Source organism: Megalobrama amblycephala, linkage group LG22 (assembly GCF_018812025.1).
Source record: "Megalobrama amblycephala isolate DHTTF-2021 linkage group LG22, ASM1881202v1, whole genome shotgun sequence".
NCBI lineage: Eukaryota > Metazoa > Chordata > Actinopteri > Cypriniformes > Xenocyprididae > Megalobrama > Megalobrama amblycephala.
This window is the reverse complement of record NC_063065.1, coordinates 5,663,821-5,807,999: the sequence shown is the minus strand read 5'-3', so window position 1 is coordinate 5,807,999 and position 144,179 is coordinate 5,663,821. Positions and strand designations below refer to the sequence as shown.

The window sequence follows — 144,179 nt, the reverse complement described above, 5'->3', positions numbered from 1 at the left end:
AGGGCTGTGCCAGTATTTACTTGAATATGACACGAGTGAAGCACAAAGCTTTGTTTACAGAAGAAATAATAGGTTAGCAATTAAATGTGACATCGCAGCCTTGGAAACATTTTGGTTAATGCAGAATAAGAGAGGTGCGTGAGTCCATACATTTAAGCTTCGTATTCTGTTTTCCGAATCGCGATCTGGTCACCTGATTAGCAGAGAATTTAACAATATTCCATTAGTTATTCCACTGAACATGGAATCTGTTTATTTTCCCAAATCTTCACTCACGCAGGGGATTATAACGTTTCTTTCGTTCGCATTCGGCTATTCGCATTATTTACTGTGGTAAAGTAGAAAAAACACTGTAGGACAGACACCTTTTTGCTTGCACGTCAGTTTCTATTTAACAGAGTTTGTGCTTGTTATTAGACTTTATAAGGCGCGTCAAGTTTATTTGTATAGCGCGTTTCACACACCAGTGATTTTTACTTTCGTTTTCTCTGGCAGCGCTAAATCAAACATAGCCTGAATGTCTTGCCCCTGCGGAGGATAAAACACGCTCTTCAGACCTTTTACAACAAGTGTCCGTTGTTTGTAACATCAGGAGATAACGTGAAGATATTATTAAAGAGAAATGGTCTCTTTCCTGCTCGTGTCCACATCCCTCTCAAAGCGCAAAGCAGTCTATATCAAAGTAATAACGGGACTTTGGCTATATGACGCGTCTTTGTGTGGAAATAAAAAACGAATGTTTTTTAAAATAATATTTAACTTTCTTATTATTTAGGTTACAATTATTTACCGATATTTATTTCATAGTTTTACATAGTTTTAGGCTGTAGTGCATTGTTTCTCTGACGGAATAGAAAATAAGCACGCACGTCTGTTACCCCTGTTGAAAAAACGAGCATACTGGTAAAGTAGGTTTTGAAGCTGGTATGCTGGTTTGAGCTGGTTTATGCTGGTCCAGGACCAGCTTAGGACTAGTATGGACCAGCAGGACCAGTTTAGGACCAGCATTTGACCAGCATACAGCTTCAAAACCTACCTTACCAGCATATGCTGGTTTTTTCAACAGTACACAATGGATGTTTGAGCATTTAATTATTTATTTATTTTTTTTATATTTCAAAATTTATTTCATTGAGGTAGCCTATATACACACACACAAACACACACACTCCAAATCATATTTAATGTTTTTAAAATAGGCTATATAAAATAGTAAAATAGTTCCAATAGATTTTACTGTGGTACCGAAATTGGTATCGAGAACCGTAACATTTTCATGGTATCGGTACCGACTACTGGAATTTTGGTACCGTGACAACACTACTCCAGATCATGACTCTGAACGTTCTGGGAACGTTACTAGGTGACAGGATACCCCGCTAGAAATTTTACGTTCCCAGAATATTCTCAGAACGTCCCCACTGGTGTTAAGGACGTTGTCTAGTAACGTTCCCAGAAAGCTCAGAGAACGGTCCCAAATATCCTCTTTGTAACATTCTTGTGACCATAAAATAACCAAAATGGAACGTCCCCCTAAAGTCATATAAGGAACCTTCAACTGCAGCACTTTCATAATGTTCTGTATAGGTTCAGATTTTTCATCACCTTTAGAGAACTTTTAGACAACATTGCGCAAGGTTTTATAGAAAAAAAAAATAAAGTTTGAAGTCACCATTATGGAGGTGAGCATTTGCTTTAGATGGGATCTTGAGTCTTGATGTTTTAATGTCAGTATTTCTCTGGTTGTTTTAATTGTGTTTTCAAAACATGCTTGTTACAAGAGAAATTCTGCTCAGATGAACTTATTTAATGATGATTCAATCATCATGGACTGTCCTGATTCAGTGATTTTCTCCAGAGACTAAACTCTGAGTGTGTTAACTATTGCTTTTGCATTAGTGAACAGTTAGTTAATTTTTTTTTTATGAGTTTTCGTTTAAAATTCACTACAGAGTTTTGAGCAGTGTCTAGACTCACACAGACATCATGAATCAGCGTATGAACCTCAATGGTGACAATAAACAAAAATCTGTTTTGTAACTTTAGTAGCTTGTTTTGTGATGCTCTGTTCATCTGAAAATGTTGTCACCATTGTTGAGGTTCATACGCAGAGTCTTGATGTCTGTGTGTGTCTAAATGATCCTGAGTAATTTCTGCATAATGACAAAGCCTTTCAGAATTTTTTGCATTAACATGGGACTACAATATTCAGATGTCAGTGAATAAGACCACTGCATGATGATGAAGTCAACAACAATGAGCAACCAAATCCATTTGATCAGATTTTTTTTTTTTTTTGCAGCTTTTTTTGTAATAATTGTGCTTTAGAAATACACAGTTACAACAATTGGAGAAAAAATTAAAGTTAAAATGTCAAAGGTCAGGAGCCCGACTAAAGCAAGTGCTTACCTCCGTAATGGTGACATTTATACATTTTGATAAAACATCATCACCTCATTAAGAAGTTTTGAATGAAAGAAATAAAGTCAGACTGGTTTGTAGTGAAGATGCTGAGATCTAGAGAGATCTGTTAGTGTTTAATGTTTCTGTTATCTGAGTTTTGTGGGTCACCGTTGTGCTGAAGAGTAGCGCCTGTGCTTCAGTCAGTGATGATCCTGAAACACTGATGTTCTGCTGCATGTTGCTTTATTTAAAGTCAGTAACTGTGTAGTTGCTGATGCAGTGATACAGAAGTTACATGCATGTGTTGTTGTCAGCTGATGGCTTACTGCAGGAGATTTGCATAAAAAAAAAAAAAAAGATTTCATAATAATAATTCAGAAAATACCTATAATTTTTGTTTGAACAGCCGTATTTGTTAGTCAATATAGCTCTAATTTTCAAATAAATTTTTTGACAAGGGCAGCAGGGACATTCTGGGAACATTTCTAAATAAAATATGGTTCCCTAAACCTGTATGTTCTGTGAAGGTCCGCCAAATGATGTCCCCCAAACCTTAAAAGAACTCCACATCGTGACCGTGTCTGAATGTACTGGGAACGTTACTAGGCAACATCCTTAACACCAATGGGGACGTTCTGTACGGAAGAGGATTAGGGCCAAGCAATAATAAAAAATTAAAACCATCTCGAGATTAAAGTTGTTAAATTTAGAGAAAAAACTCGTTTAAAAAGTCGAGAGAAAAAAAGTCGAGATAAAATGTTGAGTATAAACTCATTAAATTACGAGAAAAAACTCGTTAAATTTCAAGAAAAAAGTCGAGATAAAATGTTGAGAATAAACTCGTTAAATTACGAGAAAAAAACTTGTTAAATTACAAGAAAAAAGTCGTTAAATTGCGAGAACAAATTTGTTAAATTACGAATTTGTTCTCATAATTTAACGACTTTTTTCTCGTAATTTAATGAGTTTATTCTCAACATTTTATCTCGACTTTTTTCTTGAAATTTAACGAGTTTATTCTCAACATTTTATCTCGACTTTTTTCTCTAAATTTAACAAGTTTTTTCTCATAATTTAACGAGTTTATTCTCAACATTTTATTTCAACTTTTTTCTCGAAATTTAAAGAGTTTTTTCTCGAAATTTAACAACTTTAATCTCGAGATGGTTTTATTTTTTTATTATTGCTTGGCCCTAATCCTCTTCCGTAGTTCTGAGTATGTTCTGAGAACGTAAAATTTCTAGCGGGGTGGAAACTCAAACCAAAAACAGGTAAACTACTTTTTTTTTACTGCACACAATGAACTGAACAGTTGCAGCAAAAATTCAAACATTATGTTCCATCAGCTCATTTTAATTAAAGCAGCAAAAGCTCATTTATGAGTCAACAAAGAGCAATATTAAAAACACACATAACATGGACACAAGCTTAAACAAGATAACATGTATATTAAGAGTATGTTCACAGGATATGGACATGGACCGGCTTGTGTAGACGTGGTCTGATCAGAAGGGGTCACCTAAAGGTCCGTGTTTCAGCTGGAGTTGGAAACACATGGTGCTCCAACATACACCAGTTCTGCTCTGACAAATGGCCAGGACTGGGTTTCAGATGTAACGTTCCTCTTAAAAAAACAACACACAGCCCTTCTGTTGCTCATTAAACTCTTGATGTCATCGTGATTATTCTACTAGCCAGTCCTCCTGTGTTCTATTTGCTCCATTTCCTGTGCAGGTTTACACCATGTCCTAACCAGATGTGACATGATAAACCAACAAGCGCATCCACTGCTTTCTGTAGCTGGGTCATGAGGATCAAAATTATAGTCCATGTATCTGTATATACGTCAATAAATACACTACAGATCAAGTTTGGGTCTGGTATAAGATTTTTTTAATGTTTTTGAAAGAAGTCTCTTATTCTCACAAAGGTTGCATTTATTTGATCAAAATACAGCTTATTTTGTAATTATGTAGTTTCTTCTTTTTATTAATTTTGAAAACAGTTGTGCTGCTTAATATTTTTTGAGGAAACCTTGATAAAAGTAGGATTCTTTGATTAATTGCAGGTTCAAAACAACAGCATTTACTTTAGTCTTTACCGTCACTTTTGATCGATATAATGCATCCTTGCTGAATAAAAGTATACATTTCTTCACTGTAAAAAAAAGAATTGTTGGTTTAACTGAAAGAACTGTTACCACTTAAAATTTTGAGTTCATCGAAATTAAAAATTTGATTTAATACAATGAAGGCGATTGATTTAATCAATAGAAACTCAGAATATTATGTTATCTGAAGCACATTAATTATCTAAGCTGATTTGACAAAAGATATACGGAAGAGGATTAGGGCCAAGCAATAATAAAAAAAAATAAAAACCATCTCGAGATTAAACTTGTTAAATTTAGAGAAAAAACTCGTTAAATTTCGCGAAAAAAGTCTAAATAAAATGTTGAGAATAAACTTGTTAAATTTCAAGAAAAAAGTTGAGATAAAATGTTGAGAATAAAGTCATTAAATTACGAGAAAAAAGTCGTTAAATTACGAGAACAAATTCGTTAAATTATGAGAAAAATGTAGTTACATTTCGAGAAAAAAGTCGAGATAAAATGTTGAGAATAAACTCATTAAATTATGAGAATAAAGTCATTAAATTACGAGAAAAAAGTTGTTAAATTATGAGAACAAATTCGTAATTTAACGACTTTTTTCTCATAATTTAATGACTTTATTCTCAACATTTTATCTCGACTTTTTTCTCGAAATTTAACGAGTTTATTCTCAACATTTTATGTCGACTTTTTTCTCGAAATTTAACAAGTTTTTTCTCGTAATTTAATGAGTTTATTCTCAACATTTTATCTCAACTTTTTTCTCGTAATTTAACAAGTTTATTCTCAACATTTTATCTCGACTTTTTTCTCGAAATTTAACGAGTTTTTTCTCGTAATTTAACGAGTTTATTCTCAACATTTTATCTCGACTGTTTTCTCAGAATTTAATGACTTTATTCTCAACATTGTATCTCTACTTTTTTCTTCGAAATTTAACAAGTTTTTTCTCGTAATTTAATGAGTTTATTTTCATCATTTTTTCTCTCGACTTTTTTCTCGTAATTTAACGAGTTTTTTCTCGTAATTTAATGACGTTATTCTCAACATTTTATCTTGACTTTTTTCTCGAAATTTAACGAGTTTTTTCTCGTAATTTAACGAGTTTATTCTCAACATTTTATCTCGACTTTTTTCTCGAAATTTAACGAGTTTTTTCTCGTAATTTAATGGGTTTATTCTCAACATTTTATCTCGACTTTTTTCTCGAAATTTAACGAGTTTTTTCTCGTAATTTAACGAGTTTATTCTCAACATTGTATCTCGACTTTTTTCTCGAAATTTAACAAGTTTTTTCTCGTAATTTAACGGGTTTATTCTCAACATTTTATCTCGACTTTTTTCTCGAAATTTAACAAGTTTTTTCTCGTAATTTAATGAGTTTATTCTCATCATTTTTTCTCTCGACTTTTTTCTCGTAATTTAACGAGTTTTTTCTCGTAATTTAATGAGTTTATTCTCAATATTTTATCTCGACTTTTTTCTCGAAATTTAACACGTTTTTTCTCGTAATTTAACGAGTCTATTCTCAACATTTTATCTCGATTTTTTTCTCGAAATTTAACAACTTTAATCTCGAGATGGTTTTATTTTTTTATTATTGATTGGCCCTAATCCTCTTCCGTAAAGATGTGATAACAAATCATGAAAATATTTTTTCACAGTGTATAAAACAAAAATCTTACTGACCCCAAACTTCTGAACAGTAGTGTATGTTTTGAATACTTTTAAAATACATTTAAATATGCCACGGCAAGCCACTATTATGGTTAATGGAAACTAAAAAGAAAATGTAAATAAGAAAACTGAAATAAAAATATAAAACTAAACTAAAAAGCTTTTTCATGACTCCAAAACAAATAAAGATAAGAACAACTGAGGGGCCATTCACACAGAATGCATTTCTTGAAAAGTTCAACTACTTTTTTAGAAAGGTGAGATGCCGCAAAAGACGTGAAACACTAGCGCATTTCAAAAGCACCCTATTCATTTTCATTGTATGGAAAGAACAGAAATGGGTTTGGAACACAATGAGGGTAAATAACTGATGACAGAGGAACTATTCCTTTAATCAGGAAGACACAGAGTCTCACTGGAACCGTGTTGGTCCAGTGACAGCTGACCTTGCGAACCCATACAGCACTAACCAAATGCTCCCTTATTCTGCCTGATGTTCTGTGACCGCAAACATCTCCCCTAGAGGAAATGAAAACCTCATCTCAAGGGGGACACCAGCTGGAAATGGACTTCTAGGGGATGCCTAGAATACAGGGCAAAGGTGGAGGAAATGTGCCAGCTGGGATTTCCTCAGAGTCAACAGGGGGAGCTGTGCTGGGGGTGTGGGGTGCGTCTTGCATATACTAGTTGTTAAATTGATTCCAGCCTTGAAAAGCAGAGGAAATGCCATTCCTCATGCTAGATCCTTTTGTCTGGGTAAAACATCCTATACTATTGTTCTGTCTGAAGTTTAAACTGAAACACCTGCCAGAGGCCCCTTCGGACCGAGGGTCTGCTTTCACTAGATGTTTTTCCTCCAAAGTAATTAGAGTAAGCCTTTTGGCCTGCGCTGAATAATAAGCAAGTTTGAAAATAATTGCAAAACTGGGGTATTGTTCCACAGATATGGTCCTGTTTTCCTAGATAAAAGTAAATTTGCAGTAGAGATGCAAAGTTTCAGTTGCGTAGCTGTCAATGAAGGGACTGAAAGGTCTCAGATTTCATCAAAAAGATCTTCATTTGTTTTCTGAAGATGAACGAAAAGTCTTACAGGTTTGGAATGAAATTATATGGGTTGCCAGGTTTTCTCAACAAAATCCACCCAATTGCTACACAAAACTAGGGGCATTCGCATTTCAGGGGAACGCAATTTTTCCGTTCCGGATGGTAAAATTCAAGTTTTTGGCGGAGTTCCCCTGGTAAAATTCGCATTCCAGGGGCTAAATATCATGTTTTTTGGGGTCGCTTCAACCCGCAGCAACAGTGTTAAAGTAGCCCAATTCCACAGGAAAACCGCAGACTTGGCAACACTGGACATGAGGATGAGTAAATGATGATTGAATTTTTATTTTTGGGTGAACTATCCCTTTAACTATAATAACCCTGGTTTGAACGGCCCCTAAGGGCCGTTACATAGTCAGCGCGAGAAACGCGAGCAAGCAACGCGAGCGACGCGCTCCCTTTCATAGTCTAAACAGTGGACGCAAGCGTCACGGGCGATGCGTGTATGCAATACACCGCTCACACAACAGGGGGTAGTAGAGTCGGGTGATATTCAGATCAAAATGGCAACTGAAGAGGAGTGTATTCTGTTGCTGATTTTACATCGGCGGCAACAAAGGCAACGCAGAGATAGAAGGTGGTATGTTCGCCCTTTAAATCAAAAAAGAGATCAGGATGAATACGTATAAGTTCGCATAATTTTTCCTCTTCGCCCGCCATTGTATTCAAACCTTCTTCTTCTGTAAACACAATATACTTGAATTAATGTACAATACTTGCAATGTCGCCCCCACTGACAACGCATAGTATTGCGTGCATCAGCGCGTCGCGTATCAAAAACTAGGACGACACATTTGGCTACGCACCGATGCATAATGGCGGCCGAAGCGTAACGATGCGTAGCCTCGGGGACGCGTATGCGTACAGATGCGTTGACTATGAAACGGCCCTAACTCTGGTTCAAAAATACGAACAAAAATACGAATTGTAAAAACTAAAACTAACAGTCTAAGAGTGAAAACTAATGAAAACTACAACTAAATTGAAAGGATATCAAGGCATTTGAACTTAAAGTATGTGCATGCAAATGAGATTTGAGAGTCACATCATATGGACCAATATTATAGTGCTTTTTTATATATTGTTTTCCTAATAGAGGATAATAACTATATATATATTATATATAACCAGGATATATTTTGCTCGGCTGATGGGGTGTGTCCTTGCTCAAGGAAATAAGATTCCAGGAGCTACAACCTGGTTCCTCCTGATCTTAAGCCAACCAAATCCTTCATAACCTTTTCATTGAAGATGGTGGGGGTCGATTTCCATCCTGTTCGTGCTTAGCGTAGCATGCCAGTGAAAACGGAAAAAGCACTCACGCAGCGTCCATCACCTCTGAGATGTTTCCTTCTGCATGTCACTGTCGGGTGTCCTGGAATTTATGCCTCACCCTCCTGTCTGCCCCAGTCTTTCTACAGAACACAAACAGATACATATGCACATATGGACTATAATGAAACACACGTGACAAAATACCCCAAACGCTCCAAAAACATGCACTCAGCACTTCCTCAAAAAAAGAAAGAGCCGTAAAATCACATGTGAAAGTAAACATTCCTCTCCACAGGTGGACCCCCTTTCTTCTGGAGTGAAACTACACAATTCTGTTAATAACTACTCAGCCTCATGTTTTATTCCTAAGCTTATAAAGGCAGATATTAACTTCTGGCTGTTTGATTAATCAAAATAAAACCAAAATTACGATATGGCTTCCTGGCTCAACTAACCATCTTCCTAAAATTTAATGAGAAATACTTATACACCAGCTGTTGTCAACAAAAGAGAAGCTTTAAAATAAAAGCTTGATGGTTTAACGTTTGAAAATAAAGGAATTATGACAGCCATAAATATTAGTATTGTAATTTTACAGTTGTACCGTAAAATAAAATGATCGTAATTATATTATTATTCTGTACTCTTTTCTTCCTTTTTTTTTTTTTTTTTTACAGAGAAACAACAGTAAAATCTTATATTGTTTAATATTTTATTTACTAATGATAATAATTATAATTTTAAAAATATTAATTATTATTTATTATTTTATAGGTAACATTGATATAATAATCACACAATTTTGGCCCACATTGTGCAGACCTACAAACAACCACAGCAAACATGGTGCGGCTTCTTTTCTTTCCCCAAATTCAATTTACTCCAAATTTACCCACAAAACTGTGTGATTCCACAGTTATCAACATTGCAAATCTAGTAAAGTTTTCATTTTTTTTTTCATTTTTTTTTTAAATAATACACATTTATATATTGTGGTTTATTACAACGGCTGAGAGAGTGACGGCAAATATGACATCTTTCTCTCTTCTGACCAACGTAATCAATCTCTTTATATATTTTTTTCCTCTTTTCACAGATGTTTTTCTTTTGCTATTGGAGCAAATGGAAATACAAAAATTATATTTGTTGTCATCTCCCATTCAGTGCTATAGAAGTTTACCCAACAATGACTTCTGCATCTGAGAACCCCAGAAATGTGAAAAGGGTCCATCGTGCAGCCCAAAAAAAGCATCAAAAGCTGTCCATATCCTGTGCGAGAGTCCAATTTGTGAACAATCCAGCAATCAAACTCTTTTGAGATGGATCTTTTCAATGAATCAGTTACAGTTAATTCAGTTCACAAAACCATTCCAAATGATTCCACAAACCAGAATCATTCGAGCTCAACTCGAGTGACTCAACAATATTTTTTTTTTGCAGCAATTAATAGAACTGCAATTTAAATTTTGTTCTGTTCATGACACAAAGCTTACTCTAAATATTCAGTGTTGGTTCTGGGAACATTAAAAACATCCAGTTTTCTTGACGTTACAGGAATGTTTTTTTTTATAAGGTATAACATTCCTCAAACATTCTTTCAACTTAATTTTGATTTAAAATTCAACATTCTAGGAGCGTTGATTTGTAACATTCCAAGAACATAAAAATGTCCAGTTTCCTTAATGTTAGTGAAATGTTATTTAAAGGTTGGTATGATGTCCCAGAAACATTCTTTCAGTCATTCAAACACCTGCTGTGAACAAGCACTGAAAGAAAGAGAAATAAGAACACAAACTACATCTTTCTTCAGCCACAGCCTTAGATGAACTGAAGATAAAAGACATTAAATCTCTTAAGATCTGATTAAACAACTACACAAACAGCATTACCAGCTTCACTTATTACTAACCAGACTGACTTTATTTCTGTCACACGTCTACAGAAGTTTAGATGTTTAATTTGAGGTCACCATCATGGAGATTGGTGGGTGCTTTAGTTGAGCTCTTGACCCCTGACTGTAGAGTCGCTTCTTTATCAGCAATTGCAGGTGTTTTCAGAAAAGATTTCTGTATTGATAAAGCAGATCAATATGTTTGTTGTAACAGACAAGCTATTGCATTAAAATGGTTTAAACCATTTTTGTAGTTTTTTTTTTTTTTTTTTTGCTTTTGGTATAGAAGTGTTCTTAGAAAAGAAAATAATAAACTGAAAAATGTGATGAAAATCGTTTTAACACTGAACTGGTTTATGTTGGATTGTCCAAAACTATTTAGAAGTACAAAACGACAAACTTAGACATCAGCACTCATCATACAAACCTCAACAATGGTGACAATAAAAAAAAAATTCAGCTGCATAATTTATTCATGCTGCAATGCATGCTGGGAACCATGAATGTGTTTTGTATGCTGGCATGAAGCATGTCACCATTGTTGTTTTTCATATGCCGAATGTCACAAAACATGTTTTAAATAAAAACTTAATGATGACAGTATTGCAAATGATACTTTTCACATCGGTTGAGTTTGATACAGCATTTTAATTTCTTAAGTTAGTAATTACAGAAAAACAGCAGTTGTGTGAGTGATTGAAAGAATGTTTCAGGAACATCATACAAACCTTCAAAGAACATTCTACTAACATTAAGGAAACTGTTTTTAAATCAAAATTTTGATTTTGAAAGTTGAAAGAACTTTTGAGGAACATTATACCTTATAAAAACGTTCCTGTAACGTCAAGAAAACTGGACGTTTTTAATGTTCCCAGAACCAACACTGAATATTTAGAGAACATTCTTATAACAAAATTCTGTAAGCTGGGTTATGGCTTCAGAAGCATCTGAGTCATATAAACTACTTTTATGGCATTGTTTTTGAATCTTGAAAGCTCCATTTACTGTAATTAAATGAAAAAAGCAACCAACAACTTATTCATAATTTATAATTTTATCTTCCAGAGAAGAAATAAAAATCATCTGGGTTTGGATCAGAGGGTGAATAAATAATGACAACATTTTCACTTTTAGGTGAATTTGTTCCTTTAAGTCACAGTAATGTAGAAATGGTCTTAATTCTATTTATTATCGTGCAGAGTCATGCCAGGAGCTACAGATGGCCAGAGAATAGAAAGAGGTGGAGAAGATCAGAGAGTGGGAGGAGAGAGACAGAGTTCAACCGTTGATGAAAGATCCGCAGAACGAGATGGATCGATCTGGACTAAAGTCTCGGGATTGGGCAGATGCCAGCACTCAGAAACATCCACCACGATAGACTTCAACAAATGATTCCTGATGGACTTTCGCCTTCCATTTGTCGATTAGCTGCAATGATGTGCTTGTACGTTTAAGCTTACAGTTAAATCAGATTATTATCAAAAACTATAGCATACTAAGTCCTAAATTAGCAGTCCAAAATAAACAGCAATATGCGCAATCTCTCTCTTTACAGATAGAGTAGTTTTACAGGTCTTCCAAAGTCTTGCAAACACAGACTTTCCTGCTCCAAAAGGAAGAACAAGGGAAGAACAAGGCTAATCTGTTCCATTCCAGGAATGTAGTGTTTAGAAATGGATATTACATGTTCAGCACTCCTGATGGACTCTATCCAAACTGCCTTTGACTCTGAGCCCAGCTGTCTAGCGCCACAAACCCTATGGGCTTCATTGAAAGCTGATGACTGATCACTAGCAGTCAATAATCTAGTGCAGACGGGACTGAATGGGCTCTTTTAATCTGCCGTAAGGGTATCTAGTAATCGAGTTCCCAATGCGGCATTTAGCATCGCATGAAAATGCTAACTCTACGTCTGCTCTTGTCTGGAGGGCTTTATTGCAGTGCTATTGGTCATTCTGATAAATTCATCTATTGGGAAGAAGCCAAGACTCCCTGTTTAGCATCCACAGTCCAAGAGTTTTCCACCATTGACCTTTTTTAAAGCATGAGGCTTTGGGATAATGAAGTGTACACCAGGACACAACCAACAAAGAATATTTTACTTCAACATGAGATCACACTGTAGTCCAGAAATCAGTTAAAAGAGTGAAGATGAATAGACATTAAAAAAAAAAAAACAGCAGAAAACAGTAAATGACAAACACAGATATGAGCAATCAGCATATGAATGGTGGCAACAAAATATTCAGACAATCAGATCAACTCTGGACGTCACAAAAAGTTACTAAAAGACAGAACAAAAACCACACCAAAAATAAAAGCAAATAATTAGAATTAAAGAAAATGCATGCTGGGAGATTTGTACTATTGTTCCCAGCATGCACTGCAGCATGACACTTGTCACATGTGCTGATTCTTGATGTCTTTGTGTGTCATCTTAGAATAGCTTTTGTTGGTGTGTGTGCTTATTATTATATTCTGATTGGTTTTGATTTGATAGGAATTTGATTTTGCTATGATATTTCAATGACTGTCACTTTTTTCAAAAAGTTTTGTTTCATTATGAGATTTCAATGATGGTCGGTTTTGTTCCTTTACACAATTTTAGTGACGGTCGGATTTGTTCGGTTATGACATTTCAATAATGGTCAGTTTTGTTTTGTTACAAGATTTCAAAGACGGACGAGAGTTCAATGATGGTTATATTTCTTTACGAGATCTCAATGATGGCAGGTTTTGTTCCTTTGTTCCTTTATGAGATTTCAATGACAGTTTTGTTTCATTACAATGTTGAAAAAATGTTGAAATTTCAACAAAAAAATCAATGGTAATGGCATTGAATCAATGTTACAATGTGTTGGTTCACCATCATGCTTCCACTTTCAGAAAATGAAACACAACTACAACTGACTCAAAGGCACACAGAAAATAAAAGAAGACAATAAATCTCTCAAGATCTCAGCAGAAGTTCTTTTTGAGAATTAACAGAGGTTTAGATGTTGATGTTTTATTGAAAATGTTTGGTCATCATTTTGGTGGTCAGTGTTTCCTTAAGTTGAGCAATTTGACTCTTGGCGTTTTGTGTGAGTTTGTGGTCTTTGCATCAAAACACATAATTTATTGCAAATATAGTTTTCTACCTCACAAAAGTATATTTGATAAACATATTCTGCTTTCTTTAAAAATACATAATGAGAAAAAAATATTTTGACACACACAGACATCAAGAATCAGCATATGAATCTCAACAATGGTGACATCATGCCACAATGAATGCTGGGAGCCACCATAGTATACAACTCATGACTCCCAGCATGCATTGCGGCATGAAGCATGTCACCATTGTTGAGATTTATATGCTGATTCTTGATGTCTGTGTGTCTAATGTTTTTTTTAAAAATTTGCACTTTAAAAGTCAAGTTTCAGAGTGTCTGATCTGTAGCAAGAAATAATTGTTGGTGAATGTAACCTATTAAGAACAAATATACACTTTTAGTCAGTAGTACAATTAGTAAACGATTTGGCATCATGATGATGAAAACTATATCACCCGATCAATATCTTTTTTGGTTTCTTTGCAACAAAGGAAGTGTTTTGGTAAACACTGTTACAAAAACCACAAACTCACACAAAAAGCCAAGAGTCAAACTGCCCAACTAAAGGAAATACTGACCACCAAAATGATGACCAAACATTTTCAATAAAACAACATCTAAACCTCTGTTAATTCCTAAAAAGAACTTTTGCTGTGATCTTGAGAGATTTATTGTCTTCTTTTATTTTCTGTGTGGCTTTAAGTCATTTGTAGTTTTGTTTCATTTTCTGAGAGTGCAAGCATGATGGTGAACCAATAATACATTATAACTGATTCAATGCCATTACCGTTGATTTTTTGTTGAAATTTCAACATTTTATCTACATTACTTGAGGGTCCAAAAGTGATATTGATTCAATGAGGTTAACATTGACACATTAACATTGATTTAACATTGTTTCAATTATTGCTTGCTATCTGGGTTGTCAGTCAGTTTTGTTCAGTTACGAGATCTTAATACACAGAGGTGGGTAGTTCAGGGCAGAGTCCTGCAACGGGTCGGGTATCCGCGGGTACCCGCGGGTACCCGCATAAAAGTGGCTAAAACGGGTGGATTGTGACATTCCTAAAATTCACGGGCGGGGATGCGGGCGGATAATTAACTCCTTGCGGGCGGGTAGTAGCGTGGATGAAAAATATGCGCAATATTTGTATGTCTAAATTACCATTATACGCAACAATTTGACCCATCACGTCACCACCACTGCGACAGTGCGACTTTTGTTAATGCTTCTCGTAGCCTAGTTGGAGCAAGCGTTGTATCTCCATGTTTTCTGTGCTGATGCGGTCGTGATGAGTTCATGTAGGATAACATGTAAGGGTTGCGCTGCCAATAAAGCACCTAAAAGCTGTCACAAAGAACCGACAAAAAAGTAATGATTATGATTATGTAAAATATAGCAAGGAGACATGTTAATTGTTTATTAATAAACAAGTGTTTTCTGTGTCAGTGGCTGCAAAGATGAAGTTGAAGATGCTGACTCGCGATCTTCGCAGTAGTGAACACGCCTGAGAGAAATGCACATTTCATTCGGATTACATAAGCAGAGCAGTCTGTTTTCTTTCGTTTTGAATTGCTCCGTTTAAAAGTAGACATTCCAATATAGATATTCCTCAGGTCTGTGAGGCAAGTAGGCTACCTTATACGCTGAGTTTTAGTTTATTTATGATACGAGCTCCAGTTCTCCGCGACGCCTCCGTGTCGTGATCATCTATTGTATGCTATATTTACTTCTTATTTATTAAATACAGGCAATTGGTTGATGAAAATTAAGATACAATTAATACAAAACGAAATTAACTTTAAAGAATTTTAAGAATTTCTTAAAAGTTAAGAACTTTAACTTTTAAAAAATAAAGCACTTTAATTGGAGTGATTTTAGCATGTGTGATTTATCGCGGGCACGGGTCGGGTAACGGGCCAAATATTAACGGGTCTGGGCGGGTGCGGATTTAATTTTGATATTATCACGGGTGACGGGTCGGATCTGGTGCTGAACTTTGCGGGTACGGGTCTCCAAAAATGGACCCGTGCAGGACTCTGGTTCAGGGGTCAGAAAGTAAAAGTCCTGCCATATTTGTATTCCACCCACTGAAGCATTAATGAGGTAAATAAGTGATTAATTGAGTGATGATTGACCATTATTGAAGACACCTGATGATAACAAGCAGAATCACCAAAGGAGAAAATCACAATTTTTAAGTTACTATCATCGAGGTCAGGGTTTGTTTTAGTTGAGCTCTTCTCAAGCATGCGAGACTGCAAGACTTCTCAAGCATCTTTACAACCATAGACCCTCTTAGAAATATAAATTATGAGCTGTATTGTCTTAGTAATTTTCTTTATTCTCACTATTTAAATTTTGCTGTTTTTCTGTGACTTTTTAGTAGCTTGTTTTCTAATGTTCAGAGTTGATCTGTTTATCAGAATATGTTGCTTGTCACCATTGTTGAGATTCATACGCTGATTCTTGATGTCTGTGTGTGCCTAAGAAATATATATTTTTTTTTTTTGTGATAAGGACAACTTTAAAAAAAAATTGTATTGTAAAAGTTGATCTGCTGTAGAATCACAGTGCTGCTGTAATTAATATTGTAAATCTAACTCAGAGATTGTGCTCTAAATGAATTCAGATCAAATAATGATTATGTGAAAACATAACCAACACCACCTGATCATCTTTTAACTTTACTTGTCTGGTTGGTTTTAATTCAGTTAAACTGCCCAAACAAAAACTAACATTAAAAAGTCAAGGGTCAAGAGCTCAACTAAAACAAACCCTGACCTCGATGATAGTAACTTAAAAATTGTGATTTTCTCCTTTGGTGATTCTGCTTGTTATCATCAGGTGTCTTCAATAATGGTCAATCATCACTCAATTAATCACTTATTTATCTAATTAATGCTTCAGTGGGTGGAATAAAAATATGGCAGGACTTTTACTTTCTGACACCCGGACTACCCACCTCTGCTAACACTAAAGGTAGGTTGTGGCCCGAATCGAGGCTTGTCGCAAATTATTTTTTGTCCAAAAAATCCTCTATTGCAGGGGTGGGCAAACTCGGTCCTGGAGGGCCACTGTCCTACAGAGTTTAGCTGCAACCCTGATAAAATTCACCTGCATGTAATCCTGAATAACTTGATTAGCTGGTTCAGGTGTGTTTGATTAGGGTTGGAAAATAATCTTGTTTTTGTTTGGGACAGAAACGAAACTTCAAAGATAAACAAGATTATTTTTCTTGTTTTAAGCAAAAACTCACTTATATTTTGTTGTCACCATTGTTGAGATTCGTACGCTGATTGCTCATATCTGTGTTTGTCATTGTAGTTTTTTTTATTTTCAATCTCTTAACTGATTTCTGAAATACAATGTGGTCCCATGTTGCAGTAAAACTGGAATTACAGTTTAAATGCATTAATGGCAAAACACAATTATAAAATTAAAAAAAATGACATTACCAGTCCAGGCTATTTCACAACGATTATAAAATCATCATCTGATTTCATTCAGCTTTTTTGCTACTGCAAATGTGTTTGACAAACACACTATCACAGCAGTTAAGAGCCCAACTAATGGAAACACCAATCACCATTACGGTGACTTCAAATGAAACAAACATGAGCATTAAAGTTCTGTTAAAGGATTAGTTCACTTTCAAATGAAAACTACCCAAAGCTTTACTCACCCTCAAGCCATCCTAGGTGTATACCCCGCTAGAAATTTTAGGTTCCCAGAACATTCTCAGAACGGATGTTGCCTAGTAATGTTCCCAGTACATTCAGAGACGGTCACGATGTGGAGTTCTTTTAAGGGTTGGGGGACGTTATTTGGCAGACTTTTACAGAACTTTCAGGACGTTCTCTGAACGTTTAGGTAATCATAATTTATTTGTGATGTTCCCAGAACATCCCTGCTGCCCATGTCAAAAAATTGAATTGAAAATTTGAGCGAAATTGACTAACAAAAGTGGCTGCTAAAAACAAAACTAATTTTTCTTAAACTTTTCAGGTAATTTCTGGATTATTATTATGAAACATTTTCTCTAAAATGCAAATCTCTTGCAGTAAGCCATTAACTGACAACAACACATGCATGTAACTTCTGTATCACTGCATCAGCAACTATATAGTTACTACCTTTAAATAAAGCAACATGCAGCAGAACATCAGTGTTTCTGGATCATCACTGACTGAAGCACAGGCGCTACTCTCCAGCACAATGGTAACCTCACAAAACTCAGAAAACAGAAACAAAACGTTAAACACTAACAGATCTCAATAGATCTCAGCATCTTTACTTATTACAAACCACTCTGACTTTATTTCTTTCATTCAAAACATCTTAATGAGGTGTTGATGTTTTACTGAAAAAATAAAGTTTGAAGTCACCGTTATGGAGGTAAGCTTGCTCCTGACACTTGACTTTTAACTTTAGCTTTTCTTTAATTAATGTAATTGTGTATTTTAAAAGCACACATTATAAAAAAAAAAAATGTGAGAAAATGAATCTGATTAATTTGCTTTTTGGCCTTATTCACTGATCTCTAAACATTATACTTTTTTTTTTGTTGGGGTTGGGGGGTTTTCAGGATGTTCTGTTAAAGGACCCATGGCATGAAAATTTCACTTTATGAGGTTTTTTAATATGAGTTCTCGCCTTTGAGAAAATGAAAGCTCAGACGACCCAATCTGGAATCTTCCCCATATGTCGTCATAAGGGGAAAGGTTACCTCCCCTCTCTCTGCTTTGCCCGCCCATGAGAAAATGAGCTACTACAGTGAGATTAGAGCACAATTTTTTTTTTTCCTCAAGAGACATCATGGCTTGCAAACAAGCGAAGCATGGCAGTTGCTCAGTGTCTGGATGTACAAATGGACATCTTAGTATTTTTTTCCTCGCTGATGACCACACTATCCTCAAATTTTTTTTACAATTCAACCTCTGGATAAAAGCATCAACAAAATGACAAATTAGCAATTAGCGTCTAGACAAACACCTGAGTTTGCAGTTGACTTCACCTTATTTGCCAAGTCAGCATATAAAACAGCTCTAATTATTCATCTGTTGACCGTAAATGGGTCGAGTGCATATGGGCGGGGTTTAGACAGGAAGAACGACTGCAACATCTTGTAAGGTCTTGCCTCATTAGCAGGTGTAATATGTGCTAATGAGAAAGCAGCACATGTGGGTCATCTCTAAACCTGCCATAAATCACAGAAAAAGAACTTTCATTCAAACAGATAAACAGCTGTCTTGCTACATGCAGCAAATAATTCAGGAGGACATACATGCAAGTTTTGTGCCCGTGCACACTATAAAGGCTAATATTGCCCACAACCCATTGCGCGTTGGACGAGGATTCAGTTCAGAACTACAAACACGAGTGAAAAGTGTTAAAAAACTACAAAACATGGCGGATACGCGCGATCGACGCTGAGAGGTTTGAGTGACTAATAATCAGTTTAACCTGATAGAAAATATATATTTCATGTTATCCGTGTTATTTTTCATCTGCAAATACCAATGTGGACTTTTATAAAGATCCGAATGGCCATTAACTTTTAAATGCATCATTATGCATTAATATGAGGAGAGTTCTCCACATGAAAGACTCGCGACTGCATATCAACATGCTGCATTTCTCTCTGATACGGTAGGAAATTAAGTAAATGAAATGTGGAGGATGTAAGATGATTGACAGGCCAGTTTACGGTGACTGGATGCGACAGAGAGAAAAGACGCGATTGTATGACGTGTTAGTATGTCCCAAAGCTTGTCTACTCTTTTGCTACACACTCAAAAGTAAGTACTTTTTGTTCACAGAAAGAGTACATACTTTTAGGGCGTAGTATAAGTAGGCGAAATGGGACGCAGCAATTCACTGAACGCGTTGAATCAGTCAGTTACTGAATCAACTGAATTTTTATATAACCTATGCTATGTTGACAATTATGCTCAAGCACACATAATATACCCCCCTGCATATTTTATAATTGTTAAAATCTCCGCGAACACAACACAACAACTTTCTCATCGGAATAAATCGAGCAGACTAAATGATAAACACTTGATACATGAAATAGAGAACAACTACTCACATGTAACGTTATGTAGAAGAACTCCATCATCCACTCCCTCATTATGCCACATGTATATTATATCCATGTAGTTCGGTCTCAGCTGCGTTTTTAAAATCTTTCTATAATTGGGATTTCATCTATATTTTTGTCTAAATCTGAAAGTTTCAACCGTTTTCTTCACCACAAGAACGCTTGATTACGCGCTAAAATGATACTGAAAGCTGATTGGCTTAAATGGTTACCTCTGACAAATGATTGGTTCTATAGCCTAGTATGCAGATTAGAAGTAGGGAAATTTAATTTTGCCATGAGCTCCTACTTTTTCAAACGCTTTTTGGACTGAAGCAAATGAAATCATTTGAATATCCATTCTGATTGGTCAATTTTGTTAATAAGAGGAGCCTTTATGCTGTCAGCATTTTCTCTAAACATTTGTGTAGTGATTAAAACTCACCTGGTCTAAATGAAGGAAATGAAAAGAAATGAAAGAAAAAAAAATGCTGTAAAAAAAAAAAGTTAGTTCTTTATACTTAATAGCCTATGCATTAAATATTGTCAACAAACTGAACGTTTTTGTTAAAATTACAGGGTTATTATTATTAAATAAAACTAAAAGTATTAAATACATTTTGTTTATTGAAATATAAATTTATTAATATAAATATTAAATTAAAATCTTAATCAAAAGTTGCCTTGACAACTAAATGAAACAAGCTTAAAGGGTTAGTTCACCCAAAAATGAAAATTCTGTCATTAATTACTCACCCTCATGTCGCTCCAAACCCGTAAGACCTTCGTTCATCTTCAGAACACAAATTAGGATATTTTTGATAAAATCCGATGGCTCAGTGAGGCCTCCATTGCCAGCAAGATAATTAACACTTTCAGATGCTCAGAAAGCTACTAAAGACATATTTAAAACAGTTCATGTGACTACAGCGGTTCAACTTCAATGTTATGAAGTGATGAGAATACGTTTTGTGCACCAAAAAAACAAAATAATGACTTTATTCAACAATATCTAGTGATGGGTGATTTCAAAACACTGCTTCATGAAGCTTCAAAGCTTTTTTTTCTTTTGAATCAGTGGTTCGGAACGTGTATCGAACTGCCAAAGTCACGTGATTTCAGTAAACAAGGTTTCGTTGCATCATAAGTGTTTAGAAATTTCAATGGTTCACCACTGGGGGGGCGTGACTTTGGCAGTTTGATATGCGCTCCGAACCACTGATTGGAAAGAAAAGATTCGTAAAGCTTCGAAACTTCATGAAGCAGTGTTTTGAAATCGCCCATCACTAGATATTGTTGAATAAAGTCATTTTTTTTGGCACAAAAAGTATTCTTGACGCTTCGTAACATTAAGGTTGAACTAGTCACATGAACTGTTTTAAATATGTCTTTAGTAGCTTTCTAGTTGTTAATTATCTTGCTAGCAATGGAGGCTTCACTGAGCTATCGGATATCAAAAATATCTTAATTTGTGTACCGAAGATGAACAAAGGTCTTACAGGTGTGGAACAACATGAGGGTGAGTAATTAATGACAGAATTTTCATTTTTGGCTGAACTAACCCTTTAAGGTGAAGAACTAAAATTACTAACAGGAAATAAATAAAAAAAATTGCACACCAAACACCTTTAAGCCACCTACTTCACTGTTTGTAAAGTACAAATCTGAAAAAATTCGGTGTGTCACCACGCCTTGAGGTAACTTTCAGAATGTGCATTTATTTCCCTCTATCAGACCAGCACTGCAGGCAATGCTTTGAGATTTCTTTTTTATTACAAATTGAGTCAGCATCCATAAACCTTCACATCCTCCCAGAGCAAAACATCAGCAGGATAGTCTGAGTATTTTTATTAATGATGAAAGATTGTGAAGCACTTCTTACTGTCTCTGCAAAATTGCCAGGGGTGCAGGACAGTAACTGCTCGATTAAATGGTTGTATTTTCAAAGACGCATCTGAGCTTTATGATCACCAGATCACTGTCTAGAGTCCTTAACGGATATGAGAAGAGGTTTCAGGTTTGTGATGCAGAAATAAGAGCCAGGATAAATCAAATGCGAGAGAAGAATATAAAAAGACACTACAGGCGAAAGTAAACTTTTTGATGCACTGTTCACATTTATCATGTAACACAAGACTTCATACAAAAGTAGCTTTCATTTCAGCTCTCCTCATCTATCATTTTTTATAATTAAGTACATTCAGCTATGTTGAAGTCTGCTACATTTTTAGACCCTAGAAACCAAACCAAAACAGTGAGCAACTGAAACGTGCAACTGAAATCTGCATTGGTTTGAATTTGTGGGGAAAAATTCACATTGACGCGTCTTTTACAACCAATGCAATAGCACTCCAGGGCATCTGTGTGATTATCTCTCAGTTTCATAGACCATTTCTCTAAACTCATAGTGTTTTTTTATTATGTGTTTATTACTTTTAAGACAAATGCATTGCTTTCTTTCACCATGGGAACATGAGTCCTGCAAATAATGCATTTCTTTCAGGCAATGACATTTCAGCAGCCCTTTGAAGAAGTGATCATGCATGTGTCCATTTTTCAGTCTTTGTAATCCTTTGTAACATCAACTTTAAAGCCGTGTGGTCCATCAGCTTACAATTCTGTTCTGATTTTGGGCCATTTTTAGTTTCGTAAAACAAAAGAGACTTTTGCGAAGTTACCTTGTTTCTTTTTCCTTCATTACTGTTGAGACTTTGATCCTCCAACGGTCAAATTTCGCTGAATGACAGAGCGGAACATTGAGCTAAAAGTGCCCAGCTGTATTTATCCAAATATCCATTTTCTCAGTGTTTTTGGGCTCTGTTGAACTGTCAGTGCTAACTTTTGGGCCATGTTTATTTAGGTTTACCTGAGGTTTATCTCTGGGTGTGAGTATACAGTACGTGTGTGGTGTATCTCAGGTGTGTGTGTGGGTAGCTGAACCCTTCTGTTGTGTAAGTAAGCCAACCTGTTGTGAAACACTCTGGCACTGATGCTCCCAAATCCTGCCAGTTCCACTAGGCACCAAACCAGCACCAGAGCCCATTTGGAGTAAGCTTGACCCAGCCTATTTTGCCCTGCCCACCCTGCCACAGAACATAGAACACTATGGCTCTGTTCCAAAACCTAGTAAGCTGCCTACTGCCTACATAGGCAACATCCTAACAGCATGCTTACTGAAATAGATTCTCGTAAGTAACTGATTTGGAATGTTTTACTTACAGTATTTCAGATCAGATGAAATCTCTAAATTATCCAATCTGACAAAGAAGTAAAACATTGGATGACTAGTAATTTTCTTCTATTAAATTCAGATAAGACTGAAGTATTACTTACTGGGCCAAAACCTGTACACAGAATCTCTCAGACTACAATCTGCATTTAGAAGGATGTACTGTTACTCCATCCTCGACAGTTAAAGACCTGGGTGTTATATTAGACAGCAACTTGTCCTTTGAAAATCATATTTCATATGTTACAAAAACAGCCTTCTTCCACCTCAGAAACATTGATACGGAATATATGATCTATTTCTGATGCAGAAAAGTTCATGCTTTCATGACGTCTCAACTAGATTACTGTAATGCATTATTAGCTGGTTGTCCTGCACTGTAAAACCCAATAAGTTCAGAATACTCAAAACATTTAAGTAAACTAACTCATTTTTTTAAAGTTGGTAGAACTTAAAATTGTTTGTGACAAGTGGGGTGGGGCTGAGAGCCATGGAAGCGGATCAAGGCCAGTGTGATGCACAGGTGTCTCTCATTAACAATCCCGTCACCAGCATCCCTTTCCCAACTCATCATAATGTTAATTACATACAGTTAACTTACACAAACATCACATTCAGATCTTGGTTAAATGTTACATAGCAAATAACATGCTATTATAACTATCAGAGAGACATTATCAGAGAGTCATTACATACTTGCATATATGTAATCAAACAACATATGTGGTCTTAAATGTTTTGCAGCTCATCCTCAACCTAACCAGGCTCTACTCTTCACCACAGTGGTAACCCTACAAAACTAACATAACAGAACCCCCCTGAATCCCAACATAACACAACATTAAACATTAACTTATATCTCCATATGTTAATCTTGTGCAAAAACACACAAAATAACACTTAATTTCAACAGTTATTTATATGGTCTGACACAAAGCATGCTGGGAATTAGAACTCTGCTGCAGCTCAACTCAATCATATTAAGTTCAGCTTACTACAATGAAATTTTGAGTTCATGCAACTTTTTCCTATTAAGTACAATGAACTTTCATTATTATTTGAGTGAAACAAACTCATTTAATTTAATTAATTTCACTGTTCGGTTTTACAGTGTGCTTCCTCAATAAATAAGCTACAATCAGTACAAAATGAAGCTGCTAGAGTTCTTACCAGGTCAAGAAAATATAATCATATATCACCAATTTTATCATCTCTACACTGGTTACCCATTAAGTTCCGTATCGATTATAAAGTATTGCTAATGACCTATAAGGCTCTAAATGGTTTAGCTCCTGTGTACTTAACCGATCTTTTATCGCCCTACAATCCTTCACGCTCTTTAAGATCACAAAACTCTGAACTTCTGGTTGTACCGATAGCTAAGTCTAAAGGAGGAAGAGTGTTTTCACATTTGGCTCCGAAACTCTGGAATAGCCTTCCTGATAATGTTCGGGGCTCAGACTCACTCACCCAGTTTAAATCTAGATTAAAGACGCATCTCTTTAGCCATTAGCCTCTTTTAAGCATTTTTAATCATCTCTTTAGCCTCTTTTAAGCATTCACATAATGCACCTCATATCAGATCAATTGCACATGACTATCTTTGCTTAATGTTATGAACAGCAGCTACGCTAATTATTCTCCATTTGCTTTACTGTTTTACCTCGGGACACCCAAACAGCTTCAGTTTGGATCCAGCCTCTTAAGAAGATCTCAGATGACCAACACCTATGAAGAGACGGCACCAACTCCTGCGAGGACTTCAGAAGACGCAATCATCTGGATCAACATGCACATTCCCAAATTTCTATATCCTAATTATTGTTAATATGTAATTCATTTTTCCAGGAGCTCATTGCTTCTACTTTCAGTTAAACTGCTATCAGTGATTGTAAATTAATTGCTTAAATTATTACATTATTTGCTAACTGCATTCTTTAAATTGTAATGTTGACATGCATTCTCTGTAAAGCTGCTTTGAAACGATATGTATTGTGAAAAGTGCTATACAAATAAATGTGAATTGAATTGAATTGGGGGTAACACATTACAAGTAACGTAAGTTATGTAATCAGATTACTTTTTCAAGTAACTAGTAAAGTAACAGATTACTTTTATGCAAGTTACTTTGTTTTCACTCTGCTGTCCCCATGTCCCCAACTTTCCTGTCCCCATGTTGACAGAAATCGAGAGTAAGCGCAGAGGCATAGTGTGCACTGTGTAAACATGATGGTTATTGTAGTTCTAGACTTGGTTATTGTAGTTCTAGACAAGGGCTTTTATATTTGCCAAAAATAGAAATGTTTTTGTATATTATTATGGAAAAACAAATAAGCAAGCCCAGCCCAACTAAAAAGCAATGTAACACATTACTTTCTATAAAAAGTAACTAAGTAATGCAATTACTTTTTTGGGTAGTAACACAATTATTGAAACACATTAATTTTAGAAGTAACTTCCTCCAACTCTGGTTCTGCTAGTAGTGTTCCTCATAGAAATTCACAACTGGGTTGTTATTTCAGTTAGCATTGTTATTTTGCTAAGTAAACAACGCAAAACTCTAATACTGCGAAGAAAATGTGGAGAAAAAAGTAAATAAATACATTTTAATACAAATTACACAAATAAATTATATATATTGCCATTTTTATGTGCAATATGCATCAGATGGTCAGAGAACAGATTGTGGGCGGTCCGTGGGTGTGCCGTCTGAGGCTGAGACCAGCCAAACATTGACCCCTTGGTCATATCAGCCAGTAAAACATAAACAAAAAGTACCACTACCTCCCATTGTCTCATATCTTATACATTCACACACTCCTACATGTTCAAAAAATTTGCTCGGATCACTAGTCAGGCAGACCTCTAACCCTGAAAGTAGGCTACTGCTTAAAATGTATATATGATGTAATGAAAACATTGTGGTATTTTTCAGGGACACCTCTCTCCTGCCAGGCAAAAGAAGCAGTTTTCCTTGTGTAGTTCGTATGTGGTTTGTGCTGAACTAAAACTCCATCTGGACAGCAAAGGCTCAGTGTGGGTGGAGCTTTTAGCATGAGATGTGTTAGGACAGCAGCAGTGGACTCTGAGTACAGACTGCAGTGGGAGTAGATGAGTGCCATTTCTGATTAATTTCTGAGTAATACTTAGACATCTGATAGCACACACATACGCATTCACAACAACAACAATAACAGAACGAAGTGGCATAAACTCATATCCAAAATCATTATGTCTCATGGGAAGACGTGAAATGCTTAAAAAGTGGAGCAAAACAGTAAACAAACAAACAATTGAGATGAAAAGAAATAATAAAGAATACATAAAGAATTTAAGGATTTTGATTCCTTAACGATCCCATTTATCATAATTCTAGTTGCTACTTTTAAGGAATATATCATTTCAATAATACATTTTTAGCATAATGTGGAAACATATTTCATTCATTATTTAATTTTATGAATTCTAACTGATAAAACTCATAATGTGGAACTCATTGTTCTCAAATGGACAATCAGTCAATTAATATAATGTTTTAACTAGCCTACAACATTTGAACATTGTAAACTAGCCTACATTTTGTTTGATTCCTGTAAATGAACCGTTAAGAATCATTTGTATGGAAATCGAACTAAACTGGTCATGCTGTATGTTTTTGATTCACTATAAAGAACCAGTTTATAAGAGTCATTAGATCAGGAATCAGATTACACTAGCTGTGCTGAATGTTTTAAAAAATAACCGACCCATAAGAGTAATTTGTTCGGGAAACCAACTGGCCCTGTCCCAATGTTATCCCGCATGTCCGTTAAGTCCACAAGACCATAGGGTGCTCAGTTTGTTATTTTAGGTTTCAGAGGGGTGTTTGCGAGCACCCCCTTTGTGGTCAATAGCTGCCCTCAATGCTTTTACCGAGCCCTCAGCAAGAATTCCACCCAGCGTTATGTCACGAAAGTGCGGACTCGTAGGAGATCATGAGTGTTTAATGGGTTTTGTTCACTCAAAAATGAAAATTCTGTGATTAATTACTCACCCTCATGTTCCACACCCATAAGACCTTTATCTCCAGAACACAAATTAAAGGTGCCCTCGAATGAAAAATTGAATTTATCTTGGCATAGTTAAATAACAAGAGTTCAGTACATGGAAATGACATACAGTGAGTCTCAAACTCCATTGTTTCCTCCTTTTTATATAAATCTCATTTGTTTAAAAGACCTCCGAAGAACAGGCGAATCTCAACATAACACCGACTGTTATGTAACAGTCGGGGTGTACGCCCCCAATATTTGCATATGCCAGCCCACGTTTCCAACATTATAAAAGGCATTAGACAAGGGCAGCCAGTATTAACATCTGGATCTGCGCACAACCAAATCATCAGACTAGGTAAGCAAGCAAGAACAATAGCGAAAAATGGCAGATGGAGCAATAACAACTGACATGATCCATGATAACATGATATTTTTAGTGATATTTGTAAACTGTCTTTCTAAATATTTCGTTAGCATGTTGCTAATGTACTGTTAAATGTGGTTAAAGTTACCATCGGTTATTACTGTATTCACGGAGACAAGAGAGCCGTCGCTATTTTCATTTTTAAACACTTGCAGTCTGTATAATTCATAAACACAACTTCATTCTTTATAAATCTCTCCAACAGAGTAGCATTAGCCGTTAGCCACAGAGCATATAGCCTCAAACTCATTCAGAATCAGAAGTAAACAATATAACAGTATACAATACTCACATAATCCGCCGCATGCATGACGAACACTTTGTAAAGATCCATTTTGAGGGTTATATTAGCTGTGTAAACTTTGTTAAGGCACTGTTCAAGGCAAGCGTGAGCTCTGTGGGCGTGGACCACGGGATTTAAAGGGGCCGCAGCATAAAATCGGCGCATTTATAATGATGCCCCAAAATAGGCAGTTAAAAAAATTAATTAAAAAAAATCTATGGGGTATTTTGATCTGAAACTTCACAGACACATTCAGAGGACACCTTAGACTTATATTACATCTTTTAAAAACATAATCTAGGGCACCTTTAAGATAATTTTGATATAATCTGATAGCTCAGTGAGGCCTTCTTTGTCAGCAAGATAATTAACACTTTCATATGGCCAGAAAAGTACTAAATTCATATTTAAAACAGTTCATGTGACTACAGTGGTTCAACCTTAATGTTATGAAGCAATGAGAATACTTTTTGTGTGCCGAAAAACAAAAATAACAACTTTATTCAACAATATCTAGTGATGGGCAATTTCAAAACACTGCTTCATGAAGCTTTAGAGCTTTACGAATCTTATGTTTCGAATCAGTGGTTCAGAGCGTGTATCAAACTGCCAAAGTCACGCCCCCAAGTGGTGAACCATTGAAATTTCGAAACACTTATGACGTAACGAATCCTTGTTTACTGAAATCACATGACTTTGGCAGTTTGATACAAGCTCCGAACCACTGATTCGAAAAAAAAAAGCTTCATAAAGCTTCAAAGCTTCATGAAACAGTGTTTTGAAGTCGCCCATCACTAGATATTGTTGAATAAAGTCACTTCATAACATTAAGACTGAACCACTGTAGTCACATGAACTGTTTTAAATATGTCTTTAGTAGCTTTCTAGGCATCTGAAAGTGTTAATTATTAATGACAGAAATTTCATCTTTGGGTGAACAAACCCTTTAAGTTGTCATTTGAGATGGGCCTTGTTTTGATTCACCAAAATGAACAGACTCATAAAAACCATTCACTTGTGAATCTACTGCAGGAAACTCTGTCGATTTTATACGGTATTCAGTCAGCATTGGTGGAAGTATGCACGTACGAGAATCAAACGTCAAAAAGGTAAAACACAAACAACATATTAGTGATACCCATACGCTAAGTGTTGCTAGGCAAAAAAGTTTAATGGCCACAAATGGAGAAAAATGGTTTTGTTACCATTCTAACAGGGTCATACAAACCAGCCAAACCTTGACAACATGTGAGTGAGTAAATGATGGCACTAAACTAAACTATCAACTATCTTTATCATCTTTTAGAGCATAAAAGAGTAGAAATAATATTTATGTGTTTATCCATATCTTCTATGCCTTACAGCAGTTATAAAAGGGCAGAAAGTCTATACAACACAGTCCACATGGCAAAACATGTGGTTATATGACTCACAATGGAAGTTCCTCAGGGAACACAGAAGATAGAGGGGTGAGCGATAACATTTATATCATATTTCCCCCTCACTCCGAACAATCCAATTATTACCTCTTGCTCACCACTCATAACCATATTAGAGTGAGTTGTCATGGCAATGGAGATTTCCAATCAGCTCTCTCACATTTCTTGTCACATGGTAGATGACGATATTAAAGGGCAGAATTTATCACCGGGGGTTCTCCAAATCTCATTTGAGATTCAATCATGAAAGCAACAATAGCTTAATATTCTGTTTCATCTGGCTATGTCCCAGAATCCTCCGGGTCACCATTAGCGGGTAGACTGTGCACATTAATGGACCTGTCATACGTTATTTTTAATGAACCCAATGACATTTTTGGTTATGTATGCTTCTAACAAGGGAACCCAAGGCTAGTTATTTTACTCCAGTGGGTCATGTTGTCACAATGGAAAAACCAAAAGTGAAAGGTAACATACAAAAACAGCGCTCATTGTTTTGTCCAGCAAATATTGTCACACTATGCTTAATAAATTATATACATTTACACCATGATATCATTAATCCCCTCCACATGATAGATTTACCGTCTACCTGACATTGTGTTGAATCCTTTTATTAAAAATCTCATGTGACACTGTGTGCCAGGATTTGTAGTTATATCACTGATGCTGTAATCATCACCAAACAGATATGGCATTAAACAATCCTGCGCTGTGGAAATCTCCAGTAGAGACAGGTTTGCCTCTTGAATCCCGTATAATCCTGCAACCTGTCTGTGTTTATGTAAGAGAGCTGAAATACCTCCCCAAATATCTTCCTCGTGTGCGCACACGGGAACTGGCATCCCTCAGGTCGTATGGCTCAGCCATGCTGCTTCCAGGCCATAATCAGCCTCGCTGAGATGTGAACTGTGACAACAGCGCAAACTATTCCATTTCTCACAGGAGAAAGACGGCCTGGATGTAATACCAGATCTTTCTTGATGGTGTCTGTGGTCTTTTGGGACAAAAAAAAAAAAATGAAATAAATAAAATAAATCAAGTTTGAAAGATGTTTGGTACCATGAAATCATGGACAAACACACCAGTAGCAAAATTACAATGAGAACCCATATAAAGTTATTTCAGTTTTTTCTCCTATTGCAATTTTTTTTTTTTTTTTTTTTTGGCTGAGTTAAATGTTTGCACAATCTGGGTAGTTTTATTTAACTCAACTATTGTTTAAAAATTACTGTATTGCTTGCTTGAAATGAACCCAAAATATATTGGAAATTAACATTTATTAAATTGCTTATTAATAAATGTTCACCTTTTGATTATTATTGTTGCCTCTAGTAATTGCACTCTAAAAAATGCTGGGTTAAATATGGACAAACCCAGGGATTGTGTTGTTTCACCCAGCCATTTTTTTCAACCAATTTTGGATTTATTGTTTTAGCCAGCAATATAGCAATATCGAAAAAGGCATGTTTTTGTTCACCCCCAAATAGGGGCAAATTTGTGGGGTATTTTATGCTGAAACTTGACCAGACCAGAGACTTTTGATACATCTTGTGAAAGAGGGCATAGGTGCCCTTTAACCCAATCTGCTGGGTTTGTCCAACCTATTTTGGGTTCATTTTAAGCCAGCCATATAGTAATTTTTGTACAATAGTTGGGTTAAATAAAACTGCCCAGCACGTTGGGCAAACATTTAACCCAACCGCTGCGTTAAAACAACCCAATTGCTGGGTTTGTCAATTTTCAACACAACTTGGGTTGTTTTTAACCCAGGATTTTTTAAAGTGTAGAATAAAATATCTTATGTTATGTAAAATGTTATCTTAAACTGGAATAGCAATGTCAAATAAATAATAAATGTTATCTCCATCAAGACGTGCGTCAATTTTTGTTCAAGATCTTGTATTGACAATGCAAGAGGTGAGCACTCTGTAAAGTCTCCTCCAGCACATCCCAAAGACTTTCAATGAATTTAAGGTCTGGACTCAAAAGTGCCAATTTATGTGTGAAAATGAATCTTCATGCTCCCTCACAACCTTTCTTTCACTGATTAATCTTGGCGTTGTCATCCTGGAATATGGCCATGATACGTCTTCCTACATGGTTGTTTAAGAAATGAAAAGCTACACACTCCATCAGTTAGAAGAACTGTTGCCAAACAACACGCTAGAAACGTAATAATCACAGCAATAATGATTCAATCATAGACTACTAAGCATTTGCCTACTTAAGTCAATCAAGATCTCCCATAACCAAATTACATGAGCTTTAATTGTACTCTTACCATATCTCAAGAATTGTCGCAAATGTCTCTCATCTAAGACAGTCAACACCTAAGATAAAGTGAAATGCTTAAACGAAACACACTAAGAATACCATTAAGATATAGTTACCTATAAAAGAGCAATGACATCTTACTTTGCTCATTGATGATTCATATACAGTAGTCAGACAGATATGACATCATTCTTCTCATTTGATAACATACAACAGTAAACTCCTTTATTTCACTATTGAGCATGACAAACAATACATCAATACACTCTGTAAAAACAACAGCATAAGTGTGGGAGTAGCTGGCTTTTAGATCTCAATACCGATCTGGGTTGGGCATGAATGGTCCAGCTCACAAAACCAGAACTAGGTCAACCTGATACACTTTTACTTTAAAGTAGCATGAAAAACTATGTGAAAGACAATGCAGTATATTATTGAATCCAATCCAGTTTATGTTATTTTTCCACCTATTTCCACACAAAAGCTTATTGTATGTGTACTGTTAGTTTATTTGTTCAAATTTCTGCATAAATTCTTTATCCTGCAACTGTATATTTTGACTGAGAACTTCATTTTCTTAAGCACTGCTAACAGAGATTTTGTAATAATCCAGTTGAGTTTTGCTGGATTTTGAATGCAAACATGAAACTCTGACTGAATTATTGATCAGAGGATAGATTTTGCAAACACGCAAGTCAGACAGTCCATCACACCTTCTCTGCCTTGATTTCCACTCCACTCAAATCAGATTTCATGAGTTATGACACTAATGTACAGTATGTTGCCATTAAATGGTGACTTGTGATTTATAAGACCGGGTATTTCAGTTCAATATCCATGTAGCTGTAATGTAACAAGCTCGCTCTACTTATTAAAAGCCTGAGTTTGCAAACATTTCTAGGCTATTGAGTCTGCAGACCATATTTAATCTGTAATCACTCAGCAATTTAATGGAAAAGGCCAACTCATTTCAACACTTTAAAGGTTGCACCAAGTATTTTTTCCAATTGAAAAAAGGTTTACACTTAAATAAGTTCATAAACTTTTCCAAAAAAGTCCCCATTTGTCCTGAAGAAGTTTAAAGGTGAAGTTTATAATTTCTGCAACACCAAATGGAATTGCAATAAATAAACTAGATGAAAAAGTTGGCTTGAAAAAGCCGGTCCAGAAAGTTTGAAGCAATTTTAAAAGTTTTCAGTTTGAAAGTTTTAGATAGATAGATAGATAGATAGATAGATAGATAGATAGATAGATAGATAGATAGATAGATGTCAGGGTAATCAAGGTGGTTGCTAAGGTACTTGGGGTGGTTACTAAGGTGTTGCTATGCGGTTGCTAAGGTATTCGGGGTGGTTGCTAGGGTGTTGCTATACAGTTGCTAGGGTACTCGGGGTGGTTGCTAAGGTGTTGCTATGAGGTTGCTAGGGTACTCAAGGTGGTTGCTAGGGTGTTGCTATGCAGTTGCTAAGGTATTCTGGGTGGTTGCTAGGGTGTTGCTATGCAGTTGCTAGGGTACTCGGACTGGTTTATAGGATGTTACCAGGGTGATTTGTGTGGTTGCTAGGTGGTTGCCATGGTGTTTTGGGTGGTTGCTATGTGGTTGCTAGGTTGTTCTGGGTGGTTGCTATGAGATAGATAGATAGATAGATAGATAGATAGATAGATAGATAGATAGATAGATAGATAGATAGATAGATAGATAGATAGATAGATAGATAGATAGATAGATAGATAGATAGATAGATAGATAGAGTTTATGAGTTTGAATGAGTTTCAATGGATTAGAAATAGAATGGCAGCTTTATTGAGTCTTGACAGTTGGAGTTTGAAAGTCTTGGCTCATTTGAACATTCCGTCAATGAAAGTCAATGGGATTTTTCCGAGCTTTAATAGTCATTTTTAGGAAAACCGTAAGTTGGATCAGTTAGAAAAGATATAGCACACTAAGTCAGAACAATTTGAAGGTCTGAGCCGAGTTTGGAGTTTGTAGAGTTAAAGCTCTAGGAGGAGTTAGAGTCAGAAATTTTAGTCTCAGAAGAAAATAGCATAACAGTAAGTTGGCCTTTTCAAGCCAACTTAATAAATGCTAATTTCCATACTAAACAGTCCTATATAGTTCGGAGATGGAAAAAGACAGCAGGAAAAATACAGTTGAATACAGAAGGCGGTCTGGCGGAAGATTTTACTTTATAACTTGTTAAATATGGATATTTTTCTTACACAAATGCATCGCTTCACTTCAGAAGGCTTTTATTAACCCCCGGAGCCGTCTAGAGTACGTTTATGATGGATGGATGCAATTTCTTGAGCTTCAAACTCATTGGCCCTGTTCATTGCCATTATAAAGCTTGGACGCATCAGAATATTTATTAATATAACTCCGGTTGTGTTCATCAGAAAGAAGAAAGTCATATACACCTAGGATAGCTTGAGGGTGAGTAAATCTTGGGGTAATATTCATTTTAAAGTGAACCAATCCTTAAGCGCCCGGAAAAACCCTTCTATATAAGGTTCTATATATAACCTTTTCTTTTAAAAGTGTAGAGAGGCTATCCCCTGGCCCACAGTGGGAAAATGTGTGTCATCCTTCGTCCTGTTTTCAACAGTACGATTACGCATTTAACATTTAAAACGATGGCACGCACTTGATATTTCAGCCAAACCCACCATGGCACTTCCAGCAGGATCCTGACAGGCCCGGGGACAAAGCGTCTCATTACCCTCACTTACCCCAGCAGGAGGGCATCTTCCCCCTCACAGATGGTTCAGGGACCTGGACGATGTCCACAAGCACCAGAATGACCGAGGCAGTGTCATCTTCCGGAACTCTGACCATCCGTCTTTTGACGTCTGCGGTCATGTCAACAAACCTTGCTCTCCCACGGACATATGCATAGCGACACATGGATACATCCCGCACAAACACACTCAAACCCGTTTCAACAACAGATGACAGACACCCTATAGACCGCGGCTGATTTCTTGGCCGGATGTCATGTGCGACCCCGCTTGCATGCTTAATCACATTATGTAAATATTGTGTTTGTCGTACTATTGTGCACACGTTCGCTGGTATTAGGTTGTTTTTATGCTCCATCTGTCCTCTAGAGTCGCCCTATCACCATAGCTGGACTTAAAACCAGACTTTCATGGAAAAAACTCAGACATTTTTTCAGCCAATTTAAACCAGAGACTGTATTGTGATTTCAAGGGGGACATTATCTCCACACTGATGTTTAAGCCACCCGTACTGGAGCCGTGAGTGAGTCCTGGCTTTTTTAAGCGTCTGTAAGGTCTGACCTCAATCTGACCCTGAGGTCTCACTGCATTTTATAACTGTCAGCGAGTCTGTGCCATTGCTGGATCTACATAAGTCTCTGACGAAATTACATGCTTCTAAACCTTAAGCCTGCCTGCCATCATTTAAAAAAAATACTGTTTTTGGTGAACTTTTGAATGGCGACAGACAGACAGACAGACAGACAGACAGATAGATAGATAGATAGATAGATAGATAGATAGATAGATAGATAGATATAGATAGATGGATTTTCTATAGCATAAACACATTGTTTTTAAGCGTGATGCTCATGGCTGGAGATGCTTAAAAAACAGCAAAATGCACAATGGATTGCAGGTCAGTGATACACTAATTGATATGGAAAAGCAAACAACAATATATACTGATTTTTAGACACTGTTTATAATGTATTTTTTTGCATGCCTCTAAGAAAAAGGAGTGTAAATGGTGATTACAAGAGACCTACAGAGGAAAAAAAGCTGGAAAGAGGGGGAGAGAAAAGAAGAATAGGATGGCGAGAGAGGGAGAGAGTGAGGCATGATGGGTCGCCAGGATAAGTGGCCAAATGCTTAACCCACAAATGTGAAGCCTATATCTGTTCAAAGCATTTTTGGCTGGTCTGTGAAGGAAGCAGGAGCGTTTTGAACCAGGCAGCCAAAGAGGAGCTTTCTGAATGGGGGGAGGAGATGCAGTTACAACATTAGAAGTGATATTGAGAGGGAAGGTATTATGGAGCAGCAGTACCAACAGGAACCACAAAGTCTTCAATCTCTCTCTGAGAAGTACAGCGCAAGAGAGCGAGAGAGACTACAAACAGAATGAGAGATGGTCAGAGAAAGAGAAAGAGGCACAGATGGTTGTTGAAATGTTTGAGTGCTCTAGTTTAGGATGTCATCATTATTACGTGTCAACGATTAATGCCAGAATTGAAATTATGGCACCTGCTCATTTCTCTTTCTCCAACACAACTGCCTAGCAAGCGTAAAAAGCTTCCACAGCTTTGCATATTGGTTGCAGTTATAGTACAGTAGGGAACATATATACACACACACCGATCAGGCATAACATTATGACCACTGACAGGTGAAGTGAATAACACTGATTATATATTAGGCAGCAAGTGAACATTTTTTCCTCAAAGCTGATGTGTTAGAAGCAGGAAAAATGGGCAAGCGTAAGGATTTGAACGAGTTTGACAAGGGCCAAATTGTGATGGCTAGACGACTGGGTCAGAGCATCTCCAAAACTGCAGCTCTTGTGGGGTGTTCCCGGTCTGCAGTGGTCAGTACTTATCAAAAGTGCCGCAAGGAAGGAACCAGCGACAGGTCATAGGCTCATTGATGCATGTGGGGAGCGAAGGCTGGCCCGTGTGGTCCGATCCAACAGATGAGCTACTGTAGCTCAAACTGCTCAAGAAGTTAATGCTGGTTCTCATAGAAAGGTGTCAGAATACACAGTGCATCACAGTTTGTTGCGTATAGGGCTGCATAGCTGCAGACCAGTCAGGGTGTCCATGCTGACCCCTGTCCACCAGCGAAAGCACCAACAGTGGGCACGTGAGCATCAGAATTGGACCACGGAGCAATGGAAGAAGGTCTGATGAATCATGTTTTCTTTTACATCACGTGGATGGCCGGGTGCGTGTGTGTCGCTTACCTGGGGAACACATGGCACCAGGATGAACTATGGGAAGAAGGCAAGCCGACGGAGGCAGTGTGATGCTTTGGCAAATGTTCTGCTGGGAATCCTTGGGTCCTGCCATCCATGTGGATGTTACTTTGACACGCACCTACCTAAGCATTGTTGCAGACTATATACACCCTTTCATAGAAAAGGTATTTCCTGGTGGCTGTGGTCTATTTCAGCTGGATAATGCAAAAATGGTTCAGGAATGGTTTGAGGAGCACAACAACGAGTTTGAGGTGTTGACTTGGCCTCCAAATTCTCCAGATCTCAATCCAATCGAGCATCTGTGGGATGTTCTGAGCAAACATGTCCGATCCATGGAGGCTCCACCTCGCAACTTACAGAACTTAAAGGATCTGCTGCTAACATCTTGATGCCAGATACCACAGCACACCTTCAGGGGTCTAGTGGAGTCCATGCCTCGATAGGTCAGGGCTGTTTGGGCAGCAAAAGGGGGACCAAAACAATATTAGGAAGGTGGTCATAATGTTATGGCTGATCGGTGTGTGTGTATATATATACATACTTTGTAAGATAACATTATGGCAACATTATCACAACTTATGGCAACATTATCACATGCTTGCTGGGTGAGTTCTCAGTTTACCTCAAAAGACCTTTTGCACGACAAATTTGATGAGCACGTCATGTTCGTCTTCATTGGCTGATCTCCACTCATGTGGCTGAAATGTGACGGTTACATGGGCTGTCCAACAGAGAGAGTCATTGGCAGAGTTTATGGATTTGAAAGCTAAATCAACAGAGCAATTATCTTCTGAACGGCTAAACACTAAATCAAAAGCAGCACAAAAAACACAAATCTGATCTTTTATTAACCCAAAAGCATGCTGTTGTTGCACTTTACAATTTAGACTAACAATGCAAAAGTGTTATGAGCATTTGCCACATGCTTGTCATACAGTGTTCGGAATGGTATTTAATATCATACCTGCATGATTTGAGGTGATGCTACACTTAAAAAGCACCATGTTTTGGCAGAAAGCTGTTATTGGTCAGTGGAAACCCGCCATCTTCCCTGCGGTCGGTGACGTGTAAGATCAACAGTTGTAGTTTCACAGATGTTAGTGGTGCATGCCCATCTCGTCTGTCTGTTTACAGAGCTGATTCCCCGCGGACCCATGCAAATTGAAACCTCATCAGATGTCCATGGCCGTACCCTGCTGCTCTGCTTTTTTCCATTGCATTTGCTTCTAAGTAGAAAATCATTGATCTGTGACATTTAATCTGATTTTCTTTTCTTTTTCACCCTTGATGTGCATGTTCACACTGAGATGGAGATGGGCTTGTTTTGCGCTCATATCTTAGGAATGTTTCCTGAGAGGAACACACACTTTGCACTTGAAGGGTTAGTTCACCCAAAAATGAAAATAATGTAATTTATTACTCACCCTCATGTCGTTCTACATCCGTAAGACCTTCGTTCATCTTCGGAACACAAATTAAGTTATTTTTTATTAAATCCGATGGCTCAGCGAGGCTTGCATAGACAGCAATGGTACTTCCTCTCTCAAGGTCCATAAAGGTACTAAAAACATATTTAAATCAGTTCTTTTGACTACAGTGGTTCTATCTTAATATTATAAAGCGATGAGAAAATTTGTGCGCCAAAAAAACAAAATAACATCTTTTTAACAATAGTTATGTCTGATTTCAAAACACTGCTTCAAGAAGCTTCGGAGCTTTACGAATCAAATCAGTGGAGCGGAGCACCAAAGTAACATGATTTCAGCAGTTTGGCGTTTGATACGCGATCCAAATCACCGATTCGACTCAAAAGATTCATAACGCTCTGAAGCAGAGTTTTGAAATCGGCCATCACTAGATACTGTTAAAAAGTCGTTTTTGGGGTTTTTCTGGCGTACCAAAAATATTCTCGTCGCTTTATAATATTAAGATAGAATTATGAACTCACATGAACTGATTTAAATATGTTTTTAGTACCTCTATGGATCTTGAGAGAGGAAGTGCCATTGCTGTCAACGGAGGCCTCGCTGAGCCATCGGATTTAATCAAAAATCGACTTTTCAACAATATCTAGTGATGGGCGATTTCAAAACATTGCTTTGAATCTTTTGTTTCGATTCAGAGATTCGGAGCGCCAAAGTCACTTGATTTCAGCAGTTTGACTCGCGATCTGAATCACTGATTCGAAACAAAAGATTCAAATCAGTGTTTTGAAATCGGCCATCACTAGATATTGTTGAAAAGTAGATTTTTTAATTATTTTTTTTTATTTTTTGTGCACAAAAAGTATTCTCGTCGCTTTGTAAAATTAAGGTAGAACCAGTGTACTCACATGAGCTGTTTTAAATACGTTTTTAGTACCTTTCTGGATGTTTGAAAGCATAGATTTTATGAAAAATATTTTTATTTGTGTTCAGGAGATGAACGAAGGTGTTACGGGTGTAGAACGACATAAAGGTGAGTAATAAATGGCATAATTTTCATTTTTTGGGTGAACTAACCCTTTAAGAGTGTTGAAATAATTGGTCAAGCAAATATTGGAACTAAGGATCTGGATTGTTCAATCAGAGAAGGCTGAATATTGGAACTGACAACTTGGTAAAAACAAAATAAACAACTGAAGACCTGATGTACATTAAAAGTGGGGAAATTGTGATGTCCCATTCTTTGTATGCTGTAAGAAAACATGAGAGATGCCCTCTAGTGGACATGAACGGTACACTCCGCATGTTAAAAGGCATCCAAGGAAGGGAAGCCAAGATGTATTGTAAACTCAAAAGAATAAATCTAAACATTATATATTATTACATACTGTATCTAACATAGCCTATAGAATTTAACATATATAGAATATAAATAGCCTCTCTCTCTCTCTCTGAATGTTACTAATATATATATATATATATATATATATATATTAGTTAATAAAAATATACATGTATGCCTATTATTAATTTTAGTTTCTGCTACTACTAGGCCTACTCCTTCTACAACTACTACTAAAATATGATTAATAATATAAAAATATTATTAATAATAATAAATAAATAAATATTAGTAGTACACAACAGTAGCTGTTATTTACTCCAGTTTGGTGTTGGGTTTCTGATCAAGGATTCCGTGACGTTGCTCTCCGTGGGTTCTCCGCTGAGGTGGGATTCAGAGCGGAGCTCAGCGCGCATGCTCAGAAGGGAGAGGTATGGTTGAAAACTCGCAGTCCATCGCGCTGAGCAGAAGAGGAGCAGCACAACTAAATGTGACTTATCTGAGCATCATCATCACATCTGCGCCTCCGGGGGAGAACAAAGACGAGACGAACTCTAAAGGAGCAAACAACGCGACCAGAGCCTCCCGGAGTGATATGATATTATTATTATTATATCTCTCGACGTGACGACTGTTTGTCTGCCTCTAATGTTTCCAACCCACTGAGACCAGAGGGATTTATTCCTTCTTTTGTTCTTTGCTTTTTTATTGACTATTAATAAAAGCAGCCAAAACGAATAAATACGGGTCATTATGGTTTTGTTAACACTGAATAATAGAAGAGGGTTGAACTGCTTGTGCGCGCAGTTCTTGCTGTGGATTTTATGTGCTGTGGACGGTGAGGAGCAGCAATTCAGTGTGGAGGTAAGAGATCCACAAGAGGAGATGATGCTGATGTCCTTCACATCTCTATGTACATAACAAACCCTGCGCTGGATTGAGCATTTTGCATGAAAACTACTATGCAATCTAGCAGGTCAAGCTTTGCACGTTAGTCTCCCCATAACACATCAATTCAAAGTTTATTAAAATGACAACACTAGCCTACAGTACGCAGCAGGAATTGATTGGCTTGTTATTTCTGAGACTTGTTGGTGAATGTTTACTATAATAGATGACTACAAGCAACTTTATTTAACCATCTTAATGATGTTAAAATATGCTAAGGACGCAGTAGTGATCATGTTACAGTGCAATTGCTTAGTAATTAATACACTTTTGTGATGCACTAGATTTGCACATAACATGCATAACTTATATTCTGCTGCTACTTCAATCTATAGCTAATTTATTCAAAAACTGAAGTGCTTGTTTAGTTGCACCCCTTGACTTATTGTGTGGCACACTTCCATAATTCCAGTCTAGAAGCTTGTATATTCTCTTTTCCTGCTGCTCTGGACACACAAACACACACACACATACACTGAGGTTTGTTCTATTGGCACAATCTGATTCACGAAAGGGCGGAATAAATCAACTCGACATGACTTGATATCCGGCCAGTAACCAAAAGAAGTCAACCTGTCATTACAGCCTAAATATTGTAATGGTAAACATGCTTTTACAGTTCAACTTTTCATTTTTATTAGAAATGCAGCAAAGAAAGCTTTCGCCTTTGAAACGTGCCAACATTATAAAAGTCCGCTGTGAATTTACAGTCGGTCAGAAGTTATGCTCAAATGAGACAGCTGTTTGTGTTGTTTGGAATAGTGAAGTGTGTTCAGGGCAAAGTTTTTCTCCATAGCTTATAATGACTCAAGCGCTGGATGGTGTTGCAGAGGCAGACCGCCTGTTTATGAGCTTGACAGTTGTGTCAGATGCCCTCTATGTCTTTAAGGAGCCTAAAATCTGTGGTAAAGCAAACAATGGCTTGAGACGCCTTAAATTTTCATCCCTGACAACTGTTATTCTTTCTGTCTCTCGGAAGATTGCTATTTTAGACCCTTTGAGATTAGAGGCTTTCTCAGGACAGCAGCAATTCTGTAACATTTTACAGTTCCGTGTACTTTGAAGTCTCCACTCTGCATGTATTTAAGCATCCCTTATGAATTAGTATTTTGAGATAACTAAATGAGATGCGAAGCGGAAAACAGATTAAATCAAATCAGCTCCATACAAAGTTCTTTACTGGATTGACTTTGATTTCTTCTTTATTGATTACTACTTTAATGGCATCTATGGTTCCATGAAGAACATTTAACATCCATGGAACCTTTCAAATGCACAAAAGGATCTTAAAAATAAGGGAGGTTTTCACACCGATGCCATAGAAGAACCGTTTTTTGGTTTCCCAAAGAACTTTGTAGTGAACAGTTCCTACAAGAACCATTTTCCACTATAAAGAACCTTTTGTGCAGTGGAAAGTTTCCGTGGATGTTAAAGGTTCTTCATGGAACCATTGATGCCAATAAAGAATCTTTTATTTTTGAGAGTGTAAAAGTGTTCTTCAGATTCAGAAAAATGGTTCTTTTAAGAATTGTTCCCTCAAAGTAGTGTTGTAGTACTTAAGACCAGTGTTTGGTCTTGAGACAGCTCATTTTTTGAAGGTCTTGGTCTTGTCTTGATCTCAGCCGAATTTGGTCTCAAACTAAAAGGACTCAGGATTTTATTTCAAGACCAGTCAAGACCACAACTGCGCTGATATCTCTAAATTGCCAATGAATTGTCTTTGTTAACATAATTAATTTGATTGGATGTAAAACCTCCTGCTTCAAATGCAATCAATAACTTATTTCTAATTTAATTTATTCTGTGCCGGGACAGAAATCGGCAAGGGATTGTGTCAAAAATGTCACCAAAATGAATACAAATGCCCACAAAATTCAAGATATAATTGCAAAAAAGTACAAGATTTTGATATTTATATTATAACATATGATATAAATAAGCAATATCACAAGAAAGAGGGCTGTTTTCACAAATATGAGCACAATTGCAAACGTGATATTGATTCTTTACAAATGTTCAATAAACAACATTTTATTTTTAATTGTGCTAGTCTTGGCCTTGACTCGGTCTCGACTTGCCTTGGTCTTGGTCTCAACCCCCCAAAGTCTTGGTCTCGACTTGGTCTCGGTTTAGGTGGTCTTGACTACAACACTACCTTCAAAGGTTCTTTTTGGGAACCCAAATGGTTCTTAAATGAACCTTTATTTTTTAAAGAGAGTAAGGGATAGTTCACTCAAAAATAATTTACTAACCCTCAAACACACTCCAAATCTGCAGAAAATGTCTCATACAATTAAAGTCAATGGGTTCCAATGTTGTTTGGACCGCAACATTCTTCAAAATATATTCTTTTGCATTCTGCAGAGTTTGGAATGACATTAGGTTGAGTAAATAGGGGCTTTCGCACCAGAGGAACCTTTTCATAGTTTCCTAGAACTATTGGCTGAAGTACCTGGATTTTGCCGTGTTTGCACCACAGGAACTAGGAACGATTTTAGTTCTAGTAACTCCTTTTGGGGGAACTAAATTAGCTCCTACTTCAGAGCAAGATCTAAACCAGCACTATAGAAACTATCAGTGATGTGAATGTACGTTGATTGGTCGACCGCATGTCAAACACCGGCACCCGGCATTTTTATAAAGCCGTGTGAACATATTTACTTCACGAACATGGAAAACAGTGATAACAGCATTTGCCTGTTGTCTGCAGGGTTGTGTTCTTTTCTCTGCTTCGATACTGAAAGTTGTCAGTTCCATCCACCGGTTTTGTAAATGCCGCACTTAAAGACGCCACTGTCGGCCGCTTCACATTTCCTATTCCTGGTGCGAATGCAACCAGGTACATGGCCCAGGGGAGAAATGAGTTCTCTGGGAACTAGTTTCTATAACTGAGTTCCTAGAACTATTCGGTGCAAAAGCCCCTAATGATGACAGAGCTTTCATTTTATGGTGAACTGTCCCTTTAAGAAAGCATTGTGTGAGTCAAACATTGAATCTGCCAGGGTAAAAAAAACATAGAACAGACAGACAGAATGCATTTTCCACTTGTCTGATGTTATAAACGGACACTGATGTAAAAACATTGCAGTTTATTGGCGCGGTTTGGCTTGAATGCTCTGCTGGTGTGGCAGTGGCAGAGGTTTATATTGGTAGCTTCCTGAGCACACACACAAATACAGTGGCTTTTAGAGGGATAAGATGTGTTTCTGTCTTTCTAAATGACAGATCTGTGCGTTAGCCAGAGTTTAACCTAAATCCGTCCAGGTTTTGATGGCAGAGCAGCGGTCGGCTGACATTATGACCGTCTCTGTGGGACCGAGGTCAGGAGCTGATTGGTCACTGGGCCACAGCATCATCTCAATTTCCTGCCTGCTTGTGTTCCACACGATTAACACTGTTTTACCAGACACATTTAACTAGTTTTATTGTGTTATGGTTCAATATCTTTTCAAATGTACGACGTACACACTCCCAGTACAGTAGAAAAGGTCTCTCTCTCTCTCTCTCTCTCTCTCTCTCGCTTGCTCACTTTCGGTCTGTGTGTGTGTGTGTTTTGGAGAGAGACGTTATTAATAGTGTGACAGACAGACAAAAGAGGGATTTAACTAGTGTGCGGCAAAGGCATTGAGGTGTGTTATAAAAGAAACCATTGACAAACTATTTGGTCTTTCAGAAAGCCAAATTATTAAGAGCTGACAATGGACATGTAATCTTTTCTTGGCTGTTCTCGCGCTCTCCATACGTATTGCTCTCTGGAGGTCTTTACAATGCTTTCAGTTGAAGAATGGCCTCCCAGAACCAGCCGAGAAGTTATCTCCCGGGGACACAACTGATTTATTTTTTAATTAAAAAGAAAGATTTATTAAATGGAAAAAGTTGTATTAATATAAATCGTTTGGATTACGGGGGCGTTATTTCATTCATTGTATAGATTTAAGTCATCATGTGTCTTACGAAAATGCTGTAAAATAGCGCCAGAGCTGTCAGTCTACAAAAAGTGACGCTGTGAACAAATAAAGCTCTGTCATACCTCTACAACAAAGCCGTATTCTCTGCAGAATGACATGTTTGGATGATGTTTGTCACTTCGTATAACATGATGTGTGTGTGAATAGAGTTCAGATAGAGTTCAGCCTCTGCCTTTCTATTGCAGTGTCTTTCATTTTGCTAAAGTTACGTTAAAACAAGAGCGAATGTTATTTCTGCAGCCATGGTCACAGTGATTCACCCTAAAATACACTTGCATATGCACTGGATGTATAGGGTTGGGTGATATTTTTCAGCCTCTTGGTGATTTTCTATATATATATGCCTATAGAAATTAAATGGTTAGTTCCTGTCCTTGATTCTGATTCTGAATGTAGAAGAGTGTTGTGAGAAAAAGATCAAGTGAGCGAGTTTATTACCTGCATTCAGATTTAACATTTTCCTTCAGGTCAGTCCTATGTTCATAATAAAAAATCTGTTTAAATGTCTGCTGTATTATCCTGTCCTTTTAACAGTTAAGGGGTTTTCCCGTGACTGACAGCACTAGTCAAAGCATTTGTCAGTTGCGTCTTGTTCCATGTTCACAACAATTCAGTCTTTTCAATGTAAAGTTCTTCGCTACTGACTGACACACTCATTAAGACAGTCTTTGCCGCCATCTAATGGCATAATAATGTAACTTCTGTTGCTGTTCACGGTCAGGGACTATTTTTTTCCGGCGGAAGGAATGCTTTAGTGAAAGTTTACTTCAAGTTGCATTGATACATATTTTTGGCTTTAATACTTGTATTGTGTAGTAACTGTTTTATGAAAGCAATAAGGTACTTAAATATATATAATCACAATATGTATGTATTTACTCTAAGGTGACCCAAAAATTACCATCTTTTTGACAATATAGCCATAAATTGCAATATTTACCTACAAATATTTTACTAAAATATTTTAATATATGAAAAACACTAAGCTAAGACATTTTGAGTAACAAGTTATCACAAATGAATTACTGATTTAAACTGATTAAACTGAACAAACTTAAATATTTTGTAAATATTTAATATATTGCCCAGTCCTAATTGTATGCCAGTGTTGAAACAGGACACCATTTTCAACTAAAAATGGAAAATGTTTTATGTGTTTTGGCCTAAAAACCAACTTTTGAAAACAGTGCAAATTTTTGTAAATGACACCGTTATCGTCTCCATGTAAACTACAAAAGCGCAAATTTGTGAAAACAGTAACGTTATGCGCATGTGTATTACGCATATAGACGCGTAGTGTTTGTTTACAAAGTGACATCGGCAACTACTGGCCTGGCATGCACAATACAGCATTTTTAGTCATTTTCGCGGATCCGTGTGAACGGGGATAATTTTGACAGTGTTGCTGTCTGCACATGAAAAACGCAAAGGATAAAATTTTACGTTTTTAGTACATTGTTGTTGTGTAAACGTACCCTTAAACTGTTTGTCATCTCAAATATTATATATATCACCCAAACCTATTTGTACATTGGGGTTGAACAATAAAATTCGGAGACATCCATGATGTATATGTAATGACAAATAAAACGTTGAATTAGAGTTTAATCAATTCATTTAAATGGACATTTTTAACTGGTTTATGTTAATCAATTCTGACATTAATGAATTTTTCATCAACAACACTATTAAAATACACATACCTACGAGTAAGGAATGCTCGTCATGAACTTTCATCAACGTGAACATTTTTGAGTGATGACACAAACAAAACATTGAATTTGAGTTGAGTTCATTCATTTAAATGGACAGTTTGAACTCATACATGTAAATGAATTGAACCAATTCTAATGCTAATGACAATTAACACTCTCATACCGGCAACTAACACATCTCAGACATTTCAAAAATATTCAAAATATCACCTAGCCCTAATAGTATGCCAGTGTTTTGGGATGAATAGTTCAGATTATAGGTCTATATTTAGATAATCTGTGTATCACATTATTCAAAGCCACGCTTTGGATTTTGTCACACTCAAACAAGCCACTTGCACATAAAATACACACACATACTTTCATGCTCAGCTCTCAACGCAACACACAGCTTCAAAGAGAATACACAATGCGCAACTCATCCCATAAGCCCTTTGCTTTAACTTTATATGTGTACTAGAGGCATTGAGGTTGCGTCCTGCTGAGCGGCGAGTCCGTGATGGCCCAACTGCCTGGGTTCAGTTCTGTCTTTCTCACTGCCCGACAGATCCGATCACAAGAACCCTATAAATAATGGAGCCATTTAACTTGGTCGGTTTTGTTCCAGAGTACAACATTAAAGTCTCTTTTGATGGCTCATGAATGAACAGAAGCTCAAATGTTTATTAGATCGTCGCCTTCATCCTTCCATCTGTGTGTTTATACTTTTGCAGTGTTTATGAGCGGCACTTCTGTCTTGAAGCCTACTGAGGACATGAATAGATTCTTGACCTTTTTATTAGCTCTTATATTTGTTAACAGTTGTTGCATTTATGTGCTTGCATGTATGCGTGCATGCTTTCTATTCCTACATTGTGTCATCATGTGCATTTCCAGGAAAGATCGTAGTGCTCTGTGTTTCATGTAGCATGTTGCGTTCACACATGGTCTCTCTGATGTCAGTTTGGCTCTATACGGCGAGCAGATTTTCGCTGTGGAGGGGACGACACATCCGTCTGTTTATCTGTCAGAGTCTTGTGAGAACCAAAGCGCACCAGTACAACCCAAACACAGTCGCAAACCTAACGCGTGGTTCTGTCTGTATGCAATGCCTATTTCTAGCTTTCTTACTGCCCGGACGTTATTTTCTTTCTTTTCTGTCTCACTCACGCCGTCTCTTGCTGTTTTCCTTGGCGTAATGTTTGTGTGCCGAAAGAGACTGTTGCTCTTCAATCTTTAATGGCACGGGTGATTGCTGGTGTTGAACAGCCGCACATGACACTATCGGCCCTCTTGAGATGTTTGGGGTTTTCTATTGACACCGTAGGGACCTGGAAAAAATGTTCTTGCAGCTCAATCCAGTGATGACTTGATGCCAAGCTCACTTCTACATAGCACAGACACTGACTACACTGTAAAAACTAACAATGTGGTATTTCGACATGACCTGGCATTTGAAAATGACTTTTGTTGGTGTAACCGAAGGTAGTCAGGTTAAAGTGTTGTTAGTTCACTTCAGAATTAAAATATCCTGATAATTTACTCACCCCCATCCAAGATGTTTATGTCTTTCTTTTTTTCAGTTGAAAAGAAATTAAGGTTTTTGAGGAAAACATTCCAGGATTTTTCTCCATATAGTGGACTTCAGTGGGGTACAACAGGTTGAAGGTCCAAACTGCAGTTTCGATGCAGCTTCAAAGGGCTCTACACGATCCCAGCCGAGAAATAAGGGTCTTATCTAGTGAAACAATCTGTCAATTTCTAAAAAGAATTTAAATTTATAAACTTTTTAACCACAAATGCTCATCTTGCACTAGCTCTGCGATGCGCCACACATTGCGTAATCACGTTGGAAAGGTCACGCATGACGTAGGCGGAAGTACCGTGCAAGTGTTTACAAAGCAAACATGCAAAGACTAAGTCAAACACATGGTTAGCATTTAGCATGCTAGAATGCACCATTGCTAGCTATTCGTTTGGTAGCTAGCTAATACCCCGCTATAAATTTTACGTTCCCAGAACATTCTCAGAACGTCCCCACTGGTGTTAAGGACGTTGCCTAGTAACGTTCCCAGAATGTTCAGAAACGGTCACGATGTGGAGTTCTTTTAAGGGTTGGGGAACGTTATTTGGTGGACCTCCAGGGAATATTCAGGACGTTCTGGGAATATTTAGGAGACTATTACTATAGGACGTTCTGTTAACTTCCCAAATGTCCTCTTTGTAACATTCTTGTGCAACCATAAAATAACCAAAATAGAACGTCCCCCTAATGTCATACCGGGAACATTATTAAATGACCAACAGAGGACCGTGTGGGAACGTTCTGTTAACGTCCCAAATATCCTCTTTGTAACGTTCTTATGTGATGATAAAATAACCAAAATGGAACGTCCCCCTAAAGTCATATAAGGAACCTTGAACTGCAGCACTTTCATTACTAAAAGAGGACGTTTTAGGAACATCCCCCAACTTTTAGGGAAGGTTGTGCAAGGTCACAAGAACATCGCCTTCTATGTGGGTACAACCTTATAACTCAGTCATATGACACAAAATGATAAGAAATTGAATTAATTAATTCTGTATTCCATGATGTTGAAATTATGTGAAGAAATTATCTTTGTTTTTTACATATACCCTTATGAAAATTAACCATGGATTTATTATGAATAAAACCAAAAAAAACATGGTTCCGGGATTTTTTTCATGGTAACCACGAACTAACCATGATTTTGCTACAAAAACTAGTTTAACTCTGATTTTGTTGTGGTTATACAAATGGTAGACATTATGCCAAATAAGCATAATTTTACTATGAAAAAAACATGGTTAATTTTTGTATATATAGGGAGAAATGTGTTCTTTTAGATTTCTGGAGGATCTGTATGTCTGGAATACCCGAATGATTTACTACAAAATGTGCAGTACAACAGGAGCACACTGTGTGAAATACGGTTTTCCACAATGCACTGAACTTGACCTTCCATTTCAAGTGTGACGAATGAAATGGAAGCAAAGGCCACAATGTTAACATCTAATTCACATTTGTGACCCTGGACCACAAAACCAGTCATAAGGGTCAATTTATTTTAAATTGAGATTTATACATCATCTGAAAGCTGAATAAATAAGCTTTCCATTGATGTATGGATTGTTAGGATAGGACAATATTTGATACAACTATTCGAAAATCTGGTATCTGAGGGTGCAAACAAATCGAAATATTGAGAAAATCACCTTTAAAGTTGTCCAAATGAAGTCCTTAGCAATGCATATCCACTCACAAAAATAAATTTTTGATATATTTACGGTAGGAAATTTACAAACTATCTTCATGGAACGTGATCTTTACTTAATATCCTAATGATTTTTGGCATAAAAGAAAAATCGATAATTTTGACCCATACAATGTATTGTTGGCTATTGCTAAAAAAAAATACCCGTGCGACTTGTGACTGGTTTTGTGGTCCGGGGTCACATTTAATCAATCATTTAAAAAGTCAAAACATAAGACATTTCATTCAAAATTGGATTAAAAATGGCACTCACTGATTAAACATGCAATATAATGAACAACAACATAGCACACCACAAGATTTGTTGTCACATATACTATAAAATATTAGGCCATATACAGTACATACTGAGCAGTATGCTAGTATTCAATTCTGAACATGTAGCAACAGACACAAACCTCTCTCTGGAGGGAATGAACTGTGAATGAATGAAAATGTTTTGTTTGGAACTGGGTCGAGAGGTTAAAAGCGTGCTAGACCCGTTATAGAACCGTGACATTCTCTGACATTTGGCCAAAACAGTCGGCAGCGGTTGATGGAGGGCATGAGACGGAGGGGGTAGCCATGGAGATCCCATGTGCGATATGACGGTTTGGTATGTGTCCGGATTAATAATTTAGTGCGTGTGAAAACGGATACCAGAGAGCGATAGCCCTTACCCACACACGCTTACACTCACTTAAGTACAAGTGACGCAAGAGATCCGACGTGTCTGGTGTCACAGCTCAGCTAAAACAGACAATGGTTAAGCGCCATTGTGGGAAAAGGTCCGTTTTTAATATAAGCCACACTATGTGCTCAATAGAAACACACACATATATTTATGTATGTATAGAGGCAGCAAAACAGTTATGGCAACTCGAATTGCATGCTGGGATGAAGGTTAAATCACACATTAAAATGAATGAGCCTTGCCAATATTTATCAAGTCTAATAATCTGGAAAAGTTCTGAATTGATAAAATAGTGACTGTTTTCACACAGGTTTCCTCAAACACTCCCCTCGTCTGCCATTGGTCACACTCCCGCCCAATGGTTGAGCCAATGTTGCTGTTGCCGGGCTGGTCTAGATGCTCAAACAAACAATATTTTGAAAGCACCACAGAGCCAAACATTTACACTTTTTAACCTCTAAAGATGAACAAAGGATCTCAGCATGGAATCAAAGTATTTTTGACTAACCAAACAATAGTCACTTATTTATCTGTGATCTATATTCCATCTGTACGTGTTGCCATGGTCACGTCCTCTCTCTGAGGATGTCTCATTGCTAATGAAGCATTAGAACGGCCTTTAGGGTTCAGCTTTGATGTTTCTATGAGGCTAATTAGGCCTTGTTTAGCTTATTAGCCAGTGATCCATGAAACACATCAGCTCTGAAAGTTCACTGGCGTGGTTCAGCGATCAGAGTCCGGAGTCAGGTCCGCTCCGGCCTAAATCATATCATGTGTGAAGTTGGTTGACCTTTTGGAGTTCAACAATAGCTATGTTCCTGTGTTGTTATTGTTAATTAAAATGATTATCTTTCATATCATTATTTCAGCTGAAATAAAACAAAATATAAATATTAGATTAAAAACTTAAACTTAAAAACTTAAACTCAAATTGACAGCTAAAAGTATAAAATAGTAAAACAAATTGTGAAAAATCACAATAATTATACTGATGATTAGTCACATGGTATTTACGGCTCAGGTGATTGGCTCAAAAAAAAAATTCCACAAAAAAAGGGCCTATATGAGCAAAGATTTCCACCCACAATAAAAAAAAAAGGTAATTGCAACTTTTATCTCACAATTCTGACTTTTTGTCTCACAATTGCGAGTTTACATCTAGCAATTCTGACTTTTTTTTTCTCAGAATTGCATGATATAAAGTCGCAGTTGTGAGTTATTAAGTCAGAATTTCGAGATATAAAGTCGCAATTGCGAGTTATAATGTCAGAATTGTGTAATATAAACTCGCAATTGCGTTATAAAGTCAGAATTGTGTTATATAAAGTCGTAATTGTGTGATATAAACTCGCAATTGCATGTTATAAAGTCGGAATTGCATGTTATAAAGTTAGATTTGTGTGATATAAACTCGCAATTGCGAGTTTTATAGTCAGAACTGAGATATATAAAGTTGCAATTGCGTGTTATAAAGTCAGAATTGTGTTATATAAAGTCAGAATTGTGAGATATAAACTTGAAATTGCGTGTTATAAAGTCAGAATTGTGTTATATAAAGTCAGAATTGTGAGATATAAACTTGCAATTGTAAGTTATAAAGTCAGAATTTGCGTGTTATAAAGTCGGAATTGCGTGATATAAACTAAATTTAAAAAATTCAGTCTTTTTTCCCCCCTTAAAAAGTGCCTATATGAGCAAAGATTTCCACCCACAATAAAAAAAAAAAGGTAATTGCAACTTTTTATCTCACAATTCTGACTTTTTGTCTCACAATTGCGAGTTTACATCTAGCAATTCTGACTTTTTTTTTCTCAGAATTGCATGATATAAAGTCGCAGTTGTGAGTTATTAAGTCAGAATTTCGAGATATAAAGTCGCAATTGCGAGTTACAATGTCAGAATTGTGTAATATAAACTCGCAATTGTGTTATAAAGTCAGAATCGTGTTATATAAAGTCGTAATTGTGTGATATAAACTCGCAATTGCATGTTATAAAGTCAGAATTGTTTTATAAAGTCGGAATTGCATGTTATAAAGTCAGATTTGTGTGATATATACTCGCAATTGCGAGTTTTATAGTCAGAACTGAGATATATAAAGTCAGAATTGTGTTATATAAAGTCGGAATTGCATATTATAAAGTCAGAATTGTGTGATATAAACTTGCAATTGTAAGTTATAAAGTCAGAATTGCGTGTTATAAAGTCGGAATTGCGTGATATAAAGTCGGAATTGTGTGATATAAACTAAATTTAAAAAATTCAGTCTTTTTTCCCCCCTCAAAATTGGACTTTAGTTTATATCTCGCAGTTCTAAAAAAGGATTCAGAATTCAGTCCAGCAATGGCTGAGTAACTGTCATTGAGATGAATGGAAAGTCTTTCTCAATGACTAGTTTGCTATTCCAAACAGTCATAATCATACATGAATGACATGAACACTGATGGGTTTAGAGAGAGAGAGAGAAAAAAAAAACATTTAAAATAAACTGAGAAACAACAGTTTCCATCAAAAATGATAAACAGGGAATAAAGGGGTAGGAAGATTTAATGGTAAAGGGCTAATAATAACTGAAAGTTTGTAGGATTAAACCCCAAATGTCTTTCAGCAAGACACTTAAGCTTTAGTAAAAAAATTGTACAGTAAGGTGCTTCTGACTACAGCATCTGCCAAGTAAATAAATGTCAGTCTCACCAAAATATAGGCTACCTGTATGCCCAAAGCTCTTTGTTCATTTGGCACACAATCCACATCCAAAGAGCCGACGTATCTCGTGTCCTGGTTGTGGTTTTTAATGGCTCAAATCTTCTTGAAGCTGCACCAAAAGTGCTAAGTGTTCCCAAATCCAAAACCACCTCAGAACACTCTCTCTCCCTCTAGAGGTCCCCTGGGGTAACAGTCCTCACAAAACCTCTTCCTGTCTTAAAGACACAGTAACTTTAGAATAAATATGGCCAAATGTATATACACCGTACTATATCACTGAATAATCCATAGCTGATCATTTCTCTACTAAAATGACATGAATTTATCTGTCTTTACTTTATTAAATGTGTTTCTGCTTTGATATGAAGTGATTGACAGAGAGGTGTAAGAAAACATTGACCTGGTGTGTGGAGCTCAGCTGTCCATCATGAGCAGATAAAAGAGGGCATATATCACAGGAAAACTGAAAGAATAATTGAGTTTAGACACCAGTGAAGGATGAACCTATAAGAGCCAAACAAACACTTTGAATGATCCTTCTCTTTACCTTCATTCCTCCTGTGTTTCTTATGTCATATGTGGTATGACAAAGCAAGTGTATGTGAATATTTGAACGCCAGCTAGCATACTATAAATCTCATATTCATTCAGGAGAGTGGTGTAGTACATTTTAGGACAAATTAAATGCTGATGACTCTCAATGTCATAAAATAATTATGATCAATCACATGATTTCGATATCGATAAATAAACGTTCAAAACTTATTTTATTCTAAACTTGTCTGTGGCCAGTTTGAAAACCTCTGCCCTACAGTAGACCACATAGGTTGGGAACATAATGTCAACCAAAGACTATGATATAGAAAGGTGGTTCACTGCTATTAGTGGGTTATGAATGTGAGAAACTGCATTGCACAAAATGGCGAAATACGTCATGACTTCTAAGTAAAAGAGCCAATCGCTGATTGGTAAACTCATCGCATCACTGCAGCTGCTGTTAGAAGCTCCGGTTCCTGAGACTCGCGCTTAGGACTGCACATGTGCATTGGCTGGTCTAGCCTGAAAAATAAGCTTTTTTAACCCTTAAATGCATGACTGTTTCGCCAATCATTCTTACATATTCGGGTCTTTATCGACCCAGATCTGTATCTAACACGGATGGATCTCTACCTGTCGTGATAATATAAAACTCCTCTGATATTAGAGTAACAATTACAGAAGAATAAAATAAATCATATTTTGTTACCTTTTGGAGCCTGAAAGGGTTCAGTTTGAGCAGATGTTTCATGCCATCATCACTATCCTCCTCAGAGCTCATTTCCCAGTACATTCAGCAAATAATAGGCTAGTTTTATGTTTGAGGTCGCGAATATGAGCCCATTTGCGATCTCAAACATATTCTCAAAACTATATAATTTTCAACATCTTCAAAATTGATATATTTTGATCAATATTTCGATCGCTAACAGCTTCACCAGATCCATCCAGTGACAGTTACAGTCATATTTCATTGCGTTCAGTACCTGCTCTGCAGTAAATCGCTGAGCCATTTCATGTTTTGCTTCTTTTGTTTTTTGTCTGAATGGATCGTCACTTCATCATTGTGTATCAGACATTGCCACCTTGTGGAATAAAGGTGAATTGCACTTATTCCATCATCTAAGATTAAATTATTGTTGTGCAGAAAAAAACATACGTACACTTATACACACCTCGGGTCGTTTGCGACCCTATACAATTTTGACAAAAAATGAATACAAAAATAGGCATTCTTTTATAATTTTATGATTTTTTTCTTGTTATATTCTTTATAATGAATTGATTGAGGAATACCAAGAAGGTTGATGTCTAATTTTAAAAAATAAACAAGGAGGAGGGTAGTGAATGACGTCCCGGGTCACTAAAGACCCGAGGTATGCATTTAAGGGTTAATGCTATTTGAGCGTAAGGAGACAGTTCATGTCAGATTTTGTTGCTGTTTTGAAATATGTTATTTAATTGTGAGTTCTGCAAGCAGTTTTTGAGATGTCAGGATTCCCCCATTCAAATAGATAGGACTTAGTCTTGGATGTCCAAAATAGCTGTCCGGAGGCGTTGCAAATATGGCCGCCGAGTGAACACACTTTCCTTGAAAGGGACTTTGATGGTAACCCAAATGAGCTATTTAGCCATTGTTTAAAGGTGAAGTTTGTAATTTATGCTCCACTACTGGCAACAGAAATGTACAAGTAATTATTTCAAACTATATTTCATTGGTTTGGACAAACAAGTAATCCCACAACATTGATTAAGCCAATGTTGTTATGCCTAAACCGGTCAGGCCTTTCAAACAAACAGATTGCAATTCCGTTTGGTGCCAGAAATGGCACACTTCTCTTTTAAGGTCACTGGTGCAAATAATACAGCCTTTCTAAAACCTTGCCAATACTTAACGCAATAATGGACCATACCTCCCACAGATTAAGTTGAGGTTCACTATGTTTATTTATACTTGTGGTTTTTGCCAGGATTTTAGGTCTTTTGCAACCTTTGGGTTTTTTTTGAGGTTTTGAAACAAAGACTGAAAATAGTTTGTCATTCTTTTTTCTGTAAAAATGTCCCTCAGCACACTAAACAAATAGAGGAATGTGAAGTGTTGGGCGTAGACGCTGGGCAGCAATAGATATGTTGCGTTGTGCAATCAAATAATAGCACCTCTGCACAATGCCACCCACGAAAACGTGATACATTTGCTGCTCTGGTTTTGTTTCCTCAGTCACTTGAGGTCTGTGCATTATGCAACACCTCATCACATATGTGTCTGTCAACCTGAACTACCATAGATCCCCATGGATCCCATTCCAACATCAAATTAGGTTATGATTTTTATTCATGAAGTCTGACTTTCAGTGCCAAATGCCTGTGCCAGGTAAAAGCATGATTCCTGTGCAGGGGAAAACATCTGAAGATAACAGATCACTGTTTAGCTAACAGCATGCTGTGAGTGAATGCAAATACAGGATATATTAGCAGAGTGTTACACTTTCCTGGCCAGACATGCCATCAGCCAGGGGTGAAGGTCAACCAGTAGGCAGAGGGAATTCTGTGAGGAAATTCTGAATGTAATCGTCTAGTTTGTTAGTTATACTGTACATATTTTAGCTGACCCCTAGATCATATCTTGAGGAACATTTAAATGCTCAGATGTTGCTCTTTCATATCTCAGTAGATCTAATGGAATTCTCCATTATCAACATTGTCAGATGTTTCTACTAAAATTTCTTTGTAGAGAGAAAAAACAGAAACAAATGAGACGATTGTAGACTTTCTTGGTGAATCCGAGCACAGTTTGAGACATTGTTGAGGTCTTTTCTGAAAGTCTAGACACATTTACTAGGGAGTGTTGTTATTGTAAACTAATTATTAAAAATAGTTTTCGGTAATTGAAATAAAACTGATATAAAATATAAATATTAGATCACAAACTTCAAACCATAATGAAAATTACAAATATTGCCTTGGCAGCTAACTTGAAATAAATAAGTTGAAGTACCAAAATTACTTATATAAAATATAATAATTTAAAGCTATACAGAAAGATGTTTTAAAAATAATAAAAATGACAAAAGCACATTAAATAGTACCAAAACTTAAACTAAAAATTAAAGCTAAAATATAGATAAAAGCTTTATGAAAATAAATAAAAGAAAATATGAATGAATAATACTATAATAACATTGACTAGGCTCAATTTACTAGATTTCATTGTTCTTCATTTTGTTGGTGTGTTCACACCATTGTTGTAACTGCCGTAATTACAAGATTTCATGAGTGTTAACGAATGTTGGGGTGTCTTCCCTGAAAGAGACGACGTCTGGATGGGAGCATATGATGTTCTAGAACTTGGATATACCTTTCAGCATTGATGGTGCCTTTCCACATGTGTAAGTTGCCCATGCCACATGCACTCATGCAACCCCATACCATCAGAGATGCAGGCTTCTGAACTGAGCGCTGATAACAACTTGGGTTGTCCTTGTCCTCTTTAGTCCGGATGACATGGCGTCCCAGTTTTCCAAAAAGAACTTCAAATTTTGATTTGTCTGACCACAGAACAGTTTTTCACTTTGCCACAGTCCATTTTAAATGAGCCTTAGCCCAGAGAAAATGCCTGCGCTTCTGGATCATGTTTAGATATGGCTTCTTTTTTTACCTATAGAGTTTTAGCCAGCAACGGCGAATGGCACGGTGGATTGTGTTCACCGACAATGTTTTCTGGAAGTATTCCTGAGCCCATGTTGTGATTTCCATTACAGTAGCATTCCTGTATGTGATGCAGTGCCGTCTAAGTGCCCGAAGATCACGGGCATTCGGTATGGTTTTCCGGCCTTGACCCTTACGCACAGAGATTGTTCCAGATTCTCTGAATCTTCGGATGATATTATGCACTGTAGATAATGATAACTTCAAACTCTTTGCAATTTTTCTCTGAGAAACTCCTTTCTGATATTGCTCCACTATTTTGGAGCACTATTTGGGAATTGGTGATCCTCTGCCCATCTTGACTTCTGAGAGACACTGCCACTCTGAGAGGCTCTTTTTATACCCAATCATGTTGCCAATTGACCAAATAAGTTGCAAATTGGTCCTCCAGCTGATCCTTATATGTACATTTAATTTTCCGGCCTCTTATTGCTACCTGTCCCAACTTTTTTGGAATGTGTAGCTCTCATGAAATCCAAAATGAGCCAATATTTGGCATGACATTTCAAAATGTCTCACTTTCAACATTTGATATGTTATCTATATTCTATTGTGAATAAAATATAAGTTTATGAGATTTGTAAATTATTGCATTCCTTTTTTATTCACAATTTTTATTGGTTGGGGTGGGTTACGCAATCGTCAGCAATCGCCACCTTAACTTCCAGTCTGATGCTGCTGGCCTGGCGCTGCTGTCCTCAGATTGCTGTGAGATTCTATGGTTCTACAGTCCCCTGACTGATTTAGTCGTTGATAGTGGTGCCACAGAAATGCATAATTCCCAGTTCGAGGACGTGAACAGCTCTGAATAGAACTTCACGTGTTGTCATCTTGACATGGCGTGAATGCAGCATAACACACCACAGCTAATTATCCTTGTGATGCATAACACATAAAACAACTTAAGTGAATCAAGTCCTCTGATTGCTGAGTGTGTAATGAAGATATATTCATGTGACCTGATATATATTAAGCTTTCTGTCATGTACCTTACAGAACAACCTGAATTTGTTCTTTATTCTTATTTGGGCTTGATGAATTCTCAAGATTCCTGGTAAATAACATAAAAACAGCTGTGTGGCGATGTCTTGAAGGACGTCTACGCATGCCTTAAACAACGTTCAGCACTTTAAAGTATAAGTACATACTTGTGTATTAAACACCTTAACATGATTTACCTACAGTAAGTAGATCGTGTTCGTGGATCGATTTCCTTGTTGACCCCAAACAACGTTCATTTCAACCTATCAAATCTTATGGTTAGGGCTGTCATTCCCATTGATCTTAGGGGTGGTTTGGCTTATGATTGTTTGCTAGGAAAGTTATTCCATTACAAATAAACAATGCTGATCCAGGAACATGCTGTACTTGGGTAAATCGGGTTATGCATTTTAGTTTAGTATGTCATTAAATTAAGTTTGCCAGCTGCAGGACCTTTAAAAAACAACTACAATAGTGAATCTCTCACAGAAATGTCAAGATTATATTTCACACAAAAATTAAAAGAGAAAATTTGAAATTTTATAATATTTGCATATTTTGCATTAATATCATCCTCTTTACAGTAATGTAATGCAAAATAAATATTCTCATTACTGAAAATGATCCATAATGTTAAAATCTAAAATGTTTTTTTTTATGCAAATATAATTAGATGTCCAAGCACAGAAGGGAACTCAGTTGTATTTTCTCAGTTTAAGATATAAGCTATATATATAAATATAAATATAAGCCAGTTATATCTTTGCATGTGGGCTGCAATGACTAATTTTAACTATTTTTCGTCCGTTACTGATAATCGCTGTCAACGTTACTGACAATTGTCATTTTAGCTGTGTGAGATTCTCCAGCTTTGTTGTTGTTGAGCAACCGAAGCGCGAGCTGTTAAAACTCCGCCCTCTTCTAGAAAGGGGGCCGGGAGCAGCAGCTCATTTGCATTTAAAGGGACACACACAGAAACGGTGTGTTTTTGCTCACACCCAAATGAGGACAAATTTGACAAGCTATAATAAATGATCTGTGGGGTATTTTGAGCTGAAACTTCACAAGCACATTATGGGGACACCAGAGACTTATATTACATCTTGTGAAAAGGGGCATAATAGGTCCCTTATAATACTTTTATATCCTAATGATATTGGTTTTACAAACCAATAAAAATGACCATCAACAGCCAATCAAAATTCAGCAGTTGAAATTTGACACAAAAGAACTGTACCGGATGTATTCGTTCTAATGTGATCATTTTGATCCTGTTCTCCACATGTACTTAGACGTTTAGCTTTATTAACGTTTAGCTTTATTTTAATTTTTTTCTCATGGTTTGGGGTGACTTTCTTGACAGTTTTTGTAAGACTCACACCCCAATACATTTTAAGGGCCACATGACCTTAATGTACAGCAGTAATTCAACCTCTCTTTCATGCATATGTGTGTTTATGCAGTGGACTTCTCTTTAACACAGCCACAGTGACTTTAGTAAAGGGCACATTAGGACAGGGCTGTTCTTATAGCTAGAGGAGAGATCTGAGCACAACTGGGTGATGATTTCCACACACACATGTTGGGTTTCCATGTTTTATGGGGACTTTCCATAGACTTAATGATTTTTAGACTGTACAAACCAAGAAAAAAAACTCCAAAAGGTCAAAAATGACTGGTATTACTATCTACAATGTAGGGTTAACCTGGACCCCCCCCAACCCCCTCCCCCCCACACACACACACATACTCACAGTGTCATGATGAGTGTTGTAGAGTTGTGATGCATTTGGCTGTTGGCTGAAGGCAGCAGATGGGTCAGCAGAGGATCCGTGTAAGCACTTCCTACTGCTTCTCTCCGGCATTAATGAGAAAACCACTTCAAAAACAAACTCAACGTTCTTTTTAATCTGCTAATGGCAGTAACGGTAGCAGCGGCCATGTTTCTACAGAAAACTCTGTCAGTATGAGTTAGTTCAGCTATGCTAAAATAATATAATTCTGGATTATGCATAGAATTTTAACTGGGTATATTAGTTGTTTTTATCTTCATTTCATATGCATTCACAAACAACTGTCAGAATGAATTATTTTAGCTATGCTAAGAAAAAAAAGTATACATTTATATTAAATTATATATACAGTTATATTATATTACCAAATTGTTTACTTTGCCATTGTGTTTTCAGTTTAGTTGTATACAAATGAAGATAGTAATTCTTATTACACGCAATTCTGATTGGTCGATTACGGAATTTTGCTGTGAAATCTTTATTGAAGTAATTTGTATTGATTAAACAAAAGTCTCTCTCTTTTTAAGGCTTGGCTGCAGAGGTATGGCTACCTCCCTCCCACAGACCCCAGAATGTCCGTCCTGCGGTCAGAACAGACCATGCAGTCTGCTATCGCTGCCATGCAGCGTCTTTACGGCCTTAATGTCACCAGTGAACTGGATAAGAACACCATAGAGTGAGTAGCAGTTACACTCTCACTAGCTCCTATATTGACTGATTCTGGGTCAGAAGTTTAAGATGGTGTTATTCTTCTCAGAGACTCTTTAACATTGCTGACTGTGTTTACATGCACAACAAATTAAGTGCCCTTAAAGGGTTAGTTCACCCCAAAATTAAAATTATCGCATGATTTACTCACCCTCAAGCCATCCTAGGTGTATATGACTATTTTCTTTCAGATGAACACAATCTGAGTTATATTAAAAAATATCCAAGCTTTATAATGGTAGTGAATGGGGGGCGTGATTTTGAAGCCCAAAAAAGTGCATCCATCCATCTTAAAAGTAATCCATACAGCTCCAGGGTGTTAATAAAGGGCTTCTGAAGCGAAGCGATGGGTTTTTGTAAGAAAAATATCCATATTTAAAACTTATCCATATTTTAAAACTATAATAACTGGCTTGTCAATACATCATGCGTCGGGTCTCGAGTTCACTCTTCCGTGGGAACTAGGATGGCTTGAGTAAATCCTGGGAAAATTTTCATTTTTGGTGAACTATTTGTCCCTTTGAGGTGATTGACCCTGTTGAAAAGACCAGTAAAGATGGATGCCAGTTTGGTTCCCCATCATGATGTTTTTTTTACTAGCAGTGGCGCTAGCAGTACCAAGGTCCTGGGTTCAATTCCCAGGGAATGCATGAACTAATACTATGAATGCAAAGTCTCTCTGGGTTAAAAACATCTGCCAAATGCATAAATGTAGATTTGAATATGCTATACTACAAGCTAGATCAGTGTAAACCAGTCTGGACCAGCTTGAAAATTTATGCTGGCCTAATTTGATCATTTCAGTAGGGTAAAGGAATGGGAAAATACCTGATTTCATTTCAGAAAAGCCTTCACACACTGCTCTAAAACACAACATGATAAATGTATTGATAATATAAAATATATAGATCTGTATCTCTGATCTCCAAACAGGTGTCGAAGACATTTTTCTACTTTAATGTTATTAAAAGGTACTTGAGCCTTTGTGATAAGGCTGAGGGGATACATATGACTAAAAATGTTGGGAAAGACTGATTTGTAACATCTGGCCACTAGGATCATGGTGATTTCATAACTCTTATGTACTCTTTTTGTTTCCTTTTTGCTTCGGGATAGTGATATCACCATAAGGTGAGGCTGATTCTTCTCTTGTGATTTGTTTTTATACATTCAAAACTTGTCTGTTTCTCTCTCTTTCTGTGACCTCTATTGAAGTCTTAGCAAGATCAGATCAGAATAAGAGTGATCTGATTTACAGTATCATGGAATATATTAGTGATAGTAGAAAGCATTAATTCATTAGCTGATATTTGGCCTCTCTTGATATTGGAATGAACTGGATATTAAAAACATGGTGGTTCTATTACTACTAAATGCAAAAATATGAAGTAAGTTAACTATACCACAAGCATAGGTTGATATGATGTATATAACTTTAAATTTTGAGGTGTTATGCTAATTCATCAAGGCACATTTTAGTGTCATGTAGAGGCCCAGTCAGACTGAATGTCATGAGTGTGGAGCAATGCAATATTAATGAATCTGCTTCTTTCTCTCTCTCAGCTGGATGAAGAAGCCACGGTGTGGGGTGCCAGACCAGTTCGGTGGTGCCTCGAAATTTACCGTCCGAAAAAGACGTTACGCCCTCACAGGGCAGAAATGGCAACATAAACATATCACATACAGGTGAGTTACAAAAGCACACTTCTTTGTGTGTATGTGTGTGATATGAAATACATTTATTGTTATTGTTTTTGTCTCGTTTTCCAATAAACATCTTTAAAACAAGATGAATTTACTTCAGAAGCAAAATTGCATGATACTAAGACTTGATTTCAGAGAAAGTGTATTTTCCTCACTTCTCTTTTAAGCATAAATCTAACAACATTTAGTAAGGGTTATGTTTAAATCAAGAAAACAAGTCTTTTTTCTCTGAAAACAAGTCTTAATATTTTATGCAATTTTGCTTCTCAAGTATTTATGTGTCTTGTTTTTTAGGATGTTTAAATATGTTTACTGGAAAACGACACTAATACTGATTAAGAAAATTATTTTTGCCATTCCAGCAGCAGTGCTGAGATAATTATGCTGTCAGATTCTTCTCCCTCACCTCACTGTCCGCCTGCCAAACTCCCTTCACTCGTCCTAAATCACTCTGTCCAAACTTCTCATCTCATCCCCTCTCCCAGTTGGCCTCACTCCCTCTGTGTTTACAAACCTTTATTGGAATGACTGCAAAGGATCACGTTTCACTAAATTATTCAAGCCAAATTATTATCCAAAATATTTAAAGACTATATATACATTATATACACTACCATTTAAAAGTTTGAGGTCAGTAAGACTCCTATTTCAACTGCAGTAAAAGGTCTGCCAAATGCTAACGTTAGCCTGCTAGCATCGAAAGCACGATATCCCACCCTCCCTGCAAATTGGCGTCCAAAGCCACGGCTCCTCAAAAACACATGAACGCACACACACACACAAGCGTCACAATAGATGACGTTAAACTACCTCATGTCTCAAAGCACTAAAAAAACATAATTCTGAGTCTGAGGACGTGAACAGCTCTGGTTAGAACGTCACGGGTTTTCATCTCTTAATTGACCCTTCGCAAAGACCCGCCCCCCTTAGTTACTGCTGCTTTGTCCGACAAGCCATGGCGCTGTCACACCACATAGAGTGAAAAATACATCGTGGAGCAAAGAGGAAACTGACAACACGTCGACAGACGAGACAGAGCAGGATACTTATGATATTAAACAAAGTCCCAGCTTTCAAACTGTGTAGTTTTTTTAAGAAATTTTAACAATAAAAACCATTTTGTGGCTCTTTAATGTGTCGTGACAGATTGCTGTACTGCCTCAGCTCAAGCGGCTCGTGAGCCAATCATCTCCTACTAGTTCTTTTATAGCATCAAATAAACATGTATGAACATGAGAAGGAATGTTGTTTCAAATGCGGAAAGACGTAAATACACACCATTTTTCAAGTTCAAGTCCACGAGGTTAATCTTCTAACTCCTGACTGCTTTGTCGGATAATGGCGGACTTGGCGTTATGATTGGTTAGATCGCTTGTCAATCAAACTACTGGCGAAGGGTCAATTACGGTAGTTTGTTTGCGGTGCTCGTGACTGAGGTCTATTCTTTTTAACTTTCTATTAATCAAAAAAGCACAGTTTTCAAAAATATATAAAGCAGCACACTTCAAATTTGACAATAAGCAGAACTGTTTCTTAAGCATCAAATCAGCATATTAGTATAATTTCTGAAGCATCATTTGACACTGAAGACTGGAATAATGATGCTGAAAATTCAGCTTTGCATCACATGACATAATCACACAGTAAAATCCACAGAGTTAAATCAACTCTGCCAAGAGAACATTTGGTCCCTCTCTGAATAGTGTTAAAATAACACTGAAGCAGAGTTAAAGTTAATGAGAAAAATAAGCTATTAATTCAGGGATGATTGAACATTAATGATGAACACCTGCTGTTAACAAGCAGAATAACTGAAGAAAAGAGAAACACAAGAACTACAAGTGACTTCAGCCAAAACCATTTAATTGAAATCAACTGAAGGTAAAAGACATTAAATCTCTCAAGATCTGATTAAAAGATCTGATTTACTTATTACTAACCATATTGACTTTATTTCTGTCACATGTCTAAATAATTTCTTATTGAGAATTAACAGAGGTTTAAATGTTGGTGTTTTATTGGTCAATAAGTTATGCCACAATTGTGGTGGTCAGGGTTTGTTTTAGTTGGGCTCTTGACCTTTTTATGTTTTTAAAATAATTTGTGTTTGAACAATTGCAATAGTGTTTCACAGCAAACACTTGTGCTTTGCCGAATCAAAAGACTAAAAGAGCAGATCCACATAAATTTGCAGCTTGAAAGCCATTTCAAATAAGTATCACAAAGAGGTCTCGTTCTCTTTGGTTTCTTGACTGAGATTCAGCTATCAAAAAATTGCAACAAAAACAAAAAAATTCCATTAAATAAATACCACCATGATACTTCAGTATTAAAAATAAGCAGCTATTACAGCTCAGGCTTATACAAGAAAATATAGCATACAATCCTCAACAGTGGTGACAATAATTATTCATACTGTAGTGCATGATGGGAGTTTTGTCCTATGGTGATACCCAGCATGCATTGTAGCATGAAGCATGTTATTTTTATCACCATTGTTGAGATTCATATGCTGATTCTTGATGTCTGTGTGTGTCTAAATGTTGCAGTAGTTCATTTTTTTATGCACTGCATGGTTTTAAAATTAAACAGTATATCTGTTTGCTGCATCACTTTCTTCTCTTGTTGTAGTTTTACAGGGTTGCTAATGCAAAACCAAAATGTACAAATGATTAAACATATGATCAGTTGCTTTGGATACAATCAGGCCATCTCACAATGATTATATAAGCACCGACTTCACTGCTTTACAACAACATGTGCATTGTTACAGAGAAAAATCTAACATAGAAAGGATCTGCTCCTTTAGTCTTTTGATTAGGCAATGCACAAGTGTTTGCTGCGAAACATTATTCCAATTGCTCAAACACAATTATTTTAAAAACATAAAAAGGTCAAGAGCCCAACTAAAACAAACCCTGACCACCACGTTGGTGGCATAATAAGTAAATCATATCTTGAGAGATTTAATGTCTTTTACCTTCAGTTGATTTCAATTAAATGGTTTTGGCTGAAGTCACTTGTAGTTCTTGTGTTTCTCTTTTCTTCAGTTATTCTGCTTGTTAACAGCAGGTGTTCATCATTAATGTTCAATCATCCCTTAATTAATAGCTTAATTATCCTATTAACTTTAACTCTGCTTCAGTGTTATTTTAACACTATTCAGAGAGGGACCAAATGTTCTCTGAGCAGAGTTGATTTTACTGTGCAGAATCACGTATTGCAATTTTTTTTTTACCCATATTGTTACAATTTGAGTTGTGAGGCGTAGTATGCTAACATGATGCTCTCTATCCTAAATGCAAGATTTCTTTGATAATCCCACAGCTTCTGTATGTATGACCTATATTCAAATATAACTGCATTACATTTGCCTCAAAATAATCTGCCTGAGTATTGTGTGGACGGGTTTGTGTGACAGTCACGAAGAAAAAGTGCCGAAAAGCAGCCTAATACTGCTACAACATAACTAGAAGTTCATCCACCTATAAAAGTAGTCCAACCTGAAAATAATGCGTAACAGCTCAAATAACAAACAAATTCATGTAAGTGCTTTAACAAAAAAACAACAAAAAATGCTTCACATTTCTGCTTTTAAACTCTCCCAACCATTTTGACTGTAAGCGTGTTAATGTAAGAGCATTTTTGCAAACTGATGGACATGATGAAATTACAAAAGACCATACCAGTGTACCAGCATACTTTGATATGATGTAAATCAAACAATATGGTCTACTGAGAAAGAGAGAGACAGAGAGAGAGAGAGAGAGATTATGATTATGTAATGGAATGCAGCTTGGTGGCTTTAGGCAGGAGTTTAGAGCAGGAGGTGTGTGCGTGTGTGTAGTCATACTGACCAGATGGGTAGGCAGATGTTCCCTTCAGCACTCCCTGCTCTCTGTCTTGATCCAGACTGTACCACCCTTCACCTTCTCCCAACCCTGGATCATACCATGTGAGCACACACACACCCCTCTCCTCATCCTCTCATACTATAACAAGCACAAATAGCATCACTGTGTGTGTGTGTCTGGGCTAATTGAGTTGGTCTCAAAGCAGTCTGTGTTCTCATAACCACTGACACACACAGTCATTCACGTAACTGACATGGTTTCAGTATCGCCAGCAAAAGACTTGAAAGAACAAAGCACAGTGTTGTGTATTCAGTGTCCAGGGGACTCTTTCGTGTGAGGTCTTGTGTTTACATGGGTTTAGATGGTATAATACCACAATTTTTATAGTAACAGCATGTGAAATGAACACTGTTGTTGCCTTTTGAGTTGGAAGAAGCTTGTGTAGAACATTTTCTACACCAAATTAAAACTTTAGGATATTTAGGAATAAGTACAAGCTCTGTGGAGAGTGTTTGTGGCATAATGTTGATTATAACAGAAAATAGTTTGTATTTTTTTTTTTTAAATAGTTACAGTAATACACTTTCATTGAACATATACCAAGTCAGCATCTTTTTTAAATATTTTATTAACATATTAAAAATTTCAGTGGAAGTAAATCAGGCCAATATATTTAAAAAAAACTTAAATATTTTTAAAATTATTAACATTAAACATTACCATTAAAGCACTGGCCTGGCATTAATCATTGATTTAAAACTGTGGTTACAATTTGACCTATAAAGTCAAAATCTACTTTAGATTAGATATAGATAGATAGATAGATAGATAGATAGATAGATAGATAGATAGATAGATAGATAGATAGATAGATAGATAGATAGATAGATAGATAGATAGATAGATAGATAGATCTTTAACAGCTCGCGCTTCGGTTGCTCAACAACAACAAAGCTGGACAATCTCATGCAGCCAAAATGAGGATTGTCAGTAACGGTGTTCAGCCTTACATTGTTCAAACCGGAGTCGACACTGATGGAGAGACTCAGGAAGAAGTTACAACTTTTAGAATGAAACTGGACGTTTCTGAATGGTTAGTGGATAAATTTATGTAGTTGCTGTGGAGTTGATTCAACTCATCCACTAGCATGTGCCATCATGTCAATCTTTTGTGCAAATCCAGCGTTGAATTGACCCTCATTTGTGAAGCAGTCTGACGTAAAATGACGGCATGGCAACAACACTCTACTACAACAACTCTTCCTCTTCTCTAAAGCAGCCCAACATGGACTCACCCCCTTTGTGGTGTGGGATTATGTAAATTTTAGGGTTAATGATGTCACTAACCCAGGAAGAAGCTCGTTGTAGTCCCTACCAGCCATTTGTTGTAGTCCTTAAAAAGCTATTTCTGTAAAGAAAAAATATCTCCCTTTGCATTGAACTTTGCAGATGTTGTTTATGCTCAAACAGACATTACACACTAACTAAAGTTAAAAAAGTGAAATCATAATCAACCCCCCCTTTAAATGTGTATTTAATCCTGACATTTTCAAAACTTTCAAACAAGGCCTTCAAACAAACAAACTTCTATATTCTCAATGTGATTCTGAAAGGCACACAACCCTGTGCTGTATAATGGACAATATCCCTGCTGTTCGATTTTCCTAGTGGAAAGACTTCCTTCTAGCGGTGCTGGTGGTGTAGTCTAGCGGTTAAAGAGCTGGGCCAATAGCCAGACAGTTACAGGTTCAAACCCCAAAAGTGGTGATATATGAATTATAGCCATTGTACCCTTCTGACATACACTTAACCCCTACCTGTCGTTATGATTTAACGTGGTTAGATTGTGGAAACGATTTCCACTGGCTCTATTCATCAACCAAGTGCTTTTTGGCATCCAGACTTGATGCAAATTTATGCTCCTTTTCTCAGTGATTCTTTAACATCTACTGAATCAATTCTGTATGTAGCAGATGAGAAGCACCGCTGGAAGTTTTGTAAGACACCTCACACTCCGTACAGCTAACAAGCAGTCTTCACGGCTGCTGAGCTGAAAATCTAAGCCTGGAGAGGAAAAGAAATATCTGAAGGGTCATGAAGTTCAAAGACAGGATTATGATTTCTGGGAAGTACAGCTGAGAAAGAAAAATACATGAACAGTGGAAGCCAGATGTTGATCTAATAGTTTGCACTCGCAGACAGAACAACTGTATGAGGATGATATCCAAACCCCATCCTGCACCACCTGGAGGGAATGAGAGAGAAATAGAGATAGAGAGCTTAGGTTTCCCTGAGATATTATGTCTTGTAAATATTTTAAGAGGCACAGCTTTAATACAGTTTAAATTCCTCAGCACATTTGAGAAAACAGCTGCTACTGAGTTGATTGAGAGTTTTGGCTAATACACAGGCACTAGCACAAAGTACCCAATATCACAAGAGTCAAAATCTCCTAAGGGGTAATTAAATGTAACAAATTATGTAAAAATATATCATCTTTTATTGGACAATTAAACAAAATGTTGTCAAACTTTGATAATTGCCTTAATTAAATAACTGATAGTGAATAAACTACATTTTATAAGAATCACCTGCTATATTACGTGAGAGTCAAATTGGACAACTACAGGGACTCATCGCAAGATCACTCATTTAACAGTTCATCTGTTGCCAAAATTATGAAAAAGATCAGTGAAGAGTAGAATTATTGAAAATATTCAAATCAGGATTGTCAGAATTAGAATGTGTAGTTAGTTTATAAAAAATGTATGCATGTTTAACTGGATTGGCGTTTATTCTTTTTAGCATGCAGTGTGAAGTATTTCACTAATTTCCTTGATCATTCCGATTCAATTTCAGCGAGTGTAGAACAAATTTATACTTGTGTGTGTTATGTAGATTACGTATGTTATCGTCTGACAGACAGCATAATGAAGCCACCATTTTCTCCATGTTCTTGAAAGCGATGTAGTCAAAACATCTGGTACTGTGAATTTCAATCAAATATGCAGGGTTGCCAGGTTTTCACAACAAAACCCGCCCAATTGCTACTCAAAACTAGCCTAATCGCGTTTGAATGGGTTTTTGCTAAATCGCCTGAAATAAGGTCTGTGGTTAACAAAGCCTCTAAATATTTTCACGTTTTGATCTATGACATAAAACACACCAGTTATAACCCGCTTGTGATTTTTAAACCTTTATTGTGTCTTAAAAACGGCGGTTGCTAACAAGTTGCTAAAAGGGACTACTTTGGCGGGGACTTTAGAAGTCATCATGACAAACAGGACATTTGGACAGCATTTCTCATGAAAAAGTGGATAAGTATTCATACACAGCGCAGATCATATTCAGTGAGCATGTTTTAAAATAAAGTTTGAGGAAGCTTGGTGGTGGTGACGTTGATTCGCGCCCATGCTGTGATGTAGTCCGTTTATAGCCTACTGTTAGCTTTTTATATCTGACGACTTTATTTAGGCTTCAAAATGTATAAATGTTGTGTTAACTTGTAAAGATTATCTTGATAGACAAAACGTGTAAGTGTCATAGCCCTTTGTTAAACACAGAGCTTATTTTTTGTGATTTTCCAAAAGTCTATGGGAAAAATGCATAGAATTTTGATCAATGGAACCCGTGCGGAGCTAATTTCCGGGTTGGCCTACAGAAACACGTCATCTCTGAGTTACTCTATTTGGGGTCGCTTCAACCCGAGGACATGAAAAACAACCCACGGCAACAGTGTTAAAGTAACCCAATTCTGTGAAAAAATTCTGTGCACAAAAATGTAGTATTATTTATATATAGGCTATTTTATATTTTGAATTAGCCTTTTTCATATATTCGGTTTATTTTAATATTAAGCAGGCATAGTTTTAGTTTATTATGTGATGTCACATCATTTAGTTTATTATGTGATTTGTCACTTTTTTTATATTTTTCTTTAGCTTTATTTTCGGAACTCAAAATTATTTTATTTCAGGTAGTTGCCAAAAACCTTTTAAGTTTTTTTTTTTTTTTTAATGCATATGAAGTGTTGGAGAATCTGATTAATTTCTGTGAACTGGTCTGTTGGGAAGGTTCATGTAGGCCTAAATCGGTTCAAAAAGAAATTATTCACTTGTTTGAGTCTCTGCAAATACTTGTATATTTCAAAAGATTTTGCCCCTTTAAGTAGCTTCAGTGTAGCTAGCTTGTAGCCTGGTTAAGGTACGGTACAGTTTTAAAGTTGCTTCTTCAACACTGACATTAACTTCACATCACTACATTAGAAGTAGTTACGGAAGAGGATTAGGGCCAAGCAATAGTAAAAAAATAAAACCATCTCGAGATTAAAGTTGTTAAATTTCGAGAAAAAACTTGTTAAATTTCGAGAAAAAAGTCGAAATAAAATGTTGAGAATAAACTCATTAAATTACGAGAAAAAAACTTGTTAAATTTCAAGAAAAAAGTCGAAATAAAATGTTGAGAATAAACTCATTAAATTACGAGAAAAAACTCGTTAAATTTCAAGAAAAAAGTCGAGATAAAATGTTGAGAATAAAACTCGTTAAATTTAGAGAAAAAAGTCGAGATAAAATGTTGAGAATAAACTCGTTATATTACGAGAAAAAACTCGTTAAATTTCGAGAAAAAAGTCGAAATAAAATGTTGAGAATAAACTCATTAAATTACGAGAAAAAACGCGTTAAATTTCAAGAAAAAAGTCGAGATAAAATGTTGAGAATAAACTCGTTATATTACGAGAAAAAAACTCGTTAAATTTTGAGAAAAAAGTCGAGATAAAATGTTGAGAATAAACTCGTTAAATTACGAGAAAAAAGTTGTTCGATTATGAGAACAAATTCGTTAAATTATGACATTTTTCTCATAATTTAACAAATTTGTTCTCGTAATTTAATGACTTTTTTCTCGTAATTTAATTACTTTATTCTCAACATTTTATCTCGACCTTTTTTTCTCGAAATTTAACCATTTTTTTCTCGTAATTTAACGAGTTTATTCTCAACATTTTATTTAGACTTTTTTCTCGAAATTTAACAACTTTAATCTCGAGATGGTTTCATTTTTTTATTATTGCTTGGCCCTAATCCTCTTCCGTAAGTAGCTCCATAAGAGCCCTAGAGCAACACAGAGCGATCCGGCCCCAACTACAAATTCACTCCAATGGAACCAGAGGCGAAAGAAAATTTGGTTTTGTCAGTCAAAACAAATTTAAAATGTGTCGTACACATGAAGTTTGAAAATTGCCCACATCAGGTGGCTTCTCTAGTGCATTGAGCAGTTGATTATCCTCAGTAAGAAAATAAATCCTGTATGCCTCATATTTATGTGTGACACAGAGTTGTTTATTTGATCACTGCATGTAAAATTCACACTTTCTGATTGTTGTCATCTACTCTTTCCAGCATAAAAAACGTCACGCCTAAGGTGGGAGCGGAGGAGACCCACAACGCCATTCGTCGGGCGTTCGACGTGTGGCAGAACGTCACGCCGCTGCGTTTCGAGGCAGTGCCCTATAGTGACCTGGAGCGCAACAAGAAAGATGTGGATATTACTATCATTTTCGCCTCAGGTTTCCATGGCGACAGCTCCCCTTTTGATGGAGAAGGGGGTTTCCTTGCACATGCCTACTTTCCTGGTCCAGGGATTGGAGGAGATACACACTTTGATTCGGATGAGCCCTGGACACTAGGGAACCCTAACCATGACGGTACGTAAACCTGTTTATATTGGTCGTGTATAAACCCAGCTTTATTGGAGAATAAATCCCAGTTCTCTTAGAGCAAATAACTTTGTTGTCTTGCCCCTGCTCTCTGGACTGCTCTAGAAAATCTTACAATATATGTATTTTGGTCACATTCCTTTAAAATGAAAAGCAACTGATATTTTGAGAGCTTTTTGAGAACAGCAAATTGGTAGATTTGCTCAAGTTTATATACCAGTAAACCAGTTTATATTCAAGTAAACCAGATATTCAACAGCAGAACTTTATATTCTGCTTTGTTTTATGTCTGTGAAATAATCAGTACTTGTTACTTCTGGATACAAGTTCTGCTATTTTTCTGTCGCATCATAATTTGAGTTTTTCCACACTGGTCTATTACAGTATTGTTGTTTCATTGATTTCAGATTTACCCACCCCTAAACAGCTTGTAAAAACTAAAACAAACTGTGTACATACTGGTCAGTCGTTTCTTCCTGTCTAAGTGGGCATTTCTTGACCAGACCAAACTGCAGTGTAGATCGGATGCTAAGCCAAAGTCTGTCTCTGCAAGACCAGATTGTCTCTGACAAGTGTTGCCAGATTGCTCTAGAAAAAATAAGCAAACAAACAAACAAACAAACAAACAAAAAAGCCCAAAGTAAGCGACTCAGTTCAATCCAAACATTTGTGTGGGTTGATGGTGTTAATTGTTGTGTGGGATAGTAACTATTTCTTCTATTCATCTGAACAGTTTGGGGGCAAAAATCTAATAAGCCCAAATGTAAATGAACCCTCAAAACTGCAAACTGTGACTTAACAGAAAAAAAGAACATAAAAGTCGCTTAAATATGCAGACATAGCAATGCAGTTTCTGACATCAAGTGTTCTGCATCAGAAAATATAATTTGTGCAGAACACACAGTGTGGGGGCAGAGCCAGAGTGCTGTCAATCATTCTACAAGTGCATCCATTACCTCAGATGTGTTACACTTCAATATTACACATCAACTTTTCAACCAGAAAAGGGTTATTTTTTTATACCAATGCCACAAAACAATGATAAACTTGGCTTGCAACCCAGTGCTACACTTCAGGGACTTCACAGTATAACAATGGTAACTATCTCATAATTTGGCAGCAGGTACATTAGGCTGCTGTCACTTTAAGACCTGACGCATGAATCCATTATTCTGTTGCACATTTGTTTTCTTTCTCAACTGTTTACGTTCATTTAAAACGACTGTGTTTATGTAAATACTCACCAAGACTGGCATTTTTACATTATTTTGTGTGTATTTGACTGTTTAAGCGCAATGAGCAGCAAAAAAGAACTCAATATAGTACTGACAAACGGCTGTATGTGCACATGTGTGAGCACAACATCTGTGGGAATGAGTAAAATTATGCGCAATATGATGCCAAATTCAAGCCCTCTAACACCAACAATATTCATTCGGAGCAAATGAAACTAGTGAGTGAGGGGAGGCGGGTTTGAGTGTCAAATGAGTATTGGAAGCGTTTCAGATATTTCAATAGAAATATTTATCGAAAAATCGATATTTTTGACAAAACTATTGCACTTGGTTTATTATTTCAGATGCTTTTTCAAAAGACTACAATTTAAAAATGTATAAAATTCAACCCGCCAAAGTAGGAGTGACTGTGTTACACATGCCATATATGTATATATATGTGTGTGTGTGTGTGTGTGTGTACATATATATATATATATATATATCCCTGACAGCAACATAGTGTCGGCCCCAGATCGGCCCAGACATGTAATCCACATGTACCAGACATGGCCACACTATGTTGCTGTTTGGGATATATATATATATATATATATATATATATATATATATATATATATATATATATATATATATATATATATATATATATATATATATATATATATATATATATATATATATATATGTGTGTAAACACACACAACAACCTGCTACTAACCCCCCTTATCACATCAATATGGAATCCATTTCCACATCAGATTAAAAGTCATATATTGAGATATAAAGTCACACTGTAACATTGAAGCAGATGTATAACAAATGTCAGTAGACTGGGAAGATTTTAAAACATGCAGAAGATCTTCATGCTGTGGAAATACAAACCGGAAGACAGAACACAATATCATTTATGAGAAACAATTACGAGAAATACAGGCAATTACGACATATAAAGTCACAATTTTATTATAATTTCTTTACCCTGAGGCAGAAACAAGCCTCCATACTTCAATATCCTCTCCTTCAAATCTAACTGCCCTCTCATCCTCCATTTCCCTTGCACTCATTCCGAGCACTCTCTCTCTATTTTCTATATTTTCTACACTTGTCATCCTGCTATTATAGGTAGCCTTTAGGTATCTCTCTCTCATTCACCACATTTCAAATTGTTGCCATTTCTGCCATCTATCTTTATAATAGGCCTACTCGTATACACTCACAAACACCCGCAAAGCACGTGGTCAACAGGAGACAACACTTCTGCGCCTCTGTTAAATCAATCCCCCGCCTGTTGCCGGGCACAGTTGTTGTGTTTGTTTTGTTGACGTGCAGTGAGGGATTACAGCTCTCCGAGGCCACCGTATCCTCCCTCACGTGGGCCAACAATTCCACTCTCTGGTTGTGGACATCCTCTACCTCCACCGTCTCTCTGTCTTGTCAGAGAGTTCAGCTGTAAGTAGGTCAGGCTGTGTGTAAAGCAGAAAGTGACAGGGATTCTGGGAGTATAATAAGGGGGACACATCTCACAAGATGTTTAGTCTGGGTTAGGGGGACAAACTACACAGAAAAATGCAATTTTCTCCCTTGCGCGGACACTATTTTCAAATTCGTACCTTCTCTTTCAATTTTATCGCTCTGCGTGGTTTCAGAAGCAGACACAAGGAACGTTACGGCTGGGCTGTAGAACTGTGTGTGTGTGTGAAGGAGAGCAGTTAGACCTCACAGCAGGAACATTCTAGGCTGAGAGAAAGAGAGATTGTCTGTGACGATAAAGGTGAAATACACAGAATAGAGCAATAAAGCCATGTGTTTACTTGTACAACTGCAGCTACAGTTTAGCACCAAAACTGTGAGCAGATGAAGCTGTGTAGCTTCTATCCTTCTGCTATGGGCATCGTGGTGCAGTTGTTGAAGATCTGGAAAGGTTGGAGGTTCAAATCAGCATGCCAAGGATTGATTGGCTAGCATGGTCCCATTAGCCTGTGGTAGTAGATGCCACATATGCGGTAAAAAAAAAAAAAGCATCTTTCTCCATTGATAAGCATTCAGAGTAATTACAAACATTCAAAGTCAAGTGTCACTATTATTATTGCTTATATTTGAAACTGGAGCACAGTGGTTTTCAAACTTTTAATGCCAAGGACACTCAAATATAATGATGGAATTATGATATAATAAAAGGATCCCCTTCTTGAAATATAAAAGCATATATTTTTACACTGTTAGTACAAATATATGTAGTTTTCTAATATTAATTTAATGTAAATAAAATGTGAATAAAGTGTAGCATTACAAAGACTTATTGTTTCCTACATTAAATAAATGTTAAATTAAAAAAAAAAATGTTTTAAAGCAAATTATTAAAATATTTAATGGAGAATAATGTTACATTAAAAAAAAAATGTTTTAAATCAAATTATTAAAATATTTAATGGAGAATAATGTTAAATTAAAAAAAAAATGTTTTAAAGCAAATTATTAAAATATTTAATGGAGAATAATGTTAAATTTAAAAAAAAAATGTTTTAAAGCAAATTATTAAAATATTTAATGGAGAATTATTAAATTGACAGCATATCTTGTTTTTTCTACCCACTATTAATTTTAGATGTATAAACCTGAATTTTTTAAAATTCAATTCAACATTATTTGCATAGCACTTTTCACAAGAATTATGATTTTTCATCATTTATGACTTTAGAATTACCAACTCAGATTCTGTAAATGCGTTAAAAATAAGTGCATTAAAATTTTTTTAAAAATGTTTTATTTGTTTATTAATATCATACCATAACATGTTAATTGTAGCGCTGCCAAGCGATTAATCGCATCCAAAATAAAAGTTTGTGTTTACATAATATATGTGTGTGTACTGTGTATATTTATTATGTATATATAAATACACACACATATGTATATATTTAAGAAATATTTACATGTATAAATATATTTATATTTATAAATAATTTATATTAATTTATATTATATATATATATATATATATATATATATATATATATATATATATATATATATATATATATATATATATATATATATATATATATATATTGTTAAATATATACATTTATGTATGTGTGTGTATTTATATATACATAATAAAAAATACACAGTACACACACATAACTTTTATTTTGGATGCGATTAATTGCGATTAATCATTTGACAGCACTACTGGCATTAAGTTTAGCAAAATCTACATTGTAAAAAAAAAAATCAGTAAAAATAATACAAAATTACCAGTAAATTTTCCATTGTTTAAGGACATTCCGGTCAACCCTAAAACACAACACAATGCGTAATTCAAAATGGGGTAAAATACCTGTGAAAAATCAATACAGAGAATTCCTTCATATTAAAACAGTACACTGTACCATATTTTTACAGACCGAACTGGTAGTTTTATATCTAACACCCAATTCAAATCAGCCTTCGGCAAACAAGAACATGTAGGCTATGTAACAAGAAAATGCGGTAATATTTCCAGCTCTCGTACAGGCACCATAATACTCTTGAAACGATAAGCAGCAAATGTTTTGTTTTTCACCAAAATGTCCCCGGGGAGGGGTACACACAGCCGAACAAGGATTCCGACGGATTCTGAAGTTTCCCGCACTTTTAAGTCGAAGCGATAACATCGGCTACAGTGGAAAATATGGAACATTCATGTGGCTGCATTCATGCAGGAAATTAAAATTCCAGAGTGATATTTTCTCTCCCTCACCCAAATCAGGGGTCTGCTGTGTTGGAAAAACAATCAAGAGTGAGGAATGCCCTGAATGTTTCGTGAATCAGGAGACATGCTTAAATAATTCAAGAATTTCCCCTACATTTCTGATGAACGCATTTAGTCGCACATGTTGGGGCCATCCACAAGAGCAGGCAGGAATTGTAGTGGATGTTGGAGGAAGAGTAGAGAGGAACTGAACATCTGAAAAGCTGTGCAAAGAACAAGCTCTGTTGGAAGAAAATAACTGGGGAGATAAGTGTGGATGATACAATAAATCCACAGAGGAAGATTAACTTTTATATTGCATGTCTACATGGGTCAGCTGGCTATCAACATAGAGGAAGAGAATATTGATTACAGATGTTCAAAGTTATATATTTTTAAAATCGACCAGTCAGTGAAAAAAACCCTACATAATATATACAGACAGACAGACAGATTGCTGAAAATTCAGCTTTGCCACCACAGAAATAAATTATTATTTTAAAATATATTAAAATAGGAAACGGTTATTTTACATTGTAATAATATTTCACAATAATACTGTTTTTACTGCATTTTTGATCAAATAAATGCAATCTTGGTGAGCATAAGAGCTTAAAATCATTTTTAAAAATCTTACCAATGACAAACTTTTCAATTTTTTTTCTATAAATAAGATGATAGACATATATACAGAATCAACATAATCAACACAATGCAGAAGATTAACAATCCAATCGAAATCTGATAGATTCAACACATTATAGAAGTTAAATGCAAATGCGGTTTTACGTCGTCTTGTTGAAAGCATTGCTGCATTCACGTTGTGTCAGAATTACTGTAATTATGGGATGACGACTCTAAAATGTACACGCCCTCATACTCAGAAATTATACATTTCTATGGCAACTTACAATGGCAAAACAGATGCATGTGCGGCTTTGTTCTCATTGACATCAAAACTTAATCACTACATGAATTTACTTACAAAAATGTTGAAAAATAAGTAATATTGACTATAATTAAAATGACAGAAACATGACAGAGAAGTCAGGACTTTTATAGTTCAACAAAAACAAACATGTTTGTCCACTTGGAACCTCGTAACTATAGAATTTCCAACATTATAAACACAGCATCTGTCATGTGACCAGTCTGTGATGTCAATGCATACTCAAAAAGCCATAAACTGCAGCTAAAGAGACTGAACACACAGTACACACTTAATATAATATGGCAGAATTAGCATTTATGAATAACCAATATGTGATTTGAATGTCCTGCAGTAACTGCGTTGTACTGTATGTGATCCATATCCTGTATGTGTAAGGAGAGCGACTCATGCTGCTACGCACCAGGCCTGCTCTCAAAATAGGCTCTCACCCACCGACTGGAGCATTAGCATTCCATGTGGGTAGCAGCAGCACCTTCCGCCGGCACAGCCTGCCTCTCTCTCACTTTGTCCCTCTCTTCCCATTCAAAATTTGCCTCACACAGCATTGTGAGTAAGGCTTGGATAACTTGACGTGTGTGTGAGAGTTTAAATACTGTCCTTAATCTCTCCTCACTCCTGTGAGTGACTGTCTCAAAGCCACTTCCTCTGGATTAGGTACCAGCCTGTTTTTTTACTCATGATTTGTTAGCTTGCTAAAGTCAAAAAAGTCTTTAAATACTGCCTTAGATACTGTCTTCCTTCTTATAATGCAGTTTTATAGTGAATTTAGTGTAAAATCGAGCTTATAAATGTGGATTCTCATTAACATTAACAGTACTGCATTTTTGAGATGGTTTGTTCTCAAGGTCAGCACATATTAGTAAAGATGAAGATCTGAATTTGAAACAGGAAAAGCAGCGGTAGAGCCAAAGTAAAGGCCGTAAGTCTAGTCTAGACGTGAGAGCCGAACAAGAGGAAGAGAGGGGGTTTTGGACAGATGAAGAGAAAAGAGAGAGAGATGGCCGAGCAGCTGTTCTCTCCACAATGCTTCATCTGTTCATGGGCACCGGCTCATTTCTTCACACCCAAGAATGAACCTGAACCTGATCTCTCCTGGAATCAGCCACGGCTAACAGAAGAACGCCAGGAATCTGAGTTCTCAGCGTTCTGTTCGTCTCCCTCTTTCTCCATTCCTGATCCAATTACTCAGCGATGGCCTTCTCGAAGGGCTAACAAAAGCCCTCTTGTTCTCAACTATCCCATGTTTTTAATCACCACTCATGGTGAAATGAAGACTAATAATATTTCTCATCCATAATTAGCATTTCAGGGGGGATTCCTCTGAATTGCAGTTCAGCTGTGTGTGCTTTATGAGCTGTGTTGATGCTAATTGCTAATGATTTTTTCCACTGTTAGCATGGTGTTCTTAGCTATGTCTGTTTACTGAGTACGAATCAGCAAGGGGGTGCGTTAGCAATGTTAAGCAAGGTTTTGCTAGCAAACTGTAATGGATTGGGTTAGCAGAGAAGATCATTAGGCTGGTGTATTTGTGGGTCTTGCTAGCAGGGTGTAATGACTTGTGTTAGCAGGGTATAAAGCACAGAAATAGAGCAACAGAGTGGTGATTAGCTTGAAACCGTTTCTGAGGACAACTCTGGTGTTAGGTACACAGCAAAATCTCCAGAGTTAAATCAACTCTGTTCAGAGTACATATGGTCCCTCTCTAAATAGTGTTAAAATAGCACTAAAGCAGAGTTAAAGTTAATGAGATAATTAAGCAATTAATTAATTAATTGATGATTGTGCATTAGTGATGAACACCTGCTGTTAACAAGCAGAATCACTGAAGAAAAGAGAAACACAAGAAATATGACTTCGGTTACAGCCTTATTAATTGCTTAATTATCTCATTAACTTTAACTCTGCTTCAGTGTTATTTTAACACTATTTAGAGAGGGACCAAATGTACTCTGAGCAGAGCTGATTTAACTCTGGAGATTTTACTGTGTATGTTTTGAAGCATGGCAGCTGATTTGACCTGGTTTATGCTGGTGTTTAGTTGGTCATGAGCTGGTTGAAGCTGGTCCTGAGCTGGAGCTAGTTGCTTAGGACCAGCTTAAACCAGCTCATGACCAGCTTAAAGGATTAGCTCACCCAAAAATGAAAATTCTGTCATTAATTACTCACCCTCATGTCGTTCCACATCTGGAAGACCTTCGCTCATCTTCGGAACACAAATTAAGATATTTTTGATAAAATCCGATGGCTCAGTGAGGCCTCCATTGCCAGCAAGATGATTAACACTTTCAGATGCCCAGAAAGCTGACGTATTTAAAACAGTTCATGTGACTACAGTGGTTCAATCTTAATGTTATGAAGTGATGAGAATACTTTTTGTGCGCCAAAAAAACTAAATAAAGACTTTATTCAACAATATCTAGCGATGGGTGATTCCAAAACACTGCTTCATGAAGCTTTACGAATCTTTTGTTTCGAATCATTGGTTCGGAGCATGTATCACACTGCCAAACTCACGCCCCCCCAGTGGTGAACCATTCCGAAACACTTAAGGCAGGAACACACCAAGCCGATGGTCGCCGCTGATGTTGGTCCTCGTCTGCTTTTTTCGGCCGATTCGACATGTCGAATTCGACATGGGCCATCTGATCGCTCTGATTGGCATTTCAGCTACTGCCACCTGCTGGTACGGAAAGGCATTTCATCTTACGCAGACGTGTTACTTGGCCGTCGGCTGTCGAGCGTTGGTTTGGTGTGTCAGGACAACTTTGGACCTAGACGCTGCCGACGTGAGCCAACCCTGCAGTCTGCTTTCGTCACCACTAGTTTGTCGGCATCAGCTTGGTGTGTTCCTGCCTTTATGACGTTTACTGAAATCACGTGACTGGCTTTGGAACCACTGATTCGAAACAAAAGATTCTTAAAGCTTCGAGGCTTCATGAAGCAGTGTTTTGAAATCGCCCATCACTAGATATTGTTGAATAAAGTCGTTATTTAGTTTTTTTGGCACACAAACATTAAGGTTGAACCACTGTAGTCACATGAACTGTTTTAAATAAATCTTTAGTAGCTTTCTGGCAAATTACTCAATTAGCAAACCATTTCAAAGAAAACATGGTGAGCGTGCCACTTTGTTGATAATCGTACACCTAAAACAAATGCTAGCATTGCATATTTCATTTGGTTTCCAAATTGCACCTGCAAAGCTAAATTTAAAAATGATAAATGAATTTACCATAATTAATTGTATGATTTTAGAAGTTTCAAAAACTGTATGTTCTTCGTGTCATCTTGAGGCCCTTGCCATCTTGGGATAGAAAAATAAGTGGAAATAGTGCAGACAAATGGCTTCAACAAAAGCATATACCATCAATTAAAAACATTGTAGCTCTCAGTAGGGCTGACTTTAAAGGTATATAAGTCTCCTATATAGAAAATTAATGCTATTTTTACTTCTAGAACCAGACTATTGTACATCTAAATGCCATTCTAACACCCTCTGTGGAATATTGTAGTGCTGTTTCACACATTTTTGTTCATGATCTCCACGTGATCATGATGTTATAGTAGATACTACCCAGAAGCTTTTTGCGCACTCTGAAGAAAGAAATCGTAGGGGAAAATCAAACATGGTTCACTTTAAAAGAGGTGAAAGTCATTTCTCTCAAAGAGATGAGTTAGGCCTTGGGCATTTACTGTTTTCTCTGAAATCCTGTTGACAATGCTGTAAGTGTGGGCCAGTGTAGCAGAAACAGATTTAACATTCTTCTAGACAGATTATAAAGAGGAAGTCAGTAAAGCAATTGGTAAATTAATGAAATAGAGATCTTGCTCTCCAATACCTGTGCTTTCCGTCTTTAGTTGAACAGGACGTTTGTCCCCCACCAGAGAGGAAATCCGTATGGGATATAAAAAGGGTGTAACGTGCCCCAAGGGTAACCTGACTGATGTCTTTGTGTGCGTGTTTAGCCCGGTGCCTAAATGTCACAAACATCCACACGTTCAGATGGATCTTGCCTTACTGAATTGCTCTCCGTTCCCCTGAGAAACGTTGCGTGATGTCACATCCTTTGAAGGCTAATGAATCCTTGAAAGTTCATCAAGCCGTACACTGTTATTAAAATAATTTCCTGGCAGTGCACGTGGCAGAAAGGCTTGTCAATCATTCAGCAGTGTGGGATGATCCACTTCGACATTTCCCATCTCGTGTTTGGAATTAAGCGGATGGATCCATCATCTGTAATCAGAGCCCAGGTCTCTGGAGCCTAGTGTGTGTGAGTGTGAGTAGGAAGTTCATCACGCGGCTTAAAAAGGCATCGCTCATTTCACAACGAGCGAAACTGACATTAGAAAGAAGGTGAGATACAAAGAGAAAAGACTATGGGAACATTTTACTAATTCCCTCCTACATAATGGGATACATGTAGCTATGGGAACCAACTGTTGTGAAGTGTACCATGGACCTCATACGATTATAATACCATGTTTTTTTGTTCATTCCCTTAGAAAAATACTATGGAAATAATATGGTCCTGCACCAGCAATACTATGGTACTTTGAAACATACCATGGTACATGAATTTCTGTGACGAAGTACTTATAAGGTCCATGGTCCTACTATGGTCCTACAAGGCAGAACCTTGGTCATTTTTGAAGCATTTACTGTGGTAAAATCATAGTATTATTTTAAGTACTTTTGCAGTACCTTAGAGAAACATGGTATATTAATATGTGAATCATTCAGTACTATGGTATATATCAATGAACCATAGTATTGCAATGATTTATTGGACGTTGGTAATACCATAGCCTTCTTTTAAGTAACTTAGGGTACCATATAAATACCATGGTACTTAAATATTAATGGTAATCATATGGTATACTGTATATCAACGTACCATGGTATCATCATGCTTTTTGGACATTTACCTTGGTAATACCTTTGAAGAACTTTGGAGTACCTTGTAAATACCATGATATATAAATATGGCAGTTATTCAGTAACATGGTACTGTATACATCAGTGCACCATGGTATTACCATGCTTTTTGGACATTTACCATGACAATCACATGCTGCTCTTTTAAGTAAATTCAAGTACCATATAAATACCATGGAACATATGAATATAATCTGTCAGTACGTTGTTGTTTTTTTGGACATTTACCATTGTAACACAGTTCGTAGATACGGGAAGAAGGAGGCGGGAACCGGCGAACATCCAACAAAACTTTAATTCCAAAATAAACAAATACAAAACGAAAGTAATGCCGGCAGACGTCCACACAAACATAATAAAACATAAAATAAAGTTCAGGCCTGGTCCTCTCTCGTCCTTCACTGTCGTCGCTCCTCCTTTTATGCTTCCGGAGCTCCTCCGTGAGGGACTCAAGGTCGGTGCGCGTCCCAGGTGGAGCTCATTAACTGTGCGTTCACACCGCCGCCGGCGAGAGCGTCAACATTCGCCTGGGAGGGTCAAAGTAAATGACAAGTTGCGGCAACCAATCGGAATCCTCTCAAGCGAGGACCTCTACATTCCGATTGGTTGCCGCCGAACCGCGTCATAGCTCATTACCATAAAGTTAACTTGATTTCAACTCTCCTCGACGCTCTCACCGTCCAAGACGCGCTGCGCCGCTCTCGCCGGAGCTCGCCGCCCGGCTCTCATTGAAAATGAATGACTTCCTGTCATTTTGACGCTCTCGCCACCGGCCTCGCGCCGTTCCCTCATGGCTTTCGCCCGCCCTGGTCGCCACAACCATGGAGTACCATGTAAATACCATGGTAAATGAATAATCATTCAGTGCCATCATATATATCAAAATACCGTGGTATGAGCATGTTTTATTGGGCATTTGGCACCTACATTGTAAGCGTGAGTGATGATAAGGTAATTCCCAGATTGATGTCAGGGGTCTTGACAAATTGAACAGTCTTTTCATGTCCGTGTCCCATTTTTGTTTCCCATCACTTTGCTTTTCTTCTCCTCTTTTTGATGTGTGAACTTGCCTTTCAGCTGCCTGCTAATTAATCAGGGTCTTGGGTCTTACATAAGAGATGTGATGGTTCAAACACAGCTGTTCCTGATTGAACTTCAGCAGGAGCATCTTGGGAGAACTGAGTCAGCTGATACTGTATGACACGCACACTTTATTTCACACATCACCAGATCTTTCCCGCACTGGTTTTATCCTTCTTTCCCATGGAGGGCGCAAAAATTAAAATATATTTTTATATTTTATGAAAAAAAATGTAGGCCTAATGTATGGTGTTTTGCCATTTAGCAGTAGCTGTGATGTTCTGAGTGGTTGTTAGCATGTTGGGCCTTGTCCCAAATGGCACACATCCTGTGCACTTGCAGTCTTGTGGACTTACAATGGCCGCCGAATGCTTGTTGTCCTTTAAGTTTAAAGTCCGAAGGGTGTCCCTATTTTACATTTCCGAAGGGTGCTTGCAAGCACCCCTTTTTTGGCCGATATGTGTGGACTCGGAGGAAGACGATGAGGGCTTAGGGCTCAATTTGGGATTAGGCCTTGCTATGTGGTTGCTGGATGGATACACCCTGCCTTAAAGGGACAGTTCACCCAAAAATGAACATTCTGTCATTATTTACTCACCCTAATGTCATTCAAAACCCGTAGGACTTTGTTTCTTCTGTGGAACACAGTTTTATTTATAGGGTATTTGTTTTTTTTGTATCACTGAAAAAGAACTGGCTCATAAGAATCATTTGTTCATTTGTTTGTTCATATGTGAATCAAACTACAATGATTGCATTGGTTTCTGATTCATTAAAATAAACAGGCTCATAAGAGTTATTCAGTCACAAATCAAACTACACTGGCCGTGATGTGTGTTTTTGATTCACAAATTCACTTATAAGAGTCATTTGTTCAGGAATTAAATTACACTGGTCTTGCTCTATGTTTTTGATTCATATCTGTCCCCCCTATTTTTCTGAGGAGTGAGCATATAAACTACATTTTTATATTTTAGGAAAAAATATAACTGGTTGCTGTTCTGAGAACTGGCTCATAAGAATCATTTGTCAATTTTCATTCACCAAAAAACTGCTAACGAGAGTCATTTGTTCGTTCTAATTCACACACACAAAAAGTAATGCTCATAACAGTAGTTCATTTGTTAATCAAACTACAGTGTTCGCACTGTTTTTGAGTCACTAAAACGACTCATAAGAGTCGGCTCATAAGAGTCATTTACTCATGAATCAAACTACACTGTGCTGTGTGTTTTTGATTCTCAAATTAACTCATAAGAATCTAACTATACTGGTTTTGCGCTATGATTTTGATACAGTTCTCTATCCTTTATCCCTGAGAGCATAAATGAACTAAATTTGTATATTTTATGAAAAATTACTATGTTTAACTTTAATACAGTCATGTTTTGCCAGTTTTGGGATGGCCCAGGAGTTGCTTTATTTCAAAAGAGCTCATCCAAGTCATTAGATGGCAAAGATTTTTCCTTAAAAGTCTAAGATTTGAAATGCCATTCACGTCTTTAGCATAAACGGTGAAGGATGATTTATGCAACAAAGTTTTGAAAAACTGGTCGCTCTAATTTCAGACAGTTCAGTTACAGTGCGGCCCATTTTCTATCATACTACAAAGTCTCTCTCTTGATTACATTCTTGCACTCCCGCCATCCTGTTAATCATAAATTCCTAATAACGACTCTGTGTTGTGTACAGTTTGTTTCCTTCTAAAATCCTACCAAACTAATATTTTTCTCCGATAACAGAACTGTAACTGGTCTCGTGTGTTTTGTTCGCTCGGTAGCATTTGGTCAGTTGTGTATTTTGGAATGTTTTGCAGCCATCGGCTTTGATGCCGCAGAATTCTCCGGGGCAACGTTCCATGCGCTGAAATAGACCGAAATATCCAGGCATGCAAAACGCATCATTTGATCTGCGTCTCCTGCGCCGAGCAGTTTAAATAAAACACAAGTTGACTGAATGAAAATGTGTCATATTCATTTGTGTCAGCAGATAAAAGATAGTGAAACGAAGTGCATCACAACTGATGGTGAAGAGGAAGGATAGACAGCTGTCTGTAGCTGCTGATGTGGCCGTCATGGGTGTGCTGTTTTCTGCGGTCCTCTTTTTCCATCGCATAACGTCTGCCTAACTTTGGTGTTTGGACTGTTTTCTGGCCTGTGGCGTAAGATCCTGCTTCCAAACCATCACGTGGCGAGCTGGGTGGGGTTTTCCATTTGTTCACAGAGGGAAGATGCTCAGTGTGGATGTTTGATGTGAGGGTGTGTAGTGACAGCGTTCATACTGTAATGAATCCCAGCAGTAGCTGTGGTTTCTCTGGATGAGTTATTCTGGAGTGGAAACAGAGATGGATAACAATTACGCACACAAACAACCACACGCACAGATGCAGAAAGCAGCTTTGATTTTGACATATCATTATGCGCTCTGACACAAAGAGACTTTGCTTTGAATTTAGTGGCATTTTCTTTGTTTTAGATCATGTCATGAAACTCTAGATGGCACAGGCTGATTTTGCTTGCAATCATCATTCTCTATAGGGCACAGCTGATTGGTTACTGCTTTATCAGTAGCCAATGAGCTCGCTGCTCAACCTTCAAATACTTGGTCACCTTCTGCTGTAGCGGTTTGCAGTGCACTTTCAAAAACCCTCCACCTTCCCCAGCTCCACCTGTATAGATCTGCTACAGATAATTAATGTATGCTATTGTATGGCAGCAGCATGTCTTACTTGAGACTTTGGATAAAAGGACCTGCTCATGAGAATCATTTGGTCATTTTGAATCCCCAAAAAAAACAAAAAAACAACTGCTTTTGCATTTGTTCACTTTGATTCACTAAGAAAGAAATGACTCATAAGTGTTGTTTATTTGGGAATTGGACTACAACGGTCACACTGTATTTTACGGAAGAGGATTAGGGCAAAGCAATAATAAAAAAATAAAACCATCTCGAGATTAAACTTGTTAAATTTCAAGAAAAAAGTCAAAATAAAATGTTGAGAATAAACTCATTAAATTACGAGAAAAAACTCGTTAAATTACGAGAACAAATTCGTTAAATTATGAGAAAAAGTCGTTAAATTACGAGAACAAATTCGTTAAATTACGAATTTGTTCTCATAATTTAATGACTTTTTTCTCGTAATTTAATGACTTTATTCTCAACATTTTATCTTGACTTTTTTCTCGAAATTTAACGACTTTTTTCTCATAATTTAACTAATTTATTCTCATAATCTAACGACTTTTTTCTCATAATTTAATGACTTTATTCTCAAAATTTTATCTCGACTTTTTTCTCAAAATTTAACGAGTTTTTTCTCATAATTTAACGAGTTTATTCTCAACATTTTATCTCAACTTTTTTCTTGAAATTTAATGAGTTTTTTCTCGTAATTTAATGAGTTTATTCTCAACATTTTATTTTGACTTTTTTCTCGAAATTTAACGGGTTTTTTCTTGTAATTTAACAACTTTAATCTCGAGATGGTTTTATTTTTTTATTATTGCTTGGCCCTAATCCTCTTCTGTAGTATTTGACTCATACACACAAAAAAAAGCCAGCTCATAAGAGTCATTTGTTTGTTTTGATACAGTAAAAAAGAATCCACTCATAAGAATCATTCATTTTGATTCACTAACTTGGGAATCAGACTACAATGGTCGCACTATACGTTTCACGAAAATGAACCGACTCAGAGCAGTTTGTTCACAAATCAAACTGAACCATTTGTGCTGTGCGTTTTTGATTCCCTCAAAGAATCGAGCCATTTTTTAAAATACCATCTTGATATCTTGCGCTATGTTTTTGATCTACTACAACGAACTGTTTCATAAGAGTCACTGATTCAGGAATCAGATTGACTAAAAACACCAGCAACTCTAAGAAGTGACATCAGAACATTTTAATGGCGTCTTAACCAAGATGTGATACCTTTATCTGAAAGTTATTCCATCAATTTTACAGTGATTTGAATGGTTTTATTTGTGTGTTTTATGTGTATAGGGAACGACCTCTTCCTGGTGGCGGTACATGAGCTGGGTCATGCGTTAGGCCTGGAGCACTCCAACGATCCCACTGCCATCATGGCCCCCTTCTACCAGTACATGGACACAGAGAACTTCAGACTGCCACATGACGATCTGCAGGGCATCCAGAAGATCTACGGTAACATTCACACTGAACACACTAAATTCACAACATACTTTTTCTCAACAAACACTAAATAAAAGTCAGTGTGTGGCTCAAATCAGAACTTATTAGAAACCACATAGCAACCCAAACAGCAACATAGTGTGGCCTGGATCCGGCCGGATCTGGGCCGACACTATGTTGCTGTCAGGGAATACTCTGGCAGCCATTCAGACTTTCCTCATAAAATGTAAAAATCAAGTGCCTTATTCTTGTCCGTGAGATGTTCAGATCCTCTTTCCTGAATCCCATCCAACATACAAATCAAATCCAATCAAACCACAATGTTGCACTGTTGATTCACTAAAATGGTTCGGTTCATGAGAGTCATTTGAGTCACAAATCAAACCACACTGGACACATTGTTGCTGCATCCGAAATCATGTACTGAGTAGGTAGGTACTACGTTTGAATTTGAATTTATTTATTATTTCGAATGCGCACTTCAGAATCTCGCCAGAAGTTGTAGGTCATCCAGGGACTTTTTATATCGACCTACTGTTTATCGAATACTATGTATTTAGACATACTACTCTTTTGACTTATTGTTTTTTGACCAACTATATAGTAGGGAAGTATTCGATTTTGGATACAGGTTTTATCTTCTTTTCCTGTGGAGAGAGCATAAATGAACCACATTTTTGTTGCTATCTGGTATGGTGGGTTGCTTGGAGCCTTAAAGTGACAGTACACCCCAAAAATGAAAATTCTGTCATCATTTTCTCACCCCAAACCATTAGGACACACTTTCCTCATAAAAAGTAAAATCTAGTGCCTTATATTTCCTCTGTTCCTCCACACCAATCCAGAATATCATGTCGGTGAGATGTTCAGATCCTCTTTCATGGATCCCATCCAACATCCGTCCCTTCGGTCTTCCTCTTTCCTCCCCCCGACACAGGAAGAGACTACGGAGGGTGGAGATACTCATACTTCTTATGTATCATGCACACATTCCCAACCACATTCTCTCAATATGCATCACTCTAACCAGAGCAGATCTCTCTCTCTGTATCTGTCTGTTTCTGTTTCAGGGTGTGTTATGTAACATGAAGGGCTGTAATCCTCGCTCTGTTTCAGGAGATTTGATATCAAATAGTCACTCCTCTCTGTGGTCCTGTGGGCCGCTCACATCTCCAGAGGGGTAATCCTGTCAGGCTGCCCTCATACTTAAAATCATTCATTATTTTCTCCATTTAATCACCTATCCTTTCATTCTCACAGAGGATTTCTTGACCTCTCGATCTGTCAGCTCGTAGTGTTCTGTTGGCTCTTCCAAAAATCTGACGTCTTAGTTCATTGTGCTAACAGCTTGAACTCTTCAGCGTGGGTCAGCCGTCTGCTGTGATAATGAGTCCACAGATAATCGAGGTGTATGCTGGACTATAATTGATGCGAGAGCACATTATTATACCAACACTCCAGATGAATATTATAAAACCAATTATTCGGTCAGAAAGATTATATAGCTTATTGTACCTTTATTTTTAAAATAATGCATTCAATAAAAATAAATATATATTCAATATATTATACAATGCATGACAAATATGTGAACAAATATATAAACAAATAAAAAATATATTTATTAAATATTTTATTTATACCAAATATACAGTATAAATAAATATAATTTAAATGTAAAATATAATCTAAAAATATATAAAAAATAAAATATAATATAATATAAAATAAAGTTGTTTTTTTTGTTAAAACCAATTGTTGGATGACCATTCAATAGTGTATCAAAATAGTGATCAGTTTTTATAATAATGTTATTGAAGTATTACTGGCAATGAATTATTATTTGGTGAAATAATTGTAATATATACTACAATATAAATATAATAAAATATATATAAGAAAAATATCTAAATTATGTTTACAATGCAAGATTTTTAATAATACTATAACTTTTTTCAAAGTAATTATTTATTATTATTCATTAAAAATGTAAAAATTATTTATTGAATCATACACATTTTATCTTTTAGGCCCATTTAATTAATTTATTTTTTAATTGAATTTAAATATTTATTAAATAATTTGTTATGTGTCTTTATAAAAGCGACAACATAAATATGATACATACACATAAAGCAGTGTTCAGTGAGTCAATGATATTTGTTCACATGGCATTTAGCCTCTAAAACTTTCATAAAACAGCATCATGCTAAAACTACGGAAGAGGATTAGGGCCAAGCAATAATACAAAAATAAAACCATCTTGAGATTAAAGTTGTTAAATTTCGAGAAAAAACTCATTAAATTTCAAGAAAAAAGTCTAAATAAAATGTTGAGAATAAACTCATTAAATTATGAGAAAAAAAGTCGTTAAATTACGAGAACAAATTCGTTAAATTATGAGAAAAATGTCGTTAAATTTCGAGAAAAAAGTCGAAATAAAATGTTGAGAATAAACTCATTAAATTATGAGAAAAAAGTCGTTAAATTACGAGAACAAATTCGTTAAATGATGAGAAAAATGTCGTTAAATTTCGAGAAAAAAGTCGAAATAAAATGTTGAGAATAAACTCATTAAATTATGAGAAAAAAGTCGTTAAATTTTGAGAAAAAAGTCGAGATAAAATGTTGAGAATAAACTCATTAAATTATGAGAAAAAAGTCGTTAAATTACGAGAACAAATTCGTTAAGTTACGAATTTTTTCTCATAATTTAACGACTTTTTTCTCGTAATTTAATGACTTTATTCTCAACATTTTATCTCGACTTTTTTTCTCGAAATTTAATGAGTTTTTTCTCGAAATTTAACAACTTTAATCTTGAGATGGTTTTATTTTTTATTATTGCTTGGCCCTAATCCTCTCCCGTATAAAACACATAATTCAATAAATCATTAAATGTATTATTTTTAATAATTCCAACAAGTAATATAGTACGTTAGCTTAACTGTAGGCTGTTATATTTTAGTCTAAATACTTTTTATGAGATCAAATTTTGCATTTTATAAGGAGGTTTTTGGCTACAAACACACTTAATTGTGAAAAAAATCACTATAAGCTAGAAAGCATTTGGTGTATGATAACGCTCATCTCTCTCTCTCTCTCTCTCTTCAGGACCTCCAGATAAACTTCCTCAGCCCACGAGACCTCTACCGACGGTCCCACCCGCCCGTTCACACCCTCCCGCTGATCCACGCAAAAACGACCGGCAGACGCGGCCTCCGCGGATACCAACCGGCGACAAACCAATGCACCCGAACGCTAAGCCAGACATCTGTGACGGCGGCTTCAACACACTTGCCATCCTCAGGAGGGAGATGTTCGTGTTTAAGGTAAGCCAACAAATGAGACAAACAGTATCTGTCTGAAATGCACAAAACAACATACACACAGATTCTTAAATACTATATGAAATGAGCTCATTTCAAGCTCATGGTCTCATAACTGCCGCTTCAACACTGTGTTTAGAGCGCTGGCAGCCTCAGCTGACAAACACACACGTGGCGGCCGCAAGAAACGTTTCAGCCAGCGTTCCTCCTCCTGTGTGTGGGTGTTTTCTCTTTGTTCTCTTGAGCTTGTGCTGAAGGAAAGTGACCTATTAGTCAGAGCCAATGAGCTTTTCTTTGCTCGCTGAACCTGAGAGCTGCCTTCAATGAATCCTTAAACCTCTAGTGTGAGAGTTGAGTGTATCAGAAGAGCTGAGCGTTAGCAATCACTGTGTGGATGACAGGGTGTGGATTATGAGGCTCTGACCCTACTAATGAAAGCTTGAACCTCACCAGTGGAAAAAAGATAAAGGGAGGCTCAGGGAAAGCAGATCAGCTAAACTGTTTACAGCATTTTCGAATAATGTCTTGTAATTACATATCATAATCTCATGTTAATCAGAGTAACTATAGCAACAGAAGGCTACTTGAGTGTTTTTCTTTAGGATCAGTATGGAAGTACACAGTCAAAACATTAGTATTAATATTACCTATCATCAGTTTGTTATAGATTTGCATATCATCAATATATTGCCAAATACACTGGTTTTATGCTATAGATCAATTAGATTTAAAAAAAAGAAAGAAATACTTTTATTCAGCAAGTATGCATTAAATTGATTAAAAGTGACGGTAATGACATATAACTTCTTAACTTTCTTGAACTTTCTGTTCATTAAAGAATCATCATATTAGAATGATTTCTGAAGGATCATGTGACACTGACTGAAGTAATTATGCTGAAAATTCAGCTTTGCATCACAGAAATAAATTATAAAGTATAGGCTATTAAAATAGTTTATTTTTGAATGGTAATATATATATATATATATATATATATATATATATATACACACACACAAACTTTTATGTTAGATGCAATTAATCGTGAATAATCGATTATTCATGATTAATTGCATCTAACATAAAAGTTTGTATATACACACACACACACACACACACACACACACACACACACACACACACACACACACACACACACACACACATATTATATTTACAAACTTTTATGTTAGATGCAATTAATCGTGAATAATCGATTATTCACGATTAATTGCATCTAACATGAAAGTTTGTGTATGTATATATATATATATATATATATATATATATATATATATATATATATTAGTGCTTTCAAAGCGATTATTCACGATTAATTGCATCTAACATAAAAGTTTGTATATATATTTTTTTTTTTTTTACTGGTAGCTAATGTTCTCAGTCTTTCAGAAAAGTGATGACTCCAAAATCCATGACTGCCAAAGTCTGCAAACTGAAATCAGTACAAAGATTTACATATCGCAAGTGCATCAATAAGGGAAAAAGTTACAAATCGATGTCCACTAACTGCTCAAGGGGTGCCAAAAGAGGTTTGCGGGAGATAAAGAGATGCTTTAAAAAGATGTTTCTCTCTGAAAGTATAGTACGCCATCTCACTTATGGATAGCACACATCTTGAGGAGATGCGTATGAATAGAGACTGTGTTGTAACTCTCTGATCTCCGTGTGCGTCTCTGAAGGCCACAGCAAAGATTTACTGTGCTCTCGCTTAACACACAGCCAGTGTTTTTGTGTATATTTTTCTCTGTTTAAAAATAGATGGAATTCATTTGTCAGACTATACACAAAGTATCTTTTTTTTTCTGAATAGCCAAACTCTTGCTGACGTGTAGATTTATTCCACTTGAAGAGGGTTTTTGTTGGGCTCTAATCTTGTCACTTGGTCTCCACTCCCAGTTTCACAGCAGACGCCTCTGGGAAAACAAAATCTATCATGAATGCTGTTACATTTCCTCACTTACTCACTCAGTCGCTCGCTTTCTCACAGGCTGTAAACCGGAGTAGTCTATCATCGCGGCTAGACAATAACACAAACATATTTCTGTGCCGTAAAACGCTCAAAGTCTGCCATCCAAGCTCTGAGGTGAAGCCTATCCACAGTAATATCTGTGTCAGCTTCCTCATGTTGGCAGTACACAGTTGTGGATCGGCTGAAAGATGAAGAGTTCGACAATATATTCAACTGTAGACAACAGAATTACACTGACAGATCCATAATCATGAGGAAAAGTTTGATACGAGATCAGTCATCCAACCACTTGAAAATAAGATTTGATATGATAACATAATTAATAATATAATAGGTCCTTAACTCAATCTGCTTGCAATCACATCATTTTCTATATATGACACGCACAGCTGATTGGTTCCTGCTGTATCAGTAGCTAATGAGCTACCCTCCACCTTCCCCAGCTCCACCTGTATAGATCTGTTACGGATAATTCATGTATGTTATTGTACAGCAGCAGCATGTCTTACTTGCTCACAGCAGTGTGTCGTGTATGAATTGGCTTTATCAAATCCTGTACTTGCTCTGCAGCAGCAGCAGCAATAACCTATAGCAGCAGCTGCATAGCAGATCTATTCCACCAAGACCAAATATATCAACATTGTTATATCTATTACCATGCCAAACACTCATAACAGAAATATAATTTCTGTCAATCAGATAAAAAATAAATAATTTCATGATATGCTGATTAATTAATCAAATGAATCACATAATGACTCAAATTCATTATTGTGGCGATTAAATATCTAAATAGACAAAATGTGTTTAGTTTCTGAATCATATATATAATCAAATATATAAATCTATCACTGACCTACAGGGCAACTAGATTATCTAGCTTATTTTACTTTTAGTTTTTAAATAATGCAATGAAAATTATATATATATTAAATAATAAATATTATATAATGCATGACAAATATATGAATAAATAAATACATACAATATTTAATATATCTTATATTTGTGTTTATTTATAATAAATATACAATATAAATAGAATATTTAATAAGCTTTTATTTTTAATATTAAAAATACGCTTTTTTAAATGTCAAAATGAAAGTCTGTACACTCAAATAATGCAATAAAAATAATATATATTAAATAATAAATATTATATAATGCATGATAAATATATGAATACATATTTAATATATTTTACACTTTTATTTGTGTATAAAAATATCTACTATATAAGTATATTTAATAAGCTTTTATTTTTTAATCTTAAAAATAAGCTTTTTTTAAATGTCAGAGTGAAAGTCTATACAATAAAGTCAATAAAATAATGCAATAAAATATGCATATATTATGCATAAATATAAATATGTAAATAAAAATATTTTATTTATAATAAATATAAACATATTTAGTAAGCTTTTTTTTAATATATATATAAACCTTGTACAATTTCAGAAAATTTAAATAAAAGCACACTTTGTTCTCTATCATTTCTCCAGTAACATAAACAGTCAGTTCCCTCCTCCCTCCCTCTGTAAGTATGTGTGTGAAGGAGAGAGTGTCTCACTCAACTGACTGCCCGTCTCCCGAGTGCTGGTGTTTGATGCGGTTTAAGTGTGTGCCCGGTGACAGATCTCTTCCGTCCAGTTCTGTGAGGAGAGTTTCACAGTCCGGTGAGGGATCTGTAGACTGTGAAACAGCAAGAGACCAAGAGATAGAGGCCGATCTCCCAGCAGCAAGCTCTCAACCTGCCCAGCACCACACTGCTTGTGGTGCTTTCATCTTTCCGATGCATCTTTCCATCCCTCCATCTCCCTGCACGCATCCCTGTATTCAGTGTTGGCTGGCTGTTACAGTGTGCATCATCTGAACAGGCTAAACCTCACACTCGCATGAGCACTCTGCGTGGAGTCCGTATTCACATCCTCCACAATATATGAATTAATCAATATATAGTTGTAGGGCCAGGAAATATGAGAAATGTAGAGATTTTGGTTCCTTAATCATTCCATTAACAATTAAAGTGTTAGTTCACCCAAAAATGAAAATAATGTTATTAATTACACAACTGTAAGACCTTCGTTCATCAATTTCCTCTCTCAAGATCCATTAATGTACCTAAAACATATTTAAATCCGTTCATGTGAGTACAGTGGTTCAATATTAATATTATAAAGCAACGAGAATATTTTTGGAGCGCCAAAAAAACAAAATAACGACTTATATAGTGATGGCCGATTTCAAAACACTGCTTCATGAAGCTTCGGAGCGTTATGAATCAGCGTGTTGAATCATGATTCGGATCGCGTGTCTGAAATCATGTGACTTTGGCGCTCCAAACCGCTGATTTGACACGCCGATTCATTATGCTCCGAAGCTTCCTGAAGCAGTGTTTTGAAATCGCCCATCACTATATTAGTTGTTATTTTGTTTTTTTGGTGCACCAAAAATATTCTCATTGCTTTATAATATTAATATTGAACCACTGTACTCACATGAACTGATTTAACCCTTAAATGCATACCTCGGGTCTTTAGTGACCCGGGACGTCATTCACTACCCTCCTCCTCATTCATTTTTTAAAGTTAGACATCAGCCTTCTTGGTATTCCTCAATCAATTTATTATAAACAATATAAAAAGAAAAAAATCATAAAAATATAAAAGAATGCCTATTTTTGCGTTCATTTTGTGTAAAAATTGTATAGGGTCGCTAACGACCCGAGGTGTGTATGAGTGTATGTATATTTTTTCTGCACAACAATAATTGAATCTTAGATGACGAAAAAAGTGCAATTCACCTTTATTCCACAAGGTGGCAATGTCTGATACACAATGCTGAAGTGACGACTCATTCAGACAGAAAATGAAATAATAAAACAAACATGAAATGGCTCAGCGATTTACTGCAGAGCAGGTACTGAACGCCATCAAATATGACTGTAACTGTTACTGGATGGATCTGGTGAAGCTGTTAGAGATCGAAATATTGATTTCTGCTGTATTGAAACATAAAAATAGCCTATTATTTGCTGAATTTACTGGGAAATGAGCTCTGACAAGGACAGTGGTGATGGCATAAAACATCTGCTCAAACCGAGCCCTTTCAAGCTCCAAAAGGTAACAAAATATGCTTTATTTTATTCTTCTGTAATTGTAACTCTAATATCAGAGGAGTTTTATATTATCGCGACAGGTAGAGATCCTTCCATGTTAGATATTGATCCGGGTCAATAAAGACCCGAATATGTAAGAATGATTGGCGAAACAGTCATGTATTTAAGGGTTAAATATGTTTTTAGTACATTAATGGATCTTGAGAGAGGAAATGTCATTGCTCATGGAGCCATCAGATTTCAACAAATATATCTTAATTTGCATTCTGAAGATTAATGAATGTCTTACGAGTGTGGAATGGCATGAGGATGAGTAACAAATGACATTATTTTCATTTTTGGTTGAACTAACCCTTTAACAAACCTTTGAATCAGAAATTACATTGATTTAAGTCTGATTTAAGTTAATCTGAAAATGAAAAAATCTGTCATTATTTTTTTACCCTTATAGTGTTTCAAACTTATATATCAAACTTATAACTTAAACATGATTCCAGCCCTATATACTGCAGGGAAGCTTAAGAACAGTACACTAAACTATTCTGATATGACAAGAAGTTCTGAGTCTCGTAATTGAACATCGTGCGCTTCAATTTCTCTTATCCTACCACTGCTTCCTGTACTACAACATTATATTTAACATTTAACTCCTCCATGTTACGCAGCTAAATTCAAGATATTTTAAATTGAAGACCAACTTGTACCAGATAATGATTTCTCTGAGAGTGACTGTTCCTAAAAAGGAGGTACAGAGGGTTACATAAGGCATTCTCTCTTGCAGAATAAAGCAGAATACATTTTTAGTCCGTGACCCATTTTTTAAGTTCCAAAATTCATGCAACCCCACATTTTAAGCCTACATTTTATGATCTCACAGATGCAATATACATAACTGTAAAAAATATATATATTTTAACTAAGTTACATCTGCTCATCTCCGCTGTTGTAGGATATCTTGATGCAAATAAATAAATAAATACAATTATCTTAAAATTTAATTATGGTTGAAAACCTCTGGAAATATAACTTTTAAAACAAAATTGACAATTACTATTTTTTTTATGTAACATTGCAGTATTTATTAGGCCTATAAATGTACACATCATTTTATTTTTTATAAATTGATGTGCCCTCGTAATCTTCAATGAAAATAACTTCCCCTCCGTTGCAGCAACATCTCTTCTCTGATGACGTTTACTGGCGCGAGGGCGTGAGACCGACCAATAGCAAACCACAACCATCCAAACCATCCTGATGGACAAAAGCAAGTCCCACCCTACATTTTTTCTTGTTCGAGAAGCCATTTCAGATATACGTCACAATGGGGAAGGAAAGACTATAGCAACTTTCATTTCATGCCGACATTAAACATTTCATGTGACAGAGTCTAGCTATGCAACGTGTCCTGTGGCTTGTCATTTATCACTCATTCAGGCCATATAGAGCTGAACGCAGAAACAACAGCGTGTCTTCTCTCATAGCCAAACAATAATGAAACACAGATGAATGTGTTGCCTCCAGGGACCACATGTTTACTGGTTGTGCATATGTCACTGTTGTCTGTGTGGGCCTCCCTGTGATTACACAGTGCCAGTCAAATTTGTTTGTCTCTGGTTTTCTGATAGAAGAGCAGGATGAGAAAAAGTAGAAGCTTATATAGAAGCGAAGAAAAAGGCGACTTGTTGCCACAATGCTGGAGTGTTGTCTTTGTGTTCATTTGCAGTTGCAAACCAATTCACATTTGAGCTGTCATTCAAGTCTGTAGCACAAACAGTATGTGACAAGTTACACACCACAGTTTCATTTGGGTTTGTCCAAATCACTAACCCGAACTACGAGCCATAGCATTAGAGATATTAGTAAACACCAATAATAACCAAAATGCCTGTGATTTATTGGTTTAATAAGATTTCAGTTACAGTATTTTCTCCAAGGAGACAGAATACTACTTTCACTACCAAAAGACTCCTGCTGACTGCTGTGGGCGGACGGGAGAATGGCAGTTTTTATTGTGTCTGTGTACTCATGTATGGTGTCAGATAATGGAAAAGGAAGAGAGTTTTCTGCACTGCATTACAGGTGCTGGTCATATAATTAGAATATCATCAAAAAGTTGATTTATTTCACTAATTCCATTCAAAAAGTGAAACTTGTATATTATATTCATTCATTACACACAGACTGATATATTTCAAATGTTTATTTCTTTTAATTTTGATGATTATAACTGACAACTAAGGAAAATCCCAAATTCAGTATCTCAGAAAATTAGAATATTGTGAGAAGGTTCAATATTGAAGACACCTGGTGCCACACTCTAATCAGCTAATTAACTCAAAACACCTGCAAAGGCCTTTAAATGGTCTCTCAGTCTAGTTCTGTAGGCTACACAATCATGGGGAAGACTGCTGACTTGACAGTTGTCCAAAAGACAACCATTGAAACCTTGCACAAGGAGGGCAAAACACAAAAGGTCATTGCAAAGGAGGCTGGCTGTTCACAGAGCTCTGTGTCCAAGCACATTAATAGAGAGGCGAAGGGAAGGAAAAGATGTGGTAGAAAAAAAGTGTACAAGCAATAGGGATAACCACACCCTGGAGAGGATTGTGAAACAAAACCCATTCAAAAATGTGGGAGAGATTCACAAAGAGTGGACTGCAGCTGGAGTCAGTGCTTCAAGAACCACTACGCACAGACGTATGCAAGACATGGGTTTCAGCTGTCGCATTCTTTGTGTCAAGCCACTCTTGAACAACAGACAGCGTCAGAAGCGTCTCACCTGGGCTAAAGACAAAAAGGACTGGACTGCTGCTGAGTGGTCCAAAGTTATGTTCTCTGATGAAAGTACATTTTGCATTTCCTTTGGAAATCAGGGTCCCAGAGTCTAGAGGAAGAGAGAATAGGCACACAATCCACGTTGCTTGAGGTCCAGTGTAAAGTTTCCACAGTCAGTGATGGTTTGGGGTGCCATGTCATCTGCTGGTGTTGGTCCACTGTGTTTTCTGAGGTCCAAGGTCAACGCAGCCATATAGCAGGAAGTTTTAGAGCACTTCATGCTTCCTGCTGCTGACCAACTTTACGGAGATGCAGATTTCATTTTCCAACAGGACTTGGCACTTGCACACAGTGCCAAAGCTACCAGTACCTGGTTTAAGGACCATGGTATCCCTGTTCTTAATTGGCCAGCAAACTCGCCTGACCTTAACCCCATAGAAAATCTATGGGGTATTGTGAAGAGGAAGATGCCATATGCCAGACCCAACAATGCAGAAGAGCTGAAGGCCACTATCAGAGCAACCTGGGCTCTCATAACACCTGAGCAGTGCCACAGACTGATCGACTCCATGCCACACCGCATTGCAGCAGTAATTCAGACAAAAGGAGCCCCAAATAAGTATTGAGTGCTGTACATGCTCATACTTTTCATGTTCATACTTTTCAGTTGGCCAAGATTTCTAAAAATCCTTTCTTTGTATTGGTCTTAAGTAATATTCTAATTTTCTGAGATACTGAATTTGGGATTTTCCTTAGTTGTCAGTTATAATTATCAAAATTAAAAGAAATAGACATTTGAAATATATCAGTCTGTGTGTAATGAATGCATATACTATACAAGTTTCACTTTTTGAATGGAATTAGTGAAATAAATCAACTTTTTGATGATATTCTAATTATATGACCAACACCTGTAATTTTTAATACTTCCTTAGTTCAGAAGAACTGATTACACATTTATTGTATCATTTTTTTAATTTATTATTTCAATGAAATGAATGTACTACATTTTAGTTCAATAATGTTTTTTATTTAATATTTTGTATTTTTAGGGGATTTTATTGTACTAAATTATATTTATGCTGCAGTTATAATCCATTTATTCACTTTTTGAGCATAGACCTGAAAATGAAATTTCCAACTTAAACTGTCATCAATTTTGAATGCTTTAGAGCACAGACTTAATTTTGATCTTTGAAGATAACACTTGGCAAATTATTGCTGAAGTAAAAAAAAAGTAAAAAAAAAAAAAAGTTAACTTAAAAATAGTTACAGAATTTTACATTTTATTATGAAACATGCACAAAAATACTATTTTCAATTTCTATATTAAATATATATTTTCAAAAACGTTTTACTCTAAAACTGCAAGAAAACCAAAGCCATAAATCTAAACAAGTTATGTCCCAAATTTGAGCTTGATATCTCAAAAATTAGCTTTCAGTAAGATTTTTGTTTGGGCGCAGTACCAAAAGTTTTCCCAAGATGAAATTCATCTCCCATTCATTTCCAATGCAATTATTTTTGACCGCGAGGAACACAAGTGTGACCAGTTTTTTCAGGACCATTTAACCTTTTTGAATCATGCCCATGAAGTGCCAAAACCTTTACCAAGTTTCGCACCATTCCGATGAAGTAAAAATTCTAAAAAGACAAAACACACAAGAGCATCAGAGGGTTAAAAAGCACAATATACAGATATACATCCACCACAAGTCATGCATTTCCAGCACAACATCATTTCCATCACATCCCAAATGATGTATTGTGTTTAATACCATTAAGTAATGAAAATGATACTTACTCAATTTTAGAATAAAATGGCCATATTTTTCGTCTTGCTTTGCTTGGATCAGTATCAAAGCAAGCACAGCATACATCCTAAATACACACAATTAAATAATAGTTTTACACTTTTGCATAGCTTGATAAAATCACAGCTTGATTGGAAATGACAAACAATAAAAATATTTCATAACCACACATACAATCCTTTGGTCAGTGTGTAAATGACAATTCAATGATTATTGTACAGTGGTATGAGGATGTTAATTTTAGTTAAGCTGAAATAAAGTAAAATATAAATAACTTCAATTAAAAAAAAGAAATGTTGCCTTGTCAACTAGCTGAAATATAATTGCTTGATTAAAACTAAAACTGAAATAAAACAAAGCTATATAGAAATACTTATAAAATAACAAAAATGACAAAAGCACTTAGACTAAAATCTAAACTAAAAATATAAAAATAAATGCTAATTTAAAATATTAATGAATACTAGAATAGTATATAAATATAATACTACAATAACACTAGTTGGTACAAGATTTTTGTCAGAACAGGTGTAATTAAAATAGTGGTGAAAATCTGAAGAACGTCTCTGTATTCAAGTATAAAAGGCAGGATTTACAGGCTGAAGAAGTGTCGTCTGAGTGCCTTACTGCAGGACAAAATGAAAGAGGCCCTCAGTTTTAGAGATTCTGATGGTCAAATTGCATGCTTCAATTTGCTACAAAAGATTAGTCAGAAGAAGCAAATCAGAGTGTGAAGAATAATGGAGTTGTCATTCTCGAACCATTATGTTATACTCAAGCTTGCTGTTAAATTGTATTCTGAGAGATACAGAGGTACAGTGAAGTATCTCAGAACTCATATAAAAAAAATGCGGTTATATATATATATATATATATATATATATATATATATATATATATATATATATATATATATATATATATATATTAGTTCATTATATTAATTTATATTAATTTAAATGATTTACCATTATGTATATTTTTTAATTATTATAAAGAATCTTATATATTATTTAAAATATGACATGCACAAATATGAGACCCATTCTCGTTTCTGCAATATATATACACATGTATATCTATATGTTCAACAGAAGAAAAAAGATTATACAGGTTTGTAACGAACAGAGATAAAGCTTGGCAGAAAATGTTACTTGCTTATCCAGTTTATAATCTAACAATATTATAAATTTATAATAATCTTATATTTTATGTCAATTATCTACATTATATTTAAATTAAATTATTAAATATTTTATATTATTATATATAATAATTATTATTATTTGTTACACAATATATATATATATATATATATATATATATATATATATATATATATTTAATTAATTTAAATGATTAACTGTATATATATATTACTTATTATATATAATCTTATATATTATTTAAAATATGACATGCATATGAGTCCCATTGTTGTTTCTGCTACATACACACACACACTGTCAAACCAAAAATTATTCATTTTTATTTTCATTTTTAATATATTTTTACTAGTGGGTGCAGGACACTATAGCAAAATAAACTGACATATTATACCCAAAAATTATTCAGACACTTTGACCTGACCATGTTTTGCTTAAGTGTTATCTGACTGACTGAATTTTTTCTGACACAGTTTAACTCTGAGATCTTGTTTATATTTCATTACCATTTTTTAAACTATAGTGAATAAACTATTAATGAATGAAATGTTCAAGGTGTCTGAATATAATATATATATACATATACATAGAGATATATATAGAGATCTATTCAATGGAAGAAAAAAGTCATACAGGTTTGGAACGCATAGAGATAAAGCTTGGCAGAAAATGTAACTCGTTTATTCAGTTTATGAGGCGACAGGCTTGATTTCCCATCATCCTCTGTGGCAGCAAAAGAATGATAAAACACACAGATAAACATCAATTACACACCTAATGTGCATCCTTTGCTCTTCACTAGCACTAAAAAGCCTCCTGCGTCTGTCGGAAACTGTGAAAGAGAGAAAGAAATATGAAATTGCCCACAGTGTCTATTGACTTGAACGCACATCCCGTCATAATTTAGATTTCTGGACTCGTAAGTAGGAACTTCCCAGGAGGCAACGATTGTTACAGCCACCACAGAGTGATGACGGAGATACTGTCTGTTTTGCCACCAATGTTTAAACAAGCTTTGGAGACATCAAAGCAGTGACATCAAAGCTGTAGATGTGTGACGGGGGATTTTCCGAAGCTGGAAGTGAGAGCAGCTGTGGCCGCACACAGTAGGTGAAGGGCAGGATGCCACAACTACAACAATTCCATGATGCCTGTTTGGGGTTGATTTAATAAAATATACATTTTCACCCTAAAAAGAATGACAGAATAGCTGTTGTTTACAAGACAAAGCCTCTTAGAAAACCTCTAAAGCCTTGTATCGACCACAACGTGCAAAGCCTTATGGGATCCATCTGGAGCTGTAAACCCTGAAACGTGCCATGCAACTAATGTTCCTTTATGTATTTTTTCTCTTTCAATCATCTTCTCTCTATGAAGGACCACTGGTTTTGGAGGGTCAGAGATAACACCGTGATGCCCGGTTACCCCATGCTCATCAATGTCTTCTGGAGGGGTCTGCCACCCAAGATCGACGCCGTCTATGAGAACAGCAAGGGCAAATTTGTGTTCTTCAAAGGTAAGATTTCTACACATCAGATCAACGTCCCTCAGCACAGTTTGTTTACAAGCGTAAGAGGCGAGTCGAGTTCAGAGATAGTGAGGGAACAGTGTGAAGATGAGACTTAACCTCGTTTCTACCGTGAGGTCAACTGCTGTAGGGCTCTCACTGGTTTATCTACACCATTTTTCTGACTTGCAGTGTGCCTCTAAATATAACAGTAGGAGTTCATCTAGTGAATACAGGAGAATGCATGTGTGTGAGAGCCAATCTCACAAAACCTGTCAAGAGCATGGGTTTTATTTTACCCAAATTTAAAGGTCCCGTTCTTCGTGATCCCATGTTTCAAACTTTAGTTAGTGTGTAATGTTGTTGTTGTTAGAGTATAAATAAAATCTGTAAAATTTTAAAGCTCAAAGTTCAATGCCAAGCGAGATATTTTATTTAACAGAAGTCGCCTACATCGAACGGCCAGTTTGGACTACATCCCTCTACTTCCTTCTTTAATGACGTCACTAAAACAGTTTTTTGACTAACCTCCGCCCACAGGAATACACAAGAGTTGCGTTTGTAGAGTGTGTTTGTCGCCATGTCGTCGAAACGCTGTTATTTTCATCCCGCAGTCCAATCACCGGGTCTGATTCCGGCTCAAATTGATAGGGTCAAATTAAAGACATGTTTACAATAACACTGAGCGCGTTCATCTCCACGTTATGGTAAGAGGCGTGACCTTTCTGGGCAAGGTTCGCTAAACTGCTGTCGAATCACAACACAGGAACCGCTGGCACAATCAGAACTCGTTACGTATTTCTGAAGGAGGGACTTCATAGAACAAGGAAGTCATCAGCCCGTTTTTATCACAGTGGAAACAGCGGTATACAGATAAGTAAATTATGTGAAAAATACTGTGTTTTTTTACACGCGAAACATGAACACATGTTATATTGCACACTATAAACACAATCAAAGCTTCAAAAAACCACGAAAAACGGGACCTTTAAAAAGGAAAGACACGTATTTTATATTTTTTGTATTTCATATTTTGCTTATATAAAATTAAGCTTATTTTTTGCGATTAAGATTTCGGAGTGTCTATTTACACCAAGTGTAAATAGCCCACCTTGTTGGCAGAGGCCATTTACACTAACTCCGCCCACCATTGTCTGATTGGGCCAGACAAAATGACAAAGATACGACCGAACAGAGTTCGAATCCGCCTTTTTCTGGACTCGCTCTTCTCCATTTTCCCATCGCATATTAGCTCAGAGAGGTGTTTATTGTAAATAAAAAATAAGAAAATATTCAAAAAGTGTTTAACGCGTAGGGTTAGGAGTAGGTGTAAGGGATGATTTAGGTGACTGAGACAATTAATGTCCCAATAAGGCAGCATCCATTTAAAAGATTTCACTAAATATAATGACATATATTGTTATTATTGTATACTGTTTTATAATAGGCCTATATTACAATCCACTGAAGTGCAAATAGTATTATTTGCTGACTACAAATAGCCACTGCCTTAAGATTTTTTGCATTGTGACATTTTTTTCTGACAATTAAAGGGATAGTTCACCCAAAAATGAAAATTTGATGTTTATCTGCTTACCCCCAGGGCATCCAAGATGTAGGTGACTTTGTTTCTTCAGTAGAACACAAATGATGATTTTTAACTCCAACCGTTGAAGTCTGTCAGTCATATAATACCAGTGGATGGGAACTTCTACTATAAGAGTAAATAAAACTTGCATAGACAAACCCAAATTAAACCCTGCTGCTCGTGACGACACATTGATGTCCTAAGACACGAAACGATCGGTTTGTGCGAGAAAACGAACAGTATTTATATCATTTTTTACCTCTAATACACCACTATGTCCAACTGCATTCATCACTCGATTCGTTTGGTCTGATCGCGCTCTGACAACGGCAGTGATGTCTCACGCATATACTTCAATGAGAGCTAGACATCACTGCCGCTGTCAGAGCGCGATCAGACCTCACTAAGCGAATGCTGAGCACAGTTGGACATAGTGGTGTATTAGAGGTAAAAAATGATATAAATACTGTTCGGTTTCTCGCACAAACCGATCGTTTCATGTCTTAGGACATCAATGTGTCGTCACGAGCCGCAGGGTTTAATTTGGACTTGTCTATGCAAGTTTTATTTACTCTTATAGTAGAAGTTCCCATCCACTGGCATTATTTGAATTACAGACGGCAGCGGTTGGAGTTAAAAATCATAATTTGTGTTCTACTGAAGAAAAAAGTCTCCTACATCTTGGATGCGCTGGGGGTAAGCAGATAAACATCAAATTTTCATTTTTGGGTGAACTATCCCTTTAAGCACATTTTACTTCTCAGTTCAATTTCTCATTAGGTCTCAAATAGTAATAATCATGTCCCTGACAGCAACATAGTGTCGGCCCAGATCCGGCCCACATCCGGTCCGCGTATAATCCACGTGGGTACCAGATGTGGGCCGGATCTGGGCCACATTGGGGTACAAATGTTACATAATTTATTGATGATAATAATAATAATAATAATAGTATTCATAATAGTAGTCATATTTGTATTAATAAATTGATGATTTATTATTATATCAATAATTATAATTATATAAATATAATAATTATTATTTTATTATTATATCATTAATATAATACTACTACATCATTTATAATTATATTATTTATAATATAATTATTTTATATATCTTAATATATTGTTTAAATAATTATATTTAAATAATTTTATTTATATATTATTTAAAACATAATGCACAAATATGAGACCCATTCTTTGCATTTAAAAATTAGCATATTTAAAATTGTAAATTAATAATGCCTTAATAAAAAATACTTGTATTACAGTATTTAAACAAAAACACGTTTCACAAGCAAATGAAACCAGGCTTCATTTTCTTAAGCTGATTTAAAAAGGAATATTTATATTGTACGTAAACAATATAAAAATTAACTTTTGAGTCCACTTCTTTTTTTTTTCCTTTTTTTATTTATGTTTAGTTGTATCTGTAATGCTAACATATGGTACTATTAGGCTTTGCAAATCGCATTTCATGTGTTACTGAAGGAAACAATACAGATCTCAATGTAATCATGCAGAAAATATAAGCCCTGAATATACAAAACTGTATTATTCCCATAGGGAGTGAAAGTGTGTGTGTGTGTGTGAGAGATAGAGTTGAAAATAGCTAAAGAGGAAAAGAAGAGGCTGGGCCAAATGAGATAATGACAAATACACACACACCTACACAAACACAGCAGTTTTCCACACGCTTTTGTTCCTCGACAACTAGACAAATGGTCTCCCGTGTTCAGAGAGCTTAATGAACCTTTTTAGCCCACCATGCCTGTCATTTTAATTATTTATTTGCCTGTACACCTCACATCTCCAGTATCAGATCAGAGAGCAAGGGAAAAGAGAGGGATGGATTGAATTATGGATGGATGGAACATTTACCAGTTGTTTCTGTGTTTTGCTGTGTGATTATACAAGCTTTCTGCATCAAATTTGTCCCAGATTTTTCTGCTAAAATTGTAAGAAATAAACTAAAGTCAAAATTACATTTGAGCATCAATAGTTTTCTCCTTAAATCTTTAGAAGGAAAAAAAACAAAACAAATGAGACACAAATGAGGCAATATTTGACACTACATAGTAAGGATATAGAGCTGCTTTCAAACTACAAGAATTGTGAAAAATGCTATACAAATAAAAAAATACACTGTTAAATATAAATAATACACATAATATATATATAAACGTTATAATAATAAGATATTATGTATTATAATAAAATAGCTGTATATGAATCCGATAATATGGTTTTGATGAGAAATGTATAAATTCACATTAAGGTCGTTTTGATTGAGATTATAAAGTCATCACATTTGTGTTTTACCTTCCCATGGGGTAGTACACACACAGTGTGTGTGGTCCATGTGGAAGCAAATAAACACATTTTCTCACACTCATTGCCGGCAGAAAGCAGCACACAGTGAGAATCGCTTACACTGACCTCTCAGCATTTAAGTAGGTCAGAAAGCATGGCCAAATCTGGAAGTTTAAATGTGTTGCTCTGGATAACATTGACCTCAAGCCAACATTTAAAATAAAACCATCCTGTAATTTCACTTTCACAAACATACTCACACAATCACAGGCACAGATGAACAAACACACATACTAGAGCTCTCTTGCACTCATCGGCCGTGTCGGACGGCGCTGCTTGGCACCGAGAGACGCTGACCCTGCTGAAAGGGTCATGAGAAAGACCCAGGTGACGTGACAGGCATTTCCTCTTCTAGAGGAAAAAATGACAAACCTGTCCTCCTCTGACCCCCTCGGACTCCAAACAAACCATGACACCCTTAACCCCGTCTTCTGTCCACATGCATCAAAGACGGTTTCCTGAGCTCGGAGGGTCAGCGCTGCACCCCGTTCACCTCCCTCCTTCATTACCGACACTAAAGCACGCTGACATTTTAAAGTGAAGGCATTAACATGTCAGGACTGAGTAACAGTGGCAGACGCACGGTCAAAGGCCCGGTCACGGTAATTAAAAGCAAACAGGAAGTGCCTGAGCTGTGAAATTGAATGTTTGGTTTTGCTGAGACAGACATTTATCTGGAAATGATGTAAATATTGGGGATTCCGTATCAATAACCTCAGTGTCAGATTATCAGTGATTCGAGTCAAACTTCACTGGCACAAACAGGAAATATGTGACCCCGGACCACAAAACCAGTCATAAGTCACACAGGTATTATTTGTAGCAATAGCCAACAATACATTATATGGGTCAAAATTATTGATTTTTCATTTATGCCAAAAATCATTAGGATATTAAGTAAAGATCATGTTCCATGAAGATATTTTGTAAATTTCCTGCCATAAATATATCAAAAATGTATTTTTGTGAGTGGATATGCATTGCTAAGGACTTCATTTGGACAAATTTAAAGGCGATTTGCTCAATATTTAGATTTTTTTGCACCCTCAGATTCCAGATTTGCAAATAATTGTATCTCGGCCAAATATTGTCCTATCCTAACAAACCTTACATCAATGGAAAGGTTATTTATTATGATTATGATGTATAAATCTCAATTTCAAAAAATGTACCCTTATGACTGGTTTTGTGGTCTAGGGTCACATATATGGTCATTTTATATATATATATATATATATATATATATATATATATATATATATATATATATATATATATATATATATATATATATATATATACAGTACAGTCCAAAAGTATGGAACCACTAAGATTTTTAATGTTTTTAAAAGAAGTTTCGTCTGCTCACCAAGGCTACATTTATTTAATTAAAAATTAAAAAACAGTAATATTGTGAAATATTATTACAATTTAAAATAACTGTGTACTATTTAAATATATTTGACAAAGTAATTTATTCCTGTGATGCAAAGCTGAATTTTCAGCATCGTTACTCCAGTCTTCAGTGTCACATGATGATTATATGCTGATTTGCTGCTCAATAAACATTTATGATTATTTTCAATGTTGAAAACAGTTGTGTACTTTTTTTTTCAGGATTCCTTGATGAATAGAAAGTTCAAAAGAACAGCATTTATCTGAAATACAAAGCTTCTGTAGCATTATACACTAGCGTTCAAAAGTTTGGGGTCAGTAAGAATTTTTATTTTTATTTTTTTGAAAAGAAATGAAAGAAATGAATACTTTTATTCAGCAAGGATGCATTAAATCAATCAAAAGTGGCAGTAAAGACATTTATAATGTTACAAAAGATTAGATTTCAGATAAACACTGTTCTTTTGAACTTTCTATTCATCAAATAATCCTGAAAAATAATATTGTACACAAATATTTTGCACAATTGTACACATTAAATGTTTCTTGAGCAGCAGATCAGCATATTAGAATGATTTCTGAAGGATCATGTGACACTGAAGACTGGAGTAATGATGCTGAAAATTCAGCTTTGCATCACAGGAATAAATTACTTTGTCTAATATATTTAAATAGTACACAGTTATTTTAAATTGTAATAATATTTCACAATATTACTGTTTTTTACTGTATTTTTAATTAAATAAATGTAGCCTTGGTGAGCAGACGAAACTTCTTTTAAAAACATTAAAAATCTTAGTGGTTCCAAACTTTTGGACTGTACTGTATATATAATTTTTTTTTTTTTTTTTTTGACACTCATACTAAAGTCACAGGAAGAATCGCAATGCTATCAATAACAAAAATTAAATTGCCAACTAACAAGCGCATTAATATCATCAGAATATATAATCAACATATAGTACAAATTTAATTTATCCCTCAGCCATAAGTAGAGCAACACTTGAAAATATCAGCAAGTCAAAGAGAATTTATAGAAGCTATGATTTACATTTTTTCCTTTGACTGAGCTAAATCACTGAGCACTCTCATTTGGCTCAGTGAAAATGTACCCAGGGCTAAATACTGTAATCTCCTGATTTCTCCTTTGTTCTTGTGCTTTTTCTAGGGAAGCAGTTCTGGGTGTTCAAGGACACAATGCTACAGCCTGGCTACCCCCAGGACATCTCAATGTTTGGAAACGGCATGCCAGCACAGAGTATAGAGACAGCCGTCTGGTGGGAGGACGTAGCCAAGACCTACTTCTTCAAAGGAGATAGGTATGTGCACAGCATGTGAGCGTTCATCTGTGTGTGTGAGTCTGTGTGTAACTTTCTTAACTTACCTATATGCAGGTATTGGAGATATAACGAAGACATGAGAACGATGGATCCTGGTTATCCCAAGTCCATCACAGTATGGAAGGGTGTTCCAGATTCTCCGCAGGGAGCATTTGTGGACAAAGCTAACGGTAAGATTATAATGTAGTCTTTAATGCAATTCAGTCAAGTTTTAAGTTGTTAGTCATTTTAACAAAACTTCGATACCAAGTTGGTACTGAATTTTTTTTTTCTTTGAGCGCTGTTGAGCGGATTCCTTTGATTGGCCATTGTGTTCATGCACTCATCAGATATGTCTGTGATTGGTTACAATGATCAATGCTTCAAAAACATGTTCTAAATAGTCATCGATGACACTTTTCACTGAGCGCTTACACAGATACAAAAATATCTATCAGCGGACCGCTGTCAAATTCAAACACTTCCGTGTGCTTTCAAACGCTCCCGTGCATTGATCATTGTAGCCAATCACAGATATATCTGTTGAGTGCATGAACACAATGGCCAATCAGAGGTGTTTACGAATCCGCTCAACAGCGCTGAAAGCGTCACATTTTTAAAATTTCAGTACCGACTTTTTATCGAAGTAGGTACTTTTGACAACACTAGTGCTCATGCAGATGACATGAGTTTGAATCCGGCTTGCAACATTTCCCAATCTCATGGCCTCATCATCTTCCCAGAATTTCCTGTCTTTTCTCCACTTTATTCTGAGTAAAAAGGCAAAAATGGCAGAAAAAGATTTGGGTATATTGTTACGACCCAAATTTGGGACCAACATAAAATGCCGTTCAGAGAAAGGAAAAAACAGTTGTAAAAGCTGAGGGAAAATCTAAAAATTAAATGCTATAAAAAATAACTTTAACCAACAAAGAATATAAACATATACAAAACTTACACGGACTGGTGAGCTAACTAATTTAAAGGTGACCTATAAATCTTGATTTTGTTTTCTGAGGTCTACTAGAATAGGTTTTCATGCTTGAATGTTCAAGCATGACATATTTTCACACTGTTGCAGGCGCTCCCTCTCTTTCCAGTCTGTCAGTAACGCTCTGTTCAGTTCTCTATGAAGCCTCTCCTTCCGAAAAGCACAATGTGCTCTGATTGGTTGGTTGGTCAAACGTTTTAAGCTTGTTTCGGAAATGTCACGCTCTTTGTCATAACTGCAAGTTTCAAAACACTACTAACGTAACTAAACCATGCCTCGCCCCCCTTTTTTTGCATATACCTATTTAAATAAGGAATATTGTGATGTGTTCGTTCCCGGAAGAAAACTCAAGACAGAAATTTTTCCATGCAAACCAGCAACTTTACACACTAAAGAAAGTTAAAAAAGCATGATAAACTACAAACAGCCCATGCAGATATTATACTGCAAATGATTCAGAATCTTTTCTGTCCAATATGAAGCAGTTTCAAACCATATAATTCTCATTTACACTGCCCTATTTTCATTGCGTACAAGAACACAGTTATGAAAGGTTGTGCATTTCAGGGTAATCTCTGTAGGGGCTCTCGAGGTGGGTACGTCTTGCATGAGTTCAGTCCATAGCTGCGGGCTCGCAGGTCGACAGCCACACACATGCCATCTGTGCCCAGCCCCGGTGCCAGGTTTGCCCGTGGACGCAGGCGATCATCTGAGCGTGAAGGGTGGATTGATATTCCAGGGAAATTGTTTGGCTAACCACACTTTGAAAGCGATTGTGGGCTTTCTTTCAGCCCTGTCTCTGCACGTTACCCAAAAGGCCTCTGTGGGCGAGACAGAGTAGAGAAAATTGACCCTAATTATGTGTCATCATGGCCAGCCGATCATGGGGAGATCGGAAAGGACAGCTTTTTTCTTCAGCTCTAGTCCTGTTTTACTGCAAGTATAGATTTTATGATAACACAGCGGTCTTACGATAAGCCATTCACTTTGGTTTAGTGTCTTTCAAATCACACTGAGCCCCTGTTCCGGTATGGAACATTTTTATTTCAAGGATTTTGAATTTTTATTCATCAGATTTAGTGGAGAGTGACAGGAAATTATTGGGGAGATATGGGATCAGGATAAATGTCAGGTTGGAACTTGCATTGCCCACATGTGCACCATGGCTCAATGTCTATTCCAGCAGGTCTGAACTTCTAGGTTTTCGACTTGGATTTGAATTTGGATAAAATAATATAAAAAATAAATAAATAAAAATCATGCATCATAATGTTAGCAAAATTAAAAGGTTTTAAAATTCAAAATTAATTTAACTTTTAAAAGGAAAGTGAAAATGCTAAACATGAAAAATGAAAATTATTTTTTTTTGAAAATTAAAAAAAAAAAACAATATATAAAAAAATGATATAAAATTTTAAATATATTTTTAAGTACTTAATAAAATAAAAATAGGATAAAATAAAAAATAAAAATCATGCATCATAATGGTAGCAAAATGAATAGGATTTAAAATTCAAAATGAATTTAACTTTTAAAAGGAAAAATGCTAAATATGAAAAATTAAAATGGATTTTTTTTTGAAAATTAAAAAAACTAAATATAACAAACATATAAAATTATAGTTATATAAAATTATATAAAATTGTAAATATATTTTTTTAAATATTTAAAAATATAAAAATAAAACCTAAATAAACTTAAATATAACAAAACTAAAAATCAACAGATTCAATCGAAAATCAAATGATTTAAAAAAATTTAAGTAAATATGAAAAATATAAAATTATATAAAATATAATTTTCACTTTTAAATATTGAAAAATATAGCTTTATGTATATATATATATATATATATATATATACACACACACACACATATATATATGTATATATAAGCTATATTTTTAGTATTCAAAAATGTGAAAATTATATTTGTTTCTATAAAATACATATTCACATACATATATTATATATATATATATATATATATATATATATATATATATATATGAGCTATATTTGTAATATTTAAAAATGTGAAAATTATATTTTTTATATAATTTATAATTATATATATATATTAGTATACATATATAATTTTAAAATATATTTTTATATATTTTATATAGATTTATATATTTACAAAATATAAACAACAAATCAATCAATACATTTAAATGCTAATTTAGGCATCACAATATTATGTACAGTATGAAAAATGGATATTCAGTTTAAGATTTGCTATAGACTATATTTACATGACTGCAAATGTAATCAAAAATGTAAAAATAGGTGGAAATGAGCATGAATTAGATACCCAATATAAATACAAAACCATCTTACACGTGTCCCCTACGTTGATGCTTTGCAGGTTTCACGTACTTCTACAAGGGTAAGGAATACTGGAAGTTCAACAACCACAGGCTGCGGGTGGAGCCCGGCTACCCTCGCTCTATCCTGAAAGACTTCATGGGATGCGACCTCACACCCATCGACCCCGACCTGCAGCCGACGGATGACGAGGACGTCGTGATTAAACTGGACAACGAAGCCAGCACGGTCAAAGCCATCGCTATCGTCATACCCTGCATCCTGGCGCTCTGCCTGCTGGTGTTGATCTACACCGTCTTTCAGTTCAAGAGGAAGGGTACGCCACGACACATACTGTACTGTAAACGCTCCATGCAGGAGTGGGTGTGAGTCAGACAGCCACTAGACACAGTGGTGTAAACACCCTAAACTTGCGGACTTTGGCTCTCGACCCGCGTCTCGCTCAAGGAGAACAGCGAGGGTCTTTGCTTTGATTCCCCTCTCCAGGAGATGAGGGGCGCATTCCCTCCCTAACCCCCCCTCCCAAAAAAAAAAAACCCTTTCTCTTCTCCCATTGGCCCCGGTGCACCCGCTGTAGGACTTGAGGGATTGCAAAGATCCCACGGTGCATTGCGACGTCTAGTGCCACTGTTCGACGTGGAAACGCTGATTGCTATACCTTTAGGTTTTACAAGTGCACGCTGAAACGCGAAAAAAATTCAACGAAAACGTCACAGGAGTCGTTTTGTTTTATCTTTTCAGATTTTTGCTCGGCTCCGATCTATAATTTATTTTCAAACAGAGATATTTACGATTCCCTTTAAAACACTCCCAGACCAAATAAAGACTTTCTCTCCAAAGAGGATCTTTTTTCTTTTTCTTTTCACAAATTTTTTCTTTTTTTTTTTCTTTTTCTATATACGCTTTTATTTTTTCCCTCCCTGCTCGAAATATTTTGCAGTGATATGTAGTGGGGGAAGTTTTGACTGTTGTGGCAGTCTGTCTCAAAACAGGGGCCAAAATATTCTGCAATATTTTTAACAGCCTTAATTATGGATTGTGTTGTTTGCTTTTGTTTTAGTTTATTCGTTTGTTTTTGAGCGCCGCTTTCTTTGTCTGTCAGAAAGGCAGCGCAATATTGCTTTGCTCCCTTTGAGATCGGAGATCGTGGTTAACCTCATTTTTCGCCAGGGGCTGCACTGCAGGGCCGCCCGGCCGCTGGAGCAGGGGCGGGACTCCTTAACCTCTGCCTAACATGAAGCATATCAGTCAAAACAGAGGGAAGACCAAGCCACTGCAGCGACGAATATTTTATTACGCTTTTTCCGTCCGACGGTGGAATTGCAACTGCAAAGGAAGTGCTTGAACCGTTATCGTGCTTAACGCTCACTCGTTTGGTCGTGTTTGCACAGACAGAGATTTGAGAATTCGTATCTTCCCTTTTTTCCGAAAGGTTGCTGTTCAAGCATGTCATCTCCTTCGGACTGCCTTGTTTTTAGGTCTGGATGGGATCCTAGAACCTTGAAGTATGAACCAGAACCACCAGAGCAACTCAGGACAGCGCTTGATTCAAAAGTGTATGCAAGCATTCACATCCAGTCCTGTGTCTTTATTATCAACCGAGAAGAAAATCAAGGATATATCATGTAACGTTTCACCATTGCTTGTGATCGGCGGTTTCTGCAATTGGATCGGGCGATACTTTTATTTTTATTTTTTTTACGGAGTCAGAACTCTCAGTTCGGTTCATGTTTCGCAGTCTGACTCTAGATCGGTCCTTTGCATCGAACGGATGTTTGAACATACAGTTATTTGCTTGCATTAACGTTTTATATGTTTTTTGTTTTGGTACATTTGAACAAACCGAATGGTCTCAACCTCAACTTTAAAGTGGTACTTAAAGTGCTAAGCTGTCATCCGGCACGTTTCCTTTAGACGCGAGAGAAAACGTACGCGATCTAAAGGAAACTATATGCGTGTTTCTAACAAGCAGTGTTTGAATGTGTGTCTGTATCGATGCTAGATTTTTTCTTTTTCTTTTTTTCCTTTTTCATTGTTTTAAGAAAAAAAGGAAAAAAATGGGATATTCTTCAAGTTCATGTACTTCATGACTCGGTTTGGGACAAACCGTCCTGACAGACTTAATAAATTAATCAGTATATGATTAAAATGCCTTTTAGCGATTTGTTCACATTTACTGTACATACATATTCAGTCTGGGAAAATATAAACATCCACTCTCTAAACTTACAAAAATACCATGGTAATGCCATAGTATTTTAGCATGGTTATCATTCAGTACCACAGTATATATCAACACACTATGGTATTGCCATGGTACTGCCACACTTCTTTCCTTTCTTTTTTTTCTAACAAAAATGTACCATGGTATTTTGAACATGAGTACCATAAAATGGAATAATACCATGGTATTTTACACATTGTGCCATGACATTTGAGCATTGTACCATGATACTACCATGGTATTGAACATTGTACCATGGTATTTTGGACATTATACTATGACGTTTGATCACGGTACCATAGTACTACCACTACCATGGTGTCTAATATGGTATTTTGGACATTTTACCATGGTACTACCATAGTATTTTGGACATGGCACCATGGTACTACTATATTTTAAATATTTTACCATGGTACTATCATGGTATTTTGAACATGGTACCATGCATTGTCTTCTGGACATTTGACATGGTACTTTTAATATGCACCATGGTACTTCCATGGTATTTTAGACATTTTATCATGGTAGTATCATGGTATTCTGAACATGTACCATGGTATTTTAGATATTATGGTAGTACCATGATATTCTTGGAAGTACCATGTAAATAAAATGGTACATACAATCCGGTACTATGGTATATTTCAAAATTACCATAGTATTACCATCTGATACCATGGTAGAACTACAGCACATTTTTCTGATCTTTTCTCTTGCTTACTCTCTCTCTGTGTGTGTGTGTGTGTGTGTGCGCGTGTGTGTGTGTACACATACGCATGATCGCATCTGAACATTTCCCAGAATCCCAGCCGATCAAACAAAATTCAGCTTTGAAGAACTGAGAGGAAAAGGCAATCATTAAATAATACCAAAAATCGAGTATCATAAAGGTGGTGTGTATCCTGTGGTTATATTTAGCTAGTATGATAAGAATCAGAGCATAAAATATGAGACGGCGGTGAACAGAGGCATTTAGAACTCGCCAAGTGCGAAAGTAAACAGAGACAGACACGGCCCATGCGCATTCTGATTGGCTCTCGGAGCGCTGGCATGGCGGATGAGTTCAGCTCGGGCATCCAACTGCCATCTATGTTCCAAATCAAATCTAGCTCAGCAAAATCACTGCGGCCATGGTTACTGTGAGCATAACGGCTAAGATGAGAGATTAAAGCAGTAAATGACCTGAATTATTGTCTGTGGAAAACTTTGACTGCTTTTCAAACGTTAATCACTCTAAACCGACCAGAAATGTTGATGTGCAAAACTACATATTTTAAAAATCAACTATTTGGTGGGACGTCGGAATGACTAGTCGACTAGTTAGAGTTAGGATTAGGGTTTATGTCCACCAGACATCAGATGTGTGTCTTAATGGGAGGTGTTCACATAGGATGCATTTTTGCATTTAAAAAATGTCTAGATGGAGCACAAGAGGAACAATGCGGAGATCTCGAAAGTCATTTTTCAACACTGTTTTAACTTGACATGCCATGTTAAAACATAATGACAGAAAAAAAGCAAGATACAACACAAGGCCAAAAATTGGGTATACCATTCAAAAGTTTGGGCTTGGTAAGATGTTTTATTATTTTTGAAAGAAGTATCATATGCGCATAAAGGCTGCATTTATTTGATAAAAAAAAAAAAAGTGAAATATTACAATTTTTTTTTTAAAAGTTTTCTATTTGAATATATTTTAAAATGTAATTTATCTCTGTGATCAAAGCTGAATTTTCAGCATCATTACTCTAGTCTTCAGTGTCACATAATCCTTCAGAAATCTATTGAATATGCTGATTTGGTGTGTGTGTGTATATATATATATATATATATATATATATATTTCTATTCTTTTTATCAAATGAATGCGTCCTTACTGAGTAAATGTACTAATTTCTAAATTTCTAAATGTAAAATCTTTCTGATCCCAAACTTTTTAATGGTAGTGTACATAAAATATAAACAATTACAATATTAGTCATTTAAAAAAATGCATTTTTATTAAATTAATAAAAACATATATTCATCTCACAATTAATTTTTATTATATTAGTAAAAATAAATATTCATCTGACAATGATTTTCTTGAAAGTTGTTGTCGAAGATGATGAATTTGTTTTTCGATGGAAGCTACATTGAAAATCATGCTAAAGCTAAGTGTGCTAAAACAAGTCTAAATTCATCTTTAAATGGCAACAAAAATGTTAAACCTTTAAGAAAAATGTCTAATTAAACTCATGTCTAGTCGACTAGTTGATCATCCTTTGTGAGAAATGTCAAACAGAAGAGCGTGCAACGCTTATGTGTATTCGCTAAGAAGCTAATCTGTGGTTCTGTGTGTTTGGTGTAAGAACAGTGAGTCTGGTCTCTCTCTGAAAGTGTTCTGTCAAGCCGACAGAACTTGTGGTGCTAAATGGACCTACACTGGTGAGCGTCATCCTGTAATCTTTTGGTGCTGTTATTATTTTAGACCTTATGGACTTACACTTGATTTGACGATGGTCTGCGCAGGAATAATGTATTCGCGCTCATGTAGCACTAGCCGTGATGGTGCATGGATTGGTAGTTTAGTGTGTTAAACGCTATAGCGTATAAATTTCCTGTGTGTTCTGTGAAGGCCTTAAGCTTAAGCTAAGTCAGGTGTCAAAGGTTGTGCCGCCCATTGGCTACATGTTGGTGCTAGACCCTGATTCATGTTTACAGATTCTGTAACTTTAGCAAGGATGTGGTTTTCTGTTTGCTTTGCGATATGATATCATGATCTCAATTCCTCAAACTCATCAGCATCTGTGCTATTCTCAATCATCCTTATTGTCTTGTTTATCATCTTGCCATCCTGATTATGTTAAACGATTCCAAATGAAGGAAACAAAGTCTGAAAAACATGTTTATACTTTTTCATTCTGTCTGTATTTCATTGATCAATAAACACATTTGAACATATTTCCCCTGAGCATTTTTGTGATCATCTACCTGTACCATCATCATGTTTCTCATTTTCAGTCTGTTGTGCTTGATTCATTATGATTCATTCCTAGTCCAAACATCACTCATCCTCAGCTGTGAATATAACTGGTAAAAACAGAAACTAAGCTAAAAATACTTTTTTTTTTTTTTGACCCCAAAATAAACTAATATGTTTTTTTTTTTTTTTTTTTTAAATCGGGCATGTTTTTCATGTCAAAAATTAAGAATCTGTGTGAATAGGCTTTTAAGATGTTGCCAAATCTATCCTCCAATCTTACACCATTTCCAGGGTATTTTTATGAAAACGTTCTATTTCGTAATGTAAGTGATAGATTTAAATAGGCTGTAAATATGTTGCTGTAATTACCAAGTCCTTTTAATTAAAGCGCTTAGTGTTATTTTAAATTACATTATATATGAGATTTTGAAAATATTGATACATAACGTCTTTATGATTGTCTCCAGGCAGATGTGCATCGATGCAGCCCAGCTAGGAGCCACAACTGCAGTGAGAGCTCATTATCCTCATTAGTCGGACTGTGCTAAAGTGATTCAAACGGCAGGAAGAAATTAGCTCCATTTCTCAGAATATTGACTTGCTCGTGGGGTTCATTCTACTCTCCACGCCTTACTGACTTTTCTGAAATATCACAAGAGTTGCTCACACAGAAACAGCAAACACCCACACAAGCTACCAACAGACGGCATATTTTTATACTATGCTTACTAAAAACTACATTTGTATGAATCGAATAACGACATGACCTATTAATTTTTGCAAAATGTGCAGTACAATAAAGAGATTGCTGTGTGGAATACTGTAACCAACAATACAACGCATTCAATCACTTTAATTTCCCGACAAGTAGGCCTAATGTAGATTTCTGTACTCATTATTTGATCAGACTGCCACATATTCAGACATTTTTACAAAAAAATTGTTCAGATTCGTTCACTGACCCTTTTTAGCAGGTTACTTCATTAGTTACACCAGTAGGTGGCGAAAAGTGACAGATTTTTTTTATGCCACAATTCTCTTCAAATGAATCATTGAATCATTTGTTCAAATGATTTGCAAAAATGCTCCTCGTTTAATCCAGGTCACGGCACCAATGTAACCCCTCCGGTTCTACTCGCACCGCTCCAAGCAGGAATTGAAACATTGGCATGGGAGGTGGGCGCTAACAAGGAAGCTAAAGTCAGCAGCCTCTAGCATCAGTCGCTAATGATCCTCTTAAGGCCAGGGGAGTGAGGTTAACTTGCACAGCTTCTTCTAGCTGGCCTCTGTTACACTCACCCCCTAAACTTCACTCCTATCTGGGTCACGGCACCAATGTAACCCCTCCGGTTCTACTCGCACCACTCCGAGCAGGATTCTAACTGCTGATCTCAGCATGGGAGGTGGGTGCGCTAACAAGGAAGCTAAATACCACAGCCTTTAGCATCAGTTGCTAATGCACCTCTTAAGGCCAGGGGAGTGAGGTTTACTCACATAGCTCTTACTAGCTGGCCTCCATTACACTCACCCCCTAAACCTCACTCCCATTCAGGTCACGGCACCAATATAACCCATCCGGTTCTACTTGCACAGCTCCAAGCGGGTTTCAAACCGCCATTTTTTGCCATGGGAGGTGGGCATGCTAAGGACGCTAAAGTCTGCAGTCTCTAGCATCAGTCTCTAACGTGTCTCTTGAGGCCAGGGGAGTGAGGTTTACTCACACAGCTCTTACTAGCTGGCCTCAGTTACACTAACCCCCAAAACTTCACTCCCATCTGGGTAACGGAACCAATGTAACCCTTCCAGTTCTACTTGCACTGCTTCGAGCAGGATTTGAACTGCCGTTTCCAGCATGGGAGGTGGGTGCACTTACAAGGAAGCTAAAGTCTGCAGCCTTGTCGGTAATGCGCCTCTTGGGGCCAGGGGAGTGAGGTTTACTCGCACAGCTCTTACTAGCTGGCCTCCGTTACACTAACCCCCAAAACCTCACTCCCATCCGGGTCACGGCACCAATGTAACCCTTCCAGTTCTACTTGCACCAAGAGCAAGATTTGAACCACCAGTTCTGGCATGGGAGGAGGGCACGCTAACAAGGAAGCTAAAATCTGCAGCCTCCAGCGTCAGTCGCTAACGTGTCTCTTGAGGCCAGGGGAGTGAGGTTTACTCACACAGCTCTTACTAGCTGGCCTCAGTTACACTAACCCCCAAAACCTCACTCCCATCTGGGTAACGGAACCAATGTAACCCCTCCAGTTCTACTCGCACTGCTTCGAGCAGGATTTGAACCATCGTTTCCGGCATAGGAGGTGGGCGCACTTACAAGGAAGCTAAAATCTGCAGCCTTGTCGGTAATGCGCCTCTTGGGGCCAGGGGAGTGAGGCTAACTCGCACAGCTCTTACTAGCTGGCCTCCGTTACACTAACCCCCAAAACCTCACTCCCACCCGGGTCACGGCACCAATGTAACCACTCTGGTTCTATTCGCATTGCTCTGAGCAGGATTTGAACTGCTGTTTCTGGCATGGGAGGTGGGTGCACTAACAAGGAAGCTAAAGTCCACAGCCTTGTCGCTAATGTGCCTCTTGAGGCCAGGGGAGTGAGGCTTACTCGCACAGCTCTTACTGGCTGGCCTCATTACACGTAGGTGCTGTATTGAGCTAATCCTAAACCCAATCCCAATCTTACCATCACTACATTATGAGAACGGTCACAAAATTCAACAGAACATCAGCTTCACAGGCCCACCTTTGGGTTGTTATTTTAAATATATTCATTAAACTAAACTAGGGGTATCCATGTGCTTGTTGTATATCAGTCTAATGCATATTTTTTCCGGTTACTCGGTTTAATTCGTAATTCGTTCAGCAGTCATTAATCATGCTTCCCTAATAAACTACAGACTCCGCTCACTTTTTCCACCTCCAGACATATCATGCATTCTGCACTCACCGACACCTTCTACAAACATCCTAAATATCTAGTGACTTACTCAATGCATTAGAAAAGAAAACCTGATTAAACCAGTAACTGATTAGTCCACTCAGGGACTTGTGCAATATTGCATGTGGCCCTGCTAATGGTTCTAACCTTTGTTGTTGCTTTAATGATCAGCATTTAACTGGAGGCCTGCAGGCTGGAAACATGTTCTCTGGGAACTAATCAATACAAGGCATGGTTCACTTGAGTGCGAGACATTAATCAGTGGCAAACATCCAAACACAAATACTATATAATGGAGGAGTTTTCCATTCTACATTTAATACCTAGGTCAGCTGTCTTTCTAGAGAACAGAGTATGTGTTTCCAGGTACTGGGATTCTTCCTCCGTCTGTTTTACACATCCTGCCGCATCCTCTCAGCTCCCAGGAGTGATCATTTCTGCCTAATTTAACCTGCCACAGAGACGGTAGCTGCTGAAACATTTAGCTTACTTAGAATAGAGAGGGGGAAAATGATGATGGTGTAAAATAGTAAGAATTAGGGATGAATGAAAGGACAGAATACAAAATAAAGTATTGAGATTTTCAGCAATGAGGTGAATAAAACATTCCGATCAATACTGCAAAACTCAAGCCCCTTCAAGTTTTCCAAACCTGTATTACTATTTCTTCCACACAAAACGGGAATTTTGAAGAATCTTCACATAGCTTATTTCCATCAAAGTTCATGACCGTGCATGGATGCTAACGGTTCTTCATGGAACCATAGATGCCAATAAATAACATTTATTTTTAAGGGTGTGGCCACTATATTCCAAGTCATTTGAAGCCATAAAGTTTTGCGAGAAGAACAGACAGAACTTTAACCAACATTTAAGAAACTCAGTGGAAAAGCTTACCTTAGATACAAATATCTGAGTCAGTTTCATGTTCGACTGATGTTCACAGCTGGTGTGTTCCTCACTATTTCCCTGGTGGTTCTGAACCAACTGGGGAAAAAACACGTGAATTGTTCATACACTTGTAAGTTCATGATCTCTAAACACTTTCCAAACATGTCAGAGATGTTTTGGAAATATCTGGGCTGACTGATCTTTTGTGGTTTCCAACCTGAAGAAAAATGCAACAAGACAGCTGTTTAGTGTCTGAGGCTGCACTGTGGAAAAACATCAATATCACATTCATCTATACGATTATCATCTTTCAAAATTACAGGTAAAAAAAACATGACAATCAAAGTGTAATGCCGTAGAGTGTCTACAAGAGGTCCTAAACAGGTTAATACACTTCATTTCTAATGCACGATATGCCCCAGAGCTCTTATTGTATTTCAGATGATTCTCTCAGAAATATAATTTCCTTGACCGAAACTGCAGTGGAATGATAATTAATAACATGAGTCCGTCTGACAAAGCGCTACAATCTAATCTTCAGGAGATCAGCAGAACGAATGGGAAAGCAATTAATAGCACTCAATGGAGTCAGCATTTCCTTTTGTTTGTGGCGGGGTAGAATAAAATTTCTGAGTATTTTCACTTTTAGAACAAAGAAGCAATTTAGAAAGCTATTGTAAACCAAATCTCTTCTGAAAATAAGTAGATATAAAAAAAAGTTTACAAATAACTTCCTTAAAACATACACTGTAATGAAGAAAAATAGCTATCTAAAGCTTAAAAAACACTTTAGTAGCAAGTTATATTAGTAAGTATATTAGTAGAGTTTTCACCGTTTTTTATACCAGGGTCTCCCATCTATGTGTCAATGTGTGGAACAATATTAAGCATTGTGCTAAATAAAATATTGTGGTGTTAAATATTAAACATGTTTCCAAAATGAAATAGTTTGTATTTATATTTTCCTTGCACTACAGTATTCTATCATCTGTTTAGAATAGATGTACAAACCTGAATAAAACATTTTGCTCTCAGACATCAAAAATATAAAATTCATTAAATGTGTGTAAAACTGCATATTTGATGTATATCTCAAGGTAACATGCTAACTTTGATAGATCTGAAAATGCATTTTAGAAGATAAAATAATACAATAGAATAATAATAATAACTGTGTCCCATTTTTTGCACCTCCAGATCACAGAATGAAAACCCCTGTCTGTATTTAGAATTTTTTAAATGGAAGCATCTGACAAAAATGACATCCTTGCATAAATGCCTCCGAGAAGTTCTAGCATCATTTGTTTGCAGATATGTGTTTTCTAATGCTATTACATTCAGATATTTTCAAGTGTTGCTCATGTGTTCAAATATTTGGAGTCATTGATATATTCTGCATTAGAAGGGTAAAAAAGAAAAGAAAAAAGAATAAATAATGTATTTCCTCTATGAGGGATTTATTGAAGCTGACCTGGCACTCTTGATGCGCAATGGTCTGTGAAGGAACCATCACTTCAAAAGTGGCTGTGGTGATACTTTTAAGCATATTAGTTCAAGGAGTGTACAGATGACTTCAATGACCTGCAGGGAACAAACAGTACTGCCATTCTGTGAGGATGACGACTTTGGCTTCATTTACACTGCAGGTCTTGAAGCCCAATTCCAATTTGTTGACTATATCCATTTTTTAAAAAAAAAACAAGCTTACTTGGCGAAACAACCAAAGCTAGACATACTGACCCGGAAAAGCTTAGGCCAAAAAATCAAAGAGATGAGAAAGCCAAGAATGGTAACCCGTACTCAAAATTTGTCCTCTGCATTTAACCCATCCAAGTTAGTGCACACACATTATGAGCAGTAAACACACACACCCGGAGCAGCGTGCAGCCATTCACGGCGGCACCTGGGAAGTGATTGGGGGTTAGGTGCCTTGTTCAAGGGCACCTCAGTCGTGGGTATTGAGGGTGGAAGACAGCGCTGTTCATTCGCTCCCCCCACCTACATTTCCTGCAAGCATTGAGACTCAAACCTACAACCTTTGGTTTCAACCTTCAGGTCTGAGCCCCAACTGCCACCTTAAAAGGAAGTAAAAATGCTGCAATTTGCAATGGACACAGATGAAATGAAAATACAAGCTTTTGCTTTCTGCACCAGGTGAGCAAAACATTGGGTCCTCCATTGCACCATTGAAAAGAGTCATGAGTTGACGTCATTCGCCACCGTTGCTTTTTCAATGACGTATGACTCGCATTGACGGGGATATCCGATCTGTCCGCTTACGTGGCAGATGCACATGCATGTATCCGATTCATATCAGATTTATTTCCACATATGAATGAGGCCTGAAACTGATCTGAGAAAATCAGAATCCATATGCTTTTTTCCTGCTTACACGTTCATGGGTAATATCCGATCTATGCCACATGGGAGGAAAAAATCTGAATTGGGTCAGTTGAACCATATAATGTAAATGCGGCCTTTGTTTAGTTTAGAGGTTTTAGGTAATATGAGTGAATAAATACATTTTTTAAAAAAAACATGAATATAGAAAACGACACTGACCTATCCTGCAAAACAGTTACATAAGTTACAATAAACTTACACAAACCAAAACACTCTTAGATAAGTAGATATAAAATAGATCCAAGCTCTAGATCTGCATCAACAGACTGACACGCACCTCAGAAATCATCTAACGTAAATTAAAATGAGAAAAGATGCCGGTTCGACCCTTTGTTCAATGCAAAAATGATTAATTTTTTAATTCATTATTTATTCATCTGAAATCTATACCAGTCAAAGCTAACACATACTCGATGTAATCCATAGCCACAAATATTCAGTTATAGAGTCAAGGGAGCAGATACAGAGAGAAGACCTTGGAAGAGATGGCAATTAAAGGATGGAGAGAGAGAGAAATGATAGAGATGAAACTAAATGAGCAGTTTTAGACCTGTGGGGCACTAGACTGCTGTAACTCGTAATGAGCAAATCTCATTTTACAGTCATGTGAACTCTTTATTCTTGGAATGTATGGACATAAAGTAAATAGGCAAGGATAAAATATATCAGGACATAAAAGAGGAGAGCGAACAGATGGATGGAATGCTTTTGAAAGACTGTGTTCCTTCCTTCTTTTTTTTTATCATTTTGCTGAAACAATCTTTAATGGGACTTCTTTACAGGGCGCAGTGCTAATTATGGTACATAATCAACTGTGAATAAATGAACTATATTTTCTGAAAAAATGTGATGCCTACTCATGTAAAAGCCACTGCCATGATGCCAAGGTGTTTGTCGGAGCGTTGCTATGTGGTTGCAAGGGTGTTCTCTAAGGTTTTGTACTGAGCCAATCCTGAGCAGAATTGTATTTACAGTACACTTGCTTTGCAAAAATGCAAAAAGACACATTTATATATCATTTATATGTCTTTAATGTAACTTTTGATCAATTTAATGCATCCTTGCTTAATAAAAGTATTAATTTATTTTAAAAAAAAAACGTTGAAAGGTAGTTTACTATGTATATTACATAGCTGAATGTGGGTAATGGTAACAAGTTGCACAATCTGCACTATATTCAGATACTGTTTAAACATATCCCAGATCATCCCAGGGGTTTGTTCAAATCCTTAACCCCAAGTATGAGTAACCGTAATAGTGATTATCCCAATAGTGCATGGATCATGTACCATTTGCCCCTTAGGTTCCCTGTGAATCATTCAGAGGACCAAGATAAACACTGTATTAGCTGGAATGAGTTTTCTTTAGGATAATGTGATCAGTTAATTGTACCTCTTGTGAGCTCAAGCAAACGTTACATCATTGATTTTCAATGACAGCAGGGTGGATCCGGGGCTCAATAGCATCATTTTGATGGCAGGGAGTAATTGTAAATTAGAATAGGACATTATCACGTTAATTTAATGAGACCTGGCCAGCGGTCGACTTGAATCTCCTGTGGTGCTCATGTAAATTACGTTAATATGTCTGCCCGGGCCGCCTGACGTTCAGACGAGCGGGTTGATTTATTTCTAATTTGTTTCACAAAAGGAGAAAAACGCAAAATTTCAGTCAAGACTTATTGTTTGGCTGTAGATGTGGGTCAAACTGAAACCGATTATGTTGATTGGAGCACAGGGGCTGCTGATGGGGAATAAATGAGAGCTGGTCAGAGGGTAAAATGAGGGGAAAATTATGTCGTCGTTTGATTTTCATGCTGTGAAGGTTGCAAAATCCTGCTGTGGACTTTTCATTAACATAATTCTGATTACTAATGAAAGAAAAACATCTCTGTATTTAGTAGAAATATGGAAATATTACTACTGTCAAATTTAATTTTTTGTATACCTGATTCCTGGTGTTCACTTTGGTAAACAAGCCTCCAAAACTCGCTCTCAAGATGGAAATGAACTGTTGTACATCAGGGTTGTACAAAATTCAAAACAGAAAAATTAATTTCAAAATTTCATGTTTAATTCAATGTTACTTGCAGTTTCTTTGCAATTGTTTGTGAAACTGTGAAATCTGTGGAAGCTTGTTTCCGCCACTGAATAAAGAATAAATAAGGCAATTGTGACATTTTATCTTGCAATTCTCACAACTGCATGATATAAAGTCGCAATTGTGAGTTATAAAGTCATAATTGTCTGATATAAATTCATAATTGCATGATATAAAGTCACAATTGCGAGTTATAAAATCATAATTGCGTGATATAAAGTCAGAATTGCGAGTTATAAAATCATAATTGCGTGATATAAAGTCACAATTGCGAGTTATAAAGTCATAATTGCATGATATAAAGTCACAATTGCGAGTTATAAAGTCATAATTGCGTGATATAAAGTCACAATTGCGTGATATAAAGTTACAATTGCGAGTTATAAAATCATAATTGCGTGATATAAAGTCATAATTGCGTGATATAAAGTCACAATTGCGTGATATAAAGTCACAATTGCGAGTTATAAAAGCATAATTGTGTGATATAACGTCAGAATTGCGAGTTATAAAGTCACAATTGCGTGATATAAAGTCACAATTGCGAGTTATAAAGTCACAATTGCGTGATATAAAGTCACAATTGCGAGTTATAAAATCATAATTGTGTGATATAACGTCAGAATTGCGAGTTATAAAGTCATAATTGCGTGATATAAAGTCACAATTGCGAGTTATAAAGTCATAATTGCGTGATATAAAGTCACAATTGCGAGTTATAAAATCATAATTGCGTGATATAAAGTCACAATTGCGAGTTATAAAATCATAATTGTGTGATATAACGTCAGAATTGCGAGTTATAAAGTCATAATTGCGTGATATAAAGTCACAATTGCGAGTTATAAAGTCATAATTGCGTGATATAAAGTCATAATTGCGAGTTATAAAGTCATAATTGCGTGATATAAAGTCATAATTGCGTGATATAAAGTCACAATTGCGTGATATAAAGTCATAATTGCGAGTTATAAAATCATAATTGTGTGATACGTCAGAATTGCGAGTTATAAAGTCACAATTGCGTGATATAAAGTCACAATTGCGAGTTATAAAGTCATAATTGCGTGATATAAAGTCATAATTGCGAGTTATAAAGTCATAATTGCGTGATATAAAGTCATAATTGCGTGATATAGTCACAATTGCGTGATATAAAGTCATAATTGCGAGTTATAAAATCATAATTGTGTGATACGTCAGAATTGCGAGTTATAAAGTCTCGATTGCGTGATATAAAGTCATAATTGCGAGTTATAAAGTCATAATTGCGTGATATAAAGTCACAATTGCGTGATATAAAGTCACAATTGCGAGTTATAAAATCATAATTGTGTGATATAAAGTCAGAATTGCGAGTTATAAAGTCATAATTGCGTGATATAAAGTCAGAATTGCGAGTTATAAAGTCATAATTGCGTGATAGAAAGTCACAATTGCGTGATATAGTCACAATTGCGAGTTATAAAGTCATAATTGCGTGATATAAAGTTACAATTGCGTGATATAAAGTCACAATTGCCAGTTATAAAATCATAATTGCGTGATATAAAGTCAGAATTGCGAGTTATAAAGTCATAATTGCGTGATATAAAGTCACAATTGTGTGATATAAAGTCACAATTACGTGATATAAAGTCACAATTGCGAGTTATAAAGTCATAATTGCGTGATATAAAGTCACAATTGCGTGATATAAAGTCACAATTGCGAGTTATAAAATCATAATTGAGTGATATAAAGTCACAATTGCGTGATATAAAGTCACAATTGCGAGTTATAAAGTCATAATTGCGTGATATAAAGTCACAATTGCGTGATATAAAGTCACAATTGCGAGTTATAAAATCATAATTGCGTGATGTAAAGTCACAATTGCGAGTTATAAAATCATAATTGCGTGATATAAAGTCACAATTGCGAGTTATAAAATCATAATTGCGTGATGTAAAGTCACAATTGCGAGTTATAAAATCATAATTGCGTGATATAAAGTCAGAATTGCGAGTTATAAAGTCATAATTGCGTGATATAAAGTCAGAATTGCGAGTTATAAAGTCATAATTGCGTGATATAAAGTCACAATTGCGTGATATAAAGTCACAATTGCGAGTTATAAAGTCATAATTGCGTGATATAAAGTCATAATTGCGAGTTATAAAGTCATAATTGCGTGATATAAAGTCATAATTGCGTGATATAGTCACAATTGCGTGATATAAAGTCATAATTGCGAGTTATAAAATCATAATTGTGATACGTCAGAATTGCGAGTTATAAAGTCTCGATTGCGTGATATAAAGTCATAATTGCGAGTTATAAAGTCATAATTGCGTGATATAAAGTCACAATTGCGTGATATAAAGTCACAATTGCGAGTTATAAAATCATAATTGTGTGATATAAAGTCAGAATTGCGAGTTATAAAGTCATAATTGCGTGATATAAAGTCAGAATTGCGAGTTATAAAGTCATAATTGCGTGATAGAAAGTCACAATTGCGTGATATAGTCACAATTGCGAGTTATAAAGTCATAATTGCGTGATATAAAGTTACAATTGCGTGATATAAAGTCACAATTGCCAGTTATAAAATCATAATTGCGTGATATAAAGTCAGAATTGCGAGTTATAAAGTCATAATTGCGTGATATAAAGTCACAATTGTGTGATATAAAGTCACAATTACGTGATATAAAGTCACAATTGCGAGTTATAAAGTCATGATTGCGTGATATAAAGTCACAATTGCGTGATATAAAGTCACAATTGTGAGTTATAAAATCATAATTGAGTGATATAAAGTCACAATTGCGTGATATAAAGTCACAATTGCGAGTTATAAAGTCATAATTGCGTGATATAAAGTCACAATTGCGTGATATAAAGTCACAATTGCGAGTTATAAAATCATAATTGCGTGATGTAAAGTCACAATTGCGAGTTATAAAATCATAATTGCGTGATATAAAGTCAAAATTGCGAGTTATAAAGTCATAATTGCGTGATATAGTCACAAGTGCGTGATATAAAGTCACAATTGCGTGATATAGTCACAAGTGCGTGATATAAAGTCACAATTGCGTGATATAAAGTCACAATTGCCAGTTATAAAATCATAATTGCGTGATATAAAGTCACAAGTGCGTGATATAAAGTCACAATTGCGTGATATAGTCACAATTGCCAGTTATAAAGTCATAATTGCGTGATATAAAGTCACAATTACGTGATATAAAGTCACAATTGCGAGTTATAAAGTCATAATTGCGTGATATAAAGTCACAATTGCGTGATATAAAGTCACAATTGTGAATTATAAAATCATAATTGCGTGATATAAAGTCACAATTGCCAGTTATAAAATCATAATTGCGTGATATAAAGTCACAATTGAAAGTTATAAAGTCACAATTGCGTGATATAAACTTTTTTACTCAGAATTGGATTTATTGGACAATTCTGAGAAAAAAAGTCAGAATTGTGAGATAAACTCGCATTTGTGAGAGAAAAAAAAGTTTTTGTCGAGCCAACATTCAGAGCTTGTCTTAAACTTTGCCTTTTGATTTTTTTTTTTTCAATTTCAATTCTACTTCCTTGTTTTCAAAATCAAATAGCAATTCTGCATCCTCATTCTGCATTCTCAATTCAATTCTGAATGTTTCACAATATAGCCAATATATTTGGAAAATATAGCATGGCTATTCTTCTATTATTCTAACATTTTCTCATTTTTCCACTCTGTAGATGATCTCTAATTCTTCAAAACAAAGTCATGAGTAATTTTGCATCACATATGACAGACTTCGCCAGTTACCTCATGCAAATCAGAGCAGATAATGAACCACACTCAGTAACTCTTAAGAGGTGCTGAGGAGCTGAGCTCTGATTGGCTGCGGTCTCTGAAGGCTTCTTCATCAGCTGAGTTGACTCCTGGTTGCCTTGTTAATCGGAAACACACCAATTACAAGTTCTGAGAGGAAGGAGAATAAATCAGGAAAGTGTTTGATACACATCAGACACCTGGCAAGAGGAGAAACGCAATGATGATCACAGGAAACACTTGATTAAATAACTGTTTGCTTACCAGCAGATGTGACACGTCAGCACATTGTCCTCGACTTTATGGCTCCTGTCGGTTCTGATAAATATTAGTAAACTGTGTGGGAGTGTCCTGACATATTTGTCAGTTTGTGTGAAGACAGCATGTCCGATAAATAAGAATTGACTCATCGCCTCATTAGTCATTGATTAAATATATTAATAGAGTTGACGAGCCTGTTTATCACACAGACAGTTTGCTGCTTTCTTGTTTTCGGAAGTTCAATCATTATTGATTTACCTGCTCGTGAAAGCAAAACTCAAGTTAACAAGAAAATGAATGCAGGGGCTTATGGGACTGTGAGTAATGAATGTTTTAGGTGTATTTATCATTTCAGGTGGTGTGTTACTTACATTTCATGCGTTTCTGATTGCTGACTTTATTTTATTAATAAAGTATTATTTTATTTTAATAATATACTTTCAAATATACTTAATAGAATTAAAATAAATGTTATTATTATTATTATTATTATTATTATTATGAATTATGAATTATACAGTGGGTACGGAAAGTATTCAGACCCCCTTAAATTTTTCACTCTTTGTTATATTGCAGCCATTTGCCAAAATCATATAAGTTCATTTTTTTCCTCATTAATGTACACACAACACCCCATATTGACAGAAAAACACAGAATTGTTGACATTTTTGCAGATTTATTAAAAAAGAAAAACTGAAATATCACATGGTCCTAAGTATTTAGACCCTTTGCTCAGTATTTAGTAGAAGCACCCTTTTGATCTAATACAGCCATGAGTCTTTTTGGGGAAAGATGCAACAAGTTTTTCACACCTAGATTTGGGGATCCTCTGCCATTCCTCCTTGCAGATCCTCTCCAGTTCTGTCAGGTTGGATGGTAAACGTTGGTGGACAGCCATTTTTAGGTCTCTCCAGAGATGCTCAATTGGGTTTAAGTCAGGGCTCTGGCTGGGCCATTCAAGAACAGTCACGGAGTTGTTGTGAAGCCACTCCTTCGTTATTTTAGCTGTGTGCTTAGGGTCATTGTCTTGTTGGAAGGTAAACCTTCAGCCCAGTCTGAGGTCCTGAGCACTCTGGAGGAGGTTTTCGTCCAGGATATCCCTGTACTTGGCCGCATTCATCTTTCCCTCGATTGCAACCAGTCGTCCTGTCCCTGCAGCTGAAAAACACCCCCACAGCATGATGCTGCCACCACCATGCTTCACTGTTGGGACTGTATTGGACAGGTGATGAGCAGTGCCTAGTTTTCTCCACACATACCGCTTAGAATTAAGGCCAAAAAGTTCTATCTTGGTCTCGTCAGACCAGAGAATTTTATTTCTCACCATCTTGGAGTCCTTCAGGTGTTTTTTAGCAAACTCCATGCGGGCTTTCATGTGTCTTGCACTGAGGAGAGGCTTCCGTCGGGCCACTCTGCCATAAAGCCCCGACTGGTGGAGGGCTGCAGTGATGGTTGACTTTCTACAACTTTCTCCCATCTCCCGACTGCATCTCTGGAGCTCAGCCACAGTGATCTTTGGGTTCTTCTTTACCTCTCTCACCAAGGCTCTTCTTCCCCGATAGCTCAGTTTGGCCGGACGGCCAGCTCTAGGAAGGGTTCTGGTCGTCCCAAACGTCTTCCATTTAACAACTGTGCTCTTAGTAACCTTAAGTGAAGCAGAATTTTTTTTGTAACCTTGGCCAGATCTGTGCCTTGCCACAATTCTGTCTCTGAGCTCTTCAGGCAGTTCCTTTGACCTCATGATTCTCATTTGCTCTGACATGCACTGTGAGCTGTAAGGTCTTATATAGACAGGTGTTTGGCTTTCCTAATCAAGTCCAATCAGTATAATCAAACACAGCTGGACTCAAATGAAGGTGTAGAACCATCTCAAGGATGATCAGAAGAAATGGACAGCACCTGAGTTAAATATATGAGTGTCACAGCAAAGGGTCTGAATACTTAGGACCATGTGATTTCTTTTTTAATAAATCTGCAAAAATGTCAACAATTCTGTGTTTTTCTGTCAATATGGGGTGTTGTGTGTACATTAATGAGGAAAAAAATGAACTTAAATGATTTTAGCAAATGGCTGCAATATAACAAAGAGTGAAAAATATAAGGGGGTCTGAATACTTTCCGTACCCACTGTATTTTAATCAAATTTTTTTTTATTTTAATTATTATTATTTTAGCTTTTTATTCTCAAATAATATCCTTATTTTGAGATCACAGTCATCAAATGGACCCTATTAGATATAATGATTTTTTTTTTTTTTTTTAAAGCATTAAAAATTTATTTTTCAATAAAATGTGACTGCCACATTTTCATCAGCCTGGGATCCGGAATTGCATTTTCCATTTATTTTCTCCCTAGGCATTTTGAAAAATTATTTTATGAACCAAAGAATACAAGATGAATTATTACAACATTTGATTCAAAGCAGAGGTACTGTAAAATGAGGAGAAAAAATGAATTTATCCCCAAAAGCATTGCAAATGACATATCAGAATCAGCAGGAATATTATAAAAAAGTGTTGACTAGAAGTCATTGACTTTAAGCATAAAATATGATTTTTTAGAAGTATCCAAAATATTCAATATCACTAAAAATGTTATTGCCTAATGGAAGAAATAAATAAACTTATATGCAGTGCATATTCAGCAGTGGATATGTATCAACAATACATTCACAAACACTGCAATCATTACTTCATGTTCAAATCCTCTCGCAAACATCTGTAGCTACGGGCGTCACAGTCAGTCATTTTAATTGACACTTGTTGCGTGTATAAAAAGGTCTAAATTGCTTCCCCTGAGATGCTGCAAAAGATGGATGATATCACTCTTAGCATTATTAATTTCATTCGCTGCTTTTCCCCATCAGTCAGCTTGTAGGTAATTAGTCCTGTTGAGAGAAAGTGCAAATCAGTTAAAAAAAAAAAAAAAAAAAAAATCAGTTGCAAATGGGGCAGCTGTCTGTTTCTACATGCAGGACACTTTTGCATAGACCATCTGACTCACCAACACAAGCACGCAGGAGAAAGTTTCTCATTTCACAGTGAATTTGCCACATCAGTGAGAGCTTCAGAGATCAGCCACTATGAGACAGCAGGTCATAAAAGACTGAGCCACAATGATAAGAGAGATTGAGGCCACAAACAGGCCATGTGCAGTATCAAAATCATTTACTAACTCTATATATACTTTATACCACATTCTATTTGCAAAATATATATTTATTGTGTTTATTAATATCATAATCATTTTAATAGTACCATTAATAAGGTTACACTTTATTTCAATGGTCCATTTTAGACATTCTAAGTAACTTTGCAACTACATGTCAGCTAACTCTCATTAGAGTATTAGTAGACTGTTAGGTTAGGTGTTAGGGTTCGAGTTAGTAGTATGGCAAGCCGTTTTGACTTTTATTCATTCTCAGGATATGAATTCTTGATATCAACAGTTCAATTTTCACTAGTTAAAATGCTAATTCTTGATATCAGGAATTACATTTCCACTAGTAACAAAGTTAATTTTTGATATCAAGAATTATATTTCCACTAGTAAAAACTAAAATTTGCATTTTCTAATAGCAATGTAATTATTGATATCAAAAATTATGATTTTTACTAGTAAGAATTGTATTTCTGATATGTGAAATTGGAATTTCAACTAGTAAGATATCAATTCTTGATATCAACAATTGAATTTGAATGGCAGCCTATGGTGACATTTCACTAGTGAAAATACAATTACAGATATCAAGAATTCTAGTTTTTACTAGTGGAAATTCAAATGTTGATGTCAAGAATTAACATTGTTACTAGTGCAAATGTGATTCCTGATATCTACAACTGAATTGTTGATAACAATAATTGAATTGTTGATATAAAGAAGTAACATTGTTACTAGTGGAAATGTAATTCCTGATATCAACAATTGAATTGTTGATATCAAGAATTCATATCCTGAGATGTGAACAAAAAAAGTCAAAAAGGCTTGCCATATTGTAGAACAAGTCGACATGTAGTTGCAAAGTTACTTATAGTCAGTAGAATGTCTTTTGGGGAAAAATCACAACAAATTGTTACCATTAAAGTATTAGTCCACTTTTAAATAAAATTTTCCTGATCACTCACCCCCATGTCATCCAAGATGTTCATGTCTTTCTTTCTTCAGTCGAAATGTCATTCTACTTACAGAACGAACGCGGCGCCAGTTCTGTTTTTGTCCGTAAGTAGAATAGGGAAGGCGTAGGACATACAGCGTAAGCTTTTTGAAGAATACGGAAAGCGGAAGCACGTGCAAGGCAATCATTTGTGTTTATAAAGCATATACAGTTGTATTTTTTTCGAAAATGACCGATCGCTTCAATAAATACGACCTTATTCCTCGTCTGGTATCGTTTAAAGCTCTTTGAAGCTGCACTGAAACTGTAATTTTGACCTTCAACCGTCTGGAGGCCATTGAAGTCCACTATAAGGATAATAATCCTGGAATGTTTTCATCAAAAACATTAATTTCTTTTCGACTGAAGAAAGAAAGACATGAACATCTTGGATGACATGGGGGGTGAGTAAATTATCAGGAAATTTTTATTTGAAAGTGAACTAATCCTTTAAAATGATGTGTAGAAGTCGTTGCTTTGATATGAGAAAGAATGTCCGGAAAAAAGAATTTCATTGATGTCATTCGGAGTAATAAAGGAACCATTTTGGATCAAGTCTTGCGGTCAATGTCGTGAAGCAAAGTAACTAAATCTCTCTTAACTATCTGAAAAAGTAATGTTTTCACTTGCTCATACCTGAAACATCAGGTCCTTTGGTACAACCGCTATAAAATATGAAAAATGTTGTACTAAATATAAAATGTTTGATTGTCCTTTTGCTAGCAAGCTAGATATCAGCCTTTGTTTATTGATTATAAAAACCACAAAATCTCATTGTTGACACTTAATAAAACTTAATAAAGTCCCTTTAAAACAAGTCATTTCACTCGGCGGCCATCTTTGAAATGCCTCTCGGGCATCCTGGGCATCATGCAGCTCCTATCTCTTTGAATGGGGAAACATCAAATTCTCCAAAGCTGCCAAGCTTTCGATTAAATTTCATATTTGAAATCACCAATGAATTCTGACAACAACTGTCTCATAATGTTTTTTTCCAAACGCTCGAATCATGACAAAAAAAATGTATTTTTTTAGGCTGGATCAAGCTAATGCGCATGCGCAGACCTAAATGCGCGTCTCTTGTGCCTCATTTCGGAGGCGCACGTCTGACTGTTTCTATAGAAACCAGTGCTTCTAACGGCCGCCGCAGTGACGCGATGACTTTACCAGTCGGCGATTGGCTCTTATTTTGAAGGCGGGACTTATTCCGCCATATTGCGCGTTACACTTTCTCCCATTCAAAACAATAGGAGTTACACATCTTGTGTTATTCTATAGTCTTTGAACTTAATTATATCTCCATTAGGTGATATATATATATATTACTTATTTAGATACTACTATAATTATATAATTACTTATATTTAATTACTGTATTATATATATATCATATTATGTACTATATATCCAGATGTAAATATTATTAATTTAACAAACAAAATCAATTATATTTAATTCTTTTTTTTTTTTTTTCATATTTTGGGTGAAATATGACCTGGAAATGTTTTTTTGTGACATTCACCCTTTTATCTCTTTGAAAGTGACTGAACAATAGTGCAGAAAATTACTGATAAGTTAAGAGAAATACCAGAGCTCGACAAAGATACTGATAGAAATAATCACAGACAGTCCTGATAAACAGACAGACTACAGGCTGTAACTACGTTTGCTTTGGTCTCTGCAGGCGGTCACATCAGCGCTGATGTTCCCCAGGAGAATCACAATGATAATTCCTCAATAACTCAATCTTCATCAGCTTTACAAGAAACTCCCACATGACCCATTTTCCCGTACGTCTGTTCTCCACACCTTTGAGTTCATTATCATCCCCAACTTACAAGCCTTTTGTGTTTCCAAATTTCCTCTAAAATCCCTCTGACACTCCCCTCACCTCCCCTTTCACTTCCTTTCCGGCTACAGAAGGAAAGATAACTCAGCTCATGGAAGCAGGACGTTCCCAGTCGTGCGCTGTTGGCGGGCCAAAGAGACGGCAAACAGTCATCTGTGTTTGTGTGCACTACTGAAGCAGACAGAAAGAACACACCGGCCAAGGCCCAACAATATTTTCCAAAGGAGATGATTTTGTTTTCGTTTTGTGGCCTCTGAACCATTTTGCTGAGGCAACAGAATGGGAGGATAGACACGGTGGCCGCTGGCTTTAAAGGTTAGGCCCAGTTTGGAAGGTGTGCTGTGGAAATGAGGAGGAAGAGGAACAAAGAAACAAAGGCGGTGTGCTGATGCCAGACTGGAAATGATGAGTCAAGCTGGGAAACAGGTCAAATGTTCCTGTAAATGAAACAAGGGAACTCCGGACTGACATTCACTTAGTCAGTCTCACACAGTGAACAGGAAACACATGGATAGTTCTTGGATAGTTCTCTCACACAGATGTAGGTTATATTGATCTGTGATTCCACAGAATTCAATTTCATCAGTCCTTTAATATATGAGATTTTCGTACCTTAATATTACACTGATATCAAATGTCCTCATAATATAACCACATGCTGACCAGTTGAGTTTAGCTCATGCTAAATAATTCAAGAGAAAATGTTATATCAGTAATTCACTGCCATGTAGCCACTGTACAAATTTTTTTTCATGCGGTGTGTTTTGACTCATCACTACGGCCACAACACAGGCAAAATAAGCAGCAATACGCTATCAATCAATGCGTAATAAGAGACAGCTCTGTTTAATGATGTACAGATGGTAACCCTGTCAGAGGATGGTTTTAGATGTCATTAGCAACAAATAAATCATTCAAAGACATAACGAACCCTTCCCTCCAGGGTGAGATCGCATGTCCTACTCAGACAGTACATAGAGGGTGGTGGAGGGGCTTCTGATGAAGGGAAGGTAGACTGTTGAGAAAAAAACCTGGTACAGTATATGACACGAGCAACTGCCTTCTAAGACAGAATCCTGACCATCATGAAACATAGCAACTGACTGAATGTTCACCACATAAAAAAAACACCACTGACACAGGAGTCTCGACTCACAATTCGTTGTTCTAATAGGCCTATATCTATTCTGTACTGACGAATACAGAGTTGAAGCCCATTAACCATTTTTAACCACCAATAATCGCAATAAGCTCTATGTTTTGCTACTTTCGATAAGATACAGTCTCATCCCTCAAATTCTGTCCATTTTATCAAGAAATTCAAACAATAAATGCAGTTTGTCGCTCTTTGAAGTGGTGTGACAGACCACTGTATAGGCGCCTCAGTTCAATCGGTGCGAGTGAACGCGATCATCTCTTCCTCTTTAATAATAGTTACAGAATAAACATGAATGAACATCTGAAGGTATGTTGAAAGATACAATACAACTTACTGAAACGTATCTCTGTAATCGCTCAATCAGTGTATCAACATAAGTGAAACAGCTTGTAAACAATAGGCTATGTCACGTAGTATTTACCTCAGAAATGCCATTCAGTGTCAACAGCTTGTTAGTTCGCAAGAGAAATCAATTCTTGATATACGCACTATATTAGCTTATATATTCATATTTTACACTCAAAAAAATAACTTGTTGGTCTAACTTAATTCAATTATGACACCTATTTCCACACAGTTGAACTGATTTATTTGAACTTAAGATAGGTTAATTGTACTGATGAGTAAAATTCATGCTAATTGAATGAGATCACACCAGTTTCATTTGACATATTCTGTGAATGTTTCCTGAACATAATTCATTCTTGTTGATCCAACCAGTGCTATTGCAATTCAGACTGGTGCCCTTGTGCAGTGTTGCTCAAGTTTTCTGCACTTTTAAGGAAATGGAAAGACCTGTTAGTGTTTAAGTGTTTAATGTTTAGTTATTTTGAACATTTAAAAGAGTTTGTAGCGTATATATATAAAAAAAATTTTGTTACCATCATGGTGAAGATGTGCACTTGTGCTTAGGTTGTGAATAGCTGTTGTACACAGACATACATGTTTCATGACCATTGAGAGGGATAAAGCTGATGACCATATGTAGACTGTGTAAATTATGTGCTGGCCCTCAAACTAATTTATTTATATTTCTATAAAAACTAAACTAAAATATCACTTTTTCATATGCTAAGTAACATTTATAGCATGCAAGTAATGATCAGGTAAAGAACTTCTCATCACTGGCTTTAGCACAGTTAAAGCTTGTTGAGAACAACATAGATTTATTTCATGCAGCCACCCAGAGCCTAACCACAAGGTCTACACTTCAGCATAATGGTAACCTCAAAAAAATCGACATAACAAACTCTTTTAAATGTCAAATATAACTGAACATCAAACTTTAAAAGGTATTTCCCTTTACTAAAAACACATTAAACAGCACTTAAGTTCAACATTTACTGTCCTGATCTTTCCCTACGCAAAGCATGCTGGGAACTAGAAATCCACTGCCCAGTTTCAATCAATGCAACATAAATGATTCATGTCATCCCAACACAAATGGTTTAGGTTGACCTAACATTTTGCAAATTTAATTTCATTTAACACAATACAATTGAGTGCAAATGCCAATTAAGTAAAAAACTAAAGATTTGTGTTGGTTCAGCTTATTTTATTTAAATAAACTGAACAAGCAGCTAGAATCATTTTTTTGAGTGTACTTCACCTGACTTGATTAATGTATATGTTTAATATATGTTTAAATCTGTCATGAAAATAAGTTACCAAGTTAACAAGACAGCAACTGTGTAAATATTTTAACATCGAATTGGATTCAAAAACTTAAAGGTGCCATTGAACGTTTTTTTACAAGATGTAATATAAGTCTAAGGTGTCCCCTGAATGTGTCTGTGAAGTTTCAGCTCAAAATACCCCATAGATTTTTTTTAATTAATTTTTTTAACTGCCTATTTTGGGGCATCATTAAATATGAGCCGATTTATGCTGCGCGGCCCCTTTAAATCTCGTGCTCTCCGCCCACGGAGCTCGCGCTTGCCTTAAACAGTGCCTAAACAAAGTTTACACAGCTAATATAACCCTCAAACGGATCTTTACAAAGTGTTCGTCATGCATGCGTCGGATTATGTGAGTATGGTATTTATTTGGATGTTTATATTTGATTCTGAATGAATTTGAGGCTGTGCTAACGGCTAATGCTACACTGTTGGAGAGATTTATAAAGAATGAAGTTGTGTTTATGAATTATACAGACTGCAAATGTTTAAAAATTAAAATAACGACGGCTCTTGTCTCCGTAAATACAGTAAGAAACGATGGTAACTTTAACCACATTTAACAGTACATTAGCAACATGCTAACAAAACATTTAGAAAGACAATTTACAAATATCACTAAAAATATCATGATATCATGGATCATGTCAGTTATTATCGCTCCATCTGCCATTTTTCGCTATTGTCCTTGCTTGCTTACCTAGTCTGATGATTCAGCTGTGCTGCTCCAGACGTTACTGCCTGCCCTTGTCTAATGCCTTTCATAATGTTGGGAACATGGGCTGGCATATGCAAATATTGGGGGCTTACACCCTGACTGTTACGTAACAGTGTTATGTTGAGATTCGCCTGTTCTTCAGAGGTCTTTTAAACAAATGAGATTGAACTCTTGTTATTGTTATCTTGTTACTGAACTCTTGTTATTTAACTATGCCAAGATAAATTCAATTTTTAATTCTAGGGCACCTTTAAATGCAAAAACTGCCTTATATGCAGCTTACATACAATTTTTATCTGAGTGTTGATTATTATATCTAAAAATTAATAGCAACTTAATTTAGTCATTTAATAATTTGTCTGTTGTTAATTGTAAACTTTAATAGCCTATTATGATAATGTGCAAGAAAGTGCTCCCTGTATATAGTTTACAGCATTTGCAGAGAGATATTTTTTCCTTAAGAAAATTTGAATTATAATTGAATTTATTTAAAGACAGAGACGCAATTTGTTCAGTAAACCTTAATAAAAAAGAAAGCAATTTTATGTTTAGTTTTCTCCTGTACCGAATCCGTAACGAACCGTGACTTCAATATCGAGGTATGTACCGAAATGTCATTTTTGTGTACCATTACACCCCTAATATATATATATTCAAAAGTTATGTTTTTAAAGAAGAGACTTGCGCTCAACAAGGCAGCATTTATTTGATTAAAAATACAGTAAAAACAGTAATATTGTGATATATTATTATAATAAAAAATAACTGTATTCTATTTTTTTAATATGGACTATATATATATTAATAATTAAATAATGTTATCATAGAAAAAAATTATAAAAAACAATAAAAATATAAAAAAAATATTTTATTTTACAAATATTTTTAAATAAGTATTTCTTTTAATTGAATGCATGTTTTTACAGTATTGCATTGCTCACTTAGTGCAAGTTAAAAAATATATATTTATTTATATCATTTTTTACAATACATTAATTACCCACAAAATATTTATAATTTTATACATTTATAAGTTTTTATCATCAATACATTTTGCACAACCTGTCAATAATCCTTGTTTTTTTCTTTTTTTTAATTCCACTAGATTCCAAAAAAAATCATATATATTATAAACTAATGATATCCCAAGTTTAAAACATTTCTGAAAAGAAAAGAATTTGCATCCCGTACGTGTTTTGAACAGTTTCTAAAAAGAGCTTGTTATAAAAATTATGGAGCAGAAATGTGATTGGTGAGGGAAAATGCAACATAACAGATGTTCTGATAAGCATCAGAATGTGTCACCTTGTGATACAAATGCCAACTGATGCATATTTAAAACCTCAGTGAACCCTGAGGGTTTTTTATCTCTCAGGCCGGCGGATGCTACGATGGCGCAGCACATATGTGAGGTGGACAGCTGAACTCCTTACTCAAAACAATGGAGGTATCGATCATTCTGAACAAGTGTGAGATATTCATGCGCACCTGCTGACCTTAAGAAGGAGAAATTAGAGCTCTGGGTTATTGCAGCTCTGACATTTGTGAAAAGCCTTATATGTAATGTGACTGTAAGCTGTTTTAATGTCAAATTTTGATTCGGCACTTCAGAATTTCCACAGCCTGATGTGAAGTTCGCAGGTTATATGAGTCAGGACAGGTGCTGTGTTTGTTTATATGTATCATAGTTAGATTATGACTGGTTGGAAATGCATGACTAAATCGAGCACATGTGAAAAGTTTTAGCCTGTAGACTTCCTTCATTAACTTTCCTTTGTTTGTTAAGCAAGTGAGAGAGAGAAGGAAATAAGAAAAAGAGGTGAAGTAAAGACAGATATGGATGAAACTCAGTATGGTGCAGAGTACACAACATCGTGCATTTCATTTCACATCTTCCTTTCTTGATAAATGTCTCTCGCATGCATTCATCTCTTAAAGAACAGTGTAATGTTGTGGAACAAACCTTCACGGGCGGCACAAAATGCCCGGCGCGCTGTCGGCTAGATCTGCTGGGGCAGGGTGGCAGATGGATTGATTGTCTGAATACAACTGGCCAGCTGCTCACAGACACCAGGCACTTTAAATCAACTTGATGTCCTCATGTTTGAAGCTCAAAATCATCCACGGAGCTGTAAAGATCCTCACTTCTGCCTATGAATGCGTTCAGGTTAGGTCAGCTTGGGAGATCTGGAGTGTGAATGAGAAGAGTACAGTTAATTAAAGGTGCCCTAGAATTAAAAATTGAATTTATATTGGCATAGTTAAATAACAAGAGTTCAGTACATGGAAATGACATACAGTAAGTCTCAAACACTGTTGTTTCCTCCTTCTTATATAAATGTCATTTGTTTAAAAGACCTCCGAAGAACAGGCGAATCTCAACATAACACAATCAAATGTAAACATCCAAATAAACACTGTACTTACGCGATTAGACATGTTGCATGACGAACACTTTGTAAAGATCCATTTTGAGGGTTATATTAGCTGTGTGAACTTTGTTTATGCTGTTTAACCCTCTTGAGTCTGAGGCTGATTTGGGGCCTGGAGAAGTTTTGACATGCCCTGACATTTGTGCTTTTTTCATTTGTTCATAAACACATTAATGACACAAGTGTCATTACACTGTATTCAACACAAACTAGGCTACCATAATATGTCAGGAACATGTATGTACATGTTTGTGTTTTTGAAGGAATAACGTTTATGCGTGGTTATTGAAAAAACAAAAAACTTAAGTCACTGAAATAAGGCCAAAAAAAGTATATTAAATCTGTGTTCATAAGACTTCTGGGTATTGGAGGTTATAGACTAGAGTTTTTGCTTCAGAATTATGTAAAAATTATGCTGCCTACTCCTTCATATAAAACAATATATTGATTTAGTTTTTGTAAGTCACTTTTTGTCAAGAAACACAGTATGCATGGAGGCGTGAATGATCATGAATAATGGGCCATTTACACCTGAGAAGACAAAAGAATCAAATAATAATGACCTGAAATGACTTGCATATTAATGAGGCCTTTGAGTCAGGTAGGGTGTGAAAAAACCCTCTGTAATCATGTCTCAGCTCAATTTAAAATAATGGTATTCTATTATATTCTTTAAAATATAATGTATTTCTGTGATGCAAAGTGTCTGAACAATTATGTTACCTCTATGGCATTTCATATAGGCTTTTAGCTTAAAGCATGCACATTTGGAGAAATATTGATGGATTCTTATATGTTTATGTCAAATTTCTATACAGAGGAGTAATATTTATTCTATATTTATTCTATATATCATCACTATGAGTGCTGGATACAATTCATACTCTATTCATTCTCTGTACACCTTTAGGCCACAAATCCATATAAAGAAGAAGAAGAACCAGGAACTAACTGCATGTCTTCTAGAGTTCGCTAACCATGGCTTTAACACCCAGATAAACACTTTTCAAGACAATAAATACACGATTGAGACGATGTATGCATGTATTGCTTCTGAATTTGCGTCTGAATAGCGCTGGCTCCATGGGCGTGGCCGCATTAGCAGATAATGAGCTGAATCACTGACTTCTGACATGGCTCTCTTTTCATACAGATTACATAAACACAAAATGTTTGTTTTCGATTTGACTTGCACGATTTAAAACCTGACATTTCAACGTTTCTTTAGACATAAGTTAATTTTTTTTGTCATTCGTATTAAATAAGTTACAGTTCATTTTCTGAGAACTATCAGATTGGAGTTCGTTCAGAGGGAGACGAGAGATCACGCATCATGTTAGTTTTCTTTATTTTACAAAAAGCACAGCATTTTGTTTTTACTCTGAGTGTACACAAATGAAAGAAGATATTCAACAGATTAAAATGGTGTATA

General features: G+C 36.2%; 1 protein-coding gene and 2 long non-coding RNA genes across 6 annotated transcripts in view; 1 reads left to right on the top strand and 2 right to left on the bottom strand.

Annotated features, from left to right (window-relative positions):
* Positions 1-39,415: 39,415 nt before the first annotated feature.
* LOC125257647 (matrix metalloproteinase-16-like) lies at positions 39,416-115,298 on the top strand. Of its 2 annotated transcripts, XM_048174215.1 has the most exons (11): positions 39,416-39,932; positions 59,897-60,045; positions 61,194-61,208; positions 61,641-61,763; positions 71,038-71,342; positions 87,299-87,460; positions 90,563-90,780; positions 103,018-103,156; positions 109,677-109,827; positions 109,903-110,018; positions 113,190-115,298. In XM_048174215.1, exons 1-11 carry the CDS (start codon positions 39,822-39,824, stop codon positions 113,516-113,518), a joined length of 1,818 nt encoding a protein of 605 aa, XP_048030172.1. In that variant the 5' UTR covers positions 39,416-39,821; the 3' UTR covers positions 113,519-115,298. The 2 variants fall into 2 exon arrangements, with proteins under 2 accessions (XP_048030172.1, XP_048030173.1); XM_048174216.1 differs by lacking the exon at positions 61,194-61,208.
* On the bottom strand, positions 109,674-131,262 carry LOC125257648. Of its 3 annotated transcripts, none has more exons than XR_007182439.1 (6): positions 130,762-131,262; positions 130,492-130,647; positions 121,604-122,267; positions 121,428-121,495; positions 109,893-110,012; positions 109,674-109,812 (listed from the first exon to the last, which is right to left on the bottom strand). It is a non-coding gene; the product is annotated as an uncharacterized LOC125257648 (long non-coding RNA). The 3 variants fall into 3 exon arrangements; XR_007182438.1 differs by lacking the exon at positions 121,428-121,495 and having other exon boundaries at positions 121,604-121,731; positions 122,178-122,267; XR_007182437.1 differs by lacking the exon at positions 121,428-121,495.
* A 1,668-nt stretch (positions 131,263-132,930) lies between these two features.
* Positions 132,931-144,179, bottom strand: part of LOC125258444 — a 19,535-nt gene continuing 8,286 nt past the window's right edge. Inside the window, exons 2-4 of the long non-coding RNA XR_007182622.1 lie at positions 142,279-142,502; positions 133,764-133,840; positions 132,931-133,647 (exon numbers count right to left, since the gene is read on the bottom strand). This is a non-coding gene — a long non-coding RNA (uncharacterized LOC125258444). The remainder of the gene's footprint in view (positions 133,648-133,763; positions 133,841-142,278; positions 142,503-144,179) is intronic.

Bases quoted from the DNA above. Each gene is read 5' to 3' on its own strand.
- LOC125257647 (XM_048174215.1), top strand. From the start codon at position 39,822: ATGGTTTTGTTAACACTGAATAATAGAAGAGGGTTGAACTGCTTGTGC. The intron at 39,933-59,896 runs GTAAGAGATCCA...TCTCTTTTTAAG, and splicing joins AGCAGCAATTCAGTGTGGAG to GCTTGGCTGCAGAGGTATGG. The intron at 61,764-71,037 runs GTGAGTTACAAA...TACTCTTTCCAG, and splicing joins CATAAACATATCACATACAG to CATAAAAAACGTCACGCCTA.